The sequence below is a fragment of the Stenella coeruleoalba genome, assembly GCF_951394435.1.
Source record: "Stenella coeruleoalba genome assembly, chromosome: 1".
Taxonomy (NCBI): Eukaryota; Metazoa; Chordata; class Mammalia; order Artiodactyla; family Delphinidae; genus Stenella; species Stenella coeruleoalba.
Window position 1 is genome coordinate 96,291,713 of NC_137169.1, and position 141,076 is coordinate 96,432,788.

General features: G+C 53.2%; 3 protein-coding genes across 4 annotated transcripts; all 3 read left to right on the forward strand.

Annotated features, from left to right (window-relative positions):
* The first annotated feature begins 7,257 nt into the window (after positions 1-7,257).
* UBL4B (ubiquitin like 4B) lies at positions 7,258-8,000 on the forward strand. The gene has a single exon (XM_079942449.1). The coding sequence runs from the start codon at positions 7,276-7,278 to the stop codon at positions 7,774-7,776; it is 501 nt and encodes a 166-aa protein (XP_079798575.1). The 5' UTR covers positions 7,258-7,275; the 3' UTR covers positions 7,777-8,000.
* Positions 8,001-35,679: 27,679 nt separating this feature from the next.
* On the forward strand, positions 35,680-84,730 carry SLC6A17 (solute carrier family 6 member 17; the record flags this gene model as incomplete). The annotated part of the gene is made up of 12 exons (XM_079923882.1): positions 35,680-36,078; positions 53,452-53,813; positions 57,194-57,351; positions 58,995-59,121; positions 59,866-60,047; positions 61,747-61,857; positions 78,097-78,338; positions 78,642-78,834; positions 81,103-81,295; positions 81,882-82,041; positions 83,711-83,873; positions 84,362-84,730. The coding sequence occupies exons 2-12, from the start codon at positions 53,540-53,542 to the stop codon at positions 84,728-84,730; spliced, it is 2,172 nt and encodes a 723-aa protein (XP_079780008.1). The 5' UTR covers positions 35,680-36,078; positions 53,452-53,539.
* Positions 84,731-96,605: 11,875 nt separating this feature from the next.
* Positions 96,606-118,752, forward strand: KCNC4 (potassium voltage-gated channel subfamily C member 4; the record flags this gene model as incomplete). 2 transcript variants are annotated; one of them, XM_079910062.1, is made up of 4 exons in its annotated part: positions 96,606-98,575; positions 109,442-110,378; positions 112,392-112,595; positions 118,517-118,752. In XM_079910062.1, the coding sequence occupies exons 1-4, from the start codon at positions 97,907-97,909 to the stop codon at positions 118,576-118,578; spliced, it is 1,872 nt and encodes a 623-aa protein (XP_079766188.1). In that variant the 5' UTR covers positions 96,606-97,906. The 2 variants fall into 2 exon arrangements, with proteins under 2 accessions (XP_079766188.1, XP_079766187.1); XM_079910061.1 differs by lacking the exon at positions 118,517-118,752 and adding an exon at positions 114,961-115,130.
* Between the last annotated feature and the right edge of the window lie 22,324 nt (positions 118,753-141,076).

A 141,076-nucleotide genomic window follows, 5' to 3' on the forward strand; every position in this document is an offset into this window, starting at 1 on the left:
GCACCCCCCTCACTCCCAGGGCCCACTGATGGTTCCTTCTCCGAGGAGTCATCTTGCTGACTTCTGAGGGTTTATAATACACCCCTTTAAAGTTCAGAGCACATGTAGTATGTTTAAATGAACGTCAGATACCGTGGCTGCAGGCTGAAGCAGACTATCTTTTATCATCTGAAATCACGCAGCCCCGGGGTGCAGATGGGCTGAGAGGACACCCAGTGTGGATCACGGTTGAAGCACCCCCAACTGAGATGACAGGCCACCAGCCACGCCGCGCCGTGGGTAGCGTCTCCACCAGGGCCCACTGGGGAAGGCCCTGGGGAGGAGGGAACTCCCTCTCGGCAGCAGTGCCGGGTGCGTGTTCCTGCAGCCCTGGTAGAGCACAAAGATGGCGTGGGAAAGAAAGCCTCTTTGCAGATCCTAGCTTAGGTTGGCGGCGTGTGTGTGTGTGTGTGTGTGTGTGAGCTGGGGGCTGCTCCTTTGGGGCTCCTACGTGCACTGCAGGGATTTAGGGTGAGACGTGGATAATTCAGAGAAGTTTTAGCTGCAGTGAACACTTGTATGAAGGTGACTGGCCCCTGCCTGGTTATCCTGCCCCATCTCTCACCCCCGCCCACCATGCTCCATCTACACTGAGTCCCACACTCTTACACATGGGCTTGTGCATGCTGGACCTTCAGCCAGGGTGCCCTTCTTGCCTTTTTCACGGAGGCAAGCTCCTGCTTCTCCTTCAGACCCACCCAGGTCCCTCCCTGGTGAAGCTTTCCTGGCCTGACCCCCGCCTCCTCTTGGAGCTGGGAGTTCCTTCCCCTCCGTTGTCAAGATAATGCCCGGTGCTAAAATGACAGGTTTATGTGTATGTGTCCCCCACACAGGGACGTGTCTTTCTATCCTTTCTTCCTGCCTCAGCACCTGGCCCAGTGCCCAGCTCAGGGTGGGCACTGACGTCTGTGCTCAGAGCATGGCTGCCTGGAGCATGACCCGTGAGGGTCGGGGAGCAGGGAGGACGGGCAGTCTGTGGGAGGACAGGGCTCATCTCCAGATGAGGCTCTGGGCCCAGTCCCAGTCCTGTGTGCCCAGGCCCCAAGGGGGCGGAGGCCCTAGACCCACTCCGTTGGGGCTGCTGGAGCCGCCCAGGGAGGTCACCAGTGACATCTAGTGGTCACACAGCAGGCTGCAGCCCCACAAGGTTTTCCAGAAGGTGTGAGTCTGAGTAGCACGTGTCTGCTCTGGGCTGGGCTTCTGAGCGGTTCCCAGCCAAGGGCCAGCAGGCCAGCAGGGCAGGGCAGGACCTAGGTGGTTGGGTGCAAGGACTGAGGCCTGGAGAGAGGCTGGGCAACCCTCAGTCAGAGACTGCAGTCCACGTCCGCTGGGCTCCGAGGCCCCCTGCCATCTCCCTCCCTCCTGCTCCAGTTCCCTCTCCCTGCCCGCCCAGGCTCAGGCCCATCTGCCTCGGCCTCAGCCCCTTAGGACCATGTCGGGGGGGTTTTGAGGTCCCCACTGGAGCAGCCACAGACCCACTTTGGTACAGCTGCTGAGACAACCAGTGCCAGCCAGTGGATGAGGGACGAACGATGGGCCTCATTTAGCTACCAAACGCCTACCCTGGAGGGCGCCCAGGGTAGGGGCCACCTAAAGAGCTGCCTGCCCTGTCCTGGGCCAGCCCTCACTGGCCTGCACAGAGCAGCTCTGGGAGACCCCTACTCAAAGGGGCAGGGGGTCCCTGGTCACAGCTACAGGCGGTGGCACAGGTGAATGGGGTGTTGAGCAGCGCGGTGGCGGACCTGAGGGCGGCCTTTGCAGCAGGGCTGTGTCGGGGGCTTGCCCGTGTCCCACCTGCCTGCCGCTCAGCGCTCTCTCCTGCAGGCCTCGCAGAGCGCGCCCTGTGTGCTCAGGAAGTGCTGGACGGGGGGCTGCCGTGGGGTGAAGGAGGCATGGGGTGCCGGAACCAGGATTTCAGGCTTTCCACTCCCGGACTCCGCTTTCTCTGCCAAAGTTTTCCCGTGAACCATTTCCAGACTATAAGGAGAGGGGAAGAAGGATGCTGTTCTCAGCAGGGAGGCCTGCAGAGGTATTTATTGTCCTTTTTTTGCAGTAACAATTCCTTCCTGTTTCTTCTGCTCCCCCTCTTTCCTTTTCTGGCACAAGTGTCCTTTTGTACCTTCTCCCTGCTGCCTCTGTGTGGCTCCTCCACCCTGCCCCTCACTCCTACCCCCTTCCTCGAATCCCTCCGGACTTCTCCCCTTTCTAAGCATCTCCTGTGCTCAGCCCTCTTGTTCTCCACCCCTCTCCCCTCTCCGCTGTTTCTGTGGCTCCATCTGTCTTTCTTCTGCTCGCTTTGTCTCTATCCCCGTTTCTCAGTGTCTCTTAGTCCCCCTCCACTCAGCCTTTCCCCCGCCCCCCCACCCCCGCCTCTCCTGGAAGGTCAGTTTGACATTATTAAAGTGTCATAATAACTTGATAACTTGCCCAGGGAGTGAGGTGGGCAGAAGCATAGCATACCTTTCTCATGAGCCTTTTGCAGGGCACCCCTGCCACCAGCTGTCAGCCAGCATCTCTCGGCCCCTTCCTCCCTTGGCCTGCTAGGTCTGCAGAGGCTGCTCTGTCCGCCTACCTGTGCCAGCAGGAGAGCTCAGCCCACCTGTGGAGAATCACACTTGGGCATGTATCTTCATGCCACGGGGTCTTCCTTGACAGTGAGGGTGAGAGCTCCCATTTCCAAGTTTTTATAAATACACACTGAATGTCTTTATGGGTCAGACACTGTGCTAAGGTCCTGGGGGCATGACCTGCCTCTTGTGACCTTTACAAGAAAGGAGAGGCGTTAGACAGGGGACACAAATGAGACGCAAGGAGCAGGCTGCTCAAGGCGGCCCCAGCCTGGCAGCTGGACCCATGGCTCTTATCCTACAGAGTTCAAGCCCTTTGGGTACCAATGTCCAGGAGTCCTGCCAAGGGCTCCAGGCACGTAAGGTTCACAGACCTGTCCCAAAGCACCCTCCCCCTGCCCACTCTTCCCCTCTTGCAGACTTTGTGCTGGTTTCACAGTGACACAATTGCATTTATAGTTGTTTGTGAGTGGGGTTGGGACCCACCACTGACCAACGTTCTCTCTGTACACGTTTGTTCCTTTCCCTCAAGTCGCAAAACCCACTCATTCCCATTAATCTTCCCCCCTAATTATGGCAATCATTGTCTGATTACCTGTTCTGATTACACAACTACATTTTCTCATGCTAACTGCATAATGAAGACAAGCAATTGCATGGGAAAAAGTTATGAAATTTCCAAGCTCCAAATACAATTTGAGGACCCAGCAACGTGCCTCCACTGTCCCCCTTGGGCAATGGGGGCTCCAACACAGAGGCAGAAGTCAGTGGTGACCATCTCTCAGCTTCCGGGGACACTGCTAATTGTAAAGCTTCTGTCCTCATGGCCCACTAACACACTGAGACTCTCCAGACCAGGAAGCCTGATTTGGAAAGTGTGACCCAGCATCTGTGGCCCTTGAAACCCCTGTCGCAGAGGCGCCAGCCTGCAAGTGGCCACTAGCCTTGGGGAGATGGAGCCTGAGCTGTAGTCTTACCTGCTTCTAGAGGCCCAGGCCCCAACATTTTTCCCCCAGTGGCTGCCAGTGTCCCGGGCAGCTGCATCTAGGAGGGCAGACTGAGGCAGGTGGCCGGTTCTCATCTTCCTCCAAGCTCAGGACTCTGGCCCCTGTCACTTTCCTGAGATGTCCCATAGCCTGGGAGAGAGATTGCAGGCCACTCCCCTCCCCAGTTCACCTTCCTTTCATCTCCTGCAGAAGACGACTCAAACCTTGGCCCCCAGGAAGCCTTCCTATGTTAGCTGTGCTCAGGGTGACTCCCACCGAAGCTCCTCTCCCTCCAATCCTGTCCATCCCACGGTTTGTCCACCACAGGGTCCTCCCATCCGGGGGCTGGGAACTCCCAGAGGGCCGAGGAGAAACCTCACCCACCCTTTGCTCCCTCAGCACAGACAGACGCTCTGCCATCACGGAGTCCATGGGGGCCACCACACACTGTATGTACATCTGCAAACTCTATCTTATTCCAAATGCACCAAGGGAGGTGGCTATTTAAAGAATACTATAGAAGATCCTTGGGTAAAGACTGGAATCCCTTTCTGCTTTCTTTTCTATGTAATTTCAGATTGTCATCTCTCTAGGGAAGAAGGAGAGGCTGCAGTCAGGTTCATAGCCTTCCACAGCCTGCCGTACTGGACACTGCATCCTCCTGCATGGCTCGGCCTGTCTAAATTTTGTCTTCATTCAGCAAACATGCAGGCGAGGCCTTCTGTGTACCAGGCTCTGTGTGCTGGAGGCAGGGCGTACGAAGACAGATGAAGCCTCTTCCTGCCCCTGCGAGTCACTGAGGGAGACACAGACACATAAGGGTGCATCAATACGGGGAGCATTCAAGGCCGGTAATTGTTGCACAGAGAGAAGTGGGATTACTTCCACCCGGGACTGGGGAAAGCAGGGAAGTCTTCATGGAGGAGGTAGGTTTTTTTTTTTTTTAACATCTTTACTAGAGTATAATTGCTTTACAATGGTATGTTAGTTTCTGCTGTATAACAAAGTGAATCAGCTATACATATACGTATATCCCCGTATCTCCTCCCTCTTGCGTCTCCCTCCCTCCCACCCTCCCTATCCCACCCCTCTAGGTGGTCACAAAGCACCGAGCTGATCTCCCTGTGCTATGCGGCTGCTTCCCACTAGCTAGCTATTTTACATTTGGTAGTGTATATACGTCCATGCCACTCTCTCACTTCGTCCCAGCTTACCCTTCCCCCTCCTGCGTCCTCAAGTCCATTCTCTACATCTGCTTCCTTATGAGGAAGGAGTTTTTAACCAGCGTTTTGAAGGATGAGTTGAAGAGTTCAAATGAAACAGGCAAGTTGAAGCAAAGGCGGGTTGACGTGGCTGGAGTGGAGGATGCAGTGTGAGGAAGGCTGGGTGGAAGCAGAGCCAGGTCGTGACGCCCTGGGATGCCAGGCTGAGGAGCTAGTTTTGATTCCAAAAGCAAAAGGATGAAACCTGATGGTGCCACTCGCAGGAGTGCCACCCAGTCAGCTGCCCCTTCCCTGCCTCCCTCCTCGCCTCCTCTCCCCGACCAAAGGAGCCCTCTTATTTTTTCTGTCCACCCCTCCTCTGCATCTCCACTGACCCCAACCCAGTTCAGACGGTCACTGTCCTCCAGCCTGTGGCTCGGAACTCATAGTACATCTCCTCCTTCCAGTCCCACCCCCTTGGGGCCATTCATTCTTGGGGGAGATTCCTGACTTTTGAGCTTAGTTTGTTTATGGACTAGAATTTGGTCACCTGCCAAGAGTGAGAACATGGGGTTAGGAGGAGAGGGGAGGGCTGCTGAGTTTGTGGCCTCCGTGGGTGTTTTCTTCCGCTGCCCAAGGCTGCCAGAGCCTTGGGCAGGAGCGACCAGGGCGGGGAATCGGCCCAGGGCTATGGAAGGGCAAAGCCTGGAAAGTCCAGGGACGTTGGCAACCGTGTCAATCAAGTGTAGCCCAGGCTGGAGCAAAAGGAAGGAAAGGAGGAGGGAGAGAGGAGGCGAGGAAAGAAGTAGGTGCTTGCCGAGCGCAGCCCTGGAGCATGGAGGGCTGGGGGGAGGTGAAGGCGTCCCTGACAGTATCCCACCACCAGCTGTGGACATCAGCCAGGCCTTCACGCTCACTCATTTCCAAAATGAGGTGATCACCTTCCTCACGCGCTGAAATGTGCCAGCAGTTACAAAGGGCTTGGCCCAGGAGAGCTAAAAGTTGAACTGAAAACTCCCAAGGCAGCAGCAGTGGCTGACACCGCGGAGGCCCCGTCATGCCCCTTCCTTACTGGCCTTGGAGCCCTGGGCGCCTGCGCCGTGCCTGGCACACAGGGGTCACTGAGCAGGCTCTGCGGGAGGCAGGACTTGGTAGCGGCAAAGACGTGAGCTCTGCTGCCTGCCGGCTGTGTGAGCCCAGCCCCATTGTCTCCTCTGACAGGTGGAGGAAAGGACAGTACCCGCCCCGGAGGTTGGGAGGGGTGGCTAAGGCCATGCCCGTGCTGCGGACCCTGCTGGTGGCCCAGCCTGAGCCCCTCAGTGCTCCCGTTCTTTAAGATGGGCTCTGGTGGATTCATTTCAGCAAAAGGGGCTGGGCCGGGGTGGGGTTAGTTGACTTTGGAATTCAAAGGTCATGAGGGATTTTATAAGTTCTAGCGTATTGTCTTGTTTCATAGCTACTAGCTTGAAAGCTATGTCTAGCTTCATAGCTACTTATTTGTCCTGGCATCTCCCTCGGGTTGTCCCATTCTTTTGGATGAGTAGGTTTTAACTGGGACAAGAGAGAATTATTTTTGAGTGGGGGATGGGGGGAATGGGGAGAGCTGAAGGTGCTGCCAGCACCTGCAAGTCTCTGCCCAAGGGTCTTCTCTGGTCATGGGAGCCTGCTCTGCACACATTCAGACCACAAGTGCCAAGAAGTTAGTACCCCACTGACCAAAGGCAGGACCGAGAACACAAGGATCCAGCCTCTTTGCTTCCCCGCCAGCATGGCAGGTGTATTCCACGAGGCCTCCCAGAGCGCCTGGCGGGACTGAGGGCTCCCAGGTGACCGCAAAGGCAATCTGCTCACTGATGCAATGCGGGCTGCCCCACCCCCCATCGACTTGCTTTCTCGCCCACCTACTGGCACATCCTGGGGTCACCTGCCAACTAAATACATGCACGGGAATCCCTGTCTTTGTGTCTGGGAAACCCAATCCAAGAGAGCATGTCAAGTGCGTGCTAGAAAGACACTTGATAAATTAGGGCAGAAAGTATCTATTGTGATACGGTCTCTCCCCAGGAACAGGTCCGGCAGAAAGGGCACCCAATATATAGTGCTGAATGAGTCAATATGGACATGTTTCCTTCTGCCACCCTGTCCTTTGGGCCCTCCCATTCCCCCTCCTGCTCTCCTTTCACCTAGCCCTATGTTTTCTTTCCTGACCCTCCCTTTCTCCTCTTCTCTCCTCCTTTCTCCTCTCATGGAGGAAGGATGTTCTGTGTCCCAAATCCCCCTCTGACTTCCCTGACATCCCGCTCTGCAAATGAGCCTTCTGGCAGGCAGTATTGTGACATCACCGTGCATTGGCCAATGGCTGTCTTCCTGGGCCGGGCCCTCCTGGGACCACCGCCCTCCATTGGCGCCCTCCTGCAGAGCCCCTTAACCCTCAGGACAGCCGCAGGAGCATGAATCCCTCCTGATTCCGCCGTCGGCCCGATGTTCCTCACGGTCCAGCTGCTCCTGGGCCAGAGATGTAGCCTGAAGGTGTCGGGGCGACAGAGCGTGGCCATGCCGAAGAAGCTGGTGTCCGAGCGGCTGCGGGCGCCCGAGGAGCAGCGGCACCTGCTCTTCCGCGACCAGCTTCTGGCGGATGACAAGCATCTCTCCAACTACTGCATTGGGCCCAATGCCTCCACCAATGTCATGGTGCGGCCCCTGGAGAAGACGGTGCCCGAGGAGGCCCACCAGCCCCAGCCCCTGTGGCACCATCTGGGCCAGGTCCTAGCCAAACACTTTGGGCCCCAGGACACCGAGGCAGTGCTGCAGCTGCTGAGGCGGGAGCACAAGGAACGCCTGCAGAGGATAAGCCTGGGGGAGCTGGAGCGGCTGGCACGCCACCTCCTGAGCGAGGAGCCGCTCGCGGAGCCCACGGGGGAGAGGGAGCCTGAGGCTCAGAGACCCGGAGACAAGGAGGGAGAGGAGGAGGCCAAGCAGTAAACCGGCCATCCTACTCGTTTGCACGCTCAAATTCGCCCAGCCTCATCCTTAAGTGCTCCCTGGTGACTCCCCACTAGTTCCTGCTGATGTACGTGCATCTTCACCCCTTTCTGAAATTTCAAAGTAACTGGAGGGATTTTGGACCCCTGTCTCCTCTCTTGGGCCTGTGGTTTCCCCTCTGAAACACAGAATGATCCCCTCCCCATCACCATCCCCTAGAAGGGGCTCTGATCGCCCCATGGGCAGCCTGAAAGGGGGCGCTCAAAGGCTGCTTCCCCCTTGTAGGCTGCGCACTGCCTCCTGGGCAGCTGTATGCCCAGCAGCAAGCCAGGCTGTCAGCACACCTCCGTGGCTCTAAACAGACCCTCTTTCTCCTTGGGGACAGAAAGACAGATAATGTGAGTTCCTTTCTTCCATCCCCAGGCCATGGCGCCCACCCCCCAGGCCTCCTGACAGCCAAGGGTGGAGAAGTACCAGGTAGCTGTCCCTTGCCCTTTGGGTGAGGCTCTCCCTGCTGTCTGCCTGCTTGTGCTTCCACAGTTTAAGGGGCAGGGGCAGGGACAGCAGAGGTAGGAGTCGGGGGAGAGCACCTACTGTGTGCCAGGCCTGGAGCTCTCAGGGAGACACACACAGACCAGGAAGAGCAGGAAGCTTAGGCAGAAAAGGCGGTTGCATCGTCACACACTCACCGTGGCCAGTGTGAATGGAGCCGTGCCCCCAACCTCTCCCTGCCCCATGTCTCATCAATCACCAGGTCTCACTGAGCACCCCCCATTTCCCGCCCACCACTGCCCAGGCTTCCCGGGAGCAAAACTGGTACCAGCCGGGATCCTTGCCCTCCCAGAGCGTGCAGCCTAGATGGAGAGAGAGGTCATAAACGTGACAAGTAAAGCAGCAACATAAAACCAGAGTACAGCCTGCGTGACTAAATGCCCAGGCGCCAGCTGCAGCCTTGCAGGGCCCTGGGCTCAGTGTGGAGGGGCCAGTGCCCATAGACCACAGGAAAGCCAGGCGCCCTTCTCTGCTCTCGGTGTGAGAGAATGGCCCTTGCCAAGGGCTGAGGAGCCCCTACACCCCGTGTGTGAGGGGGCAGGGAACTCACTGAGAGCCTGGTCCCCCGAAGTCCCAGAAGTGCTGTGACCGCGGTCGGTCCATCCTGGGGGATGGAGATAGAAGGAAGGGGATGAAGACACAGTCTAGAAAGGAACAAGCAGCGCCCAGGTCCCTGGGAGGCATCCTGTCCTTGGCCTATGGGGCCCCGCATCCTATTAACTGGGGCGCGTTGTAATAGTATTTACTCCCCCCCAGGTGTTTGTGAGGGTGAGGCGTGAAGACTCGACAGTGAAGAGCGGGGTGGGGCAGTGGCAGTGGCAGGGAGAGACTCCTGAAGCCGTGTCTCTGCCTCCATTGGGGCTGGTCCTGCTCTCAGGTCCCCCCGCCTCCACAGGAGAGACCTCCTGACGGGTCTTCGAGTGTGTTCGTGCTGGGGCTGTACCATCTACCAAGGGGGACGAGCCTATTATTTTTACATTAGGGAAACTAATAGCCCATTTCCCGGGAAATCTGTGAGTGATAAAAATAAGTGGGCCGTTTTATTCCTTTTGCTGAGAGAGAAGCTGGCACAAGGAATGGGGAAGCCTTTGTTGTCTCTGGTTAGCGGGAGTGTCAGGGCTTGCTGGGAGCAGCTACCTCCACTGCTCGTCCCCGACGTTGCAGGGGAGGGTGACTCCAGGCCCAAAATGGGGGGAAGGAAGGTTGTTCCGCCCTTCTGTGCCCGTGATTGCCTCTCACTACTGACTCCACCCTTCCCGGGGGGCCCTGCGCCTGACCCTCCCCACAAAAGCTGAGCCTGGGGGAGGCTGCACCACCACATGGAACTGAGCAGGGACTTGCCTCCGTCTGTTCCCCCTCCCAGGGATATTTTACTCAATGCTGCGTTTCTCACTGCGGGGTGACAGGCTTTGTCCCCTGATGGATGAACTTACAGGTATGACGGAATATTGGGAGGCTGGGGGCAGAGTGGCCCCTCATCCTCCAGCAATGGGTTAGAATCCTACTCTGTGTGGAGAGCCCTAGCTCCTGGACTGCCTGCCCTGGAGATCCTTCCCTGTCCCTGTTTCACCTTATTTCAAAGGCGAATTGAAACCTGTGCCAGCACCCCCCCGTCCCCTCCTCTGCCCCACCACGTGAAGGATGGTGGGAATAGGGGGGCACTCTTTTTAAACTGCAGCCTTGGGCATGTAGCTCTGCCACTTACCTCACCACAGCACCTCTCTCCTGCCATGAAAGGACACAAGGTCCCTAAAGGTAACAACTTTGCTCAAGTAGGAGGCATCTTAGGATGGCTACCACATCCAGGTTTCCAGCTTTGCGTTCTTAGCCACAGAGAAGTCTGGCCTCTCCTCCTAGCTCCTTCTTGCAACACTGCAGGCCAGCACCCTTGGTCCCCTGGTCCCTGGCAAAATCGTCTTTCTGAGAGAAGCAGACACAGCACTCTAGTTTGTGTGCTATTTCATAAGTCCTTCATTCTTTGATGAATAAAGATTGACGGTGATCCTACTTTGTGCCAGGCTTTGTGCTAGGGACTTAGGTTGTGGACAAGAAGCCCTATCTCCCTGAGAAGGCCGTTTAGAGAGAAGTGCACCCCCTGCTGTCCCTTGCTGCATAGTGCAGCAGAGGGGCCTTGGGAAGCCCAGCCACAGCCCAGGCTAGAGATCTGGGGATGTGTGGAGAGCTCACTGCATGGTTTTTACCCATAGCCCTGAAGGATGGGGCAGGGAATGGTCTGTCAGGATGAAAATTCTGGTAGATGTTGTAGAAGGAGAGAGCTTACAAGGTCCAGGGGTTCCAGAGACTCTGATGCCCGATGCTGCAGTTAGAAGCAAATCACAGGTCCTGCCCAAGTTCAGAGGGAGGGGATCTCACAAAGGGCCAGACGCCAGTGAAGGATAGGAAGGCGGGTAGTTAAAGGGCCCCTGAGGGACTTTTCCTGACACCCAGGGGTCCACACATCACACTTGGAGCACTGTCGCCTGGCTCAGCACACCCAGCATCCGACCTGGCTGGGCGTCCCGTGACACCCCGAGTCACATGACGCACCACAGGTGCACACCCACAAACACAGACACCCAACACCTCACACCCATGGGGTGGGGTCTATAGTGGCAGAGCCAGGTTTGCAGAAATGAGCTCTAGGTTCTGTGCCACTTGCAGTGTCTGGGTCCACACCTGGCCTTTTGGGGTCCAGGCTGCTGGAGCCCAGGCAGTCCAGCCAGAAGATCCCTCACAGCAAATGTAAGGACAGAAAGGGGAGACTTTGCAGGGCCAAGCCCAGGAATTGTTGGGGCTGCAGGAAGAGGTGGCCTGGACCAACTTTGCTCTGTTTAAGTGATACATCGTAGTCAGGACCCGAGCGCTCATAGGACACGTGGGAACAGGGAGATGGACATGTGGGTGCACACACTTGTGTGTTGGCTGGCGGTTGGGCCTTGCAAGGGTGCTGCACGTGCATGCCGGCATCAGCCCATGTATGTCCGAGGGCAGAGACTCCCTTCTCTGTGTGAACTCTCCAAGGTGGCGAGCTTGCTTCCCGTCTTGGCCCCAGCCTGGATCACTCTCTTTGTGCTCTGAGCTGGGCCTGGGTGGCTGCCAGCCTGTGGCAGGGGACTGGCAGGAGGGCAGGTTGCCCTGTGCTCAGATCCAGCTGCAGAGCCAGCTGTTGCTGGCGGAGACGGCTGAGACGAGAAAGCTGCAAAGCCGGGTCCCGGGCCCCCGGAGCAGATGGTGCTCCCGCTGGCTGCCTCGCCCCACTCCTCCCTCTTGGGGCACCTTCCTCCTCTCCGTGTCCTTTCTGCTTTTCTTCCTGTACTTCTTCTCCACCCTTTCCCTCCTGTTCTCTCTGACCATGTTTGGGGCTGAGTTGGCTGCATAGCGTGGACATCTGGGCACTTCCTTTGAGCTCTTTCTCTAATCCTTCTGTCTCTTTCCACCCACCCCTGCCCACCTTCCCTTTCCTCCCATTCCTTGCATCTGTAGTTGCCCTTCTATTAAACCCCACCAGCTCTTCTCCCTGTCCTCCTAGTGTCCTCTCTCTTGTATTCTTGTATTTGCAGACTCACCCAGTAGGCGGGCATGGACAAGGACCCAGAACCCACTGCCTTTGATGATGTCCCATCCTCCACCCCACCTGCACACTCGTGCAACACTAATTCATAGGCACAACTCTCCAGCCCGGTGCTCGAGAATGATGGGAAATGGCCTCATGGTACGCATGCATGTTTTTTGGCTGATATAAACCCCGACACAGACACACACCCAGAGAAAGGGCACAGGTATCTGCACACAGAGGGTTGCCGCAAACAGCCTTGCTCACAGATGGACGTGCCTCCGGGAGGGTGGCACTGCCCAGGCAATGCTGGCCAAGGTGGCAGGCTGCCCTCTCACAGGCACTGCGGCCAGCAGGTTGGGTGCTGGGTCCCTGTGCTCCTTCTCATGGCTCTGCCTGGGCCAATCCAGCTGCACTGGCACCCTCATTCTCGTTCAGCTCTTGTGGTCCCTATTGTCTCCCAGTGGGGGGCTTCGTGGCTCCTCTGGGCTCCAGGGCTGTAAATCCCCGTCTGGAAAGGACTGCAAGCCAGGGAGCCAGCAGGAAGCCCAAGCCCTCAGGGTGGCTCCTACCTGCCTGCCCGCCGCTGCCTCTGACAGTGTTTCCCATCACAGTGATTTAAGGGCTCCCTGGCAGCCTTTAGCGGCTCCCCCTGCCCTCGTAGAAGGGTGATAAATCTGAGGTAACTACTGTTGGTTGCTGGCCATTAAACCCGTCACGGCCCACTGCAGTGGGGCTAGGCCTGCCCGCGAGGCCTGCCCGCGTTGGCCTTGTCAGCCAGCCGCCCTTGGAGAAGTCCCAGGGCACCCGTGCCGGGGACGTTATTTATGAGCCGCAGACCCCAGGATCAAAGCTGCTGTCCATCAGAAAGGGCCGGGGGGAGGCCCTCGGAGCCCCCCTCCCCGGCCCCTCCTCTCATCCAGACAACCTCAGGCCACTGCCGCTACTTAAACTTGAATGACCACATGTTGGAGAAAGCCTCAGTCCTTTCAGTCCTCCCCTGGGCCCCCTTCCACTTTATTTCCCTGACCAGCTCCAAGTGCACCCCCGTTACACACACACACACACACACACACACACACACACACACACACACACAAGAACAGGGACCCCGAAGAGGCTTTGGTGACAGAATTGGGGCGACAGAGTGGGCTTTAGCCTGAATGGCCGTCTTTCCTGACCACTGCTGCCCCTCCCTCCAGCGCAGCCTGGCTGAAAGGAGAAGAGTGTCGGTGTGCTCAGACCGCAGGACATTGTCCAAGCGGCCCTGTCGCTGACATCACCAGGCAGAGGGGTTTAAGGAGGATGCATGTTCATCCTACGCAAAGTGAGACATCTTTCTATAGCCTCTACCATCTCTCTGCGCTGCCTTATTTCCCGGGGCCATCTTAGCCCCAGACACCCCTCATCCGTGCCGTGAGTCTGGCAGCCCATGAGGAGAGGGAGGCGGCTGGTGAGAGAGAACAGTGTGAAAGCTGGAATCTGAAGATCTGGGATTGAGTCTTGAGATACTGCTTAACTGGGAGATTTGGTTCCTTGGTCTGACTCATCTGTGCAGTGCCCTCCTCGTGGGGTGGTTAAGAGCGCCCAATATATGTGAAAGTGTTTTATAAACCCTAAAGCGCTGTGCAGCGTTGAGGCTTCTTCTACTCCCCCCACCCCACATTGATTTCTACTGCAGTCAGCAGAATGCGCTCTGACCAGTTCACACCTAAAGGGATTTATTGCATGGAGAGGGGTGGCTTACAGGATCCCTGGGAGGGCCAAGGGACCAGGCTTGGACACTTAGCCAGGAGCACTGCAGCCAAGAGAGACACCCAGACTGCCACCCCACCTGCCACTTGGTTCCTCGGGTTCCAGGGAGGAGAACCCAGAGTCCCCACCACGGGTGCCCCCAGGGACTCTGCTGCCTCCAGCCCCACTGAAGAGCTGCCTCTTCTTACCTGGCTCACTTCTACCTACAAGTTCCATGTGGGTGGTCTGCCTGGGAGAAGCCAGGTTGTGATGAAACCTTAGCTGAAAGAGAGTCTTGGAAATGTGGTTTTTAACTTTCCAACAAGCTAGATGGGAGGGGTTGGTCTGTGGGAAATTTTATGGAACAAATGACCCATTTTTTTCAACAGGAAGAAAAAAATAAAAGAGAGAGAGAAAGAGGAAGGGAAATGTATAGATTAAAGGAAACTTAGATGTATCAACTAATTGCAGTGTATAGAGTTACTTGGATCCTGATTTGAACAAACTGTTAAAAAACAAAAGGCAAGACGATGGGGAAGTATGAGACATTGACTGAATATTTGACGATATTAAGGAATTAGTGTTAACTTCTAAAATGTGAGATAATATTATCGTAGTTATGTTTTTAAAAGTCACCTTTTAGAGAAGTGCTGAAGTACTTCTGGGTGAAATGTTCTATTAGATTTGCTTCAGAACAATCCAGTGAATTGGGACAGAGTAAGTTCCTGAAGTGACAACGATAGGGGGATGACTGTAGAAACTGGGTGCATGAGGGTTGATCATGCAACTCTATTTTTGTGTTGGTTTGAAATTTTTCACAATGAAAGTTTATTTTAGAGGTTTATCTCAGCAGCTGCCACGTTGCTGAAGCCTTGCCTTCCACAGACACCTTATTGTGGAGACCTCAGAGTGATAGCAGTAGCTGTTTCACCAGGAAATCATCCACCGCTAAAATCCTGTCTTCTGATGCTAACCAGCTCTCTGTTGTCTGGAAATGCAACTCGTTCAGAAACCAGTCCCAGATTCTCATATCCTCGAGGGTTTCTTGCTTGGAATCTCTTCCAATACCAGTCTGGGAGAACAGATTCCACTCTGGCTGATTTAAGCAGAAAGGAATTTATAAGAGGACATTAGGTAGTTTATAGAACCTTGGAGAGGGCCAAGGCATCACAGAGCCAGGAGAATTCCCCCGAGCATCCCACGGGGCTGCTCTGGTGGAGACACAGCTCTGCTGCCCTCTACCCAGGGAGCAGGCTCTGGAAACCTCCCACAGCTCACCCAGGAGGCTTCACCTTCCCTGGCCCAGCTGCTGTCTGCTGCTTCTTTCTACTTCCACGCCTCCCCTCCCCAACCCGTCCAAGTCTCATGTACGAATTTTCTTAGTGGAACTCGGTCACATGTGGGCCCTAGCTGCAAAGAAGTCTGGGAAATGTAGTTCTATGCTTTCCAGCATCTTTAGCACAGGAAAGCAAACTCTCTGTCTCTCTGCCTCAGTCTCAAAGGGAATTTCTTGCTTGGTCTCCTAGCTTCCAGCACAATGACCTAACCTTGGCACCGGGCTGTCCTTCGTTTGGGGCTGCCAAGGCTGAGGTTATTACACCCAGGCGCTGGCGAGGCACATGTTCTGCCCCATGCCCTTAACGTGGAACATCTACAGAATTCAGAGTTTACAAAGAGCTCTCACATACTTCTTCTCTTTTTGTCCTCTCATCAAGCTTGGACGGTTGGGATCACCATCCTCATTTTATAATGGAGATAATGGAGGAGATTGACACTCAAAGAGGATAAGTCAGGGAGCTGGTAGATAGTAGAACCAGCATCTGAATCCTTTACTCCCCTTCCCTACTCCCCACCCACCTGGGTGGGATAATTTATTGCAATTTTAGTTTGTGACTTGATTTTTTTTTTTAGGACTTAATTGTCCTTCCTCCATCCCAAGATCACAGGCAGGCTTTTGTGCCACCTTGCCTTATACCGATTTTAGGGAGAAATAGCACAGAGCAGTGTTAGAGCACAGGCCCTGGAGTCAGAATGCTGGGAGGCGCTTGTGAGCTGGGCTGACCTTGGACATGTGACTTCAGCCCTCTGTCTGTTTTCCTTGTATGTAAAAGTGGTTAATAATAATAGCACCTTATTAACAGGATTAAATGAAGGAACAGAAGTGAAGTGATTAGTATACAATAAATGTTCAGTAAGTTTTGTCATTGTTACTGCTGTTTTGGGGTGGTAAGGCCAAAAACACCAGTTAGTTGTCAGGCACCTAGAAGACCACTCTTACCATCTCCTGGATTTTGTTTTGTAAAAATATAGGTTCATTGAGGAGATTACGCTGGATTGTTTTGTATGGGGAGATGGTGGGAGGGAAGTGTGGAAGATAACAGGCTAAAGGGCAAGGGATGGGGGCTCCAAGGATGTTGGGAGGGGCCACGGTTCATTGTCATGCTCCAGGGAGGTGGCAGGCGCTGAGGACAACGGCAGGAGGGTGGCCTGAGAAGGTTGACTCTCAGCAGAGACCACATGAGGATTGGTCATGAGCGTAGCTGGTGGGTAGTGGGCACAGAGGCCAGTGGACCCTTTCCTGAAGCTGCTGTGATGTGGGAAACCCCAGAGCCTTTGCTGCCCTCTGATGGATAGTGGAGAGGAAGCTCCAATAACAGCACCTTGAATTCCCCTCTGGACAGGTAGGATAGAATCTTGGAACAGATTCAATTTAATTGGGGGAAAGCAATGGTACCTTTTTAGCACCATATGCAGGAGAGTAAAATCCCCTACTCGTGACACCTTATCTTGTTATCATCCAGAATGGACCCCAGCAAAACCAAAACGTAGGCAAAGGTTGTCTTGCAAACCTGGGTCTCTATTCCTTTGTCCTTCTCTAAAATGCATCCAGTAACCAAAGCTTTTCTCTCCTCCCTCCCCTTATCAGACTCACTCTCCGGTGAGGATGTGAATGAAACAGGTCAACAGAGGCTCAAGTCCCAACTCTGTCACTTAGCAGCTGTGTGTGAGGCTGGGTAAGTCACCAGTAAAATAAAATAATTCAGTTCCCTTCAGAGAGCTGTCAGGAGGATCATGTGAGACAACGGAATTGAAATGTGCTTTGTAAACCGTGACTGTATGTTGACGAGAAGTGTAACTACCGTGTCTTTATGCAGATTGAAGCCCATGGGGTATGTGATGGCTTCCTGGTAGCCTGGCTTGGCTAGAATTCCCATGTGCTAGTCTCTCATGGAGTTGGAGAACAGAAAGGAAGCAGCAGCTATTTTGTAGCAAACACTCCCCATCTCCCGGTTATTCAATCAAACACTAACCCAGGTGCTGCTGCAAAGGGATTTTGCACAGGTGATTAAAGTCCCTAATCAGTTGACTTTAAATTATGGAGATTATCCCAGCGGGACCTGGCTCACTCTGTTGGAAGCCCTTTCAGAGAAGGCTTGGGTCTTCCCTGAGAGGGACTCGGGCCTGTGGCCAACAGCTTCAGCTGGTGCCTGTGGGTTTCAGCCCGCCCATGATCATCCCTTCCTGCCTGCTTGCCTGCCCCACAGACCTTGGACCTGCTTAGCCGGCCCCACACTCATGAAAGCCAATTCCATGTAATAAACTCATATACATCTCCTACTGGGTCTGATTCATTGGTTGGTACAGGGTGCTCCTGCCGGCACACAGCATGGCAGGAGGCATCAGTGAACGCGTCGGGAGGAGTGTTTGGTGGAAGAGGCCCCCGTGGAAGCTCTGCAGTGGTACCAGGGTGTCATGAAGGTGTGGTAGTGGCAGTTCTGCCTCTGCCTGCACTGCAGCGTTTTTGGTGCTCCTGCCAGCCCCCGGCCCAGTGGTACACACAGGGTCACATCACGACCTTTAAACAGTGGGTGAGACAAACATTGTTATTCTCACCTTTCAGATAAAGAGTCATAATTGGAGACTCAGAGAACTCAAGTGACTTAACCAATAAGGGGCAGAAGTGAGATCTGGCTGGTCCCCAGGGGCCCTCCCAGCCCCCTCCCAGCAGCACTACCCATTGTCTTGCTAGCTGCCTTTGCAACTGTTCAGCATCTATGTGTCAAGTGCCTCTTCGGGGCCAGGCCCCAGGGCTGGAGATGGAGACCTAATAGTGAACCATCAGGTTCTTCCCCTGCCCTCAGGGAGCTCCTAGTCCAGGCATCTCTCTGGGGCCTACGGCTGGTTGAGGGCTAATGCTGGGCCTTCAGAAAGCTGTGGTTTGGACTTGGCTTTCCTGCCTGGACCTGGTTGTCCTGAGCAGTACCCAGGCTCACAGCCTGCAGGAGAAGCCATTGCAGAGGTAGGTGCTCTGGGCCTGCAGACAGAGTGGAGAGCTCTCAGGGCACGAGCAGAAACCCTGGTGGCAGTCTCCCAGGGTCCCCTGGGCCTTGTTGGAGGCACTGATAAGGGCACTGGAAAACGCCATCCAGAGGGAGATGCGGAAGGAGGTGCGCAGGAGCGTGAGGGACTGCCTTTCATCTCCCTCCCACACACCGCCTCCCAGGGCCTAAGCCCTGCTATCCATCCAGCCTGAAAGAGCCCTCCACTGATGTGGGGAAACTGAGGCAGGTAGGTCCGCACCATCAGCCAGAGTGACAGCTCTCTGACTATGTGTCCTAGCACCTTGGGAAATGAAAGCTGACAAGAGAATATCCCCCGATCTGGGTGTTTTAGTCACGTAGTTATCTTGTGAGTATAACTTTTTAGTCGGTTTATCTATTCTGGTTGTCTACACAAATCAGAGACGGGCTCCCTTCTACTTCCTATGGTATGTGTAGACGAGCCTCTTCCTCATGGATTCAATAAATATCATTTGAGGGTCTGCTATGTGCCCCAACATTCTCCACCCCGACCCTGCAAGGACTATGGCTGACTGAGGTACTTGCTGAGGGCGAAGGGAACAAGGACCATCCAGTGGAGGAAGGGAATTATCAATACTCTGCCAGTTGTAGAAACTAGGACAGGATTTCCTTATCAGTATGTTTATATGTATATTTCTATTGAGCAAATATTTTACTGTTTTTTCCTCTCTCATTCTCACCATCTAACATAACATAACATAAAACAGTAGGTAACTTTATGTCTCAGAATTTAAGTTACAGAATATTAAAGGGAGGAGTGTGAATCAACTAGGAGAAGAATGAGAATCAAACAGATAAAAGTTCCTGCTCTGATCGAGTCTCCATTCTAGTGGGGGAGAGAAATAATAAACAAACAAATAAAATATATAGATATCAGTTGATGATAAATGATAAGAAGAAAGCAGGGAAGAGGTAGAGGGAACATGACTGTGTGTATGTGTGCGTGTGTGTGGTTTCAGATAGGCTGATCAGGGAAGGCCTCCCTAGAGGTGACACTTGAGCCATGGGGCAGAGCAGGTGCAAACGTCCTGAGGTGGGTGTTGGAGGAGACCTGCTGTGGCTGGAACAGGAAGAAGGAGGCAGAGCACAGCATGAGACAGGGTAAGAGATAACAGTGACCCGATCACACAGGGCTTTTGGGTTTTGCTAAGGACTTTGGTTTTTACCCCAAGTGAGGTGAGGAACAAGGGCAGGACTTTGAGCTGAGGGATATGCTCTGACTTAGGTTTTCATGCAAATGTCTCTGCTTCCCACCCAGTCCCACCCAGGATTGTCAGAGCCCTGAGGTCCAGGGCTTTGTGGACCGGCAACCAGAGAAGGGGAGTCTGACGACACCTCCAACTCCCAGCCTAGGGCTCCAGCCCTTGGTTGTCTTTTTAGGGTCTTTGTGAGGATAACATACAAATGAACCCTGTTTGATTAGATTCTGTGAACGTGAGCCAAGCCCTCCTGGCTGGATTGAGCCGAACCCTGAAGGTTGCAGAGAGGACCAAGGCACCTCTTTGCCCTGGAGGAGCCCTGCAGGAGGAGACAGACATATGTGTGACACACTAAGACGCAGTATGAGGAGGCCCATCTGTGGAGAAGCTCAGAGGAGAGCGCGGTTTGTCCTGGAGGGTCGGGCTGCTGGGGGCAGGGAATGAGGTGGGGGCATTCAGAGAGTAGGCACCACCAGAGCTGGGTGCTAAAAAGAGAGGTCGAAGGGGCAGACCAGAAGAGGGAACAAGACACAGGGATAGGAAAGTATGTAGAAGCTAAGAATCTGAATCTCCAACTCAGGGGTGAGATGAATCCAATTTTCTTTATTTTCTTACAACAACTCAAATTCTCTTTTGACTCTGTTGCCACGACGTGGTGAAAATGTAACCTCGGTTGCTTTGGTGGGGAACCCCTGTCACTTTCCCTGGGACTACTTTAATTCTTGGGGACTTATGGAGAGCCAAGATGGGTAGGGGCAGGGATGTCTGCCTTTGGCATCGCTGGCCCTGAGGGCCCGTTGCTAGTTGTCCCAGAAAGCCCCAATCCCATGACCAGCCCTCAAGGCCTGGGGCACCTCTGCTCCTTTCACACCAGTCTGAGGGGGATGCCTGGGCATCTGAGGGCAGCGGGACGTCTGGTCTCTGAGAGCCTCATACTGCAGAGGATTCTGGGCCCTCCCTGACACGAACTGCCTGTGGGGTGGACACCAGGCCACCCAACACAGCTCTGGACCTCAGTTTCTCCTATTCAAAGGGGCAACTCTTATGTACTTGTGAGGACGGGTGGGTGGAGAAAATGAGGTGGGAAGACGGGCTCCCTGGGCAGGCTGCATGTCACAGCTTAGTGCCATCATGGACCTTGACCTCCACACCAAGGCACTGGCCCTGGCTCTCTGGAGCCTCTGGGTGTGGTCTGGGAGGTTGTGTCACCCACCACACCGCAGCTTAGCCAGAGATGCCCGGGGCAGGGGTGGGTGTGGGGGAGGCGGCCAGGACCACCCCTAGATTCCCTTGGTGGCCCTCGGTTCTCAGGGCATTGGCTGCTCTCAGGAATGTGGGCAGTTGCAGGTGCCCTGGCCCCTGAATCGGACACTGGGAATCCCTGAGACCTCTCGACAGGCAGTCTAGAGGCTAGCAACCCCTGCTGTTTGGAGCCTCTAAAGAGCTGGGATTCATGTCCCTTCCCCACCACCCATGTCTCTGGCTGGGGAGAGTGGCTCATTTTTTCCCTGTGCTGCGTGACTTTCCAAACTATATTTTCAGCCTCGGTTTGACGTCAGTCTCTCGCTCGGTCCCTAGGGATCGGCTTTGTGCATTTCCAGGCTGTCCAGGCCGGAGCCTCTCCATCCTCCTGGGCCTCTCGTGCTGCCCCTACAGTCCCTATTGCCATCTTTGGCCGCTCTCCCTGGGCAACAGGAGGTGGGGCTCCCTGGGCCCCCTGGGAGGCCCATGGATGTGGAAGCAGGGAGGGGAGTTGATGGTCAGCTGGAGAGGAGGCCAGTTGGACTGGTCTCCGATGTAGTGGGCTGTCCTGTGTGGCATGTGAGTGTGTGTGTCGGGGGTGGAGGGCCAGAGGCAGGAGGAGGGAGCTAGGCTGGTGGAGATGTGAGGCTGCACGTTTGTTTCTAGGCTGCTTATCTGCAGACACTCCCTGGAACAGGCTCTGCCCCAAGGCCTAAAAAGAGGGGAGAAAAGATGAGAAAATGGGAGGGCGGAGTGGGGGAGAGAGAGGAAGATGGAGGAGGAGGGAAAGGGTGAGGGAGTAGCGGCAGAGGCAGAAGAATGGAATAATAGCACAATCACAGATTACATTGCATGGCTCATGGCTTTCCCATTTATTTAACCTGATTTAATCTTCAAAACAACTTTGCTGTAGATATTTTTCTCTTTCTACAGATGGAGAAAACCATGGCAGAGACTGTTTTGGTTCACAGTGCCTAAAACTCAGCCCAGCTCTGCCCTCAGTTTTCGTTTCGGAGTTGAAGGGGCACAGTCTGCTCTGAGAGCTGAGCGCGTAGGCACCGCCTGAACCCGCATCAAACAGTGGCCCCCCAATACTGGTCACGACTTGTGTTCTGGGGTGTCTCCATCCCCACCCCATCTCTGAACCTAGACCAGGGCTCTATCTGTGCTAGGCACCCCAGACACAGTCAAGAGACTTCTGTTCCAGTTTTTGCCCTGACACCTATCTTCTGTGTGACTCCAGCGTAGTTACTTAACCTCTCTGGGCCTCAGTTGCCTCATGGTCTTGTACCTGATAAGTTGAGCATGTCCTGGACTAGGTGCCTCTTCTCTCCAGTCCCTCACACCTGGGGCCCAGATGCCCTTCAGCTCGTTGTCCCCAGTGATCTGTGGTTAATGTGGCCCTCAGCTACCCCAAACCAGAACCGTCGAGTCCTCCTTCACTCCATGTGCAGTTCACCACTGCGCCCCGCTGGCTGGGCCTCCTAAACACCTCGAGGATGGCTGTGCTCCCTGCCTGGTGTTTGGTAGATGCTGAAGAGATGCTAGTTCTTTTTCTTCTGAGCTCCTCTTCCTGCTTTGAAAATACCAAGTGATCTGAAAATATGTCACTGTGGTACAGCCTCCCTTCTCACTTCTCTGCCAGTCACAGTGTTCCAACCCCTACCCGAGGGGCTGGGGCTTCAAGACAGCTTCTGACTGTCACCCAATTCCCACTACAGGGCCTGGGTTTGGGCTCTCATGGCCGCCAGGGGTGGCAGTATGTCACGGTGGTTAAGCACGTGGGCCTTGGACTCTAACCTCAAGTCTGCCACTAACTAGCTGTGTGACCTAGACAAGTGACCTAACCTCTCTGTGCTGCCGTCTCCTCACCTGTAAAATGGAAATGATACTAGATACCACACCTTGTTATGAGAATTAAATGAATTTATATACACAAAATACTTAGAACAGTGCCTGGCAAAAACAAGTATTCAACAAATATTAACTTTCGTAATTATTGCCTGGAATATAATCACCTCCTCAATGGTCTGTGCTTCCAATTTTATCCCCTACAATACATTCTGCACTCAGTGGCCAGAGAGCTTTCTCTGTCACTCCATGCAGGGTTGCCAGATAAAATACAAGATGCCCAGTTTAAATTTAAATAGATGTTTGGTATTTGCTAAATCTGGCAACTCTTCTCCCGTGCTTAAAATTTTCCCCTGGTTCTCCATTACCTTTAAAATAAAATCTAAGCTTTTTAGCGTGACATTCAAGTGTGATTCAGACCTCTGCCCTCTCCATTTAATCTCTCACCTCCTTATTTCTTACCATCCCCAGCCCCCTCCTCTTATGCTCCAGCCATCTCCATCTGCCTTCTTGGAATCCCAGAGAATGACTCTTAGCATTTTGGAGCTAGGATGGACCATTTGTCACATGTTTAGATGAGGAAATTACGGTCCAGAGAGATTAAAGACCTGCCCAAAGCCACGCAGCGGTTAAGTGAAACTCACATCCCCTATGTTCTTGATGGGACCTCAAACCTTGGTTCTGCAGCACCGAAAGCCAGGCTCAGGCCAGAGAAGGATCCTCTTGGAACAACAAACATACTAGGTTTAAAATTCCTGGCCTCAGAGGACCAGCCGTGTGCTTCTCTTAGGGTCTGAGAGTGAGGGAAAGCTGGATCTGCTGGCCTGGAGCAGTTCCCAGGGGCCAGCCTCCGCAAACTGTGATGCGTGAGAGGTTCTGGGGAGTTCTGGGAGGCAGAGAGCTGACCTGGAGGTGTTCCAGGCTCAGGTAAGGAGCTCCTCAGGGTATAGGGAAGTGCTTCTGAGACTCAGGGCTAGGGAAGCAAGGCCCAGTTTGCAGCTCTGTACTTGGTGTTTCCCCAAGTCCAGGCAGCTGAGAGTGAGGCTGGGGATTATAAAATAGGCAGAATAATCCTGGCTGTGAATAATCCTGCCCAGAAGACTTGTGGTGGCCTCAGGGCAAACAGAGTGCAGGCCATTAGAATGGGAATGGGGGACCTTTCCCACCGGGCTCCTGGGGCAGGTCTCAGCACTCTACAGTCACCCCCAGCATCAAACTTGAAGTCGACCAGCTTCCCAACCAGGTCCCTGGGAGGCTCTGGCTCTGTTTTAGCCATTCAATGCAAATATCTCTGCTCAGTGCTGAGAACTTGGTCTCCGTAATTGACTTGTATGATGTCCAAAGACTCTGTGCATATAACAAGCTCAAAGTGAAGCATCATCTTTAGCCAAAAGATTTATCATGGAACCTGTGACAGCTTCCCATTTGTCTGGAGCAGAAGTAGGAGCGACTCTCCTTGCCAGGAATCATCCTTTGTCTTCAGAGCAGATTCCTCCCAGGTTGGAGTCGTCCTGGGCCCAGGCTGAGACCTGTGGCCGACTTCCTGGCCGAGGTCCCAGAGTCCTGGTGTCTCCATCTCAAGAATCCCAGCCACAGGCAGCAGGGATGAGGGAGAAAGTGGAGCCCTGGGTTTAGGAGCCCCGAGTTCTAGAACTGACTCTCTTAGCAGCTGGATGTGACCTTGGGCAAGTCACCTGATAGCTCAGGCTTTTACTGTTCTATCTGTAACATGGAATCTGTGATTCCTGTTTAACTATCTTACAGCAGTAATGGAAGAAGAATCACCCATCACCTACTTCGCAGGGAAGCAGTGTGGCCGGTCCTCAGTGTGGGCAGAGTCTCCCCGAGGAACATCCTGTGGGTGACAGCAGGGAGGAGTGACACTTAGATGGGGCTTTGAAGGACAGAAAGGCTTCTGATGAGGGGAACCAAGGGGGAGGGCCTTCTAGGCCGAAGAGATGATGCTGGGGGAAAGACTCGGGAGAATGCTGGGGCCCGTGAGCACGGAAGCTGGAACCCACGAGGAGATGCTTCCATTCATCCGCCCACTGTAGTAGAGGGGACTGCCTTTTAGAATCGCTTTCTATGTGCCGGACACTTTGTAATCACTCTAACTTTCACAACTTTCTTCAAAGTAGATAACATTATCCCTTTCACAGGTAAGGAGCTGAGGCCCAGAGAGTCTAAGTAAGCTCCCCAAGGGAGTCACAAGTGGGTGACAGAGCCAGGACTCAGATTCAGGTCTGTCTCCCCAGGGTGCTGTGACACCCCGCCATGCTAGCTACCAACCAGCGCTGAATGAATGCGTGCCTCCATTCCACACCCACTGCTGGGAGCCAGGGGCGGATTTTCTAGAAACAGGTTGGGCGCTGGTTCTGCACTCCAGCAGCTGGCGGCCTTGGTAAAGGAAACACGCACAGCCTGGGTGCTTGGCTGGCGGTGAAGCACAGAGGAAGTGTGGCCTGCATGGCACGGCCTCCCCGATCGGAGTAACTGCTCTCCACACCCCCCGCCGTGAGCTTGGGCACGGGCTGGTATGGTCAGTCCACTGTTAGGCCGGCTAAGAGCCGGTGGGGCGGGGGCAGGCGGGGCACTCTGTCCTCAGCGCCACGGAGACTGCACAGGTGAAGAGAGTTAGGGAGACAGAGGCTCGCCCTGAGCCACTTTGGCTGCTCCTGGCCTCCAGCCCGGTGGATTTTAACCTCTGTGGAGCCTGCTGGACACCCGTCCAAGGCCAGGTGGTGACAGAGCCCATGGCTGATGCTGACAGAGGCAGCCCTGTGATGACGTTTGTTTTTCTCTTCTGCACGAGTTTCTTTGTCTTCTCTGAATCCACCTCCCCCTGGACCCTCCACTGCTGGCAGCTTGAGCCCACAGGATTGAACCACGTGAATCAGGTCTGCGGTCGACAGTGTCCTATCCCAAGATGTGGCTAGTGTTTCCTCCTCAGCCCACCTCAGTCAGAGCTCTATCCCCCTCCCCAGGTCCTATCCCAGCACCCAGTATCCCCTGAGAATGCTCCTTCCCATCTGCCTGCCTGGCTGTGTTCTCCCTTCTCATCCTCCAGGAAGCCTTCTCTGACTTCTGTGGCCCAACCCTACTTCCAGACCCAAATGTCCCCAGAGCGCAGCTAATGGTTCACAAGATTCTCTTCTGTTCACTTATCCATATGTACGTAAAGCAGGACAGCTCTGCAAGGGCAGGAAGAGTCCTTTCCTGCCTTTTCATCTCATCCTCAGCACCAATCAAAGGAGGGCAAAGGACCTGGTGATACTTAAGGGATTCAGCTGGATGGGGGCAGATCTAGGACATTCTGATCAAAAAAAAGATTTCCATAGATTACCATGGATGACATCTGGCTTTGCTTGACACTGCAGGACTTCTCATGATATATTAGCCACTCTCTCCACATGTATCAGGCAAGGGGCCAGGGCCGAGTCTCGGCACAGAATAATTAAGCTCTGTTCTCCTTCCTTGGAGGACCTTTGACTCCAGCCAGGTGGGATAACCTGGAAGCCAAGGTACCGAAATCCCCACTCACCAGAGTCACACTTATATCTCAGTGGCCCCTCGCAGTCCCCAGTTCAGAGTGGGGCCCCAGTGAGGCGGGGCGGGGGGGAGTCTGCTAAGGACACGCATGCTGATTCTTGCCCTGGTTTTCAACTGACTCGCCGCGTGACCTTGGACAAGTCCCTCGACCTTTCCGGGCCTGGTTACCTTCATCTGACAACAAGGGGATTGTAACAGTCCTCGAGGGTTGTTAAGGTGCTTTATGGCTCTGAACTTTTGCTTCTCTGACTCAGAGGCAAAGATGTCGATTGCTTCTCAAATAAAAATATTCCTCTCCTGACAGCCAGCTTGGGAGATCAATAATTCTGTCAGAGCATCCTTGCAGTAAGGCTGGAACTCTGCAGTTTTCCCCAAGACTAGACACTTTATCTTTATTCATTGTTCATCCCTTTTCTCCCTCTCCTTAGCCCTCCCTCCGGCCCCCTTCATCACCCCACCCCCAACCCAGGATGCAGCAACCTGCCTTGAATGAAGAGTGGCTGGTCACATGGCCTGGTCACCATGGAGACGGATCCCCGCAGACGAGGTAGGCATCAAAGTCACATGAGAACCCCAGAAAACTGGCTGAGGTATTTATAGAAGCAGGCTGGTGCTTTTACGGAAATGGGTCTATATTTGACTCCGGTACTGAAAACTTCATGCTGGCTCTGGGGCGAGGCAGGTTTTGCACCAGATTTTCCCTCCCCAGGTCGGGTGAGGCAGATAGCCCCCTGCCTTCCTATTGTCTCCTGGAACGTTCCCCTCCCCACCTCACGCGCAGCTGATGCTGCTCCTACTAGAGCAGAGCCCCGCTCCCTCCTGTTTACATTGAACGAGGCTTCTTCCCAGGCTGGGAGTTTGGGGCTCCAGGATGCTGGGCATGTGGGCAGATTGGGACACCCTCTTTCACTACTCCCCCACCCCAAGTACAAACCAGAAGAACGTCCTTGCTGCTCTTCGTAAATGTTTGAAGATACTGCTCAAAGGCTTTGCCGCTTCTTTCTTCCTTCAAAGTTTGGAGACAGCTGCCAAAGGGAGGAGGGCTTCAGCCACCCAGCCCTTCGTGGGTGTTACAGCCGTGTTCCAGAAAAGCAAGTTCATGCTAGCGGGAACCGTTATTTATTGAGCCCTCACCTTATACTTGTTATCTCATATACGCCCGCCTCACACGCCCTAGAACATAGATACTGCCGTTATCCCCATTTCACAGATGCGGACGAGGAAGCTCCAAGTCAGGATGAGAACCCCAACCTATCTGATTCCACAGTCCCCAACCTTTCCTCCGTGCCCTGCTGTGGAGAAGGCAGAGCAAGCCTGAGCGAAGGGATAGGAGGGGAGGAAGGGGCCAAGGAGAGCGCGGCAGACAGTTGCAGTCTAGGGGAGCAAGGAGAAATTCATTTTGCTATTTTAATGAGCAGGTAATACATGCCCACGGTCAAGAAAAATTTAAAAATTCAGTAAATTCAATGCCAAATTTCTGTTCCCAGGGCCCTCCAGCCCCCAGTTTCCTTCTGCAGAGGAAGTCACCATGGCCAGATTCAGATGTCCCTTTCTAGAGGTATCATATGCACTATAGAAGCAGATACGGAGATACTGAAGCGACATGGTACGGACATAAGGTATAAAATTCAAAAGGTGAAAAATAAATCTTTCTCCCATGCCTGCCCACAGCCAGGCTCACCCTAGAGGCATGCACTGTTATCAGTATCTTATGTTTCATTCCAGAAATATTTTATCCTCTACAAGTATGTGCAGCATACACAAATGGTCACACCCTCTCCACGCTATCCTGCATCTTTTTATCATTTAACAACACATTTTGCAGATGTTTCCAAATCAGAACATGGAGCAGACTTGTTCATTTTAATGGCTGCAAAAAGTTTGATTGTGTGATGGTACCATAAATTATGTAAACAGTTTCTTGTTGATAGACAGCTAAATAGTTTCCATTTTTTAAATTACAAATACTGCTGAAGGAGAATCTTCAGATGAATGTCTTTAAACAAACACATATGCAAAATGAGTGTGTACTTCCATAATTTTGACAGATGTGGCCTAATGGGCAATGGGATGCACCCTTGTAATTTTGAAAAATATAGCCTAATTATCTTCCACAGAGATTGTACAATTTAACTCTTCTCCCACTAGCAACATGTGTGTTATCAACCTTCCTTTACTAAAAAAAAAATTTGCAAACATACTAGGTAAAATATGGTATCTCATTTTTCAGTGTGCATTTCTTCTACTATGAATGAAACTAAACATCTTTTTATATATGTAGGAGCCACTTGTATTTTATTTTCCATGAACTTTCTATTCACATCATTTTCTCTTTTTCTTACTGATTTTTAGGCACTCTTTATATATTAAAAAAATACCTCCTCCACTTTTTAAACAGCCACTCCACAGATATCCCTCAACACCCACTATATGGCAGGACTGTTCTAGGCTCTGTTCTAGGGACTACAGAGTTCATCTGTCTAGTTGGGAGCAGACAACAAGTAAATAAACATGAATGTGAATTGAGTGCCAGATGTGAGAAGTGATATGGAGAACAATAAAGCAGAAGGAGGCAAAGGGAGTACCAGTCATTATATCAGACTTAGAAAGGTCTTCCCCACTCCACATTGTGACAGTTTTTTTTCCCCATGTTTTCTTTTAGTACTTTTAGGTTTCATTAAAAAAAAAATTAGACTTTTCAAAGGACAAACTTCTGACTTTGATGATCCTGTTGTATGTTTACTTTCCTAGTTCATCAGTTTCTACCTTGTCTCTATCATTTACTTTCTTCGGGTCTATTTTCGTAAGTTCTTGAGATGATTGGTTGATTCATTGATTTTCACTCTTTCTTCTTTTCTAATATATCTATTTAAGGCTGTAAATACCCCTCTAAGTACTGCTTTTGATGCCACCTATGGATTATTTTTTTCTTTCATTTATTATCTCAATACATCTACAATGTATGTGGGTATAAGGAGTAAGGCAGGGATTCAAATTTACTTTTTTGCAGATGGCCAAACCAATACCGTCTATTAAAAATCCATCTTCCCCCTACTCATTTGAAATGTAATCTTTATTATATTTTAAATGACTGAATATGGGTTTATTTCTGGACTATGTTCTGCTTCATGTATTTCTCATAACTAGGACTACATTAATTTAAACACGTAGCTTTATACTGTTTTACCACCTGGTAAATTCCCACACCACACCCATTCTCCCCCTTAATTTCCCTGGATATTTTTGCTGGTTTCTGTTTTTCAAATGAAGCTTAGTATCAGCTTGCTTAGTTAAAAGGAAAAACAAAACTCCTTTGTTATTTTCATGGAGGTCATTTTAAAACATAGATTAATTTAGAGAGAATTAACATGTTCATTATGTTTTGTCTTCCAATCTAAGAACATGTTTCTTTTCTTATGGTCAAATGTCCTTTTGGAGCTCTCAGTGGCATTCAGGAGCTTTCTACACACCTTTTAAAGTTTATTTCTAAGTAGTTTTCTTTTTTTTGTTGCTATTGCAGATGAAGCACTTCTTACGTTTTCTTACTGGTTGTTGTAGATCTGAAGGCTATAGATATCTTACATGTTAATTTGCAAACAATCGCTTACTGAATTATATTGTTTAAGATTTTTAGTTCTGAGTTATTTTTTAAATGAAGTTTTCAGCTTTTAAGGAAAGAAAGCACATTATATTTTAAAACTTCCAGGGTAAATGGCTATTTAATCATTCAATGAGTTAATAGGTGTAAGACGCTTAGAGTAGCACTGGGCACATCTTAAGAGCTAATAGCAACAGTGGGAATATGCCTTGAGTTTACACAGGGTTTTATCTCATTTAATCCTTACAAAGATCCCATGAGGTTAGAGAACACATTATTTCTATTTTCCAGATAAAGAATCTGAAGGTCAGGAGCTTCCCTGGTGGCGCAGTGGTGGAGAGTCCGCCTGCCGATGCGGGGGACGCGGTTTCGTGCCCCGGTCCGGGAGGATCCCACATGTCGCGGAGCGGCTGGGCCCGTGAGCCATGGCCGCTGGGCCTGCGCTTCCGGAGCCTGTGCTCCGTGACGGGAGAGGCCACGGCAGTGAGAGGCCCGCGTATAGCAAAAAAAAAAAAAAAGAATCTGAAGGTCAGAGATATTAAGCAATTTGTCAAAGGTCACCTGGCAAGGCAGTGTTGGATTGGCACCTGAGTTTATCTGACGGTATGCATAACACTGTCTCAGAGAAAGAGAACAAGGCAAGTCCTTCTGTCACGTGAAGGGTCCTTTAGAATCGCTCATCCCACAGGTGGGTTTTGATTTGTGTTTTGGATGTGTACGAAGGGGTGTGTTTAGTTGGGGCACCCACCGTGCTTGATAAGGGCCCTATGGAGTCAGAGGCCCCGGGGCCAGCATTCTAGGCCACTGAGTCCCCACAAGCAGGAGGTCGGGCTGCCTTTGGAGCTGGGCAGTGGGGCCTGGTCTGCCTTTGCATGGTACCTCTTGTTCCTGTGAAGAGCTGTCCATTCCTCTCCTCCAGCACTGCACATGACCACCTTGCGATGCTGATGCCGGGGGTGGGGGTGGGGGACGTGAGGAACAAGTGGCTCACAGGCTCAGCTGAGTCACACGTGGGGAAAATGAGGTGGAGGTGCAGGAAAAATCTGGAGGTCCCCTCGGTCCTCCTGGGACTCTGACCTCTCACTGCCTCTCTCTCTCCTCATATTTCCCCAACCCTGCTCACCTCTGGGGTTCTCTCAGGCCCGGAAGTGAGGCTTCCACTTTACAGCCTGGGGAGTTAAGGTCAAGAACGAAGAGACTCTCAGAGCTGCTGTGAGGTGGGACCTGGGAATAGAAATTGCAGTCTCCTTTCAGGGAGCAGTGATGCTTCTGAAGGGCTCTGGGGTTGCCACCTCCCATTTAAGTCTAGACAGGAAGTCATCCCTATAATGTCACTCTCATGCTGTAAAACTTTCAGTGGCTCCCTATTACCTTCTGAAATAAGTAGAGGCTTTTTTATCCTGGCATGTCAGGCCTCCACATTAGCAAATCCAGCTTGCCTTCTGGCTTTATTTCTCACTTGTCCCCTAAGCCCACAGCTTCTAAATGGCCTGGCTGGATCCAGACCTAGGTCTGTGAGGCTGGAGACATGGTAAATTCCTTCACAAACTGAGGAGGAATGGTTGCTCTCTATTCCTTTAGAGTGGTCCTCTAGCTCCAGAGAGGAAGCTAGATAGACTGGTTATACCCATTCTTTCATCTGAAAATGATGATTCTATTAGTGCAGTCAAACTTAACATCAGCTGCTCTAGCAGCATTTCACACGGCTGCTTCATATTTATAGCTTAAAATAAAATAAAACTCCAGTTATTTTCATATAAACTCTGATGGAACTGAGAAGGATGGATTTTAAGAAGAAACATGAAACAGAAATGTAAAAGGGAATGACATCATCTGTGCTGTTTCTACAAAGATTCTTACATGAATCATATATATACTGCACATGCCCAAGTAGAGACAGAGAGGGTTGGGGGGGGAAGAGATAGAGTCCTGTTCCCTTTTCCAAACAACATAATACTCAGAGCAAAAACTGAACTCAACACAAACCCCTAGGTGCTAACCAAGTCCCTTTTTCACTGCTTCAGGAAACATTTGCTTCCTCTTACGGACATAAGATGAATTTCATAGTTGTCTTCTCCCATCTGGGGCTGCCTTGGGGCTTTTGTTAGGCTCTGGCCTAGGCAGAGGAAAGTTGTTTAGCTCCTAACACCTTCCAAGTTGTCCTTGACTGGCTGTATAAAACCTGCCTCTGAATTCAGCCACGAGCTACTGAGTTTAGTACAGTGCCCGACACGGACTAGCTCTCCCCACATACGATGTCGTTGGATTTGAAGACCAGATCACTGCCTGTAGACAGGAGCAGGTGTGCTCAGAGCTATATGAAGGGCTGACATCCTCCAAGGTTGGCACCAGGTGAAGCAGGAGAGGAGGGACAGCTGCCTGCATGTCCTGACTTTGCCCAGGGAAATCCCTTCCCCGTTGAGGTTCTCGCTGCTCCCTCAACACATGACTCGTTTGGACAGGTGACCTCCTGGATGGCCTGGTTTGCAAGGCAGAGCTCCAGGTGCTATTGCATCTGCATGGGACCCCAGGACAAAGAGATCTGGCCTGAAGCCCCCGTTCCAAGCCCCTGGCCCAGCTCCTCACTGTGTATCTTCACACCGTCATCACCATCATCATCATCAACACAGCAGCAGGTACATGTACTGAGTCCTCCTATGGTCCAGGCTGCTCTTAGAAACGTGCTACTTGGGGAAAAAAAATCTCATTTAACACTCAATATCCCATGAAGGGGTACTATTATTCTCCCTATTTCACAGATGAGGAGGCTCGGCCCTGAGAGTTCCCAAGCTAGTCATAATGGGGTGAATATGAATGCTGACACCTCGACTGCAGGGACCAAGTTTTCAGGCTCAAATGTCTTTCTTCTGTGATAGACGTTGTCATCTCACCTCTTGACTCCTCCTCTCTGTCTTCTTTCTTGACCCTTCTTGCTTCTCCTGCCCCTTAGAAGTGAGCACTGCCCTGCATCCCCCAAATTCTATCTTCTTGACCGTCTTCTATGTACTTCCTCTGCCACCTTTTCCTCCGCTTAACGACCCTTTTTATGCTTATGACTCCCCAGTCTGCATCTCTACCCTCTTTCCTGGACTTTATGCCCATATTTCTAACCACACTTTATTTTTTCAGCAAATTTTTATGGAGTGTCTGCTCTGTGTTGAAGACGGTCTCTGCCCCATGAAGCTTACACCCCAGCCAAGGAGACCGTCACTCAGCCCCCAGTCACACCACTAAGTCCTCAGTTACATTCATGGTGAGGGCCACAAAGGAGAAGCCATGTCTACATGGGAAGTGGACTGAATTCTTCTCCAGGTCGGGGGAGTGGATGGGGAATGGGGGAAGGGGAGTGGGACGTAGCAGCTTGGGGCAGAGAGGGCACAGGGACTGAAGGCTGAGTCAGGAAGGAGTGGGTGAGTAAGCATGAGAGCTGAGAAGGTCGTGGAGGTAGTGGGCTGCAGGGAAGGCTGAGGGGAGAGGGGTGTGAAATGAGGCTGGAGATGATGAGGGGCCTTGAAGGACATGTTAAAGATGTGGGCAAAAGTCTGCAAGCTGGAGGAGGGTGTGAGCATATCTGTGCTTCTAAAAGATCACGCTCGCTGCTGCGTGGAGAAAAGGTGACGGGACTAAGTCTGAGTCAGGAGGCGATTGTGAGAGTTCACGCGGATGGTGACTTTGCCTGGACTAGGGTTGTGGCAGTAGAATTAAACAGAACTGGCCAGATTCTAGAGGTACTTAGGAGATAAAATCTCCAGGATTTAGTGATAGATTTTGTGAGGGAGTAAGAAAGGGTTAGGGTTAGAAAGAGCAGGGTGGGTGTTAGAGGACCGTGGAGAGGGTTGGAGTGACCTTCATCAGAGTAGGGAAGTAAGTCGACCAGGGAGTCATAGGAAGGTGATCAGGCAGCAGGAGCAGTCCACCTGAGGTTGGAAACCATGAAGTCAGAGGGGGACCCATGTACCCCCATAGTGTGTTTTTCTCTAGAGAACTTAGTCTAGAGAAACCAAGTATTGAGTTCACTCAAGGTTGGGGTTTTACTGGGTAGACGTGATACAAAGGCAGAGAGGCAAGGACACCTGCTTATGTCTTGATATCCCCGGATGCTTCATTCTCAATATGCCTCAAATCCATTATCTCATTACTTTCTTCCCCAATGCTCCCCAAATCTGCTTCTCTTTCTAGATTCCTTACCTTGGTTAACAACAATACAATTACCCAATAATATCAGTAATAACAGTAATTTATTAAGCAGGTGATATCAGATGTGATACCAGATGTTTTAAAAGAATCATCTCCTCTGATCACCATAATAACTTTATGGAGTATGTGTTACGCATTTTACAGATGTGGAAACTGAGGCTCAGAGAGGTTACGTAACTTCCTCAAGGTTTCTAGTAAATGGCAGTCAGGATGAAAAGTTAGGTCTGTATGAGTCCAAAGTCCTTCCCCTTTCTCCTCACTGCACCACCTTCAAGTTCCCCGCCTTATAACCACCTATCTTGGATCCTTTCCTTTTCCTCCCTCCTACACAGGGTCAGTCATCACGTTCCGTTTGGTTTACGTCTGTCAAGCCTCCTGTATCACTTGCTACTGCCTGCCATGCCCCTCCACCCCGGCTCTGCATCGCTGGCTGGATCCACCAGAGTGGAAGCTCCACAAGGGCAGGGATCATTATCTGTCTTGTTTTCTGCCGTATCCTCAGGGCCTACAACAGTGCAGGCAAACACTAGGCTAACACTAAGTAGTGGTTGAGTCAAGAGATAAATGTCTATCAGAAGATAATTCTCCATGAGTGACTCAAGTTTCTGCAAGTCTCACGGGTAGAGGCATTGATGGCTTTTTGTTCCAGACTATCTTTTTGAGGAGGTTTGCGTTGCAAACAGCCTTGAAAGACAGAGATAGTGTCTCCCCCATTGGAGGCCAGGTATATTTGCCGTCCAGTATAATAAAGATAATGTCTCCCTCAGGAGCAAAAGTTGGCAGGTTTGCTTGCATTATAAAAAGACTGGGGTTTCCTAAGCTTGGAGCTCCTCAGCATGTGCAGTATCACCTGGGCCCAGCCGCACATCCCTCCCATGGGACTCGGGGGTTAGAGAAACTGATTTGAATGCTAAGCTCATGCTACCTGCTGTGCTATGAGTACAAAAGTCCTTTGTCTCTGGCCCAGGAGTCCTTTGTCTCTGGACCCGGAGTGAGATGCAAGGGTAAAATCTCAGAGCCTTCAGAATTCATGACAATGGTCCTACTGCCTTTCAGTAGAGCAACTGATAAGGCCTCCACCTCCCGTCCCTCCCAGACACCTGCCTCTAATGCCAAGGTCCCCTTAGTGTCCTCTAGAGCCGAGATAATTCATCCAGACTCCCCACACAGCCCTCCCAGGCCCTGAGGGATGGCGCCTACCTCCCTAACTGCACCTCCGCTCAGCCCACCCCTGCTCCAGCTCAGGCAGTCATCCCAACTGCACACCTTCTCCACTCTCTTGCACCTTTGCCCTTATCATGCTGTTCCCTCCACAAGGGTCATCCTTCACCCTTTCCACTGAAATCCTGTCCACCCTTTGCGGTCAGGATCCTGTCTCACCTCCTCCATAAGGCCTGCCCAGAGCTCAGTCACTCTCCAAGCTTCACTCACTTTACTCATCTTGTAGGGTCCTCCCATCCTTCTGTCTTGAATTGTGGCCTCCTGGGTAAACCCCACTCTGCCTCTCCCCGAGGTTCCATGCCTTCATCTCCCAGAGCGGTGATCTTCACAACTCCTGCAGCCCCTGGCATACAGTAGGAGCTCAATAGATGAGCGATGTATGGAGGAGTTGAACGGCACAGGAAAGGGTCTTGCAGAATGGTAGGAGGGAAGGACAGTGGAGTGGAAAAGTGTGGAGAAGAGAGTGAACAAATGCATTGAGGTGGAAGTGGCTAGGGCAGGGGAATAACCACTTTGTCGGGCGTTGAGTTCATACCAGGAGGCCGAAAGAGATGCGCCTGGAAAGATGAAGGAAGTGAGGCCCAGGGCTCAGAGGGCTTCGGCCATGGGGCTCCCATTCCTCTTTGAGGTTAGAACCTGGTAATGCTCCAGAATCTGGTTCCCTTGGTCAGGCGCCTCCAGAGGCTGCTCCCGGGGCAGCCCCCTGCCTCTCCTGCCCACCCCCTCTGTCTGGGTCGTCCATCAGAGCCTTGCTCACGGCCCCAGAGCCTCGCATTGACGCGGGCCCGTGCGTGAGTCAAGCCTGCGTCACGGCGCCCCGCCGCCAGGGTGGCCTTTCGCAAAACGAGGGAACAGCGCGCGCTGCGCTCCGCCCCGCTCCGTTCCGCTCCGCAGAGCCGGCGCGGCCAGGGCGCAGGGAGGGTGGCCCTCGGCGCCGGTGCCTGCAGCCTCACGCGCTATCTCCGCCGCGGGACCTGGGTTCCCGGACCGCTCCCCCGAGGGCCAAGCGCGCCGCGGGCGGGAGACGGGCAGGGACAAGCGGCGAGGAGAGGGAGAGAGGAGCGAGCAGAGTCTCGTGCGCCGGCGCGCGGCCCCGGGTCCCCTCCCAGCCCTGGCCGGGGCCCGTCGCCGCCACAGTCGGACTGCCCGTCGTGGGAGGGGCTGTGCGCCCGCGACCCGTCGGGAACCGCAGCTGCTCGGTCAGAGGTGCAGCGGCCGAGACCGCGCGACGGCCACGCGGGACAGGTGAGTCGCCGGCCGCGCCCCGTCTGGCTTTATGGGACCAGCCACCGCAACTTCAGCTATTCCGGCCCCGCCCCAGCCAGGGAGGCCTAAGGACCGAGGTGAGAGGCGGCGTTGCCGGGGTATCGACCCAGCTTTGCGAGGGCCCCGGGCTCCTCCCGCCACTCCAGCCGCCGTTGCCTGGCGACGGAGCCCCGGGGCCAGCGCTTCTCGGGCGCTCCGGGGGTGCCCTGCGCTGCGCTCACGGTTGGACACCGGACTCCAGCTTCCGGGGCTAAGAGGGCCCAAGAACTCCGGAGGTAATCGGGCAGAGTTGCAGAGGCAAGCGCCCGCGGAGGACCGGGGAGGAGGCCCGGCCAGAATCGCCGCCTGGAGCTGCGCGCCCAGGGCGCAGTTCCCTCGGGGAGGCTCCTGCGCTGCAGGAGACCCCAGCCCCATCCGCTCGGCTTCAGGCCCGTGACCTTGACAGTAACATTGGCGAGAGAAGCAGAGCGCTCACGCGCGAGATGAATATTTAATTCTCAGTCTTGGGGCTGGTCCTCGCTGAATTCGGAGCTAGCGGGGAGCCCATCCTCCCTCGAGGAAAGCGCATCTGGGAACCGAATGGCGGATATGGGGGGCGTGCGCGGGGTGCAGGTCTGGAGGGGGCACCGCCTCGGGAGAGAGGCCTCTGCCACGTTTATACCTGTGCGCACCGTGCTCTCTAGCGATGCTAGTGTGTCTAGCGCACTGTGCTCTGGGGAGGGCCGCTCCTGCAGGGGCGCGGTCTCCTGCTCTATCCTTTTAAAGCTCAAACAGCCCTGTCAGGGCTGCAAGTGTTCAGAAATCCCGAGGCCACTCACCTTACAGGACCCAGTCGCTGTGACGCGGAGTTAAAAAAAAAAATTGTTCCCACTCCTCTTTCATTCATTGAGAAAAAATTTAACGGACCCTTTGGATTAGGAAATTTTTAACCAGAGCTGCCTTTGGGGCAATTCCGCTGTGAGTATGAGGCAGGTGGGGTGGGGCTGGGGAGAGAAGTCAGGGGTGTAGAGAAGGAAGGTTCTTTTGAGGGCACTGCCCCTGCCTGTTAACAGGAACTTTCAGGAACTAAGAAAATCCTGTAATGGCTCGCCCCAAAATTCAACCAAAACTTTAGTTATGCTGTGCTGGACCTGCCGACTGATGTCTGAAGAACAAGGCCAGAGTGTGTGGAGGTTAACAGAGGGCTTCTTCCATCTCATGCTCTGCTTGCATTATCCCATGGTCTGGTGAGGTGGACCCATCACCTGGGCAGGAAGAACTTTGAGGTCACACCTGCTTGTCCTTGGCCATGGCCCATCCATGGGACCATGAGAAGCTCAGCTCCTCTGCTGGCTTTTTGTCTAATAGAGCAGCTGTGGCTAAGTAGGTGGTGAATTTCAGGAAATCTCTGCATCTCAGCCTGGAGGGTGACTCAGTGTAGAAGGCAAATTGTGCCCACCAGCTCTGATTGGAGTGAGTGTGTTTGGCCTGAGTCACACACAGTCATGTGTCAGCTGTTTGTGAGTTGAATGGAGTTTACCAGGACTTGTGAGTGGCAATGACCCAAGCTCTCAGTGTTTTGGAGTCACTGACCAAAGGTGAGCAAGTCTCCAGAATGAGCTAAGCAGAGCTCAGGCTGCCTGGCTGCTGGGCGAGGGTCCTGGAGCTCTGACCCCGTGGGGAAAGTGAGCAGGGCCGGGTTGGGGGGATGTTGGAGGAGAGGCTTGGCGGGGGGGGGCCTGTGATTTCAGTGAGAACTTGGCCCAGTGCTCTGCCATGTGCCAGCGTGGGGTGACCTTGGGCAAGTCCCTTTACTTCCTGAGCCTTGGTTTCCTCAGCTGTGAAGCAGGGATGCCAGTGGTACCTTCTCTTTTTTTTCTTTTTTTTGCGGTACGCGGGCCTCTCACTGTTGTGGCCTCTCCCGTTGTGGAGCACAGGCCCCGGACGCGCAGGCTCAGCGGCCATGGCTCACGGGCCCAGCCGCTCCGCGGCACGTGGGATCTTCCCGGACCGGGGCACGAACCCGTGTCCCCTGCATCGGCAGGCGGACTCTCAACCACTGCGCCACCAGGGAAGCCCCGCAGTGGTACCTTTTCTGCAGGCTTATTTTTGAGACCAGTGCTAGACATGTAGCAGATGCTCGTTAAATGTTAGTTCCCCACCCCTTTCCTTATGGGCCTTAATCAGAAGTGATTCTTTCTCTTCCTGTCCTTGTTTCTTGGTGTGAGAGGGGGCGTGGAGACAAATGAAAGTGGCAGGGCTTTCCATGGGGTTAAGAAGGACGCATAACTCAGCTTCAAACTGACCTATTCCAACCCTCAGGTCTCCCCTGGGAGACCCTGAATGGGGAAGCCTGAGTAAGAGCAGTGCTGTGGTGGGTGGAGTGGAAGGTGGGGGGTGAGGGGCTGTGCTGGGTCTGCTGGGTGCCGTTGGTTGCCTGCAGTTGCTTCAGGGTGAGACTCTAGCACAGGCTTTGACTCCTGAGATTGCTCATGGCTGTGGCCTACACCCAAGTTGCAGCACTCGCTAAACTTCACGGGTCCCTGCTCTTTGATCAGGTCTTGCCATCCCCCTCCGCACCTGTCCTGTCCATAATGGAGTTGGGAGCTGCAGAAGAACAGTCCAGGGGAGGCTAAGTTGGCCTTCCTGGAGAGGAAAGGAGTATATCTCCTGCCTTTCCCGAAAGATCCTGGGCCACTGGCTCCCTCCTGTAATATGTCCAGACCTGGTGTTGAGCTAAGGTGTGTGCACCTTAAGAGCAAAGGAAATATGGGGATCCCCAGGGCAGCAAGAAAGAAGCCATGCTGACCCAGGGGACTCCAGTCTGCTTCTGGAAATGTGCATGTGTTTGTGTGTGTGTGGGTGATACGGGAACCCTGGAATCACTGCCCTCCCGATTGGATCTGGGAGCAAATTCCAAGGATGATAAATACAGAGATGGGAGGATTCCTAAGAAGCAAGTTCCTTCTGCCTGTGCAGCATCCCTTCCCTGTGCTCCTTCCTGTCCAGGTTTGCTGCAGCAGGACAATTCATCATAAATCCCTTCAAAACTGCTAAGATAAGCAGCAGAACAGTTTAAAAGGAAGATGGATTTCGTGTTTTTCTTTTTCTGAAAACCAGGTCTGAGTTATTGCTTGCTCTCAGGCTGGGCTGCAAGAAGTCCTCACAACAAAATATCCGGGGCACCAGAATGGAAAAACTCTGTTAGCCCGTACAAAGTCCTTTTATAGCAGCGCTCTCCTGACTGCTGTCCCAGGCTTCCAGAGGTCAGAAGCACAGAACCGCAGGTAGATCTGTGTTAGTGCGCTGCCCCGAATGCAGGTGGGATGGTGATCTGTGGGGAAATGCCTAATGGCCTGCTTTTAGGAGGGCCAGGTGCTGGGTTCCAGCAGCTCACTCGGTGCTTGGCACACAGTCATAACATCCAGGTTTTTATTGAGGCGTGTGCTAAGTGCTTTATTCATACACTGTCTCGTTTAACCTTTGCTTCAGTCCCAGGAGGCATATTATTGCTCTCAGCAGTTTATAGATGTGGGACTTGAGGTTCAGAGAGGTTAACTAATTTGCTCAAGGTCACACAGTAGTGAATGGCAACCTGAGAATTTGAACTCAGGTCTGTCAGATTCCAGACTTCATGCTCTTGATGTCTATGTGGTGTGTCTCTGTAATAAGTTCTTAATAAATGTTGCTGATAACCTAGGCATTTACCCAGATGAGCTTGTCTAAACCTGTGAGTTTGGTTCTTTAAGCTGGTGCCCCGAGAAGGGGGTATGAGCCTCTACTAATGGGAAATTGGTAGAGAATGAACATATCTCGGTTTCTGAGTTTGGGGGAATACAGTATGTGCTTCCAGGTAGATTGGAATCCAGAGAACATCCCAGACTCCATCTTGTCCTGTCCTGTGCATCTTTCTCTTTCTGACCTCTGCCACCCCTGACCTCCCTTAAAGTTTGTCCAAGTCTGGGGTTGGTTCTGGGAGCAGTGAGGGTAGAGTCAGAGCAGATTGGAGGTTGCCCTGAGGATTTCTGTGTCTGCAGAATCAAGGACAGCCAGTCGCTGGTGGGAGCTCTGATGTGTCAGGTTTCTCTGCTGGACAGGGTGTGCTAGGGACCTGCAGCAGTTTCTGGTGAGGTCCCAGACCCCAGAGCAAAACTGCTAACACTCCAAGGTTATTTACAGCAGCTGCGGCATGGGCTGCCCAGAGGGATGTTGCTTGCTACCTGGTCCTGTCCTGTGGAGCCCACTCTCTTTATCCTTGGGGCTCCACCACTTGCATCCGTGGCTGTTCTGGGAAACTTGGCATCCTCCTGGCTCTCCATCTCTTCTCTCTCTCTGAGAAATCACCTGGAGGAATCGGCCCATACTGTCCTAGCCTGCCTGGCACCTTCAAACCACCTTTGATCACCGTGGGGAAGTTTCTGAAAGTGAGGGTGGATAGTTAGAATGTAAGCATCTCCTCCGCCCCCAGCAGACAAAGAGGTCTTCCCAGGAACCCTTGCTCCACAGGCAGCCATTTTGAGGAGATACAGCCTTGGGGTAATTCTCTCGCCCATCTCCCAACCCCCATGAATAATTTTAAAAATTAAAACATGGTTCATCTCTGGATAAATCCAGTTATTTAAGAAAAATATAATTAGATATTCACTGTGTACAGAAAACTCACATGTGAGAACATAAACTCAGATGCAGGATGGATTACTGTACCAAATTATTCTCACATTTAAAGCCAGGTATATATTGTTAGAGAATAATTTTGGGTCAGGTGAGGCCTGGGCAGCCTGAGTCCCCAACTTGGGAGTTGAGACCGAAAGGGCTTTTGTTCCGAGGCCTCCTGTGGAGTGAGGGTGGGGCGAGCAGGGCCAGAGGAAGTAACACTCCAGCTCCCAGGCCCCGGGGTCATCGCATCAGCTGCATTTGACCCACTGAGCTGCCACTCTGTCTTCCAGGACCTGATCACAGTTCATTTGAAGATAACAAGTTGCCTCTCGAGGTGTTCCATCATTTCTAATTTAATTACTGGTTTAATTAGAACGTCCATTGGATTCTTTGCACCACTGCTTTGCCACCTATTATTTCACTTGCAGATAGAATCTGTTGGTCCCCACCCCAAATTCCTGCTGGTTGCATTTTCTTTTTAATTATAAGACTTCTGGGCTCTGTGGTTTTAAATCCAACTCCAGGTCAGGAGTGCTGTTTGAGAAAGCTACCATTCAGGAGATGTGAGCAGTCACCTGGTGGAATGGCTCCAGCAGGTGCTGCCAGGTGAGTATTCAGGGAGGACGTGGACCTCCTCTCCCTGGGGGTCTACAGGGCGGAGAGCAAGCGTGCTCCTCTGCTGGGCAACCCGGCACTGGCTCCCAGAATGGCCTGGTGGGTGCTGTCCACGGTCCTGGCACACCTCTGAGACAACCTGCCTGCTAGTAATTCAGGGACTCCTTTGGAACCGCTGGAAGGGATCTCCTTGACCAGTCCCCAAATTGTATTATGACTCTAGCTTTGGGAAAGGGCCCAGCCAAGTGAGGGCTCCTGACCTCAGGGAGGAATGATGGTAGATGACTTGTTCCATTGTTGACTTGCTGAATGAGGTTCACGTATGTCACTTTGCAGTGTGGCATGGTGCATTGGAGAACTTCCTAACCAGGGCCCCAGAGGGGTGGCATGAGGCCCAGAAATAATGATGCCTTCATTCCTTGGAATAGCCTTGAGTGGCCTAGGGTGGTGAAGCCTCCTCCATTTACCCCAGTGTGCCACAGCTGTATTCTCTTCTCTGTGTGTCATCACATGTGGAAGGGTGTAAAGCACCAGTGTATTGGAAAGAGTATGGGCTATCGAGTGAGGTAGACCACAGTTTGGATTCCCTCTCCTCCGCTGCATGGCTCAGTAATCTTGTACATGGTAGGTAGCTTCCCTTAGCTTACGCTTCTTCATCTGTAAAATGAGAATTCCATTTTATCCCAAGTTATTTTTTGGGGGGGGTGGTAAATAACATATGTAAGCACAGTAGGTCTTCAAACATGTGTGCTCCCTCCACTGTGATCTCAGGTGTCCTGCTGGGAGTGCTTTTCTGCCCACCCCTCCACAAAGCCGCACTGAAGCCTGGTGAGGAAAGAGACACAAACGTTTCTGGTTCTCAGGAAAGAGACATCATGTTGGGAGTGTAATTAAGGGTTTCTGATCACTATTCCTTCAAGTGCTCTTCACAGTCTGGTGGGTAACTCAGGTAATTGGACACCCTTGATTCCTTCTGTCTCTCTCTGAGACAAGAGAAAATAGTGACTTTAAGAAAATCCAGGTCAGTGGATTTGGGCAGTAGCTGTGAGGACCCATCTGTCACCACCGTGAGCCTCCCATGAATAAGAAAAGAAGGGAGTGAGGCCTTCACTCGTTGCTCCTGGACTTTTTATTTTCACAACTGATTTAAAAAAATTTTTTTTTCCAAATCAGGACAGTCTCATGGATCTTCTGTTTGGGGCCTGTGTGCACTTCAGCACCCTGGGGGCCTCTGTTTCCCTCTCTCTTTAAAACCTAAACCTTATCCAATAGCCAGCCCAGGTCACCACCATCGCTAACCTACCATCCCCCCTTTTTCTTTTTTTTAAATTTATTTTATTGACGTATAGCTGATTTACAACATTGTGTTAATTTCTGCTGTACAGCAAAGTGCTTCAATTATACACACACACACATATATATATATATATACATTCTTTTTCATATTCTTTTCTATTATGGTTTATCACAGAATATTGAATGTAGTTCCCTGTGCTATACAGTAGAACCTTGTTGTTTATTCATTCTATATATATATAGTTTGCACCTGCTAATCTCAAAGTCCCAATCCATGTGCTTTTTAATTTGTACTATACTGATCTATTTAAAAAGTCAGGTGACATCAGTCCCCTGCTCGAACACTGCCAACAGCTTCCTGTTATCCTTGAGAGGAAACCCAAACTCCTTTCTATGGCCTGCGGGTCCTGCCTGCTCGGGATGCCAGTTATCCTCCTGTCTCAGCACCTCCCACTCTTCCCTGGCTCAGGATGCACTAGACACAGGGCTCTTCCTTTTAGTCTTTGAACTCACCAAGTGCTGCTCCTGCCTCAGGGCCTTTGCACTTACTGTTCCCTCTGCCCTGAATGCTTTCCCAGGATATCCACATGGCTTATTCTCTCACACTATCAGGTCTTTACCAGAGTTGCTTTCCTAACTCCCCTACATATTGTAGCATCCCTACCTCACTCCATCCCTGCTGTATTATATATTTACTTGTTATCACTATGGATACAGTCTATGCCTATATATACAATATTAATTACACATTTGTCTGGTTTTTATTTGTCCTCTGCACTGTAATATACATCCCCCAGGGCAGGCACATTATTTGCTCTGTTCTCTGCTGTACTAGGACAGGACGTGGTGCATAGTTAGTGTTCAGTAAATATCTGTTGAAGGAAGTAAAGGACAGGAGGGAGAGAGAGAGGGAGGGAAAATAGAGAGAGGAATTTTTAAAGTCCCATATTTCAGCAGTATCCCTAGTTTGTGGGAGTTTCTGGGCGTTTTTCCGTTCTCCTTCAGCCCAAGAGGGGAGTGGGGAATCAGTCGGAGCTCCAAGCACCTGCATCCCCCACCAGCCCCACGTGTCCTCAGGTACCTGCATGCTTGTTCCACACCAGTTCCTGGCCATTTCGGGACTGTGGGTGGTTGGGCCTCTGTTCCTGGTTGGACCCATTTCCCCCATGTTCTCACGAGGAGGGGCAGCTGGTGTGGGTTTATGGTGTGGCCCCTGCGTTTATCATTTTATCCTCATGACAACCCTGTGAAGTCAGAGCCTCATCCCCATATTTTCAGGTCCAGAAACTGCAACCAAAGGAGAAGGTGTACTTCCCCAAAGACTCCCAACTTGTAAGTGGCAGCAGAACTCAGACCCAGGTTTCCCTGGGTCCAAAACCCACGATCTTTCTGGGACAGTGTGGTGGTTGGGAGATTCTGGAGTCATCCTGTGTTGGTTGGGACTCCGGGCCTCCACTGTTTGACGGTGTGCCGTATTTCATCAATTCCAAGGTGTGGAATCTTGCCCAGTGTCACATCTTAAAATCAGGATGTGCAGTCAACAACGTCTCAGATTGGCTGTTGGTCAGGTGGAATGGTGGCCTAGTTGGGTGAAAGCCTTCCATGGACACTTTCTGGTAAGTTCAAGAAAGTACCAGCACCAGAGGATCTTAAGTTCAATGAGATATAGGTAATGAATCCCTCTGAGCCTCTACTTCTTCATGTGTAAAATGGGGATAAGAGAGGCACCAGCCTCATACAGTTATTGGTGGGGTTAACGGAGACGATGTCTGCCCTACACAGTGGCTGCTGTGGAGGTGACCCTCAAGAAGTATCACCTGCGTGCTGCTGTTGTCATTGTCATTATTACCACCCCACTCTGCCCTCAGCAACCTATATTCTAGTGCAAGGCTCAGGCATCTGTGGGGCAGCCGTGGTACTGCTCTTGGCTTGGACACCCTTGGGGCGTGCATCTCCCCCTCACCTGATATGGTAGAACTGAACCAAAAGATTTTGTTGGCACTGGCCCCGCCCACATTTTCCAGTGCCAGTTCCTCCCCCTGTGGACCATCTGCCCCTTTTCCTGCTTTCTTTCCTCCTTGACTAAGAAAACAAAATACCAGCTGCAGAGAACACGCTCAGCAAATGCAACAGGAAGGTGAGACGGGCTGCAGAAGATTCCACTGGCCCCTTTGCCTGTTTGTTGTCTGGTATGGTCCACCAGCCTCAGAAACGCTCCATGCCAAGACTGTCCCCGTCCAGTGTTTATTTCTCTCTGGTGAGGGTGGATCCTGTCTGCAAAGGGGAGAAAAGGAGGCACAAATCATGGCTCCTTTATCAAAGGCAAAAAGTCAATGAGCGACGGTCAGGCTTCTTAGTTTACCTTAGCTTTAAAGTGCCGCTTGGGGCATCAGATGCTCTTGGGATCAGGATGTCCTGTCAGAAAATGGGGAAAATTTGAAGCTGGAAAATTACATCAGACCCTAGAAAATTTGGGGAGTTCAAAATACTTTAATTCATTAATTCACGCACTCACTTCATTCATATCATATTTGTTGAGCACGTGTGGTAGTAAGTCACCAGGATTTGGCCTTGCAGAAGCAAAGATGCTGTCAATCTGGATAAGGACAGAAGACCACAGCACAAACCCAGCAAATCTGTGAAATGGAGTCAGAAGTAACCATCCTATTGATTTGACTTCTCAGTAAGCTTTTCTTGCTCTTTCTCCTTCTATCCATGTGGTAACCAGATGCAGTTGGTAGGTAAGCGCTGTTCCCTATTTTCCAGATGAATAAGGAACAGAAAACTGTCTTCCAAGGCCTGGGGTCCCCCTGACATGTGCTGCAGGGCTGTGCCGGATTAGAGCCCCCGGCTGGGCAGGCGACTTCTGGGAGGTTTACCGCCTCTTCTCTAGTCAGAGCTATTAGCTCTTCGCCCCGGCCTCTTTGTTTCAAAGGCAAAGGCAGTGGTTCAGATTTCAACATAGGAAGCGGGTTGTTCTTGGAGGGTAGGCAGGCAGAGACCCTGGAGCATCTGTAAATACCACATTCTGTCTGGTGTGCCAGGCCCTGCTGGGCCCGGGGCAGGCAGGAGGGGCACAAAGCTGAATACACCTTGGGTCCTGCCCTCAGGGAGCCTCGTGGTTAGAAAAGGAATCGGGCCTGTAAACAGCTAGCTATGCTAGAAAGCCAAACGGTAAAAGTGTAAAATAGTCTTATAAAGAGCGTGCTGAGGAGAGAGAAAGGGATACTCATTCTTACTTAGGGGACTGCGGAAGGTGTCACAGGTGAGACGGTGGGCCTCGAGCTGGGCCGTCAAAGACTAGAAGGTCCAGGAGGCAGAGGATGGGGAGTGGTGGGTGGGCAGGGGAGGTGGAAGGGGGCCCAGAGGAGGAGCTGCACATGTCTTGGCCAGGGCAGTGCGTTGGCAGTGGGTACAGAGGACGTGGTACCCAAGAAGCCGCCTCTGAAGGCCTGGAGGAGAAGTGAGCTGGGAGCCTGTTGCCGGCCTCTAGTGGAGAGAAGTTCTGAGCTAGAGCATGAGGGGTGGGAAAGGACAGATCTGAACCCACTGACAGGAATTTGCGACATGGGCATGAAGGGTGAAGGAGGGAGAGGCCAGGAATGGTGCTGGGTCCCTGCCCGTGCGTCCTGGGCGAGAAAACTCAAGGCGGGTGGCCAGCAGGCCCATCAGGACCAGTTTGCCCCACGTGACTGCCAGAGGTTCCAGTAAGACAATTAAAAATAATTTGGAGGATAATTTGGGTCTCTGATAACAGTCTGACCTGTTTCGGGCTCAGTGGAAGCCCAGAGGCTCTGAGGTAATTGGGACGACTGTGTGGGCCACCACCGCTTGTCACCTGGAAATCAGGAAGCTGTCAAGTTCCCTGAGAGGAAGGGGCCCGACCTTGCTTCCTTCTCACCACCGCCTAGTCCTGAGTTGGACCTTGGCAATATGGTGCGGGGAGCTGGGTGTTCTCCACGGCTTTCCTCTGCTGGGGGCTCTCACGGCTTCCCTGTGGTGGAGGTTTGCATTTACGAACGTGCAGCACTCTCTCCAGAGCCCCCCGACCCAAGAGCAGCAAAACTGGGCACGCCCCCCCGGGGCTCAGTGAAGCCAGCACTCGAGACCTGTGGTCCCCTTGGCGCCTATATCCCCAAGATGGCAGCTTGTCCACTCAGCTCCCCCGGGGTCTCCCTTGGAAAATAAGTGGCTCCCTTGAGCTTGTCCCCTGAGGTATCTGATACAAACTTACCGACCCCAGGAGGCAGGTGCTCAGAGGGTCCCCCGCCCCCTCTCTGGCTGCTGTTGAGCGGAGGGGCCTCTGGCTTGCCTCTGGTTTCAGGGTGAGCAGGCACCCCCTTGGGGTAATTGCTGAGCGCTGTGCTTGAAAAGTCGTGGAGCCGTCAGTCCTCTGGCAGGAGATATTTTTACCTGTCTGCCTCCTAGTGGCACTATTTTTTTCTCTTTTTAAGAAGATTCACAGCTCACTCCCTGGTCCTGCTTCTCTCACATGTGCTATTCTGAGCTGTAAGCTGCATCTGTTGCTAAGCGACAGATCTGGCAGCAAGCGCTTTCTTGGCATTCGAGCCCCTCTGCATTCTGCTTTAAGTAACGGAGGCATTCCTTTCCGAGAGTACCATGGACGGATGCGCTGCTTGGGAAAGCAACTTTATAACCCCCCCCCCCCCACTACTACAGGGCGATGATCTGAGTACGACTGGGTTGGCCGTCAAAGCATCCCCACAGTGCACCGGTGAGCTCTCAGCTGGCAGAGGGTGGCCTGACAGACCAGCCCAAGGACCTGCAGTGTCTAGTGCCTGGGGCTGGTCACCCCTTGCTCACACGCACGTGCAGGAGGGGCACTCCCTGGATAGATGCAGAGCTGAAAGAGCTTCAGAGATCATCCAGACCAAGTCATTTCACACACAGGGAAACTGAGGTCCAGAGAGGTCAGGGTGATGGTGCCAATTTGCACGGTTGGCTGGTGGCTGGTCAAGACCAGCACCGAGCCAGCCTCCCACTGCTTGGATCTCGGCTGGCTCCACGGTCCGCAAAGGCAGGGGCAGAGAGGAATCTGCCCCCACCCCCGGGTTTTCTCTGATCCTGGCACTTGTCCCCAGCAGTGCTTTGGGGTCCCTGGCTGGTACACATTGGATTCCTGGGCCCTGGTCTGAAAGCTCACCTTTCCCCACAGACGGCCTCCAGGCTTCAGGGAACTAGTGCGTGCAGGGAGGGAGGGTTGTTCTGAGTCACTGCTGCCACCTTCCCTTTAAAGGCACGGAGAGAGCACAGGAGTGAGGACGCCTGGGTGCTGACAGCTGTGTGATGTGAGCCATGCCCTGTCCCACCCTGGGGCATAGCTGTCCAGCTCACTTCCCGGGCCGGGCTGTGAATCCGAGATGATAAGAAGAGGTGACGTTTGTGAGCACTTGGTGGGGGCCGGTCCCCTTCTGAGACCTGTACAACCTGTCCTCCTCATGACATTGCAGAGTGAGCACTGCTGTCCTCGCTGACGCTGAGGAAACGAGCTCAATACGGTGAAGAAGCTTCCCAGACTGGCAGTTGGTAAGGAGCGAAGCTGAGATTCGAACCCAAGCAGTTCGGCTTCGGAGCAGAATCACCCCGTACTGTGCCCGTAGACCGTGTAAAACATGTTTTTAAATGGTTTCAAACTATTGCAAATTTGAGCTATAGTTTGAGTAATAACACTGCTAGACTTTACTATGCGGCCATGTTTTTATCAGTAATAACCTTACTGATCTTTGGGCCCAGGATCTGGCGCCGCATGGCCTGTACCTGCTTCCCTTTGACCCTGGGGCGGGTGAGTGGGCCTGGGCTTCGCGGGGTGCTGCGCCACCAGCCTCAGGGTGCTGTCACTTCTCGCAAACAGAAAAAGACATCTCCGGGCTGGTGGTGTTGCAAAATGCTCTCCACCCTCCACCCCACTCCCCCCCCCCGCAAACTCATTTTGGCTTTTCCTGAGGAGAAACAGGGCACTTATGTAACAGAATATAAATAGGGGGACTTACATATTTTTAAATGAATAAAGGCAAACAACACCAGGCTTCCAGGTAGCAGCCTCTGTCATTTGGGTCCTTCCTGGTGTCAGGCCCTGCACTAGGCACTTGGTATGCATCTGCTCATGGAATCCTCACGCAGCCCTGCCCGGGAGGCAGGAACTGTCATTAGATAGAACATTTTCACCCAAGAGGGAGCCTGATGCTCGCATAATTCAAGTGAGGTGGCTGCCCCCTCACTCGGCACCAGCTGATGTCTTTTTTTTTTTTTTGCCATGGTTTCCTTTTTTTTTTTTTTGACATCTTTATTGGAGTATAATTGCTTTACAATGGTGTGTTAGTTTCTGCTTTATAACAAAGTGAATCAGTTATACGTATACATATGTTCCCATATCTCTTCCCTCTTGCGTCTGCCTCCCTCACACCCTCCCTATCCCACCCCTCTAGGAGGTCACAAAGCACGGAGCTGATCTCCCTGTGCTATGTGGCTGCTTCCCACTAGCTAGCTATTTTACGTTTGGTAGTGTATATATGGCCATGCCTCTCTCTCACTTTTTCACAGCTTACCCTTCCCCCTCCCCGTGTCCTCAAGTTCATGCTCTAGTAGGTCTGTGTCTTTATTCCTGTCTTACCCCTAGGTTCTTCATGACCTTTTTTTTTTTAGATTCCATATATATGTGTTAGCATACGGTATTTTTCTCTTTCTGACTTACTTCACTCTGTATGACAGACTCTAGGTCCATCCACCTCACTACAAATAACTCAATTTCGTTTCTTTTTATGTCTGAGTAATATTCCATTGTATATATGTGCCACATCTTCTTTATCCATTCATCTGTCGATGGACACTTAGGTTGCTTCCATGTCCTGGCTATTGTAAATAGAGCTGCAATGAACATTTTGGTACATGACTCTTTTTGAATTATGGTTTTCTCAGGGTATATGCCCAGTAGTGGGATTGCTGGGTCATATGGTAGTTCTATTTGTAGTTTTTTAAGGAACCTCCATTACTGTTCTCCATAGTGGCTGTATTAATTTACATTCCCACCAGCAGTGCAAGAGTGTTCCCTTTTCTCCACACCCTCTCCAGCATTTATTGTTTCTAGATTTTTTGATGATGGCCATTCTGACTGGTGTGAGGTGATACCTCATTGCAGTTTTGATTTGCATTTCTCTAATGATTAGTGATGTTGAGCATCCTTTCATGTGTTTGTTGGCCATCTGTATATCTTCTTTGGAGAAATGTCTATTTAGGTCTTCTGCCCATTTTTGGATTGGCTTGTTTGCTTTTTGATATTGAGCTGCATGAGCTGCTTGTAAATTTTGGAGATTAATCCTTTGTCAGTTGCTTCATTTGCAAATATTTTCTCCCATTCTGAGGGTTGTCTTTTGGTCTTGTTTATGGTTTCCTTTGCTGTGCAAAAGCTTTTAAGTTTCATTAGGTCCCATTTGTTTATTTTTGTTTTTATTTCCATTTCTCTAGGAGGTGGGTCAAAAAGGATCTTGCTGTGATTTATGTCATTGACTGTTCTGCCTATGTTTTCCTCTAAGAGTTTGATAGTGTCTGGCCTTACATTTAGGTCTTGAATCCATTTTGAGTTTATTTTTGTGTACGGTGTTAGGGAGTGTTCTAATTTCATACTTTTACATGTAACTGTCCAGTTTTCCTAGCACCACTTATTGAAGAGACTGTCTTTACAGTTGCTGGGGTGGAGGCATCCAGGGTGGAGGGCAGGGGCTTTGAAGTCAGACAGACACTTCATTCATTCACTCACACACTTAACATACATCTCCTGATGTATACGCCTCTGCTCCGATGTCCCCTCCTCAGAGACGCCTTTCCAGACCATAATATAGCAGCCCTCCAGCTCGCGAGCCACCCCACTCTCTACCCCATGTTATTGTCTTTATAGCAAAAATCACCCCTGGCTCTTTTATCTGTGTATTTCTTTCTCTAGTATCTGGCCTTTCCACTAGAAATATAACCTCTGCAAGAGGAAGCCCTTGGCTTATTTTGTTTGCTGCTGTATCCCTCACACCTGGAACAGAGCCTGCTACAGAGAAGGCACTCATTTAATGTATGTCAAGTCAATGAATGAGTGAGTGAATGAATGAATGAGTGAATGAAATGGGCTCTCAAACCCGGGCCTCTCTGACTTCAAAGCCCCTGTCCTTTACCATGAGAGACGACTGTCTTCTTCCAGTGTCCCACCCCCCTTGCTGCTGAGTTTGACCCAGTGGCTTTGGGCAATTCACCCCCTCTCTCTGGGCCTCAGTTTCCTCATATATAAAATGAGAATGTTGCTAGGATCCCTCAAACTTTAATATTCCAAATGTTGGACTCTGCTGTCACATGAGCATATTCACTGGGCACAGACGGTTCTAGTCATGATTGAAAGCCAGCCCAGTGTCTCAGCTTGCAAGTTCGCACCGGCACTTTGCTTCCTGCAAACCCGATGGCCTAGGAGGACCCCGGGCCCCCATCCTGCAGTGCAGGATGTTCGTGCACATCAGTGATGTCTTGGGAAGGAGGAAGAAGCTTATATTGAGCTGATGCCTATGGTTTCCGTGATGCTGCTGCGGGTATCCTTCTCTGGATTTACCAGAAGGTGTTCATTTTGTCCTTGAGCCCACTTAGTTTAAAATGATGCCTTCCTCCCCTCCCCCCTGCTTCTCATGCTGGTGACCAGAGCTGCCACTCACTAATCTATTTATGGGGAAATTAGAGAATTTATGTTCTCTGATTGGTCAGCCTCAAGATAAATTCTGCAGACTTGCAGGAATCCCCCTCGGTTTTCTCCAGTCGTGGCAAGATGAACAGTGCGTCATATCTCACGCACAGCAGATTGTTCTGATCAGATCCTGCTGCAGGCTGATACCTGTAGAGAGGCTCCGGGCTAAGGTACCTGGTGATTGTGGTTGCCGGAGGGACCCACCCTCACCCTGCTCCCCATCTCTAGTTTTTAATAAAACTCTTGACGTAAGCTGAGGAGAGATGGGGTAGCTGGACAAGCAACCACTGCACGTGCCTTAGGTTTTGTCCTCCATTTGAGAGCCTGGGGACAGGGCCCTACTGACTGGGGAGGGGGAGGGGCTTGTCCTGGCGGCCCAGGCAAGAGCACAGGCCTCCCCCTTGCACAACTCCTGGGGGCACCATCGGCTTCTGTAGCACAGGCACCGTAGCGGCCCCGGGGGAGGCTGAGGGCTGGAGGGGCCACAGACACAGAGTCCCACCTTGGAGCACCCTCCAGGACATGATGGAGTGTTCAGCTGACCCACTGTAAAGTTGAGTCCCAACAGAGAGCTACATTTCTTGTAGGGAATTCTGAGGTCTTTCAGGCAGGCTGGCTCTGTCCCAGTCACTCCAAAGCCCAAGACCCTGGCTGTGCCTGAGGTGGAAGGGGACAGTCCCTAAAGAATCACTGTCCCCCTTAGATGAGGAGAGCAGGGAAGTGTCACCTGCTTGTGTGGTCCGAGGCCTGGCCTGGGGAGGGCTGGCTAACCCCACAGACCAGGGTGGACAGTTGTCCCCATCTGCCAGACCTCCTAGCTTCATTACGTGTGTAACGGGATCTGGCCAGCCAGGTCTCCTTGAAGGTCCTTGTGGCTGGAGTCAGCCAGGAGGTCTGGGTCAAGCCCAGCAGGACGGGCATCCCTGCACGCTTCTGCTACAGAGGGACCTTGCCCAAGAATTCAGGTGGCACGTGCGAGGAGAACAGAGGCAGCTCCTTCCCTTAGTAATGGCAGAGCCGGATAATTTACATCCCTAGAAAGATGCAGGGCAACTGCCGGCCGGGGTGTATGTGGTTTAATTTTAAATCCTCCAACCTTCCCTTAATGAGGAGGTGCTTCAAAACAAGCAGAATGTTGGGATCCTTCAAAGGACTCATTTCCTTGGTGCTTTCTTTGTTTAAGGGAAAGCATGATACACGATGGGGAATTGCAGGAGTAGGGAGGGTTTTGCCTCCCCCGCCCACGTTGTGCAGACATTATCTGCTGTAAAACTGTCACTGAAGGATGGAGAACTGGCTCTTGGCTGTGGTGGCCTTCAGATAATGTCACTGCTGAGTGATGACCCAGGATTTGTTGGCACTGAGCAAACATCTCTAGGGCTCTGCTGCCAGAATCCTTAGCTGAGCCCGGCTGGTGCTCCTGCCTGGGATGCTGGTGTCCAGGGGCTCCATGGTAAGAGCTCTAGGCTTTTTTTCCCCCAAGCATTAATGTCCCTCTGAATCACCAAAGGTTTTGTAGAAATACAGAGAATGATTCAGTAGGTCTGGGGTGGGCCTGAGAGTCTGTGTTTCTGACAAGTTCCCATGATGCCACTGGCCCCAAAACTGCATTTTGAATGCAGGCGCTGGCTTCCTGGGTCCCACCAGGTGGTTTGACTAAATAGAACACAAGAGGGCTAGGACTTGGCTATACCCTGTGCTGCCCTGGGCAGGGAAGGCAGTGGAGGCTTCCAGATGTTCTTGAACATTCTAGGATCTGTGGTTATGAAAGGGGTCAATGTTGTCGTGGACGACCCCTTATTTGGGTTTGGTGTATGATGTTGCTTCTTTCGTCCCATTAGGCTTGCCTTTCTGATGATGCTCAGGTAAGAAGGCCAGTGGGGAAACTGAGTGTGCAGACCTCGAGCTCCTCAGCGGGCACCTCAATGGGGAGGAAAGCGAGCTCGATGTCCAAGGCCACTGAGCAGCCTCTGAGTGAATGACGGGGAGTTGATGAATTGATTGGGTCGTGTCCACTTGGGCTCCCCACCTCTCTGGCGTGGTCAGCTAATCCTCTCCTGCTCATCTGGTTTCAGAGGTCCCTGGATGAGAAGGAGCTGACAGCGGCCGAGTCCCACCTTCTCTGCGTGCTGGGGAGCAGGGCTGCGTCGCCCAGGTGGCCCAATGCCGAAGAACAGCAAGGTGACCCAGCGCGAGCACAGTAGTGAGCATGTCACGGAGTCGGTGGCCGACCTGCTGGCCCTTGAGGAGCCTGTGGACTATAAACAGAGCATCCTGAATGTGGCCGGAGAAGCAGGCGGCAAGCAGAAGGTGGCGGACGTGGAGGACCGGCCGGCCTGGAACAGCAAGCTGCAGTACATCTTGGCCCAGATCGGCTTCTCTGTGGGCCTTGGCAACATCTGGAGGTTCCCCTACCTGTGCCAGAAAAATGGAGGAGGTAAAAGGCAGCCCTGCTTGCCCTGGGGGTGCCCTGCCAATGGGCCGGGCTGAGGGGAGAAAAGAAACACCCCTTTGTGAGGCAGAACCAGAGCCCTCGTAGGTTGGAGCTCAGAACTCGAGTGAGACCCCCCAGGAAGAGCTAATGGCTAACAGCTCTCAAGAGGCTGCAGGCATGATGATAAGAATGTGGGCTCTGGCCCTAGACAGCCTGGGTTCAAATCCCAGTGCAGCCACTGGGACCCTGTGCAAGTTGCTTAATTTCTCTGTGCCTTGCTGTTCTGTGTTTGTAAAATGGGAATAATAGTAGTTCCTGCCTCACAGGATGGTTGGGAGAATTAAATGAGCTTTACATGTGGAACGCTTACCACTGTATCTGACACAGTAACGCTTGGCCATTGTTACTGAATGCGTATTACTGCTGGGCACTGTTGTGAGCACTTCCTGGATATTAGGCGGAAATACATGAAACTGCTGATATGTGAGTGTCTTGGAACAGCCAAAGCACCAATTTCATATGGTTCAACCATCATATCCTCCCAAAAAGCCTATGTGAGGAAGAACTATTCTCATCCTCACTTTAGAAACTGCAAAACAGGCACAGAGAGGTTAGATCACTTGCTCAAGTCACACAGCTAGTGATAAAGTCAGGATTCAAACCTGGACAGCTTGGCCCCAGAGCCTGAGCACTTAATCACTATACCCGCAGCCTCCCAGGTAGGAAGGGTCTTCACGCTGTCCCCTGAGTTTCAGTCCCCCCAGAGGATCCTGCCCGTGGTGTCAAACCCCTTCTACTCAATACTTCTAGCTCCCAGGGAGGGTAGAAGCCCACAGGCCTTATCCCCCAGCACCTGAATGCAGGCTAGAAAGTTCCAAAGGCAACTTGCTTTGAAACCGGGGGGAAACTAACCAAAAATAAGCAAGGCAAAACCCAATGGACTGAAAACAATGACACTTCCAAGCTCAGACCTCTGGTCCTGGGAAAGTGATTTGAGTCAGAAGAGAGCTTTTATGCCCCTGAGTCCCTGTGCCCTGGGACTGCCACACTCCAGCCTGAAGGTGTGGCTGCCGCTTTGCAGGCATTTTAACCCTGCTGCCTCCCTCGCTGCCCCGTGGGACTCTCCTCCCAGTGATGGAGCCCTATTCAGGGACCCTCCCTCCTCTCTGGGACACCCTCCCTGGTCCAGAAAGCAGAGTCTGGCTGGAGGCTTCCCCTCCTTTGCGGTTTCTAGTGAAGGGCAGGGAGTGAGAATGCCCGCCTGACTTAGGCCAGAAACTTCCATCTCGCCACCAGGGCACAGTCTATTCCCCCTATGCTCTCTTTGCTTTGAAGGATCTTTTTTTTCTCCCCCAATCAATAATTGCCGAGCAGAGCTTTCAGTCTGTATGGCAGGGCCAGGCCCAGGTGGCTGAGTTGATATAAGACCAGCCCAAAGCAAAGATACAAATGGAAGTGTGTGGTTCCCTTAAGTGCTGTGAGATGGTAAGAGCTCAGAGTACCCGAAACAACTTTGTACTCCGGCTGGCAACCTGCAACCTTGTCCTTTGTGGCCGAGATAATCAGTCTGCCTGAGCACTGGTGCTGAATCACAGAGTCCTTCTCCCCACTGCACGTTCTGCCCGCGCCGCCGCTCCCCCGGGCAGCGTTCTCGCCAAAGTCTGTTAGTTTCCAGTGTCACCAGACAGTTGCCACGGCACCAGACATCACGAACAACCCCTGGAAGAAAAGCGTTGTCGGGTCTCAGGACTCTGAGCTCCCCATCCCATGTTCCTACCTTCATTTTCCCATCCTTTCTGACTCCTGGAATCCCTCTTTATCTCTACCTTTAACTCTCCAGTATTTTACCGTTTTTATAGTAAGTCATCTTAAATGTATTTTGGAAGGAGGCAAATTATCACAGGAAGGAGATGATTGGTCTGAGAGTCAAAACTCTGGCTTTGAGCCCTGGGTGATCCAGTCAAAATTACTTAATTTTGGATGGAAACTCTGGAACTCTGCCCAGCTCTGCCAGATGTTGACAGTTTATTCTGCATCCTCTCAGTTTGCTTTTTTTTTTCTCTTTGTTTTTATGAGAAGGAGGCAAATGGTCATCAGGTGCTTGCTATGGGTAAGTCACTCATTTAATCCTCACAACAGCCCTGTGCAGTAGGTATACAGTTGAAGCATATGAAATGGCCATTTTCATAAGTCAAAAATGATCAAATATCAGCAATTTCATATGGTTCTACTTAATATTTTCATCCTCTTTACATAGACGGCAGAACAGTGGCACAGAGAGATCAAGCAATTTGCCCAAAGTCACACAGCTAGTAAGTGGCAGAGCCAGAATTCAGGCCCAGGAGGTCTGGCTCCGTGGTCTGGATCTTAACCCCTACTCAGTGTGCATCTCAACAGGTTGAGATCGAGATGGTCTTTCAAGGCCCAGGAGTAACCTTGGGGTTTGCAAGAAGCGAGACATGTATGGACATGTCACACAGCCTCCCGGGTTTTGTATTTCACCCGCAAGTCCTCAGGTCGGGCAAGATGTGCAGGGAGATGTGTCCCTGTCCTTTCCTGCAGATCACTTCTCTCCTCTTCTGCATCCCTGAGCCAGAGACCAAGAGACAGAACTAGGTTAAAAGACAGAGCCAGGGGTCCTTCAGGCCCTCCTCCTTTTAGGATCGTGATACAGCAGGTTGTTAGTGACAAGTGGAATTTATGTGTGCACGTGACCCTGTGCACCTGTGTGTTTAATGTATTAGATGCTGTTATATGAGGGGTGGGAGGTTGCTCACCTGGAAGCCTCTCCTGATTAGCTCCATGGACTCACACCCCTCCCTCAGGACACACGTGCTCAGTTGGCCGTGTGTGATGTGTGTGCGTGCACTGACATTGCTCGTGTGAACCTGAAGGTCCCGCAGCTCTCTTGGGATAGCGTCTGTGCCTTCTGTTGCCCTGATAGCCCCACTGCACACACCTGGTACAGAGTAGATAACAGCTGACTGTTGCCAAGTGCCGGGTCGTGCGCCCCGGAGATGCCCGACCCCCTGGACTCATTGGCAGTTTGGGCACATGTTGGGGGGACAGGTGTCCACGGAATATGTCAGGAGGTGGCTGTGTCTGTCTCTGCGTCTAGCCTCGTGAGAGGGAGGCATTGCCATACATCTGGATCCTCCTTTAGTGTTTCGGGTCAGGGGAGCCAAGGGCTGGAAGGAGGTCTGGGCGGCCAGCGTGTGGTAGGTCGCACGTGTGAGCCAGACCGTTCCTGGAGGAGCACAGGGACTGGTGACGGTTTGAGGATGATTGGAGATGTGGCCAATGCTATGGGACCTGGCTGCCACCCCTCCCTTACCCTGCTGCTGTGCTCCAGACACCCTCCGACATCCCTCCCTCCTCCCCAGGTGCCTACCTGGTGCCCTACCTGGTGCTGCTGATCATCATTGGGATCCCGCTCTTCTTCCTGGAGCTGGCTGTGGGCCAGAGGATCCGCCGTGGCAGCATCGGCGTGTGGCACTATGTGTGCCCCCGCCTGGGCGGCATCGGCTTCTCCAGCTGCATAGTGAGTCGGGGGCTGGTGGCGGGCACTAGCCAGGAGGCAGAGGGGCTGCTCTTGGGCACAGGGTTTACAGACCAGAGTCCTGGGTGGGGGTGAGGGCAGGGAGGGAGACTCTCATCATGAGAATTGCGTCCAGCTGGTGTCTCAGGGCCACATATTTCCTAAACCGAAAGTCGGCACCACTCTCTGATGGTCTAATATTTGGGATTATTATGAAGGAGGGAAGCCCTGGGACATCTCCACCAGAGTTCTCTGGGGACATGTGGACAACCTCAGATTCCCCTTTCTGCCTACCAGCCCCTCAGCTCTCTGTGAGGAAGGCCCGTCCTTTTTCCTGGGTTAAAGAGTATTTTATTTGGGTAAGTGGGTGGCACGAGAAAAGGCAGCCCTGGGGTATGGCGTCTCCTTGCCAGTTTGCTGTGCGCATGAGCAGACCGGAGAAGGACTCAGGAGCCTGGGGCTGACCCACGAGGGGTGAGGCTTTGGAACAGTGGGAGACAGGGAGACCCCACTGGCCTGGATGGGGAACTCCATGAGAGCTCCAGGCTGATCCACGGGGCAGCAGATGAGGCCCTGCTTAGCTCTCTAGGTGAGGAAACCGAGCCTCCCTTAAGGGCAAAGCCCGCAGGTGCCCATGCTCACACCTGGGATAAAAACTGGAATCTGCTTCTGGAAGGGACTGAGGCTCTGTCAGCCCCGGCAGCAGGGCCAGTCCAAACCTGCCTCACTCAGCGCCTGGGAGAGATCACCTCTACACAGGTTGACATGGCTGGGGCTGGCCAGGGTGTATACGCATGAGTGTGAGTGGTCTGCCCCTTGGACTAAAGACATCCAAGTTAAGATGGTGGGTGTCTCTCCTTCTGTATTCCACATAAGGTGCGCCGTAGGAGTGTCTGCTTGTGCATACCCGGGCTTGGGTGAAATTAATAAAGCGAGGGGCTCTCAGCTCTCACACTGCCCGGCAGTGTCACTGATGCATCATGTAGTCGGGCCCCTGGAGGTAGAAGGGATCTCTTGACATCCAAAGTGGATGCAGCAGATCTCTGCATATAAAAGCATTGCTTTCAGAGAAACCCCTCGGACCCTCAGTCAGAATGCATGTGCTCCTGTTTTCAATACAGTTCTACCAAGGTTGGTTATCATGTTTCCAAGAACGAGAAGTGATGTCTTTCTAGAGGCAGACTGCTGACAGTACCAAAGAGAAAGTAGCATCCCGAGAGAAGGAAAGACACGGGAAGCCAATAAGAAGCATTTCCAAAACCTCAAAAAGCACAGCCGTCTGGGGCCGTTTACTGTAGCTGCAGTAGCTGTACATGCCTCCATCGCCCTGGAGGGCAGCTCTGGAATTGTAATCCTGAGTCATCAGGAAATGATGGGGAAGTGCTTCAAGCATCTTAGAAGAATTTCAAACTGGAGAGGATTAACATTTTAAGAGTTTACTGCTTAAAGGAGAGAACTTTAATATCTGAAACATTCCTCTGTGGATTCCCCAAATAGCAGATGAGTGGAGGATTAGGAACAGGCCCCCAGCTGCCACTGTCCCAGCATCCCATCCCTTCTCCTCCTCCTCCAAGGCTGTGCATGGGGAGGGGGCGGGGGTGGAGTTGCCTGTAGCCTCTGTGACCCCCATGGACCCCCGTCTGCAGGTCTGCCTCTTCGTTGGGCTGTACTATAATGTGATCATCGGGTGGAGCATCTTCTATTTCTTCAAGTCTTTCCAGTACCCGCTGCCCTGGAGTGAGTGCCCTGTCGCCAGGAATGGGACCGCGGCAGGCAAGTATGGTTCTTCTGAGGAACCCTCCTGGGGATTCCAGCCAGTGCTGTCCCAGGAAGGAGCTGAAGGAGCCTAAGGGGCTAAGGCACAGATTTGGGATTTCATTGACTTGCTGTGCCACCTTGGATAAGCCACCTGCCCTCTCTGATGCTCATTTCCCCTTCTGATGGTCTCTTGCCAGCCTATCCCACAGAGTTCTTACAGGGATTGAATGAAATAGTGAGTGTAGGTATAACTCTGGAGACTGTGACTTTCGTTTAGTTATTATTAACTACCCTATGTTACTCTAATACCATCCTATCTGGAAACAACCTTAATTTGCATGCCAGTCCCCTAAAGGTCTGGCTGACTTATCCCACCCACAGATGGGTAAACTGAGGCCCAGAAACAACTTTCCCATGGTCACACCACTGATTTAACCAGGGATGAAGGATGAGAATGCAGGTCTCCAGCTCCTCACTCAGAACCGTTCCCAAGGAACTTGAGGCCAGTTCTGCCTCATCCTTCCTGCCCTCCACGGATGGATGCGGGCAGGGGGATGCCATGAGTGGGAATTCGGTCAGATCAGTATATCCTGAAGCCTCCCAGCCCCCTTGAGAGCCCAGGAGTCCTCAGGGTCTGCCAGATCCTGGCTAACCCAGAACGATATCATTCTTCCCTGCTGCCCTGGGTGGGGGTCAAGCGGAGGAGGTGGTCCCACAGGCCCCTCCGCCGAGGCCCTGTGGCCTTTGCTGCCGTTTCAGTGGTGGAGCCGGAGTGTGAGAAGAGCTCGGCCACTACCTACTTCTGGTACCGAGAGGCACTGGACATCTCCAACTCCATCTCAGAGAGCGGGGGCCTCAACTGGAAGATGACCCTGTGCCTCCTCGTGGCCTGGGGCATCGTGGGCATGGCCGTCGTCAAGGGCATCCAGTCCTCGGGGAAGGTGAGCGGTTGCGGGGGGCACCCACACTTACACGGGGGAGGGGATGCCGCAGAAAAGTGTGGGAGGCAGGGGTGGAGAACTCTGGGTCGCCCCTGCAGGGTTCTTTGGGTGGGCCTGGCCTCTGGATGGCTCAGGATGAGGACACAGGCCTCTGAGGAGGTGATGGGAGCATCATAGCCACAGTATTGTTCCCTGTGGACAGCCCGCCAGGGATGGGCTTGTGGAAAATCACTGCCTTGACCCCAGCTGCCTCCGTGCTCACATAACTCCGGGTTGCTCCCACAGACTTTAAAGAGAAGGAAAACCAGGAGTACTGAGCTAGGACATTCGGCTAGCCCCTAGCCCCTCAGCTTCCCTAGCAAGAGCCCTAGAAGAGCCTGCTCAGCAATTTTTGGTGAAAACCAACAGCTCAATGTATCTACAACTAATGAGCTCTGGGAACGGGTGGGTGCTGTGAGTGAAGGGGGCTTTGGGGGCCTCTGAGGGAGCAGACCAGCCAGGCCCCACACACACCTTCTCCCAGTAGGTCAGATTCCCTTCAAATAAGGGCCCTTTCTTCTTTGTCATGTGTACCAGTATTCGTGGACTGCCAGGGCTGGAAAAGATATTAAAGATCCTATAGCCCAATCCACCCATTTTACAGATGAAGAAACTGAGGTTCCAGAGGTGGGGGGAAATATCTCACCTGAGATCAGGCAGCCAGTCAGCCCCAGGGCTGGAACTAGAATCCTGGCTGTCTGTCTGTCTGAGGCTCCAGGCTCTTTGGTGGATTTGACGAGCAGGGAAGCTAAGCCCTGGAAAGGTGGCGTGGTCTCAGCCACCACTTCTTCTGTCTCCAAAGGCCAAAATAGTAGCTGGCACATCGTGGCACTGATCAGGCACTGCCACCTGTATGAATGCATTTGGGCCACAACAATCTTAGGAGTTAGGAGTTATTTTACCCACTTTATATATGAGGAAAGGGAGGCACCCCGAAGTTAAATAAATAGCTCAAGGTCATGTGGTTGGAAAATGGCAGTCAGGATCAGAACTCAGGTGGTCTAGCTCTGGACTTGCGTGCTTTTAACCTTTACACCATCCTCCCTGAGCAGCCTTCTTGGTTTGTTTCAGTGCAGCCAACTTTTTGTAAGCATCTCCTTTGTGGGAGGCTCTGTGCCAGGCCCATGGAGATATAGAAATGTTCAAGAAATGCATGTGCTAGGAAGTAGCATTTAATTTATAATCACAAGAGGCAGGACCTTCTTCTGATGCTTTTGCTTGGGAGCCGTGCCTATAACCTCCTGGATGCCTTCTGTAAAAGGGGCTCTAAGGACAGGGGAGATCTTTAGGGGGTCCACTGGAGTCAGGGACAGAAAAGCAGGCATGAGATATGAACAAATGAAGAGAGGAGAGAAAAGGGTTCCTCACCCCCTTGGGGGCCCTTGGGGGCGCGGAGGCTGCGAGCCCAGCCCCACCAGCCCTTGAAAGGAGGAAACAAGCCTCAGGCACAGCCATGCTGACTCCAGCTCGTCTGTGTGGCTGCTTCTGCCTTGGCTCGATGCCAGACGTGCAGTGGGTTTGGCCCCGTGCCCAGGGGTCCCGGGGCTCTGCTTTCTGCTGCCATCAGAGGAGGCGCGTGTACCCCAGCTGCGAGCAGGGAGGCGGATGCCAGCTGCAGGAGGGGCTCTGGCCCACAGTGGGTCCCTGTCCTCTCTTGCAGGTGATGTATTTCAGCTCCCTCTTTCCCTACGTGGTGCTGGCCTGCTTCCTGGTCCGGGGGCTGCTGCTGCGGGGGGCCGTCGATGGCATCCTACACATGTTCACTCCCAAGGTAAGGCCCTCGGGCTCCCCAGGAACACGGACAGCTCTTCTGGGCCTCGTCTGCTTCACGCAGTTTAACGCTGCCTGAGGACGTGCTGTGTGGCGGGCACTGTGGTGGGCGCTGGAGGGAGGCACCAGGGAGGCTGCCCGTGTGGTTCCAGGGAGAGGGACAGGGCAGGGACACCACATCAGTATGGGTGAAATCAGAAGAACCTTCAGGGAGGAGATGATATCCGAAACGAGCCTCAGGGAGCAGATAGGATTTCAGTGGGTGGCAGTAGGACGTTGCAGTCAAAGGAACTGTATGAGCAACAGTGTGGAAAAGCACTGGGCGTGCTTGGGGCCATGGTGTGAAGTCAGTTTTGGCTCGGGTGGGGGGGGTAGAGCACGGTTTCATTGAGTAGATTTGTGACAGCAGGAACCACGGAGATGCCTAAGAGAAGAAGCTCCCTGGGAATCCCAACTTGTACCCCAATCGGGGGAATGAGGTTACGATCTTATTAAAGATAAAAGACCACGTGGATAGAGATTTTTACCCTTACCAAAGCTATCCACATCTCTCATTAGATCCTCCCGGTAGCCCAGTGAGGGATGAGCAGGACCATGGTGCACGGTGTCCTGAAGGTGGACACCTATACTCCTTAGGAAAATGGAAACAGCCAGTTTCCTAAGCATGGTCTCTGCCCACCAGGTAGCCCTGCCTCTCTGTTGCCCTCCAGACCACTGGGCACAACTAGCATGAGCCAGTCCACTGAGGAATAAGAGAATTTCAGATGCAGAAACGGCATGCCCTTCAATGTAACCCTAAGCAAAGTACATTAGTCGCCCCAGCAGGCAGGCTGGGAAGTCCACCTCCAAATGCCAAAAGATCAGTAAGCAGCATCGGGGGCCTGGTGAGGCTCCAGTCCACAGGCACAGGGTCAGAACCCTGCCAGGCCAGCTTAAGGCCCTCAACACTGTCCCTCAGTAGTGCCATCTCACTCATGTGTGCGCACACACACACACCCATACACACATACACACACATACACACACGCATTAATGCTTACACAGAAGGTTCATACAAATGGCACAGGGAGAAGAATCCAGATCTCGTGGGGTTTGAAATCCCTGTTCCCTCCCAATGGCCCTGCTCTGCAGCTGCAAACAGCCCCTGATGTTTGGGGCTGGCGAAGGTGGGTAGCAACGGGCAGGGCATAGATCCCTCCATATCCACTGGACAGAGCATAAAGGGCCCTCAGCGTTCTTGGATGTAACATCCGAGGTTTCTACGTGAACAAGCGCGGACGTCCGCTGTATGGAGCACTTAGTGAATCTTCCGAGGCATGAATGTGACTACCGAGCCACTTGGCTGGGGCAGGGTTGTTGTGAACATGTGATGTCTGACAAAGAAGAGAAAAATGCAAACCTGATTTCTTTGGGGGAAAACAGCCGTGAGACGAAAGCCGATGGTTTTTATGAATGAATTCAACTGTATTTCTAGAACCGTGATCAGTCTAATGTGTTCACTTGAGTCTTTCCGTTATACTTTATTGAGCTTTATGAGAAAATTATATACTCTGGAGATGTTAATAAACATGGAGATTCACACAGGTCTCCAAATGGTCCCCTGGGTGGTGCTAAGAGAGCCTGGTACGTAACTCAGAAGCCAGTGGAACCGATTCATAAGATCAGTTGCCAGTCCCAGCACACACAATACCGCTCCCCTTCTGATTCAGACACTCTTTAAAACATTTTTTTAAGTGAAACATCTCAGACATATAAACACACATATAATAATATAATAACCATTCTTAAGAAATAAAATATTACAGGTGTCATAAAAGTGCCCGTGTAGCCAGCCCTCATCCCATTCTCTTCCCTTCCCTAAAATAACCACTCTCTTGAATTTGGGGTTTAACCTGCTAATACATTTTTAAAATTTTGTAATACATATGTGTGTATACTTAAACAAGATATAGCATTATGTGCGTACTTTTAATCTTTTTTGTATCATATGCAACCTTCTGCAACTTGCTTTTATTTTTGCTAATCACTCTTTTTTGAGATTTTAGCTATATTGATATATGGAGGTCTAGTGCATCCATTTTCATGGCTGTATTGTATTCCACTGTGGCACTAAACTAAAATTTATTTATTCATTCTCTAGTTGATGGTCATTTAAGTTGTGTCCAGTTCTCACCATTGCTAATAAACATTATGACACAGGTCTTCATGTGCACACATTTCTCTCGGGCGTATATGTTTTGGAGTGGAATTGCCATCTTAAAGGGTATACGTGTCTTCAGTTTTACTAGGTGTTGGCCGAGTTGCTCTCCAAAGTGGCTGCATCTATCGATATTAACACTCCCACCAGTTGTATATGAGAGTCCCAGTTGCTCCACATGTATTACATTGCAATTTTTGCCAATCAGGTGGATGCAAAAAGGTTGATGTACACTTTGAATAACAGGGGCACTCCTTTCCCAAAGCTTTTCCTGGATGTTCAGGAAACAGTGTGGTTCCACTTTAGCATTTGCAGAGGCCCCGAGTCTTCATGAGGTGAAACTTAAATCAAATCCAGAAGGCCCTAGAGGAGCCAGGTCACCAAGAACCAGCAGGTGTGGTCCCTGGTCCATCTAGCTCTTGTGACCTTCAGGTATGGATAGAGCCTATGGGGCCCATCTTGAGACCTTGTCCACGGAGCAGTGCCGTGGGACAGCTCCTGCCCTTGACCCTGGAGGGATGTATTGAGCAGGGAAGGGGAGGCTTGAGGGCTTCAGAGGCCAAACCCCTCCATCAGGGATCTCCTTCACAGCCTGTGTCACCATTTGTTTTAGGCAGGTGAGGCCCAGTAGTGATGGCTGGGGTGAAGTTCCTGTTTACAAATCCTTCCAAGTCATCTGCAAAAAGTGTGGACCTACTCTCAGACACAAATGTCTGACTGTCCATACATGGCAGGCTACTGTTGCAGAGCTGGGACTGTTTCAGCATGGGCTTGGTGAGATATGAGGAACCCGGGAGCCTTTTCAAGTCCTGGCTCTAGTATAGTGCTGTAGAGTGCCAGGGTCGCTGCACACAGCTGCCCAGCCTGTGCACTGCTCCATTCATATTGACTGAAATGTAAATGACATCACCAGGGGTCATGCCACTTGGCAGCCATGGGACAGTCCAAGCAGATTTTTGTCCAGGGCATCTCAGAATCCACCTGAAGGAAGCATAGGCCCTCCGTGGGTATGCTGAATAACCAGGAAGATGTCCCCTGCTATAAAATCTTCCAACATCAGAAATAATCCAAGCTAGAGGACCTGGGCTCTCAGTCCATGCCTTCAAGCGGTTATTAAGTGTGATGAATGCAGTGTGGCCAGGATACCATGATGACCCACTAGCACTTTTTTTTTTTTTTTTTGTGGTACGCGGGCCTCTCACTGCTGTGGCCTCTCCCATTGCGGAGCACAGGCTCCGGACGCGCAGGCTCAGCGGCCATGGCTCACGGGCCCAGCCGCTCCGTGGCATGTGGGATCTTCCCGGACCGGGACACGAACCCGTGTCCCGAAACCGTGTCCCCTGCATCGGCAGGCAGACTCTCAACCACTGCGCCACCAGGGAAGCCCCCACTAGCACTTTTGATGGGGACAGTAGCTCATGTTAATGGCTAACGAACTTCTTGAATTCCTTGGGCTACTTTCTGGATTCTTCTTTCCATCCAGTTAAAAACCCGAGTCACTATGGAGTCCCATACAACTAACCATGTGCTTTGCTCAGTATAAAATGGATTATGGTAGATTTTGTAACCGCCGAAACTTCCAGGGAATATTTATCAAAATTACAACTGTTCACGTCCCTGGGCCCAGCAATTCCACTTCTAGGTATTTGTCCTACAGATGTACTCACCCACAGACAAAATGATCTGTGCATACTATTGGTCATTGCAGCATTTGTTTTAGTAGCCAAAGAGTGAAAACAACCTGAATGACCATCATTTATTTATTTCTTCATTCAGTGAAGGCTCATTGAATTCCTGTTATGTTCTGGCGCTGTTGTGGGTTCTGGGATCCAGCAGATAAACTTCCTGGCCGTGTTGGAGCTTATATTTTAGTAAAAGGAGACAGATAGTGTAAGACAAAGGAGTTGTTGGATGGTGTTACTAAGGAGAAAAATAAAGCAGAGAAAGAAGGATTCGGGGCACTGGGGAGAGTGTTGCTTACTAGTGTGCTCAAGGAAGGCCTCCCCGAGAAAGTGATATTTGAGTGAAGACTTGATGGAGGTGAGGGGGCAGGCCATGTGGAGAGTTGGATAGTATCCCATTCTAAACAGAGAGAACAATAAATGAAGAGCCCTTAAGTTTGTACGTGTCTGTCATTCTCAAAGAGGCTGTTGTGGCTGGAGTGGGAGGGGAGAAAGATAGGACCTGTGGCCACGGGGCCCATGGGGAGCCAGAGCAGGAGGGTCCTGTAGGCCAGGTAAGGACTCTGGTGTTTCCTTGGGGTGAAATGGGGGCCACTGGACAGTTCTGAGCAGAGGAGTGACATGATCTGACTCCCGTCTTCTGAGGATCACTCTGGTTGCCACTGAGAGTCTGAGGGAGCAAGGGTAGACTAGGGAGAAGCCTCCATCCAGATGCTAGAATTCATCCAGGTGGGAGGGGACTGGCTGGAGCCCAGGTGATGTCAATGGAAGTGATGAGACGTGGTCAGATTGAGGCTATATTCAGAAAGCAGAGTCAACAGGATTTGCTGCTGGATTGGATGTGAGACGTGAGAGAGAGGGTGACAAGGGTGACTGCAAGGCCTTTTGCCTGAGCAACCAGGAGGATGTGGTTGGGGGGAACAGGTTTGGTGAGGAAGACCGAGAGTACTGATTTGAACGTGGCGGGTCTAAAACATCTAAGAGATATCAAGTGGAGAAGCTGAGTAGGTGGTGGAATAGATGAGTCTGGAGGTCATGTGGAAGTATAAATTTGGGAGTCTGAGAATTTAAAGTCGTGGACTGGTTACAATCACATAGTGAACATAGAGAAGAGGACTAAACACTGAACACTGGGGTCCCAGTGTTTAGAGGTTGGGGGAGAGATCGCCAATGAGGGCAGAGGAGAAATGAGAGAGAGAGAGAGAGAGAGAGAGAGAGAGAGAGAGAGAGAGAGAGAGAGAGAGAGAGAGATAGAGAGGTCCATCCCAGAGGCCAAGTGGAGAAAGTGCTGTAAGAAGGAGGGAATGGTCAGCCAAGTCCAAAGCTTCCGAGGGGTCAGTGATGAGGACTGAGAAATGGCCAATGTGCTTGGCAGCAGCGGGGTCACTGGCACCTCAGCAAGAGCTGTTTCGGTGGCATGCTGGGGACAAAGTCTAGTAACAGTGGGTTCAAGGGAAAATGGGAGGGGAGGAACTGGAGGCGAGCAATAAAGACCACTGATTTTCAGGAGTTTTGCTGTAAGGGGAGCAGAGGAACAGGAAATGGGGTGGTAACCAGAGAGGACCATGGGATCAAAGGTGTTATTTAAGAATTTTATATCATGATAAAAATAATCCATCATACTTTGCTGGTGGGAATGTAAAATGGTGCAGCCGCTTTGGAACAGTCTCGCAGTTCCTCAAAAGGTTACACAGAGTTAGTGTATGACCCGGCAACTCCACTCCTAGGCGCACATCCAAGAGAACTGAAAACATATGTTCAAAAATTTGTGCGCAAGCGTTCATAGCAGCATTGTTCATAAGAGCCAAAAGTAGACACAACTCAAATGTCCATCAACTGATGAATGGAAAAATAAAAGGTAGTGTGTTCATACGATGGAATATTAGCTGGCCATACAAAGGAATGAAGTACGTGCTACAATATGGATGAATTCATCCTTGAAGACATTATGCTGAGAGAAAGAAACCAGTCACAAAAGACCACATATTGTGTGATTCTGTTTATATAAAGTGTCCAGAATAGGTGATTCTGTAAAGACAGAAAACAGATTAGTGGTCGCTTGTGGGGAGGTTGGGGGAGAAATGGGGAGTAACTGTTAACGGTATGGGCTTTCGTTTTGGGGTGATGAAGATGTTCCAAAATTGATTGTGGGAACGTTGTGCAACTCTGTGATATACTAAAAGCCACTGAACTGTACAGTTTTTTAAAAAATCCAAAAAAGAGAGGGAAATTGATGCTATAGGAGAGGAGGGAAGCAAAGTCCTTGAATAAGCAGGAGAGATGGGACCCAGTGCCCAGGTGGAGGAGTTGGGCTTAGCTTGGAGCACACACGGTCCCCGTAGGAGCAGGAGGGATGGGCCAGCCTGTGGCACACATGCTGGCAGCTGAGAAGCGATGGCGAGGATATTCTCACTGTGGGAGCTCTCTTCTCATTGGGTCATTTTTCGCTGTAAAGTAGGCAGCAAGGTCATCAGCTGAGAGTAGGGATGGTGGGGGAGGGGTTGGAGGCCTAAGGAGGGGTGAGTGTGACGTGATTGTGACGAGATGGGGATGCATGCACACGGGGGTGGAGGGGACAGGAGCTGGAGGTCAGGGGTCGGGGGAGCAGGGAAGGCAGCCAGCGTGGTTCCAGTTCCACGGTGGACAGTATTTTATCATCTCTGAAGGCAGGCTGTTCTCACCATCAGTGAGACACTTAGAACAATCACATGTTTTCCAGCAGTCAGTGCTTACTATGTGAGGCACCTTACGTATATTAACTCATTTAAACTCATGACAATTCTAGAAGTATTATTATTATCACCGTTTTCCACATGGGGAAACTGAAGCACAGAGAAGTTAAATAATTAGTTCAAGGTCCCACGTGTCCTGGGCCCAAGGTGTGTGCTGTGTCCGGCTACACTTGCTGCTTGGGGACAGGCCCAGAGTAGATGGGGGGTTGGTCATCCCCAGGGTCAGGAGCTTATCAAGCGATGACAATGGAGAGATGGCAGGGGAGATGAGTGCAAGCAAGGAGTGACGAGAAGGATGCACGTTGACTAAGCCAGTGACGAAGGAAAGTTAGGATACAAACGGGGTGAGGGGCAGTGAAATGGAGGTAGGCCAAAGGATTGGAGGTCCCAGCAGGGCTGAAGAGTTTTTAGAGTTTAGATACTAGAGGTGAGCTGGAAAGATGGGGTGCTTTGGAGTATGGGACCCTTAAATACTGAGGTTTAATTGGAGCACAGCAAGTGGTCATGACAAAGGCCATGGCATGACCATAGGAGTGGGGGAGGACAAAGAGTACTGGAAGTGTTGCAGGAAAATGGGGCCTGAGAGGATGGTCATGGCCCAGGTCTCGGGTGAGTCCCTGGGATGGGCTGCCAAGGGAGGGTCCTTGACTTCACACAGGAAAGAATTCAAGAGCAAAAGCCATCTTAAAGTGAAAGCAGGTTTACTGAGGTACACAGTGGGTCTCAGGAGGCCCCGAGGGGTGAGGTGGGTAGTTTTTATGGTCTGGGTAATTTCATAGGCTAAGGTGTGGGAGGATTATTCCAACTATTTTGGGAAAGGGGCGGAGATTTCCAGGAACTGGGCCATCACCCACCTTTTGGCCTTTTATGCTTGGCCTGGGAACTGTCCTGGCGCCTGTGGGTGTGTCATGTAGCTAATCTATGACATGAATGTATCATGAGGCTCAAAGTCCACTGGAAGTCGAATCTTCCGCCATCTTGGGCCTGATCCGTTCTAACCAGTTTTTGTTGTATCCGCAACAGCTCTGTCATTCCTCTAAAGGTTGTGCCCTGCCCCCTTTGCTCCTGTCTCAGAAGGGAGGAAGAAAAGGGACCCAGAGGCAGATTGTTGGAGGGGACATTGATGGAGATATTGAAATCACTTAGATGACAGCAGCAGTAGTGTTGGGAAGAGCGACAGTGTGCAGTGGAATGTGGGGAGCGGCCGGGAGAGCGGACAGCACTTTGTCCACTCAGGCCCAGTGCTCCTAAGTGTGCAAGAAAACAGCCTTCCCCCTGAGAGGCTGCAGGGCCCGCCTTCGCCTCAGGGCCCCTTGCTCAGCCCTTCCCTGCACATCAGGCTCCCCTGGGAGCTGTAACGACCAGGAAAAACTACCAGTGCTCAGGCCCACCCTGGACTAATGGGAATCCAGCAATCGGACTCGTTAATCAGGATCGCTGGGTGTGGTGTTCAGATGGCAGTAGAGCGTCAGAGGGCCCCAGGTGATTCTAATGTGTAGCCAGGATGGAGAGCTGCCGAGTCACAGCAAGAAGGTGAAGAGAACTGGATGCGCTGTAGTAAGGGGGATTGTGCTGATAACAGGGCCCAGTGGTAGGGTGCAGGCAGTTGTGGGCAGTGGCGCAGAGACTTGAGCCAGAGCAGGGGACACACCTGGCCCTCCCGGTATGAAGGCCAGATGAAGGATGACCCTGGAGTCGTGGACATCTTGCAGCAGCGGAGCTAAACTGGGCCCTGGGACCGAGGACCTGGCCTGGTGGTCCCTTAAGCCAACTGTGAGGACGAGGCTATGAGTGAGCAGGGGCGGGTGGGGGGGCAGCTTACCAGGAGCCCCGGAACCCTGTGGGTTCCCAACTCAGCAGGATGAGGGAGTGTTAAGGCTGGGAGCGACATCTCTGGTGAACAGTAGGGAAGAAACAGGGAGGAATACATACACACGTAGATATGCACGTGTGTGACCTGTGTGTGTGTGCATGGGTATATGTGTGTGCGTGCATATATCTATATTGCTGGTATACACATAAAATATCACTAGAAGGGTAGGGAAGAGACTGGTACTGTGGTTACATCTAGGGAAGAGGAACTGAGTATCTGGAATACAGGGTTGAGATAAAGGAGACCCTTTTATGCCTTTTGAGTTTTAAACCACGTAACCTATAATCAGTAAGATGGAAGCCGCACCAATTTTTCAGGGCGGGGCCTGGCACAACCTGAGCTGCGTGGGAGCTGCGGGCATCTTCTTTGCGGCCTCTGGGGTCTAGACGAGTGAGTGGTCCTGCCCGGTGAGGACAGGCCGCAGGGTCAGGGGTGTGCGTTCACCCTCAGACAGGAGAAGTGGGGTCCCTGCAAAGGCCCGGATGTAGCGGTTAGTGGAGGAACTCCGTGACCCCCGCGACTAGCGTTAAGGCTTCTGAGCAGGGTGGTGAGGGCAGCCCAGCCTTGTTCCCAGTGGTGGGCTCTGGAGCTGGACAGTCTGGCTCAGATCCCAGCTCATCACTCAGTCGTGGGAGGACAAGTTCCTTGGCCTCTTGTGGCCTCAGTTTCCTCAGCTGCAAGATGGGGTGAACCACGGCAGGTCCCTCACCGCACCGTCAGGAGAGCATATAGGACTGTCTCGGGGTGCAGGGAGTGCATGGTGAGCATTAGCTAGTTTTCTTCTCCGTCATGAAGGTGACACTGCTCTTGGGCAGTGGGAACCAGGTGCCCCAGTGCCATCTGGCGTCTGCGGGCCCGTCTGTGCTGAGAAGCAGGGCGACGTGCGCTCCTGTCACGCACCAGCCCGGGCTAGGGCGCAGCAGCTGCTTGTCGATTCAAAAAGCATCTTCATGCTGCTGAGTCAAATGCCGTGGAACACCTTGCTCCCCGCGTGAGGGAGTGACTCAGCCGTGTGCCAAGGGAAGGCAGGACGCCGTTGCTCTGTTTCAGGGTGGGCACCCTGAGGCAGGTTTGAGCCTTGTTTTCAGTGGGGAAAGCCCGTTTCCCACCTCTTTTCTTGCGGTCACATCCTGATGTCCAGAAAGGACACTGGGTTTCCTGAGGTCTGGTCTTGGGTTCATCCTCCGTTGACGCTATGATCAGGACCTTGTGGAGATCAGACACTATCATCCATGAAATCCTCAAAGAGCCCCTTTAAATTCAGGGAACACGGGCGTTCAGTCCTGAAGGTGCCTGACTCTCTTTACCCCCAGATGTGCACTGGGCTTCCGGTCCTCTGCACCGGCAAGAGTGCCCCTCCACACTGCAGGCTGGAAGGGGGGATGCCCAGGGACCATTCACACGAAGGCCAAGCTTTGGCCCTCTCAGCTGCTTTCCTGGGGGCTTATTAATGTCAGATTTGGATCCATCAACTTACTTCAAAATAATCTAGAGGTGGGTGGGGGGAAGGGTGGGGATACAGAGGAAGCAAGATTAGCCGTGTGTTGATAATTGTTGAAGCTGGGTGGTGGGTACATGGGGGTTCATAACACTATCCTCTCCGCTTTTGTACATTTTGTAATCAATGTTCTACAATTCTTAAAAGTGGAAAAATAACAGCAATTAAATACCATCTTAACATACAACAAAAAACAGTTTTTGAAATAACAGCAATTAAATACCATCTTAACATACAACAAAAACCAGTTTTTGTTTCCGTCCAAAATCATTGCATGTAAGGCAATCCTACCCTGTCCTCTGAGAAATCCCGCATGCTGTAGGGTCAGCTCTCAGGCACAGTTTGGGATTATGGTGTCCTCCCTGAAGTGGCCGCCTCCATTCATGAAATGGGCCCTGATGGTGCCTGGGCCTAGGAATTTATCCACATCTTAGTTTTAGGCTTAGGAAGTGGTGAAAATCCTAATGATGACATGTGTTTGAGTCTCATAAATGGCCCAGGCCTTTTTGTAAGAACTTTGGTAATGACTGACATAGATCAAAAAGGAAATAATTACTTCAAAATGAGAGAGAGAGAGAGAGAGAGAGAGAAGAGAAGGAAAGGAGATGGAAAGGAAGCCAGCATTAAAATAGACTTGTTTTAGAAAGTAGAAGTTTAAAGTCCTAAGGATCTTCCTGTCCAAGAAGACTGCATCTTAGCACAAAAAGGCTTATACAACTTCATAGCCCCTGGCGTGGTCCTTCCTGATCAGCTCACCTCGAGGACACAGGTCAGCCTTTGTCTGTCTCTCTCTTGCCCCCCAGTCTTTCCTTCTCTCCTATGTGCCAGGCACTGCTCACACAAAGATGAACAGGAGATGCGCTCCACCCCTAACAAGCACCAAGTGTGGAAAGGAAGACAGACACATAAACCTGAAATGCGGGTATGGACAAGAACTGTGAGAGTCCAGGCACCACGAGTAGCTCTGCCAGAGGCAGTCAGGAAAAGCTTCAAAGAGCAGGTGATATTTGTGCTGGGTTTTGAGAAATAAATAGGAGTTCACCAGAAAGTGAGTAGGTGGAAGGGAATTCCAGGCAGAGGGAACAGCCTGGGCAAAGGCCAGAAGTATAAGACAACGGTGCTTTTGAAGAGTGGTTAGGATGTTCAGAACACAGAATGGAAAAAGATTTGCCAGCAGGCAGTGGGGGAACCATGAAAGATGTTTCAACATGCGAACGACGTTGCCAGCGCTGTGCCCGTTTCAACCGGCCCTTTCTCACAAAATCTTATGCTTCCTCCTAGTTGGAACTCTGCAAACTACCCAGAGCCCTCCCACTAGGTCCAGGTTTCTAGCCTGAGGTTCCAGCGGATTGGTAGGACTGTCATGACTGACATCCGTGAACTTCAGTGAATACCAGCACGCCTTCCAGACATAAGTAATCTACCCATTTCTGGAACCTTCTGAGAGGATCATTTAAAAAAACACAAAAACCCACCCAGGAGAAGGGAGGTACAGAAGTCCTTTCCCAGTGGAACTATGATTATTTTGTTCTCCCTTTTAAAATAATCTCCAGATTTCTATTAGGAGCGTGTATAGGCGCCTATTTCTTTATGCACAGTGCCAAAATCCAAATAGCCCTGAAAAACAAAAAAAAATTTTTTTCTTTCTCCCAGAACTCATTTGGCGACAAAATGACCTGAACAGATGTGAGACTATTTATAGTCTTTATCGATTCACTTGGTGTGAATATTCATATTCTGCTGCAGAAATACTAATGTGTCTGATTACAGGGTGCTGCCCCAGACCCCATGGGGGGTGTTATGTAATTACGTGGCAGATGCACCATATTACCTTTCGACGATAAAATTGGAAACAAAACTGGTTTCCAAAACCAGTCTGGTCCCAAGGCTTTTAGATGAGGAGATGCAGGTCTGTACCACTTTTGTAAAGAAGATGACACTGCAAGCGGGCCCTCAACAGTGTGGAATGACCCTGTGCCATTTCTCTGGCCATCTTTCTCTCCTGTGTTCCATGGTGAACATTTTCAACCCCTTCCACTGTCTGAACCTTCTGACCTCTCCTCCCAGTGCACCTTACCCCCAACAGTTGATTTTGCCTCCTGCTTTATGGGGAAAACAGAAGCCACCAAGACGAAAACGCCCTTAGATGGCGGAGACAGAAACAATATGTATACAGCCCTGCCCACAGCTGCCCCATCCTGTCCTCCTTCTGTCGTCTCCCAGGTGAGCAGCTCAAGGGTCCCCTATGGCAGATAGCTCCTCTTCCCTCCTCTAGGTCTGCTGCCTTCCATCAGCTTTAGGTATCGTCAAGTCACTGCATTAAAAACAAAAACGAGACAACAAATCAAAAAGCAACACTCCAGATTTCGTAGGCTTCCCCCGATACTGCCCTGTCTTTCATTCCAGCCTAGCTTCTCCAGAGTGTCCGCCATTTCCTCCCCTCTGCTTCTCAACTCTCCCCATTCCTCTCTGTCTTCTGGCCCCATTGCTCCCTGTACAGCTCCGACTAAGCTCACCCATGACCTCGTGGCTGTAGCATCTTTCACTCCATAGCAGGGGTCCCCGCTCCTCCCTGGCGGCCTTTCTTCCCATGGCCTCCGTGATCCAGCCCTCTCCTGCTTTTCCTCCGGCCTCCTCTCCCTCCCTGTAAGATCCTCTTCCCTGCTTTAAACTTGCAGATGTTGACTTGCCCCAGGCTCTTGCCTCTTCTCACTCTATCCACAGCCTCAGGGCAATCACTGCCTGTACACCTGCTACGCACACATTATACCTCCAGCTCAGCGCTCTCCTCGAAATTCCAAACTCATTTGTCTAACTACTGGCTTGACATCTCCTTGTAGATATCTTTTTTTTTTTTACATCTTTATTGGAGTATAATTGCTTTACAATGGTGTGTTAGTTTCTGCTTTATCACAAAGTGAATCAGCTATACATATATCCCCATATCCCCTCCCTCTTGCGTCTCCCTCCCACCCTCCCTATCCCACCCCTCCAGGCGGTCACAAAGCACAGAGCTGATCTCCCTGTGCTATGCGGCTGCTTCCCACTAGCTATCTACCTTACGTGACACATTAAACTCAGCATTTCTAGAAGGGATGCTTTGATCTTCCCTGTTCTAACCCCTTCAACACTGACCCCTCTTCTGCTGTTTCCACATCCACCGGCTCAGGTCTGCAGGCCAGGGCTGTGGCCGTCACCCTGGCATCTCCCCTTCCAGCGCCCCCCAACTCCAGTCCGTCACTAAGGTAGACTTGTGTTTTCCTGCTATACCCTGTCTTCACCACCCTGACCCTAGGCCACGCCACCATGACCTCCCACCTGAATCCCAGGATGTGCTTCCTCGCAGATCTGCTGCATCCACTGGTTTCTTTAAGAAATGCCCATCCGATTGTTTCCCTCCTCCTTCACACCCCTTTGTGCTTTCCCTGGTTAAGTGCCTTTTTAGGGTCAAGACAAGGATCCTTACGGGCCTTTGCTGTGACTCCTCTGACTCTCCCAGCCTCGCCTGTGCCACTCCTGCCTTGTCCTCTCTGCTTCCCTACACATATAGCTCCCTGTGTGAGGAGGGTGTCCTCCTCCGTCCCCCCTCAGGGCCTCTGCACACACTGTTCCTTCTGCCTGAATGCTCTTCCCTCCCTTTAGCAAGGGCAGCTCAAAGATCCCTTCCTCTGGAAGCCTTCCCTGACCTCCTAACTCACTCAAATCCCCCTATCACAGGATCTCCCAGCGTTAGGTACCTGGCTTTCCCAGCCCTTGTCACTTTTGCAACTTAGCTCTATTTATGGGGTCATTTGACCAATGTCCATCTCTCCAACCAGAATGTCAGCTCCACGCGAGCTGGGACCTTGCCTCCTATTGCTCCTCGTGGCTCCCCACCACCCAGTACCAGGCCTGGCCCACAGTAGGTGCTCAGGGTTTGATGGACGAGTGGCTGCATGTCGTAGCCACTGGGAGCCCACACACGTTACAGCTGTTGAGTGTACAGCGAGGGGGAGGGGGTGGGAGGGTGTCACCTCCTCATGAATGACAAGGGGCTCTTGGCTCCTTAAGGTCTGGGCTCGGGGCTTTCTTGGTGGGCCAAAGATGGCTTTACCTGTTTTGTGTGGACTGAGGGACTGTAATCTCCCCTGGAATGCCTCTCCCTCCTCCTCCCCTAGCCCATCGCTCTGCCAGCCTCCAAGCTTGCCAACGCCTTCTCAGCTGGGCAGTGACTCCTGGTGCTCAGACACGCCTGGGAAGCTGCTGAGATGGTGGGCCTCTGTCCTAGATGTTAGGACTGAAATATTAGAGCTGGATGGACCCTAAGCCCATCACTTTACTGTACACACAAGGAACAGACTCTCTTATAGGCATGCAGTCAGGGGCAACCGGGCCGGGACCACTTGGGGCTTGTGCCCACAGGGTGAGTAGCAGATTCTCTAGTTCGCTCCTTGCCTCCCTCCTCTGTTTGGAGTGAAGTCACTTGGGTCCACCTCAGCAGCAAAGGTCCAAAGGGAAAGTGGTCTGAGGAGTATAGCGGCAGACCAGCTGAGTCAGGAGATGGTGCCAGGAGGGCGCCATGGCCCGATGTCAGCCGATCTGTGTTTTACAGTAACTCCTCTGCCCCAGCTGGCTGGCTCCAGTACTTCGAGTGAGTTATTTCCCCTTTGGGTCTTAGTTTACTCTTCTAGATGTAGATAACAATTCCTTCCCCCACCAAAAAATACAAACAAAAAAAAACCCCAAAGAACCCAAAACCCACCTCTGTCCTGAGCAGGTCAGAGGCATTTTGTCAGGATTAAATGCTCCTACGAGCCAGGCGTTACTTGAGACTGTACATTTGGTCCTCAGAATCATTTTTGGAGGGAGACTTTGTTATTATTCCCATTTTTCAGGAGGCTCAGAAAACAGGCACTATCACCTGCCTAAGCCTTCTCAGCTCTTTAAAGAGGGAGTCAGACTTAGACCTGGGTCTTTCTGACTCTAAGACCCTATGCTGGGCCCAAGCCCTAGTCCCTGCATTGAGGAACAAACAGTAAAAGGAAAACAGACATGAAACGCGTTTAGAAATTGCCCCAAGCCATCTAGATACTGTGGACGTCCTGGCGCCTGTTGGGTCTGAAGGCAGATGGACAGGTCAGGTCGGGGCTCCCCTCTCCAGGAAGTGTCTGGGTTCTGTGCTTCAAGCTGGGTGGGTTGGGGGTGATTCTTCTGTGATCTAGGGCCTGTAGATGTATATGAATGAACTTAAGGTTTTTTTCTTTTTTGGAAAAGGGAGTTTGGGTGGGCAGGAGGGAGAGGTTGGTATCTTTTTTCATGGTTTGAGGTGGAGGAGGGAGACGTTTGTGTTCTTAGTTGTCTTGTACAGTTGTGCAGGCTGTATACTGCACGACTCCAGGAGGCACCATTCACACTATAGTCTAAGTGAATGTCACTCCCTAGAGTTTGCCCTACACATCATTCCTGATGGCCTTGAAGATGTTCCTTGGTATGATAGCTCCATGGTAAGCAACGATAGCAGTTAAAATTAACCGAAAACTTACTATGTAAGCATGTAGCGTTTATTTTATCTTACCTGGCTCACAACGATCATCTGAAACTGATACTCTTTTTTTTAATTGAAGTATAGTTGATGTACAATATTATATGTTACAGGTATACAATACAGTGATTCACAATGTTTAAAGGTTATACTCCATTTATAGTTATTATAAAATATTGGCTATATTCCCTGTGATGTGCAATATATCCCTGTAGCTTATTTGATAAACAATAGTTTGTACCTCGTAATCCCCTCCCCCTATTTGCCCCCCCTTCCTTCTCCCCACTGATTACCTCTAGTTTGTTCTCCGTATACCTGTGAGTCTGTTTCTTTTTTGTTATATTCACTACTTTGTTGTATTTTTTAGATTCCTGATGCTCTTGCTATCTGTGTTTTACCCATAGGAGACCTGAGGCTCAGGGGGTGTTAGAGGAATTGCCCAGGCCGCACGTAGCTCTTTACCACTGTGCCACGCTGCCTCTGGACTCCGTGAGGCTGAGGAACTGGGGTGTGGTGGGAATTCCACTGCACGAGAATAAAGCCGTTATCTTTTTTTTTTTTTTTTTTTGGCTGCGCCGCCTGCTTGTAGGATCCTTAGTTCCCCGGCCAGGGTTTGCGCCTGGGCCACGGCAGTGAAAACACCGAGTCCTAACCACTGGACCGCCAGGGAACTCCCTAAGCCATGATCTCTGTGTCTCTTTTCTTCCCCTGCCATGGTCGCCCCTCCCCCACTACAGCTGGACAAGATGCTGGACCCCCAGGTGTGGCGGGAGGCAGCCACACAGGTCTTCTTCGCCCTGGGGCTAGGCTTTGGGGGTGTCATCGCCTTCTCCAGCTACAACAAACAGGACAACAACTGCCACTTCGACGCCGCCCTGGTGTCCTTCATCAACTTCTTCACCTCGGTGCTGGCCACCCTCGTGGTGTTCGCTGTGCTGGGCTTCAAGGCCAACATCATGAACGAGAAGTGTGTGGTCGAGTAGGTGGCCCCTTTCTCCTCCTGTCCTTTTCTCTCGCCGTCCACCTTCCCCTGGGAGAGTCCCCCTCCACCCGCGCTGGGCGATGGCGATCAGAGGAGCTCTCTGTCCCCAGCCCTGGACCACAGGGACAGCTTCGGAGATGTCTCCGTCGATGCCCAAGGCATCCTGCCTGGGTGTCTAGGAGGTACCCCCAGGATGGTGCCCAGTCCTGCCTTTTTACCTGAACTTTTTTTTTTTTTTTACCTTTTTTTCAATTTTTTTGTTTTAAACCTTTTGACTTTACCCTTCCCTTTGTGCTGCAGGAATGCCGAGAAGATCCTGGGGTACCTCAACACAGACGTCCTGAGCCGGGCCCTCATCCCTCCTCACGTCAACTTCTCTCACCTGACCACTAAGGACTACGCGGAGATGTACAAGGTCATCAAGACCGTGAAGGAGGACCATTTCTCAGCCCTGGGCCTCGACCCCTGCCTTCTGGAGGATGAGCTGGACAAGGTATGGGGCAGGCTGTCCTTCCAGGATGGGCAGAAAGGCAGGTGTGGGAGTGCAAGACCCAGAGACAAGCCATGGGTGGCTGGAGCTTGGGTGCAGAAAGCCTCCAGGGACTCATTTTTTTACTTGATAAGTGAGGACCTACTATGTGCCCGGAGAAGCACAGAGGGAAGGTGTTGGCCAAAACCCCTGCCCTGAGGTAGGCTGAGTCTCTGAGAAGACGAGGCAGGTGCACAAGTCCCAGAAATCAGCGGGAACGGGGACGGCTTTCACGTGTCTTGAATGGGTTTCCTGCGCACCCGTCTCTGCCATGTGTAATGCGTTTGGAACAGTGCCTTGGACACAGCACGCAGAAAGTAAGTGTTTACATTAGCGTCTGCCCTTTGCTGTCTATCCCCTGGGCCCTTGTGACAGAGCCGTGAGCCGAGTATTAACGCTGTCTCCTGTTTTACAGGCGAGCAGCCTGTAAGCTGGGAGCCTGCTTGAGGTCTCACAGCTAAGAAGTAGGGGAGCCAGGGTTCAAATCTTGATGCTTCTGCCCCTCCCCCAGCTGCCCCACTCCCACTGCCACAGGGACCCTTAGCCCCTGGGGAGGGCAGGGCAATGCTGCCCCTCATTAACGTGCAGGCCCAAGTCTGGACACCTTGCTTCTATCCCCGTTTGCACAGCTGGAAACTTTCAAAGTGACTGTTCTGTTAGGAGGGGTAACAGGAGAGAGACATACCCACGGGGTCCTGGGATCCAGCTGGTGCCAGGGCTCACATGGGGCTGAGCCAGCTCCTCTCAGTCAGCCTCGATCAACCCTCCCCTTCTCCGTGGAGCCAGGGAAGATGACGCTTTCCCTGCGCTCGTGAAAAAGTCAGCTGCATTCTACTGGCGCCAGCCTAATGCTGAGGGACTGTGTCGCCTGTGAGCTCTTCCCATGTGATCAAGAGTGAAAGGGCCATGTCTGGGCACCCCTGCCCTGGTTTCTTCCCCAGGTAACTGGCAGCATAAAGGACGGCGCCCTTGCTTGAGACCCTGCCCCATTCTCACAGGTGTGGCCGGGTCCTCTGAATAGAAGTAGGATGGTAGGGCTTCGCTGGTGGCGCAGTGGTTGAGAGTCCGCCTGCCGTTGCAGGGGACACGGGTTCGTGCCCCGGTCTCGGAAGATCCCACATGCCGCGGAGCGGCTGGGCCTGTGGGCCATGGCCGCTGAGCCTGCGCGTCCGGAGCCTGTGCTCCGCGACGGGAGAGGCCACAAGAGTGAGAGGCCCGTGCACCGCAAAAAGAAAAAAAAAAAAAGAAGTAGGATGGTAGCAGGCTTTTTAAAAAAACATTTATTTATTTATTTGGCTGTGCAGGGTCTTAGTTGTGGCATGCGGGATCTTCATTGCCATGTGTGGGATCTTTGTTGCCATGTGTGGGACCTTCGTTGCCGTGTGTGGGATCTTTAGTTGCGACATGAGGGAGCTTTAGTTGCGGCATGCGGGATCTGGTTCCCTGACCAGGAATAGAACCCGGGCCCCCTGCATGGGGAGCACAGTCTTAACCGCTGGACCACCAGGAAAGTCCCCGTAGCAGTTTTTTTACATAATACAATCTTGATAACATCTAAATGACAAGAACTACACTCTCACAGTTTGGGGAGGTGTTCCCTCTCAGTCCGCAGACACTACAGGATAGCACAGAAGTGACGTCAGCGGACAGTGTGTGGTCAGTTCCCTGTGAGCAGGGACCTGGGCATTAAAGCAGTGGTTCTCTACCTTGGCTGCCCATCAGAGTCACCTGGGGGCTTTATAAAACCCTGATACCCAGCTTTACCCCCAGGCCAAACAAATCATTGTCCTCGTGGAGAGACCCAGGCATCAGTGTTTTTAAAAGGCTCCAACATGAGTCCATTGGGCAGCTGAGGCTGAGACCACTTCGGTAAAGTCTGGCGTTCAGAGCTGGGGGCGGCTGCATTGCTTAGAGGAGGAGAGTCTTGAGCTGGGTGTGTTTCTAAAAGTGAGCATCTTCATCTGAATCACCTGGGGTCCTTGGACAACTCGTAGATTCCAGGCCCCACAGGTGAAGTCCTGAATTAATGTTTTACTCCCTGGGGGGTATTCTGATGCCCACTCACATTTGAGACCCACTGGCTGAAAGCAAGAGGATTTAGGGGGGGCGGGGATCTCTGTGAAGGAGGGAACAGCTATATTCCTAAAGCTCTGAGGGCAGAGATAAGGAAGCAGGGGGCCCCCAGGTGGGCGTGGACCCTCACTCAGCCGCGCCCTCCGCACCCACCCTCAGTCCGTGCAGGGCACAGGCCTGGCCTTCATCGCCTTCACGGAGGCCATGACGCACTTCCCCGCCTCCCCGTTCTGGTCCGTCATGTTCTTCCTGATGCTTATCAACCTGGGCCTGGGCAGTATGATCGGGACCATGGCGGGCATCACCACGCCCATCATCGACACCTTCAAGGTGCCCAAGGAGATGTTCACAGGTAACTCCTCCCGGCAGCCCCCACTGGGCTTGTGGGCTGTCCAGGGGAACAGTGAACAGGTTGTGACTCTGACTGTAGAAAGATTGGGTTCCCACTGGGTTATTCATGACTCCATACTTAGAAAGCTCCACCCCCCCCACCCCCCACCCAACCCGGCACACAGCTGGAGCCTGGCTACGCCACCCAGAGAAGAGCACTTCAGAGCCGGAAGGGAGAAGGCTGTTTGGGCATCTGTGCCAAACCTGGGCTGGGAGATAGGCCTCTTTCTTGGTTTGTTTGCCCTTCTCCCCAAGGGTCTGCTGAGGTGTCTTAGCAGGGGTGGCCTCCTCCGTGCAGGCCCTGCACCCTGTTCCATCCCTGTCACTCCCAGCCCCAGGGTGCTCCCTGCCTAGTAGAGTAGGAGCTCAGAACCTCAGCATCTGGACCCCCTCCCCACCTCCATGCAGGGCTGGGCCTACCAGAGGGTGGGCTGCAGGCCTGCTGTGAGGAGGGGTGAGATGGGGAGGGACCTGGGTGCCCCTAAGAGCCCTGGGGCACCACCCATCCTGCACCTTTGGCCCCATACCGGCCTCCCGGCTCTCTGTAGTGGGCTGCTGTGTCTTTGCCTTCTTCGTGGGGCTGTTGTTCGTCCAGCGCTCCGGAAACTACTTTGTCACCATGTTTGATGACTACTCGGCCACCCTGCCACTCACCGTCATCGTCATCCTTGAGAACGTCGCTGTGGCCTGGATCTATGGAACCAAGAAGTAAGGGGGACATGGGGGAGAGCTGGGGACAGGAGGAGGGGTCTATCCCACCCATCATGACTCCCTGGAGAGTGCTGTGTTCCCAGGGCTGCTCATGAGTGGCGCAGGAGATCACAGAGTCAGAATGTCAGCCAGAAAGTGCCCTTACAGATCACTTAGGGAAACTGAGTCTCAGAGAGAGGACACGACTGTCCAAGGCCACTGGGCTGATGAGAGAGAGAGCCAGGCTGAGGACATGAGTCTTCTGGATTCAGGCGCTGGCATCATCCTGAATGGGCTTAAACTACCATAGCATCTTTCCTGGGTACCAACTCTTCAGAATTCTGTCAAGCTCGTTAAGCACTTGGTGGGTACACAAGAGGCCCCTGCCCTCAAAGAAACCATTGACTTCAGCAGCCTGACTCATAGTTCTAGAGTGAGCTACAAAGGAGTGTGAGACAATGTGTGGTTTGGGCCCTAAGTTTGGGGTTGGGTGGGGGTAAGAGAATTCAGCAATATGAAAGGATTGGGTCTCGTAGCCTGAGCCTCAGGGAAACCTATACACACTGTCAGCCCCTGGCCTCATTCCTCATTTCAGGACAAATCTGTGTCCCCAGGAAGTCCTTTCACTCACTCAGCAACGCCCGGGGCTCCTCTAACCCACTCAGCCTGACCCACCCCGATGTCTAGACCTGGTCTCAGAATCAGACTCTCACAGGCCCTGCTACAGCTATCTACTTCGTAGGAGAGTGCAGGAGGGAACGGGCTGATAAGACAGAGAGCGACCCTGTGAGCCGGGGTTAGAACATGCTGCTGGAAAGGCTCTCCCTCTTCTGCAGTCTGGTGAAGCCCCGTACCCCTTCTCAGACTGTTATTTTTTAATGCACAAGATAAAATATATAAGATTATATAGGAAACTAGTTATATTGAAAATTAGCAAAATAATGTTTAAAATCTGTGATACAGTAATATACGTGTACTTTATTTTTACTGCATTAAGTTACAAGATCTAGCTGTGGGTCTAATAACAATGGTAATTTCAAAGCAGTGATGAGCATAAATGATGTTTGTCGGTATCTCAATTGTAATGTGATAGGGAAATATCTGTGATTTAATCAATTGCTTACAGCATCTTGGGTACTCTTAATACTACTGTTGTTGCTTGCACTTATAACAGAAAGAAATGCAAGATTTCAGCTAGGTGTTACTGAGGTAAAGATGATTTTTTTTAATGCCATTCATGTACACAGCCTGCCAGCCTCCCGGAATTTCACCCACATGCCCAGTGGTTAGGCATCCCTGAGTCAGGACGGCCTTCTGCCTTTGGACACTAGGAATGTGCACTTCTACCTCTCTTCCAGCAGGGGGAGTCTAGAGCCAGGCCAGCACCAGGTGGGCTGGGTGCCCAGCAAAGCCCTCTGGAGCCTGTCCACTTGCCCAGGGCATGTCCTGTGGGCTGTATCATATCCCTGGGTGAGGTGTGACGTGACATAGTCAGAGGAAGTTAGGGGAGGACAACAGAGCCTTTTCAGAGGCCAGTGGGGCCACAGAATAATGTATTGAATGCGAAGAGTGTAATAGCCTGGGAGGGAGGGACTGGTCAGTGAAGGCTTCCTGGAGGAGGTGGCTGGGGGGCATGTGCCGGCATAGTGGGGGTGCCAATTTCTGGACCCTGCACTGTGCTTGGCAGGTTCATGCAGGAGCTGACGGAGATGCTGGGCTTCCAGCCCTACCGCTTCTATTTCTACATGTGGAAGTTCGTGTCTCCACTGTGCATGGCTGTGCTCACCACGGCCAGCATCATCCAGCTGGGGGTCACGCCCCCGGGCTACAGCGCCTGGATCAAGGAGGAGGTGAGAGGCGGGGGCCTGAAACCCCAGGGACATTGGCATCTTCCCAGGCCTTTAATGCCACAGGTGGTAGAGATAACCCCTTATAGGGCAACTACTCGGTGCCAGACCCTGCCAGAGGCTTTGCACAGCTGATCTGTAACCTTCACAACAACCCAAAGAGAGAGGTGGTGTTATCGCTGTCACACAGATGGGGAAACTGAGGGTCAGAAAGGTGAACGCACTTGTCCAGTCTTTCTAACCCATGTTTTCTCTCCCTGTGGAGTCCATGGAGTGGAACCACCCCAACTTTTTACAAGTGCAGAAACTGAAACCCAGGGAGGCTCAGGCCCTTAGCCAAGGGGACCAGCTCCCCCAAGGAGCAGCCCCTGATGAACCCCATCTCTGCCAGTGCCTGGCCAGGATGAGTGCGGCAGGGAAGTTGTCCTGGAGTCTGAGAGGGGGAGGCTGCGGCAGGGCGGGCAGCAGCCCTCACCCGTGTCCACCCCTAGGCTGCTGAGCGCTACCTGTATTTCCCTAACTGGGCCATGGCTCTCCTGATCACGCTCATCGTCGTGGCTGTCCTGCCCATCCCCGTGGTGTTCGTTCTGCGGCACTTCCACCTGCTCTCCGACGGCTCCAACACCCTCTCCGTGTCCTACAAGAAGGGCCGCATGATGAAGGACATCTCCAACCTGGAGGAGAACGACGAGACCCGCTTCATCCTCAGCAAGGTGCCCAGCGAGGCGCCCTCCCCCATGCCCACTCACCGCTCCTACCTGGGGCCCGGCAGCACATCGCCCCTGGAGACCAGTGGCAACCCCAATGGACGCTATGGGAGTGGCTACCTCCTGGCCAGCACCCCTGAGTCGGAGCTGTGACCATGGCCCCGCCCTGCCCGCCTCGCCTCCCACACCCAGCCAGCCCACGTGTCCCAGCCTGGCTTTTCCTTCCAGGCCAGGCCCTCTGCCCAAGGGGAGGGGCTCTGCCCTGCCTCATCCTCCACCCCAGTCCCAGCCGACTTCTGCTTCCTAGATCTGAGTGGGGGCTGGGAGAAGCTCTGTCCCCCAGTCTAGGCCCCCAACCCAGCTAACCTTCAGAGATCCCCTTACCAAACTACCGCTGAGTTACTGGAACCGCCCAGACGTCCCGATTCCCAGCACAGGGGAGACTCCAAGTGGCCACTCCAGGGGTCACTCCACACTCCCTCTCTCCTGCAGTTCTTAGGTCTCGGAGTCCCTTAGGTCTGTGCTGCCAGGTAGTGGTGGTGGTGCAGGGATGTGTTGGGTGGGGTGTCCCTTTCCAGAGGTGCCCAGTTTAAGGTTGGAGATGGGGCAGAGGTGCCAGGACTCAGGGCTTAGACTTTGGGATGGAGTCTGCAGAAATCCCCAAGTTCTGTTTGGTGAGGCAGACGGGGCCCTCTGGTTTAGAGCATGAGCCTTGGCAGAGGGGGTGGTGGGATGAGGGGGCTCCTTGGCCCCAGGCTCAAGGTGGACCCTCCAGTGTTCTTGGCCCTGCCTGGGGTGGGGGTGTGTCCTCCCGCATCCTGCCTGGTAGGGCAGTGACTGGCCCCAGAGCCTTTCCCACTTCCATTAGAGCTTAGCCTGCCCTCTCCCCACACCCCCATCCGGGAGCCCAGAGTCGTGGCCTCTGCCTCTGTCCTCGAGAGAGGAGAGGTCTCTAGAGCACACCTGATGGCTCACAGCACAAGTCAGATGGTTTGGAGCACAGCTGTGAAGCACACCCCCTCCCCTCTCGCCAGGGGCCCGACTTTCTCGCTAGCGGCAGCTTCTGCCCTGGAACGGCAGTCCCTGGAGTTCAGGGGCTCACACCTGGGAAGGAGATAATTTCACTGCCCCTTTGGGCCGCCGCCCCTCTCCTTGTACAAGCACAGCCACCCGGTGTGCACGTCGTGTGTGGACACCTCGGAAACCTTTCCCAAGCCGCCCGGCCCGTGGCGGGGTGTGGGGGGCACAGGCCATGCTGTGGCCACTGGAAGCTGCCCAGGGGGAGGGCCGGGCCTCTGTCCTGGGGCCCAGCCCTGCGGCACCCCACCCACGCTTACCTTTGCCTCCCCCGGAAGAGGGCCGCCCTCGGAGTGCAGGCTAAGAGGATTGGAACCTGATTGGAGGTCAGAAGTCTGCAGAGAGATGAATGGACTGATGAAAGGATGCAAGGATGGGTGAATGGAAGGAAGGAGGGGTGGGGAGGAAGGAAGACTGGCTGGGACAGCAAACCTCCATCTTTGCGAGCTGCAGTGGGCAGGGCAGGGGCAGGCCTGGCTCCTTCACAAAGGGTCCTGAGTCACTCTTGTGCCCCTGACTGCTCTCAGCCCTGGGAGGGACACACTAGGCCCAGGGGTCCCTCTTCCACCCCTTAGTCCCTTGGTTTTCCCCGCCCCCCTTGGGGTCCACTCGCCACCTCCGTTCCTCGTCCTCCTCCCACACGTGCTCCCATTTCCAGCCCTCTCAGCCCCACCCATCCTTCCTGAGTGTGTGGGGGGAGGGGGAGACCCACATCTCCACAAAGACATGAGCTTCTGGGACACCACATCACGCCTTAGGCCCCCTCACCTGACAGCACCTCCTACCTGGCCCTGTGCCTAATCCCAAGCAGAAATAGCAACAGGAAAAGCAAGGCCCCAGGAGAGACACTACTATATATACTCTATATATTCTATTTCTATTGTATATTCAATCTGTACATGTGGGTGTAAATGCTGTTAAATGACAAACCCAATATTATACTGTGGCTGGTGGACTATTTTCATCCTCAGTGCTGTAAAGATCTATTTTCATTGTATATTTGATATATTTTTAATTTTGTAGCGTGTGGCTGGACCAGGCCCCATCACGCCAGCCTGTGACAGGGCGGCTGAGCTGGGGCCGTCAGCTTGGTCCTCGTGGGCTGGGTAGTGCTCGTAGCCGGCTGCCGTAGGCCGGGCCCTGTCCTGCTGCATCTCTGCCGTTAGACGTAGGGCCCTGAGCTTGGTGTGTGCGTGTGTGTGTGTGCACGCGCACATATGTGGGTGTGGGTGCGCATAGGGTGCTGACTTGTGATCCCCGTGTTCACCACGTTCCTGAAGGCCACGCTGCCCTCCTGCCACCTCCTTCTCCTCTCAGCTCCGTCAGGCGAGGCCTCAGGGCAGGGTTCCGTGGGAAACCCGCGTCCTGGGACAGGCACATGCCTCTCACTGGTGACTCGCTGCCTTCCCCCCATTGGGCTTGCCAGAAACAGGGAATGAGGCATCTTAGGGGAGTGGGAGAAGTCCCCACATTTATTTTATTTTCTCTCTGTGCCCACTGGAGACACAATGTCTTCAGCTCCGGGGAAAGTGCTGGGTTCCTTAAGATGGTGAGACCCCAAGAGGGCATCATCTCACCGCGCCTCTGTCCTGTGTTTGTCCTTGAGACATCCCTGACCGTGTTCAGGGGGAACAGCCGCCCCTCCCCTGTGCTTCTGACACACACACACCTCTGCTCACTCCTCAGGGGAGCTGGGAGTGGATGGGGCCGATGGGGTCGAGAGCAGGTAGGGCATCTGACGGAGAGAGATCCAGCCCCAGATTCCCTGGAGGAGCAGGACGTGGCCAGAGAGGGGCAGGCCCTATGTTCCAGCACAGGGTCCCCACCCCACTGACTTCGGTGCTGTCCAGGCAGTGCCCACAGGGGACAGAGCAGACTCCGGGGCAGAGCAGGGCAGGCCAGGGGTGTACCTGAAAGAGTCCCTGGTGGCTGGTCCTGCCTCTGCCTGCCCTCCAGCCCCAGTCACCAGCTTCTTGCCCAGGGAGCCCACTCCACTGAGGCAACGTGAAGCCTGAGGCCCAGATGGGTGGACGGGTGGGCACAGAGGTTGATGCCAGCCAGGTTGGCTTCTGCCCTCGAGCAAAAAGTCCGTGGGGACTAGTGCTAGGAGAGGCCCTCCTGACTCAGCCTACGGGCCGTGAGGCTGGGGGCCAGAAGCTGTGTGGTCCCAGGCCCACACAGGCCTGCACTAGTATGGAGAGGGGGCTGCCCTCTAGCTTCTTCACAGCTGCACCTCCCCCCTCCCACTGGAGTACATGTTGGGACGCACCCGACTCCCTGAGCGCCCACCAGGCCCCCAAACTGGGGGGGCCTGCTGCCCCTTCACCGGAGCCTAATGACTGGGGATGGGGGAGAAGGGCCCAGCGTCCCTTCTCATCCTATGCACACATGCCAGGTGTCACTTTCGGTTCTGGTGCAAGTTCAGAAAAATTCTAGTCCACGTGCCCCATGCTGGTCAGAGCCCTGGGTCCAGACCACTCAGCCCAGGGGAGGGGATGAGGCTTTGTCACCCCTGGAGCCCCTCCTTCCTCTCTACACCCCTCATGGTGTACAATAAAGTGTCTGTTCTTACCAAACCCCTCTTGCCTTTCTGACCTGCTCTGGGATCAGGGAGAGGGGATAGGAGAGGCTGCGGATCCCAAGGGCGGCTTTGGGTTGAAAGCCTGGATGGGGTGGGTTGGTGAGGACCGCTGTGGGACTTTGGGGGCTGCCTGGCTGTCTGGCTGTCTGGCTGAGGAGGATGAAGAGGGGCATGTGTTTATTTTCCTAGGAATTGTCCAGGACAGGTAACCGCATACACTGGTAGGAAGCCTTACGGATTCCAAGTACTTCACACATCTAAGCTCGTGTGGTCACAGAGCAACAGCTCTCTGAGGGAGATATGCTGTTGTCCAAGTTTTTCCAGATGAGGCAAATGAGGCTTCGTCTGATGTGAGGATGGTGTTTTGTGTCCGTGTACGGGACCTCGTAGGGAAAATTCCGACCCTGCCTTACTGCCAGGAAGACAGCCATCTAGGCCTGTCAGTTCTGCAAGGGGGGAGGTGGGAGGGGCTGAGGGTGGGAAGACGCCAGTGTCCAGAGGCCTGAGACTGAGGTGGGGGATGGCTGGGGACTTGAGGGTTTGCCAGGAGCAGGCCACTTAAGTTCTGGGAGAACGGCCCCTCTCTTCAAGGTAGCTATCTTTTTTGCAAACTTCAGTAGAAGGTAAAGGTGAAATATGAGACTGTTCATTGCCTATTTTCACAAATTTCAGTCTCAAGTATTTATTGAGCACCTACTGAATGCTTAGCTCTGGAGAACAGAATGACCTGGGGGTAGGGAAGCACTACTTCTTTGCTTACCCTCCAGGAGCACAGACACTGGAAGAGACAAGAAGTATGGATCCTGGGGGAGGCCCCACCACACGGCACTCTACTCCAGTCTAGAATGGTGCTACCTGATACCTGACACCGCCAAAGTCCCCCAAGGAACGTTCCATTTCCTTCTCCTGCCACAGAGAAGAAAGTGTTGTTCCAGGAATAGCCACCAGATGGCAGGAAAACCTTTCTCTCCAGGTCTTGGTCCACTTACCCGTCTACTCCAACTCCATCACTTATTCTTTTGTGGGCTAATTTATTCTTTTTTTTTTTTTTTTTTTCTATTTATTTATTTATTTATTTATTTATTTATTTATTTTTTAACATCTTTATTGGGGTATAATTACTTTACAATGGTGTGTTTAATTTATTCTTGAACAAACATTTATTAAGTATCCACCATGAACAAGCTCTGTGCCAGCTATGGATACACAAAGATAAATAAATCAGCAGCGCTCACTGTCCTGAGTTTGGGGAAGGGAACCCCTCCTCCCCCGCCCCCCCATCTTCAAATCTCCCCATATATCTCTTAAACAGGGAATGTCTTGGTGCTAAAAATATCACTCCTTGAAAATGAATCCAATTATTTGTTTAAAGGTAATGTTTTGGGTTGAAATGCCAGTGCTCCCGCCAGGAGGGACACATAGATCCACTAAAAAGCGATATCACAAATGCTTGGGTTTGAGGGAGTTATGGAGTCAGACTTCTCAAGTTCAAGTTCAAATGCCAGCTAGGCTTCCTGCTTCCTGAAAGACCTAGGGCAAGTTATTTAACCCCTCTGAACTTAAATTTCCTAGTCTGTAAGATAGGTATAACGAATGCATTGAATGAGATAGTGCCACGTTGCTGTGTATCAAGTTACTCCAAAGCTTAGTGGCTTGAAACAACCGTTCTATTATATCTCATGATTTTGGGGGTGAGGAATTCAGGTATGGCTTGTCTGAGTGGCTCTTCTAGTGGCAGTTGAGGTCACTCAGTGGTATTCAACCGGCAGATGAGCTGGTCTGGAGGGTCCAAGGCAGCCTCGCTCACATTCATTCAAATGGCTGGCACCTCAGTGAGAACAGCTGGCAGCCTGGGCTCAGACTGTCCCCAGATGAGCGTCTACAACTGGATTCCACAGCACAGTTCATCTCTGGGCGGCCAGACTTGTCTGTGATGGCTCAAGGTGCCCAGAGAGATCGATTCAAGAGATGGGAGATGGAAGCTGTCAATTTCTTAAGGCCTGGGCCTGGAAAATGGCATAGTGACACTTCTGCCATATTCTGTGGGTCACAGCATCTGGCCAGAGTTAATGGGAGGACATACAGATCCCGCTTGTTGATGGGAAAGGGGCCAAAGAATTTGTGGCTGCCCATGAAACAGGCCTATTCCAGGGTGCCAGAGATCTTCAGTCACTGGTGCCTGAGTGGGGCACAAACAGCTAAGTTCTGATGGGGAAGTGAATGGCTGAGCTTGGGCCCTGGGTATAGAGAGCAGACAGGGAGGAAGAGGAGGGCGTGAGGGGGGCATGGGAGACAACTTTTTTTTTTTTTTTCGCGGTACGCGGGCCTCTCTCTGTTGTGGCCTCTCCCGTTGCGGAGCACAGGCTCCGGACGCGCAGGCTCAGCGGCCATGGCTCACGGGCCCAGCCGCTCCATGGCATGTGGGATCTTCCTGGACCGGGGCACGAACCCTGTGTCCCCTGCATCGGCAGGCGGACTCTCAACCACTGCGCCACCAGGGAAGCCCCGGAGACAACTTCTTTTGACGCATGCTTGCCCGGGGCAGGTAGCATGAAGTAGGTTTGAATCATGACTCTATCACCAACCCTATGACCTGGGGCAAGTCCCTGAACCCTCTGAACCTCCACTTTCTATAGGGAGAATGACAATAACAACGCTTCCTTGCAGAGATGTTGGGAGGAAAAAATGAACTCTTTCTGGAAAACCTACTGGAATCCAGTATAGAATTCTTTCCAAACTGGAATATAATAGGTGCTCATTTAATATTAGTTTCCTTCCTTCTTGCAACTGGAGTAAGTCCATGGGGGCTGCTTCATTCTGGGGGCCCCATCACCCTTGCAGTGAGTCATTCTCCCAGAGCTAGTTTGAAAGCCTAAAACGCAAAGAAGCCAAGGAAGGAGGGGAGAGAAGGCACTGTTTTAAGGAAAGGGAGTATCAGAAGTGTGGGTGTCTCCCCAATCCCTCACACCATCATGCTCCCCCCAACAAACAGGCATAAACAGCTACACAGAGTGAGCCAGCTCCAGCCACAGGGCCTTGGGCTAGAGGAGAAGGATTCTACAGACCATAGGGATACGGAGGCATTTTTAAAAAAAGGCCCCAAATTCTTTAACACTTCAAGGGAATGGAGTCCATGCTCCTCCCCTGGAATCTGGGTGAGCAAAACCTTCCTTTGACCAACAGAGTATGGCAGAAATAATGCTATGTGACTTCTGAGGCTAGATTAGAATTGGTCATGCCACTTCCGTTGGGAGTTCTGGGGAAACCCAGCCACCATCTAAGAAGTACAACTACCCTGAGACTAGCCTGTGCCAGAGAGGCCGAGTGTTTGCAGGTGTACCACTGACAGCTTCAGCCAAGCTCCCAGCCAGCAGCCAGCGTTAACTGCCAGCCACATGCACACACCACGGTGAACATTCAGCCCAGCTGAGCTTCAGACGTCTGCAGCCCCGGCTGACATCTGCCTGCAGCTGCGTGAAGAACTCTAAGCAAGGACCGTCTGACAGCCCTTCCTAACTTCTGACCCATAAAATCATGAGCAAAATACAGCACTTGTTGGATTTATACCACGAAGTTCGGGTAACTTGTTTCATAGCGACAGTAACCGGAATATAAACCTTAGTGCATATCTGGCCCAGCCTCCTCGCAGAATAGTTGGAGAAACCGGCCCAGAGATGGGAAACTCAGAGCCTCATACACCACGGCGTTGGAGTCAAAGGGCTGGAAGCGATCTGAGCGTCAACCAAGCGGGGGCAAAACTGGGGTCAAAGACTGGGTTTCTCCCAATCCAGTGCACCCTCCAGTAGAGCAAGATGCTGACAGGGAGGGCTCCCACCTTCTCCCACCCTCATCCCACCCTCACCCCACTGCCTCATTGATTCCATGCATCAAGTATAAACCAAGTGTTCTGAGTGCCTAGGACTGTGCTAAGCACTGGGAATATACAAAGGAGGTCAGGCAGGGGTCTCTTGCCTCGTACTTCTACTGCCTTGTAGAAGCAGTAATAATCTGACTTGGCATGTCCTGTCACTGTCACACTCACCGGAGCCAGGCACACTGCTGCGTTTACTTACATGGTCTTACATGGGAGGAAACCCTGGGAAATGGGGAGAAGACCATGTGTGTCGCTCAACAACCACCCAACCGTTATTAGGATTACTCCAAGCGAGCCACGGTGCCAGCTGTAGAGCAGAGATCCACCCTGGGGCTCCCTGGGTCGGAGCTGGCTGGCTTCTGGGTCTGTCTGTTCTTCCCAGGGCTGCCCCAAGCAGGGAAGAATCCCTGGGCTTCGTGAGTATCCAAGAGGAGCCAGACTTTGGTCTCCCTCTCCAGACAACTGCTTTCCTTTCCCTGGGACACCGCTGGAGGGGACCGGACCCATCAGGACTAATTAACCACTCTAATGGAATAAGCCAGTTTTGCTGGAATTTAGCCCAGGTGGGAGGAAGCTGTACTTTTTTAGATGGAGAAGCACTGAGTGTCAAGGAGTCTTGCCAGCTGGGCCCTGAGCTACCGTGTGTGCACGCGTGCTCCCACTCTCTGCACCTGGCCTGGGTCTCTGTCTCAGCAGCCTTGAGCCAGGAGGGCTCTGGGGGTCCCCTTAGCTGCCCTGATCCTGTGATCCCATGAACACTGTGCTACATTCAGAGGCCATGTGGGCCCAATATCCTTCTTGACCCTTGGCCCAAGCCCAGGCCCAGCTCAGTCTCCCAGCACTCACTGCGGCTCCACAGGGCTGGAATCTGTCAAGGAGAATGTGCTTGTGAGCTGACAGTCAGGTCCCTTCTAGCCCTTTGACTCCAAGTCCATGGTTTATGGGGCTCTGAGTCCTGGCCAGTCCTGAGCTTGTAGCCTGTACCCTTCTGGTCATTTCCCTTTAAGAGTTGGGCCATCAAAGTCCATCTCTGGTGTTCCCCAAGAGCCCCAAATACACCTTCACGAGGATTTTCACAGCAACTCAGCCCTACCTTCGTCCCTTGTGCCGAGCCCTTCTAGCTGACCTCTGCAAGGCCCCGTGGGCTGTCCTCTGTGTCTGGGTTCTTCCCAGACCCCTCATGGGAAGGCTCTCAGCATTTGATTTGGAGACTGCAAGTCTCCACAGGCTGCCTGGGGGTGGGGGTGGGAGGCAGGATAAAGTGAAGTGATAAGCACATGGGAGGTTTCAGCCTCCTCTCACCCTCCCTGCTCTCTCTCCATGAGGGGAAAAGCTCTATCACCCTCTGCCCCAAAGATGATGACTGATAAAGCAATTCAATTAACCAGTCTGGGAAGCAGGGAAGGCTGGGAAAGGATGCTGGCTCCTTGACCCGGACCTGAGGGAAGAGGGTTTGGTTCTTGGCAGGAGCTGGAATACCAAAAGGGGGAGGTGTGAGTATCAATGGCTAGGACTTTGCCTGGGCAGCCATTGGGCCTGCTCCTAGGCCTGGAGCCCCTCAAAACAAGCAGAGTCTACAGAAGAAAAATGGAGAGGAAATTGGCTAGCTTCTGTCACCTCTAAGTGGCTGAGCCCCACACCAAGCTCCCAGTGGGCAAACAGGAAGGGTAAATGGCTTTGACGTCAGGCTCTCAAGCCTCCCACTGGCCAGATCAGCCTCAGCTCTCAGAGAGCAAGGGCCTCATATGAGGGGGCTCTGGAAAGGCTAGACAGAGCCCCCATCCGTTCCACTCTGGGATCAAACATTGCTCTCTTCCTTTTCTTTGCTATACCTTTATTCCTGTTGAGGAAAACCCACTGTGACTGACGCTTCAGCATGAACTGGCTCCCAGATGGATGTTCTTTCCAGACAGCTGGAAGAAACCTGGGCATCCAGAGGAGGAAAGTGGAGAAAAGGGAGAGAAGTTTGTGGAATTCGGAATTTCCAGCTGTGACTGCTTCGTGGTCTTGCTTAAGCCTGTTGGTCATCAAGATCTTGGAGGAAATGAAAAGGGAGAGATCAGGCCAAGTCCCAGATGGAAAAGGTACCTGAGGTCCTGGAATTGACCGGAAGCCTATCAGCCCCATTTTCTCCCAAGACAGCAGCCCAGTGAGGTCTGGAGCAGGGTCTCCTAGCACCACCAGGGGGCAGCACCCACCCATCCACAGTAGGTTGTCACATGGCAGTCTGGTGCGGGGGGGGGGGGGGGGGGCTCTCTCCTTCCTGGGTTCTGAGCTTTTCGGAAATAGCAGGACCTCATACATACAGAATTGATGGAGACAAGCCCTATGAGGCCAGCTGCGGCATGCTGAATCCTCCAGAAAATTCCACAGAGGCCCAGGTAACAGGTTAGCCCAGAGCTCCAGGATAAAGCCTTCAGCAAGTGGTGAGGTCTTCTCTGGAGGCCTCTGGCCTGGCTGAGTTCCCTTCTCCAGGAGCCGGGCAGTGTGCTGAGTCAGGGGCCTTCCACCCAGTGCACTTTCACCCCGCTGCCTCTCCCAGGCTGGGCCCTCTGTTTTCAGTGACTCTTCCTGGGTTCCCCTACTCCGACCCCAGCTTTCTGACCTCCTGATCAGTCCTCCTTTTTCTCTGGCAGTTTTCTCCCTCCACTTATCTCCCCACATGCTTCTCACCATCTACAAACAGCACAGAGTGAAAGCACCAAGAGGGTGGAGATTTACCAGGGCAAGGTTGGAGGGGCTCTGTTTTGTTTGTTGATTTTCAGGGCCTGGAACAGCTTCTGGCACATAGTAGGTACTCAAGAAATATTTACTGAATGAACAAATGACTTAGGAGCGGGATGCTGGGATGGTATTTTTCACTTCTCCCACCCACCCCCACCAACCTCTCCCTTTTCTTGGAATGACTGAGTTCAGCCAGCCTGAAGAATGGAAAGTGGGGGAGAGACCCCAAGGGAGTTTGCCAGGACACAACCAGATGGGGCTTTAAAGCTATTCATTACAGTCAATTCTTTAATAACCGTGCTGTGGTCCTTCCTTCCTCACTCCAGCTTCTGGACAGTCCTGGGTCTTCTCTTCCCAGTCACAAGTGGGAGATCTGTTTTCTATTGCAGCAAACTCAAAGCCAGCTAAACTCTGAAATGCAGACATCAGGCCCAAGGGGTAGGGAGACTGGACACAAAATGGGTACCAGCGAATGAGCGTTTCTGACTACAGGTCAGGACGCTATTTACCTCTTCTGCATGTTAGTACAGATCACAGATCGTCATCATTATTTTGGTTTTCTGACTTCATTAATGACAAGATTTTGCTTATAAGAATTCCCCATATTTGTACTGGGCTTCTATTCTAACCTCTCCTCAGAGCACCCCCAAGCCCCTGTCTTGTTTCTCCCAATATAGCCAGGTACTGCCTGATCTGGAAAACTGATGATGCACAGGTGTCCAGGGAAGGTGTGTTAATCACCTTGCATTTCTGCTTTAAAATCCTTCTTACGGTGATCCGGACAGACATGGAGGCTTGCCTGAAACTGTAAAAAAAAATTTGTTTTTAATTAAAAACAAAGAGGATTAATTTAAAGATGTGGAAGAGGTCTGGACTTAAAAACAAATTAAAAAAATGGATCTGGACATTGCTCTTGGGATGAGGCCAATGAAGTCGGGCTAGTGCCTAATGTTTTGGGTACAGCAGCTTCTCAATCACTTAGCAAACAGGTTCTCAGAGGCAGGCACTGTGGGAGCTATTAAGGTGAAAAAGCAGTCCGGACTGGAAGAGCTCAGGGTCAGAGAGGGGAGATGAGACAGGAAAAGGGCAAAGTCAGCTTGCAGTGAGTGAAACAGTAGAACCAGGAGGTTGCTCCCTAATAGCAACCTATTAAGCCTATTAAGCCGTGGCTCCCTAATAAGCCACGGCTTTAACCTAATGATCTTTCAGGGCAACCTGCCCCACACCCATAACAGCGCCAAGGCTACGGTTTCCTTCCGCCCGCCTAAACCAGGAGATGCTTCTCTGCCCAAGGCCGCCGGGTCCCTTATTCCACCGCGGGGGCTTCGGTGACTGTGACAGAGGCCGCAAGCATAGAGACCACGGGGATCTTGGGCCCAGTTGGGGGCGGAGTCGTCAGGAGGCCCTAACACAGTGTCTGGGGGAGGAGGGGGCAGCCTCCTCCTAGCGACACTGTCTCTCCGCTCTTTCTTCCCCGGCCTCCAGTCAGCCACAATTAACCAGCAACAAAGCGATCAGCTTGGTGGGGACGAGGCAACAGGAGCTGCCAGAAGGGGCGGGAGCAGGTCAGAGGTCAGGGGTCGAGAGCGCTTAGGTGGCAGCCGGACTGCAGTGGGAGGAGCTCTGGGCTCGTGGGAGGCGGGGAGCCGGGCCGAAGGGGGCGGGAGGGGAACGGCGGCGGAGGCGCGCAAGGCGTGCAGGCGGCGAGGGGGTTACGCGCCTGGCTTAGCTTGGCTCCGCTCGACTCCGCGGAGGAAGGCAGAGCTCGGCCGCCGGGGCCCTGCAGCGAGCCGGGTCGGCCCCACGCCACGCCCCGCCCACTCCGCTCCGCGGAGGGCGCACCCGGGCGAGGCGGCGCCGGGAGGAAAAGGCGCCAGCAGAGAGCGGCGTCCGCTACCAACGCCGGAGGGAGACGGAGAGCGCCCAGAGCCGCAGCCCACCGGCGTGGAGGCAACCCCCGACCCTAGGCCACCTCTCGCCCGCCCCCTGCTGCGGGCCAAGGCCAGCGCCCCTCCCGGAGATGGGTAGACGCGTGGATGGCGTGGCTCTCAGCCCCGCCAGATCGCAGGAGCCAGGCGCCGGGGCGCTGCGCTGAGGCTCCCGCTTGTCGCAGCCCAGGAAGCCTGCAGGTGTCCTTGGCCGCTCGGCCACCGCCCGGGAGACTCCTTCGCAGTGCCCAGAGCCCTGCTCCCGGGAGCTGCCCCGCCCCCAAGCTCGGCGCCGCGCAGGACGCCCCGTCCGAGGCCCCCCCGCCCCGGCACGGCCCCCGCAGCGCAGCGCCCAGCGCAGCGCAGCTCCCCGCCGCTGTCGAGCCGCGGACGCAGGACCAGAGGCTCGCTCCTGCGGGCGCGCTTGTTTTCCTTGTGCCGCCTCGCTCTGCGCAGCACCCGCCCGCCCGAACGCCGCGTTCCGCTCCGCCCCGCCCGCCATCCGTGCCCTGCGCTGGATTTATGAATGGGGGGAAGAGGCCACATGCCGCCGCCGCCGCCTTGTGTTGACCGCACGCAGCCCGGGCCCGCGGAGCTCCGGCTGCCGTGAGAGCGCCGGCCCAGCCCCGGCAGCCGCTTGGAGGACTTGTTGCTGCTGCGTTGCTTCCGCCGCCGCCGCCGCAGCTCCCGGGTCTCGGCGCGGACTGGGAGCCAGAGGGTGGCCCGTGTGAGTGTGAGCGCGCGCAGTGCGCCTGGACAGTGCGCTTCCCCGTCTGTTGGGGGGTGCAGGGGGGCGTGTCCCGGGCCCCGAGCGTCTGGGTGTCCAGTGCTAGCGGGGGAAGTGTGTGTGTGCTAGCCCTGACTCCCGGGCGCCTCGCTTGGGTCCTCGGCTCTCCTTTTCCCCTCCTGCCTCCCTCCCCGGCGCTGCCAGCCCAAACCGCAACCACCTGTGCCCGCGAGAAATCCAACTCCTCCCGCTCCGCGCCCCGGGGGGGAGGCAGGGGCAGGGCCACGCCGCAGAGGGGGCCGCCGCGGCCTCCTGCCTCCTCCTGGTCTCCTCCCCCTCCCCCGTCTGACGCTGCCTCCTCTGGAAGGGTGTTTGGAGGGCAGCGGCCGCCCCAAGCCGAAGCCCCGCAGCGCTTCTTATGATCAGCTCGGTGTGTGTCTCCTCCTACCGCGGGCGCAAGTCGGGGAACAAGCCTCCGTCCAAAACATGTCTGAAGGAGGAGATGGCCAAGGGCGAGGCGTCGGAGAAGATCATCATCAACGTGGGCGGCACGCGACATGAGACCTACCGCAGCACCCTGCGCACCCTACCGGGCACCCGCCTCGCCTGGCTGGCCGATCCCGACGGCGGAGGCCGGCCCGCGTCCGATGGCGGTGGTGCAGGCAGCAGCGGCGGCGGTGGCTGCGAGTTCTTCTTCGACCGGCACCCGGGCGTCTTTGCTTACGTGCTCAACTACTACCGCACGGGCAAGCTGCACTGCCCCGCCGACGTGTGCGGGCCTCTGTTTGAGGAGGAGCTCACCTTCTGGGGCATCGACGAGACCGACGTGGAGCCCTGCTGCTGGATGACCTACCGGCAGCACCGCGACGCCGAGGAGGCGCTCGACATCTTCGAGAGCCCAGACGGAGGCGGCGGGGGCGCGGGGCCCGGCGACGAGGCTGGCGACGATGAGCGGGAGCTGGCCCTGCAGCGCCTGGGGCCCCACGAGGGAGGTGCGGGCCCCGGCGCCGGGTCCGGGGGCTGCCGCGGCTGGCAGCCCCGCATGTGGGCGCTCTTCGAGGATCCCTACTCCTCCCGGGCGGCCAGGGTGAGTGGCAGGAGCCTGGGTCTTCTCTCGGACCGAGACTGGCCGACTTTTACCACCGCCTCTCTCCCAAATTCCCCTGCTTTCCATGGGCCCCCAGGGGAATCATCCTCGCCCCCAACGCTTCCTCAGGAGATTGCACGCTTTTGCGCTCCTGACTTACTACTGGACCTAATCCCAGCTCCTGCTTTAAGGCATCCCCCTCCCAGCGAGTGGGGTGCTCTTAGCTGAGCTCTTCCACCCCCTTCTTCCTGCACAGGTGGCCTCTCTACATCTACCCCCAATTCCTCTGAAGGACAGAGTCCTGGAGAACTGGAGTGGGGCCTTGTGCTGGAGTCAGGCAGGATTTGGGGGAAAAAACTAGAGTGTAAGTGGCTACTGTGGCAGTTCCTTGTGTCCCATCTTGTTGAAATCCTCCCAGCAGCTCAGTGTGCTGGGAACTATGAGTTCTAGAGAAGGGGCCACGGGTTTCAGCCTCTTCAGCCGTAACAGGCAGAACTGGGACCAGAACCCAGGCCTCTCATCCAGGTTTGGGAGAGCCCTTCTTTTTCCCAGGAAGATAAGTCAAGATGCCTGCCCCACGCCACGCCCCTGAGGCTTCCTGGACACCTGGGTTATCCTGGCCTCTGCGGGGATGAGGGGAGAGTCAGACAGGAGGAGCCTAATGTTGCGGGCCCTTGGGGCTCCCGCGGCCAGTGGCCAGCCACAGGCTGCCTGGTGATGGTCCCAGATTTGTTGCCACTTCTTTCTTTCTACTGCAGCACAAACTGGCTTCCCAGAAAGCCCTGGTTCAGGTTACTGCTTGAAATAGGTGATGGGGATGGGGGCAGGGGGGAGAAGTGTAGGTTGATTTAGGCAAGATCTAGTCCCTTCCCACCATCCCCTCCCCAAGTCAATCCAGTTTCCTCTAACCCGCTTAGGTGGAAGCGGGTAGAGGGGAAGGTAGGCTTGGGCATCTAAAAAGAAAAAAACACCCATGAAGGATGGCTTTAGATTCTTTAAAAAAGAGACCCCTGGGGGTTGGTGTCTGATCTCATGGATGGCAGCCTGAAGCCTGGCTGGGGTCTGTCTGGGAGACAGGAAAGAGCTGCGTGATGTGTTGGTTCTGGGGACTGCCCCCTGCTGTGGAAGCTGGTAGTTTCCTCTGGCATCCCAAGTCGTCATGTTAGTGAGTCTCAGAGCCCTGCCGCACTCCCCAGCACCTCCTGTGCTGGGCCTCAACCCAGTCATGGCAGAAAAAGTTACACTCCCCTCACTCCCCCAGGGGAGGGCAGGAGATTGGGAAACGGGGCTGCAGGGAGGGGCTCGGCTGGCATAAATGCTCTACCAGGGCACATGCATCTCCTGTGTGGAAGAGGAGGGAGGAGCAGAGGGCTCAGTGGCTGAGGCGTACCATCCCAGGGCAGCCACTGGAAGGTGGGGACCTTTTTCTGGGACTGAGAGCAAAGCTAGGGTGCCGCTTCTGTTTGCCCTGGCTGGCTGTGAGTCCCATGGGCTTCTCATGCAGTCCTCTAACCCTGCTACGTGTTCGCTCTTGGCTGTGTGCAGGAGGGCAGAGACAAGTGCAGATCCTTCAGGCTCTTTCGAAGTTGGGGGTGGGGGAGGAGAAGGCAGATTTAGCTTGATGGAGTGGGGCAAAGGGGGCAAGCCAGGGAGGCAGGAATGAGATGAGGTGCTTAGGGGCCCTATTACCGAGCATTCTGGGGCCTCTGAGGACTTTTCATCTGCTCAGGTTCCTCCCCCTTTGATTCCAAAGGACTGCACCATCAGTGAGTTTATTTTCTCCTCAACTCACCGCAGAGTGGTCCAGCCGGGGCTCTCTGAGTAAGCTCAGAGCCTGGTCAGCCCCTGCAAATCCTCCAGGAGCCCAAGATACTTGGCCCTTTGGATGTGGAATCACAGTAGCCAGGGCAATCCAGTTGAGGTCAGAAGTTTGGGGCTGGGTTGGGTAAATTCTTCCCACTTAACGAAGAAACCAGGATTCAGGGGTGTTAAGTGTCGTCACAGATCCTTAACTAATAAATAACAGAGCCGGCAAATCACCCCAAGTAGCCTGCCGTCTGGGTGTTAATACTGGTGTGCACAGCCACTCGTGCCAGAAGGGGCTTGCCTCCTGCTGAGAGGCACAGGCAAAGGCAAGCCTTCGGCTGTTCCTGGGACATACAGGGGAGAATACAAAAGTTTAAAAAATTCATTGATAAACAACCACCATGTATTGAGCGCACCTTGCAGGTGCTTTGCGTTAATCTCTAATCCTCCCAGTAAACTTACAGCGGAGGTATTATCCCCATTTAATAGACTGAGGCTGTGAGAGGGTAAACAACTTGCCTGAGGTCGCACAGCTAGAGAGCGGTGGGCTGTGACTCAAAGCCAGGGCTCCCTCGCTACCCAGCCCTTGCTCCTCGGGTGATAACATGTTCTTGCCACTGAAGGCGGCTGTTTTTTGAGGTGGATCGTTCGTTACTCTGGTCTGGGAGGTGGCCTGAGGTTTTGTACCTCCCGTGGATGACATCAGAAAACCAGGGGCAGTTGGGGACATCAGAAGGGACACTTACTCGGTTATGCCTCCAGGCCTGAGGGTCTGAGGTGCTGGGGTTCTGGGGCTATGCCCGCCCTGCTCTGTTTACACCAGGCCAATAATACCCCCTGCCCCTGTGCTGTCCCCTGGGTCTGTGCACATACCTTCCCTCCCTCGGCCTCCTCCCTCTGCCTCCCTGGAGGAAGAGGGAGGGGCCTGCAGCACTGCGGTGGGCTTGGGGCGCTCACCGAGGGCCAGTAAGGGCAGAGGAGCAGGGCGCTGCCCCGGGCATCTCTTTGCATACAGCAGCTGGTCATTTGAGTAGTGCGTTATGACAGGAACAAAACAGATACAAACGGAAAGTGAATTGAGCTGATTATGGGAGCCTGTTGCCTAGCTACCGGCCTGGCCCGCAGAGCCATTCCTGTTCAGGCAGGCTCCAGCCTGGGTGCTCACCCTGCTCCCTTCACAGCGGCTGGGTCCACGGACAGCTGCTGCTGTGGTTCTGTTCCCATGGCCTGACCTGGGAGCAAGCACAGGAGGCAGGCTGGTCCTGTCCCCCTCTGCCCACTGCCCGTGGTCCCAGGCAGAGGGAGGGCTCAGCAATGGCGAGGGTGGCTTCCCAGCCAGACTGAGGCGGACCAGTCAGGGTTTGGGCAGCAACCAGAGCTCTAGGATCAGGCCTTCCTCCTTTTCTGAGGGCAGACAGGAGGCCTGATGAATGGGACCCTGGGACACTCACCTTCCTCATCCCCAGTCTCCAGAGGTCCCAGGGGCTGAGCTGGCTTTAGTCCAGTTATCAACCCTATTAAGGATGATAGCTCTCCTTTGGCTAAATCAGTACCTAGACTGAGTTTTCTCATGGCGTTTCCCCTCTGAGTAGAGGAGGTGACCCCACGGGATCCCACTGCCCCAAGAGGCAGCTGCAGCTGGGGTTTCACACTGCTTGGGCATCCGCTGTGCCAGTTGTCAGGTGCTGGCACACCTGCACTTTTTTCTAATACCTTATCTGACCCATGTGAGGCAGGGATTATTAACCTCAGCTTACAGAGAAGGAAACGGAGACCCAGAGGGGCTTGTTCAAGGTCGCATAGCTGGTGGTAGAACTAGGATCCAAGCCCAGATCTTGTGCATCCACGTCTGTGCTTGTCCCTGGCTTCGGCCGCCTCCTGGGGCTTCTGCTTGGAGAGGGCCCCTGACTTCAGGAGGGCCCTTCGGGAGGGGAGGGCCCTTCTGCTCTCCTCCCATCCCTTCCTTCACTTCTCCCTCCAAACTAAAGGCTCTGTCTCCTTGCTCCCTAGAATTGCTCACACCTGAGCTTGCTTTCTCTTTCTTTCCCTCACTGTGGGGCTTCTTATAGGACAAAAAGAAAGGGGGCTTGGTTAAGAGAAGAGACTAGGTGTTCCGTGGCCCAGGCAGAGGAGTGAAACCGAGGCCTTCTAGGGAGGACATGCAGAGCTCGCTTCCTGCTCACCCCATCTGAAGGCCCCAGCTTCTCCGGCCTGGGTGTTGCCTGGGACCAGCCAGTCGGTGGGCATGACAGGCTTCTGAGTGAGGGCCAGGACCCGCAGTCCCATGCCCTCTGGGTGAGGAAGGGCCAGGAACCTGAGCCCAGGAGACTGGGTGCCCCAGCTTCCGCGGCACCCTTAGGGTCGCAGTGCCAGCATGCCCCAGGGCAGCCCCTCTACCGCCTTCCCGGGAACAGGAGCAATGTTAGGCCGAGGGCTGCAGGCCTCCCCCAGCCCTGCCCTGAGGCAGCCTCCCAGTCTCCTCCTGGGTTTGTTTTCTGTTTTCCTCTCTTGTTCTGAACAGACCAACATTTGTCTCTGAACATCTTGTCTCTGGATGATGAGGTGTTTCTGTTTGTCTCCGTTTGGGGTGGGGTGTAAAGTGGGGGAAGGGATAAAATAAACTTGGGCTATTTTGGAGAGTTGGGGGAAGAGCAGGCAGGAACAGAGTTAGGCGGCTGGGCCTTGGGAACCGGGAGCCCCCAGGCCCTTCACCTCCACCTGTGGTCCGCGTCAGCCTGGGATGCTGAGCGCAAGGGTACTCGAGCCAACTTTGTTCCTCGGCAGCCAGCCTGCCGCGACCTGGCCCAGCTCCCTGCTGGAGACTTCTCTGGGCTGGGTGAAGGTTACTGGCCCCCGGCAGGGGTCCCCATCAGGCAACTGGCTTGACCCACCCCTGAGAGCCGCAGAGTCTTGAGAGCCCAGGTGCCTGGAGGGATTCCTAGGCATCCCTTTGTCACCTCTAGTCCCAGTGAGTGAGACAGATGATCTCTCCTCGTGACAGGCTCCCCAGGACCAGGAGAGGGGGCAGGCAGTCACCTTGGCTTCAGTCATTCAGGAAGCATTTATTGAGCACTTACTACCTGCCAGACGCCAGGCTGGCCTCTATACATAGAAAGATGAGTTAGAGGTGGTCCCTGTTCCTAAAGAGAACCACATCAGGTGGAGTAGGTGGCAGCTGGGGAAAACTGAGTGACAAGAAATGGTAATAATAATACAAGGTAGATCAGGAGAGGGGCCACAGTAGTCTTAAAACATGAAGTTCAGTGGAAGGTGAGAGGGGCAAGTGATAAGTCCCACCTCTGTGTGCGATGAGGTTTTGTTTGGAGGGGGGCTGGTATGCAGGGAAGCTTCAACAAGGAAACAGAAGTTAAACTGGGTAGGCCCTGCGTGATAGTGACTTAGCTTCCTTAAATAATTTTTAGAAGGAAGCCAGTTATAAATAAATATATAAATAAATATTCAGTGTGGGTAGTGCCTAACCATGCAGAGTTAGTGAAGAAGGGAATTTCCTGGCCAGGCGACCAGCCAGAGCAGAGAGAGGACAGCATGGGACAGAAAGTCTAAGGGGCAGGGGTGTTTCGACAGATAGGCAAGAACCTGGAATTGCATTTTTCTGGATAAGTTCTCAGCCGGTGACGTGGACTGGCCTGAATTCCTTCTGGGACTCATGGGCTCTAGGCAGCCACGTGGCCCTGAGAGGCCCCAGGTGCTAGCTTGGCAGGGGCTGGGCATGGTAGAGGCTGGCTCTGACACCGGAACCAGAGGGTCCTGGCTCAGGATGGGAAGGCCCAGGGCCAGCCAGGTTCTGCTCTTGGGCAGCCCATGAAGGGAGAGGAGCTGGGGTCCCTCGGCTGGGACCTGGGCATCATAGTACAGGTCCTCACCCAGGAGCCCAGGGACAGCTTAGAGATGCCTTGCCTGGCAGACTTCCTCTCCTTCCCTGCTTCTCAGCCCGCAGGGCTGCCCACTCCCTTTCCAGCACCACCTGGGCACTAGGATCTCACTTCCCCAGAAGGCTCAGCTCCTCATCCCATCCCCTCAGATCTTCCTCTGCAAGTGTCTTTGGCTGTGTTCTCAAATTTCTCTTCTCCTACACTTCATCCTTAATATAGGTTTTTGGGCATGAGTCTTCTTATGTTTATCTGTCCATCTGTCTCCTTGGCCCTTCCTCCTTGGGCTCCCCTCCCCTGCGCCTGCTGATTGTATGCAGTTCCCAATGACTGGTGTCTGTCACCTCCTCCCCACCCCCCCAACCCAGCCTCTGCCAGATTTCTGAGCCACTCTAGGCTCGGTGCTAAGTTTTACAAACATCATTTCTTTTAATCCTCAAAATAACCCTATAAGATAGGTACTCTTATCCCGTCAATACATGAAGTATGCTGGTAGCCTCAGGGCCTTTGCACTGCCTGTTCCCGCTGCCTCTGGAGTTCTGCTGGATCTTCACATAACTCATTCCCTCACTCCTTCAGGTCTCTGCTTCAATGTCACCTTGGCACTGAGGCCTTGCCTGACCACCCTATTTGAAATAGCTCCCCCACCCTCACACTTCTTACGTTCCTTTCTCTTTATTTTTCTCCCTCTTGTACCATCTGACATACTCTACTTATTTGTTGACAGTCTCCTTCCACTGGAATGGAAGGTCTAAGGGGCAGGGGTGTTTTGTTTCCTACTGTTCCACAGCACCCAGAACAGTGTCTGGCACATAGTAGGTACTCGGTTTTCCATTTTATGAACAAAGATCCTTAAGGCTCAGAGAGGGTAAGTAACTTGCCCAAGATCTGGGCAGTAAGTTGCAGAGCCGGACTTGCGTCCAGAAGTGTGTGACTTTACATTACCGCCAAAGACAGTCGTGGGATGAGCTCAGTGAAGGAGGCTGGTCATGGGGCTGGCTCACCAGCTGAAACACCTGGGTCTCTGGAGACAGATGGGTCCCCAACAGGATACAGCCAGCCAGTGTGAGGGGCCCAAGGGAGCAGGAAGCTCGAAGGAGTAGCACTGTCCTTCAGAGAGGCTAGGACCCTCCTGTATCCTCCCAGCTGGCAGGAGAGGGGCTGCTGCTGGCCGAACTAGTCCACACAAGCGGTCTTCTGCTTGGGCAGTTTCGGTTTTTGTTTTCTTTGGCTGCACCGTGCGGCATGCGGTATGCCAGTTTCCCCTCCAGGGATCGAACCCACGCCCACCGCAGTGGAAGCGGAGAGTCTTAGCCACTGGACCGCCAGGGAAGTCCCTGCTTGGGCAGTGTTGACTTCCAGCAGAATCCATGCCTCTGTCCCCACACAGTGGAAAGAACGGACAGCTTCGGCCATGGGAACCAGGCAGGTCACTTCTCCCCAGGTCTCAGTTTCATCACCTATAAAACAGCAGAAAGGGAACTGAATTCAATGACCTTCCGAGTCCCTTTCTCTTCTGTGAAGCAAAGGCTTTGTGATATTTTGGGCTCCAGATCCAACTCGTCCTCAGAAGCTGCGCGCGGGTGTTCACGGAGGCCCCCTCGCCTCCTCAGCTCTGTCACCATTTATTGAGCACTTACTGTATGCCAGGCACTTGCTGTGTAGGAGCTCATTTAATCCTACAGTAACACTAGTGGGGGCACTAGTAGTGTCCCATTTTGTAGCGAGGAAACAGGCACAGAGTGCACCGTTTCCCTCACTGAGTAGCAGTGCCGGGATGAGGCACCCAGGCAGCTGACTCCAGGGCTCCTTAGCTCTCCTTTGCCCTCAGTCTCAGCTCCCCGAGGCTGCACAGCCCCATGTGTTGCAGGGGCCGATGGGGAGCGCTCTGAGGGGCCCTGCCAGCCTCGCAGGATGGGCCAGCGTTGGGGGGTGGGGGCACTGGATAGGAGGCTCAGGTGTGAGGCCTTGACCTCTGAGCTGGGCGATGCTGCTGCAGCCGCCGCCTCCTCGCTGGTCCCTTTCAGGTCCCAGTCAAGGGTTGAAAGCAGAATGAAAGCAGTATCCCTGCCACGAAAGGGAAAAGCCCCGGTGAAAGGCACCGATTGCAAGCAGGGCCACCACTTACAAAATAACTTGGCTTGGGGAATAATTTAGGGCCCTGAAGGGGTACCTGCATCTATCACCGCTCGGCCTTAGGTCTACCTATCTGCTCAGGGAGTGAGGGCTTCCTGGGACCAGCCTGGAGGGGCCACAAGGGAGACTGAGGCCCCGTGTAGGTTTCATCAGGGAGGAGTGGATTGTCCCCATCTGTTTGGTCAGAGAGGCCAAGAGGAAAGAGCTCTGAGCTGTGCATCAAGAAACCTGGCCTCAGTTTAATCCTCAACAAGTCATTTGCCCTGTCTCGTGCCTCTGTTGCTCCTGAGAAATGGACACATGTGGCCCCCCTTTCCCTGTCCGCATCCTCTGAGAGGGTGGCAGTGAGGGGTAGAAGTAAGTAGATGGGATGGTTCTGCGTTTAAAAAAAAAAAAAAAATGAGTGAACACTGCAGGAATTCAGGGGGTTGTTCCCTAATGCAGGAGGGAGGAGTGGTTTGCACCCACTGGGCCTGCTGCAGAAGGAGCCCTTGGGGTAGACTTGAGGAAGGCACCTTGGCCCTGCTGGTGAGAGAGTGGCCCTGGCCACAGCACCCGCCCTCCCCTCCCCTCCCCTCCCCTCCCTGTGCCCTCTACTCAGCCCCGTGGCAGCTCTTCCTGAACTTGTTTTTCCAAATCACCAATTAACTTCACGCTGGGCTCCCAGGTGGGCCAACTCTGCTGCCTAACTTTTCCTCAGAAGAGCACCAGCTTCTGCTTCCCAGGCTTCCTGGCAGATCTGGGATGTGCTGACCCCACCCCTGACTCCAATGCCCTCTGCGTGGGAGGGCGGTGCCAGGACTCGGGGTTCCCCGCATCACCGTGGCCACTGGACAGGTGCCTCCACCGCCTCATCTCTGGATGGCCCTCGAGAGCCCATAGGCTGGAGCTATTTGCCTAATGCCCATGTCAACCTGTATTGTCTTGACAGCCCATTTCTCAGGGGAAGAAAACTGAAACCAGCAAGGGAACTTGAAATTCACCTTCATGGGGGGGGGGTGGGAGGGGTTGGGGGGGGGAGAAGCAGGCAAGAGAAGCTCCAGGCAGAGTTGTCAAGTGGAAAAGCGTGTCTGTGGTCTGCTACCCTGCTTCTCCTAACTTGCCGTTATCTGATCAACCTGTCTGTGTTCAAGTACAAATAAGTCTTACTGTGTGGTGGGTGTCTGTCCCAAGCCAAAGGTACACATTCCTAAGAGTGAAATAGCAGTCATCAGGGAGCTGGCTGGGAGCAGTATTGATAATTCAGAGAAGACTTTCCTGGGTCTGTGAATTGACCCTGCCTGGGAGGTGTGAAGAGAAGGTACGGCCCCTGAGTTAAACAGTGCTGAGTTCAAGTCTGGTTTCCATCCCTTCCAGGCTGTGTGACCTTAGGCAAGTATATAACCTCTCTGATCTTCAGTTCCTCCTTTGGAAAATGGGATAATGGGGCCTACCTCACAGGAAGGACTGAAGGTGATAACACGTACAGAGTGCCCAAGTATGCCAGGCACAGAATAGATGGGTAATGAATGTTCATTCCCAAAGTTCCCTCCTCAGACTCGCTCCTGCTCCAGAAGCCCTTGGAGGTGCTACTTCTTGCTTCATTTTCCCAGATCCCCCTGTATTCTCCACTGGTGTTTTGCAGTACGAAGAAGAAGTTGTGCCCACCCACCTCACCCGTCTTGGTGCAGACTCCCAGGGAGGAAAGCATCTCTGAGAGGCATCGTTAGACGGGGCAATGCCATGGCCAGGTGGAAATCAGAGTGGGGCAGGCAATGGGGGTTGCCAAGGGGTCGTGGGGCCACAGTCCTCCCTCATCTATCAGCTCAGCCTGCTGCTCAGGGAGGAAGCCCATCCCCACCCACCAAGCAGGACAGACAACAGCAGGGGGCATGGACTCCAGCAAGGAGCACCCTGACAGTGGTGAATGGCATCACATGAATAACAGATGAAGGCTCCGTAATTGGTGTTATTACACATGCATTTCATCTCCATTCATAATGATTGGACACTTAAACCCAGCCGTTCCTCTGCTGAGTGCTGCTGTCATCATTCTAGCCGAGATCCCAGCAGCTGTCCAGATCAGCTGTTGCCACACTCTGATCCCAATGGGTGCAGTTTATTTTTTGTTGGCGCTCAGTGTCCCAGGAAATGTCAATTCTCGGGAAGGGGAGGGTGGCTATTCTGGGCAGACTACCCTGTCTCCTGCCCCGGAGCAGGTTGTCTTTCTTCAGACGCTTCTCACTGTCTGGGCAGTCGGCTCAGACATCCTAGGGTGAGAGGCAGGCAGGAGGGGCTGGGACTTGGGGCTTGAGGAGGTGGGTCATGGCCGGAGCTTAATAGGTAGAATGCCAGCCCCCTGCCTCTAGGCATATCCCTTAATGTAGTGGCCTTGCAATTTAGTGTGTATCAGAATTATCTGGAAGATTGTTGAAACATTACTGGACCCTCCGCCCAGCATTTGTCATTCAGTAGGTTGGGGTGGGGCCCGAGGCTTTGCATTTCTAACTAGTTCCCAGGTGATGCTTACGCTGGTGGTCCAGGTCACTTTACTGCCTTAAAGCCTAGTTACTTGAGGTGTGGTCTGTGGGCAAGCAGCCTCACCTGAAAGCTTGTTAGAAATGCAGAATCACAGGCCCTGCCCCAGACCTCCTGAATCAGAATGGCATTTTAACAAGGTTCCTGGAGGATTTATACAGCCATTACAGTTTGAGAAGCCTCAAAGCACGATCAGGTTAGAGGTGGGCAGAGCTAGGCAGTAGGCAGGGCCAGGCAGCTATAGTCCTCTGTTCAGTTCCTTCCAGCTAAAGGCAGCCTCTAACTTCTGTGCACCATGACAAGGATTGGGACATACTGCCTTAAAGCACGCAAGCAGAGGGATGAAGACCCTTTGGGGAGGGAATTCCAGCCCCTGACTGTGTACCTTAATCCCACCTCTCACCACCTAACAGACTGCCTGGTGACCCACGGCCCCTCCCTCTACGGGCCGAGGGCCCAGTCCCTGCTGGGTGCATCTGTCCGTGACAGCTGCCTTCACTCTCCTCCCCGCCCATAGGTGGTGGCCTTTGCCTCTCTCTTCTTCATCCTGGTGTCCATCACCACCTTCTGCCTGGAGACGCACGAGGCCTTCAACATCGACCGCAACGTGACGGAGATCCACAGGGTGGGGAATACTACCAGTGTGCGCTTCCGGCGGGAGGTGGAAACGGAGCCCATCCTGACCTACATCGAGGGAGTGTGCGTACTGTGGTTCACGCTGGAGTTCCTGGTGCGCATCGTGTGCTGCCCCGACACGCTGGACTTCGTTAAGAACCTGCTCAACATCATCGACTTCGTGGCCATCCTGCCCTTCTACCTGGAGGTGGGGCTGAGCGGCCTGTCGTCCAAGGCGGCTCGCGACGTTCTGGGCTTCCTGCGCGTCGTGCGCTTCGTGCGCATCCTGCGCATCTTCAAGCTTACGCGCCACTTCGTGGGGCTGCGCGTGCTGGGCCACACCCTGCGCGCCAGCACCAACGAGTTCCTGCTGCTCATCATCTTCCTGGCCCTGGGCGTGCTTATCTTCGCCACCATGATCTACTACGCGGAGCGCATCGGCGCCAGGCCTTCCGACCCGCGGGGCAATGATCACACCGACTTCAAGAACATCCCCATCGGCTTCTGGTGGGCCGTGGTCACCATGACGACGCTGGGCTACGGGGACATGTACCCCAAGACGTGGTCAGGCATGCTGGTGGGGGCGCTGTGTGCACTGGCCGGCGTGCTCACCATTGCCATGCCCGTGCCTGTCATTGTCAACAACTTCGGCATGTACTACTCTCTGGCCATGGCCAAGCAGAAGCTGCCCAAGAAACGGAAGAAGCACGTGCCTCGGCCGCCCCAGCTGGAGTCGCCCATTTACTGCAAGTCGCAGGAGACCTCGCCCAGGGACAGTACCTACAGTGATGCCAGCCCCCCTGCCCCAGAAGAGGGTGTGGTTGAGAGGAAACGGGCAGGTGAGATTGGGGGTTGGGAAGGAAAGCCACCTCTCCCCCAGTGGCCAGGGGAGTTCCCAGGTGAAACTCAGCCCTTGGAACTTGGGATTGTGCTTTTATTGCTCTGGGCTTCCCGAAATATAAAGTGTGCCTTTATGAGGGCACAGTATGGAGGCTGAATATCTATTCTCTGATAGCTTCCTGAACATCAGGCTCTGTGGAGTGAGTATCCCCCTAAATTTAGGCTGCTCTGGGCAGTGCGTGGGGCTGTAAATTAGAAGCCTGGGTTTCTAATCCCATCTTGGCCATTATGCTGTGTGCCCACAGGCCAGTCACTCACCCTCTCTGGGCATAGACTCCTCACCTATAAAACGGGAATGCTGTCAATGTCTTACCCCGACTTTGACGAGACCCAAACGAATGATGGACATGAAAGTGCTTGAAGAAGTTAAAACCACTTTACAAATATCGGGCGCTGTCTTTATTAGCTGGAGAGTCGGGCAGCTGTTCTTCTGAGGAGAGTCAACACATGAATCATTTCATTCCAAACGTTCCAGTCTAGTGTCTCTTGGCCTGATAAATGTGATAACGTAATGGCAGTGGGAGTCTGCCTTCTGTTTGGCACAAGCTAGACTGAGTCCTGGGCTCGGGGTTTAACATGGGACAGAAGGGAACCAAGAGGGAGCAGCCCAGGCAGTGTTGGGAGAGGGGAGAGGAAAGGTGGAAGAAACTGGTAGCTGCATCCTGGAACGGGACGACCTGAGGGTCTGAATCGTGCTCTTCAAGGATGAGAAAGGCCACCCCAGGAAAGCTTGCTTCTACCTGAGTCAAGAGTGAAAGGAAATTGGCTTCACCCACAGCAGCGTGAAGTTAGGTTGGAGAGTGGGAACCCAACTGTTAGGTACGGGATGGGCTCCTGAGGGAGGTATGGGATTCCTAGCATGGGGGGGCCGTCAGATGCCAGGCCGTTGGGGAGCGGGGGGTGGGGTGGTGCCAGGAGACTAAGGGAGCAGCTCCTGTCTCGGCTCTGGGGGCAAAGTGGGACTTGTCCTTGTGGGGAGGTGCCTGACTTGGGACATTCACCTGTGGCCTGCTGGTGGGTGCCCATCCTACGTGCTGGAGCCACTCACTCCCTGGGGTCATTCAAGGGCCCGGGTCTTTCAAAGACCTTGATGGAGCAGTACCCATTAGGCCCCCCTCTTCTCCCCCACCAAGATGGTACCGTCTTCCCCAATCCCTGAACATAAATCTCCCAGCCAGTACCCCAGGGAATTTCAGCTCTACCCTGAGGTCCATTCAGGGCTCAGAGAGAGTAACTTAATATCAAAATGTACAAGTCCCTAGGCTGGCTCCGCAATACCTACGGCGCCACGAGCCGTTCCTCAGCCTGACCCTAACTGCTCGGTCACGAAAGGGCATCCCTGGCCACTGCCTTCAGACCAAGGAGCGCCCCTTCTCCAGATCCCAGGGCTCGGCTTCATCTGTGCTGCTGCGTGCCTGGCGGAGCAGGGGTGGGACTAGAGCCCACAGCAGTAGGAGCTGAATTGCAGCCTCTTCCCCTCGGGGTCCTCCCCAGACACAGGGGAGCCCCGAGAGCACAGGGCTTTAAATCCTTCAGGCACTGACTCTGGCTTGGATGCCTGGTGAACAAGTGCCTTCGGGTGGTCCAGGAAGACAGCTGCGGACGCCACACTAACAGTTTAGCCCTGGCAGTGCTACCCTCACCCCAACAAGCCAGACATTCTCCTAGGGAATGCAAACTCATCCGCGTGTCAGCCTGAGCCAGACCCAGGGCAGAAGCCGACTCTGCTGCCTGCCTTGGACTGATCTCAAAGGGCCAACTTGGGGAATCCCTGCTTTTAGGGTATCTGTGGCCCTGGCCGAGGCTGGGAGGGAAGCCCGCATCCTGTCCCCTGCCCCTCAGGACCAGACCCACTCCCTGGCTCCGGCAACACTCTCCCCTCGGGTTGGGTAAGTGATGCTTTAGGTCTGGGATTAGCCCTCATGCAGCCTTCCTTCTGTCTGCCCCTTTAGACTCCAAGCAGAACGGCGATGCCAGCGCGGTGCTGTCAGACGAGGAGGGAGCCGGCCTCACCCAGCCCCTGGCCTCCGCCCGCACTCCGGAGGAGCGCCGGGCCCTGCGACGCTCCGGCACCCGAGACAGAAACAAGAAGGCAGCTGCCTGCTTCCTGCTCAGCGCTGGGGACTTTGCCTGTGCCGATGGTAGTGTCCGGAAAGGTATGGCTCCCCAGGCTGGGCAGGGGGTTAGCCCCCACGGAGCTGAGTCTCCCCAGTGTCCCCCATGGAGCTTGAGGTCTCCTCCTCCTCTGAGGCCATGGACACCATCTCCTCTGCCTCGGATGCACCCTCGCTTTTAGGATGGGTCCCCTGATATTCCAGTTCCTGGATTAGAAAGGCCTGCAGCATCCCCAGAAGATACACAGAGCCCCCTGGGTTCCCCCAGGGGAAGACAAGTGCTAGAGGGTGAGGGGACCCCAGATCGAGGCTCCTGCCGCCCCCTCCATTTTATTGCCTCTCTTCCTCCGGTTCCTGCTGTGGTCTTCAGGCCTGGCTCCTCATGGCCATTGCCAGCCTTCCCCTAGGCCTCCCTTAAACACAGCTCAGGCTTCCCCAGGTAAGTAGTCCTGGGAGATGCCAACACACTCAGGAGTCAGGGTAAGAGCGGGGTGCTGGTGTGAGGTCTTCAGAGAGCCTGGCTCAGGCCCACCTCCTCCGTCTTACACTGGGGGTTCTGCAGCCGAAATCTGCAAGCCCCTGAGATGGAACTGTTCACTCCGGGTAGAGCCAGAAGGGTGACCAGGGGGAGGGGTGGACAGGGAGAGTGGTTCCCCTCTGAAGTGCGTTCTGAAGGATTTGGCAAGTTCAAGGGAAGGCTGAAATGCCATCAGCAGACCCCATGCAGAAGCTGGTCAGTGGAGCTAGGGATTCCTGGCCTGAAAAAGTGGGACCGAAATGATTAGGGATGGTTGAGAGCCAGTGGTGGCTGAGAGCCAGGGCTCTTAAGGCCAAGTGTCCCTTCTGCCTAGCTCCTTGTCACTTTTTTGTTTTTCCTGCCTTGTCGCTGTGACCTGATCTCTCTAAACAGCCTGCCTAGTTTCAGGATAAACCCCAACTCTCCCCGCAAAAAGCTCTTCCCTTCTTAACTAACCTTCTCTCAGCCCAACACCCCTCCGCCACTTCCCGCCATCCCCAAACCCCAGACCAAAGGCAGGTTGAGTGAGGCGGGGCAGTGGCTGCTGTAGGAATAGCCTGTGATGTCTCTGTCCCCCCAGGGATGTCCCTTGGCCTGCCCAGCCCAGGCAGCCTCCAGGGATACCTTCCCAGTCCCTTTCCCTGGCTTCCTCAGCGCCACTGTCCCCAAGGGATCCCCAGGGCACCCTGACCCTAACCAAGACCTGAGAGGTATGCGTCCTGCTTTGCTGGGCATGTGTCCTATTGGGTGGCAGAAGCAGGAGCAGCAACCTGGAACCTGGAGATGGCCCGGAGGCTCAGCTAAAGGGCTGCAGGTGGATGGTGCTCAGACTCTTACACCCTCTTCTGTGTTCTTCTGGTCAACCCTGGCCTCTGTGTAGCCCACTCCTTGGGCTCTGGATGTGCCTCTCCCTCCTGCCCCACCCCAAACGTGCTGTGGCTTCCATTGTGTCCTAGTTCAGACCCAGAGTCTTGCTCTGGCTGGAGCGCGCTAAGTGGATGGTGTAGAAGGTGGGGTGAAGGGGACCCCACCCCCCACGTAGGACTTGAGCAAACAGAACCGAGTCCTGATCACCCCTGTTTTCATCCAGAGTGGTGAGGGGCTCAGTGGAAGTAGTGGTGCGCAGGAGGCTGTGAGATTGCAAGTCAGAACAGGGACCATGAGGGCCTGGGGAACAGGTCCCATCTGAGGAGGAGACTGTGTGTGCACGCATGGGGCTGGGGAGCCTGCGTCCCACCACGTCGTATCTCTCTGGCTGCTTGTGGGGCCCGGCTGCTCTATTTTCAAGATGCCTCCACACTGCTTCTTGGCAACAAGCATGTAGCTCAGCCAATTAGAGTGACCTTCGAGAGGGAACAGGTGGGTTGCTGGGAAACAGGCCCTGCTAAGCAAGCGTGGCAGTTAGCATCGCCAAACTCCCAGTGCGCGCTCGGCAACTTTCCCCGTGCCACACCACGCCACACTTCTCTGCACCTGGGCTACATTCAGGCCCAGGAGTGAGTGGGCCCGGGCCTCCTCCGGCCACCAGCACAGACCCCACGTGACCCTGTAGGTGCATGTGACTGAAGGTGAACTCCCTGGAAGGAAGGTGGTGAGTGCTAATTAGGGCAATTAGGGTTGAGCAAGGAGGGTACTGAGGGCTGTAGGGGCTTCATGCAACTGGAGGGAAACCTACCTGGGGACAATGATAGGGCAAAGGTCAGCTGAGTGTGGGGCCCAGGGGTCCATCCAGAGACCAGAGAAACTCAGGGAGCCTTTCCCAGGGGGACCAGACCCTTCCACCCAGTCCCGGGGCTGCCCGCCCTGCAGGGTCCCCGGAACGTGGATCCCATCGAGCATCTCAGGCAAGGAGCTGTGCCCCTCTGACCCACGTGCCTTTTCTTCACCAAGGCTGTGAAAAGTCCCGGAGTCTAAACAGCACAACAGGAGCTGCTGGAACCAGTCTGGGGCTATCTCAACTGGCATCGCGGTACAGCTCACCCTACCCTCCAAGAAAGCTTCTGCTCGCCCACCCCTTCCACGCCCTCACCAGCCCACCCCCTGGACACTCAGCCCCGTAGCTGCACCCTCGGCTCACCCCGCCCCTGGGCGCACGCGCGCTAACAGGCACACTCACATGCCTCCAGCCCTCGTTCCTCCTGGGGCCTGCGGAAGCCAGGCAGGATTCAGGAGAACTCAGGCCCCCAGGCCTCTCCTCCACAGCACCCAGCTCCCCAAAATGTCCAGCTCTGGGACCTGAGAGTGAGGGAGAGATTACTTGCAGGCCTTCTATCCCGCTCGCTCCCGTCCTGAGCTGAGGGTGCCGTCACCCCCAGGACTGTGTCTCTGGGCCCAGCCTGCCCCGCAGGGTCCCACTTAGATCACAGCAAATGCATTTCCATCCCTCGGGGCCTTCAACCAGGAACCAAACAGCCTGCAACTGAACATCTCTGTCTGTCTGTCTGTCAATCCCACACCCAGACCGGCCAGGAATAAGGCTGTCCCCTGGGACATCTCTGCCGGTGTGTGAGGGCTTGACTCCTTGGGGGAGCGGTGCCACCTGATGTTCTCCAGGCCTGCCGTGGGGTGCAGGTGGGAGTTCCTAGAGTCAGAGCCCAAGGATTGGCTGCGTAGGCGCGGGGATGTCCTCCTCTCGGGGTGGCGCCCAGCAGCGGAGCCCAGCATCCCATCTGCACCCCGAGCTGCAGTATCGCTTGCCACGCTGCTTCCTCTGCTTCCCCGACAATTCTTCTTCCTCTGCTGCTCCCTCCAGCTCCCAGCCCTGCCTCTGAGTCACCTGCCGCTCCCACCCAGCCTCTGTGCTCTGTATCGCTGCCAGAACCGGAGACTCATCTAATTTCTATAATTAAGTGTATTCATTTACCTAACGAGCCAGGGAGCACAACAGATCTGTGAGTCATTGAGTGAGCAGGGGTGCACCCTGGGCAGGGGCAGCTGAGGGGAAGTGTAGGGACTGAAGCCGTCCTGTCCCCACCAGCTCCCTGACGGGCAGCCTGCCACACCCAGGGTGGGCCGAGCCGCAGGGGGCCCCTCCCCAGTGCACCAGCCAAGCTCTCCAGGACCTCCTCAGCCCAGGAGCTCGGAACACCTCAGCCGAGGCATTGCCTGTTTCACCTGATGGGAATTAGACCTGGCAGCGGAGCCGTGTGCCTGGCAATTTTTAGAGTCAGATTATGCAACTTGGTCGAGGGAATGACTAAGGAAGGTCCATGTCTGCTCCTTCCAGAGTGGGCAGAGATGGGTACCGCCAGACAGCATTTTGGGACTTGGCAGGAGGCTGGGGACTCTGGAGGCCACCCCAGAAGGTGAGCTGGGCGGAAAGGTCAGACCGTTTCATGGAGTTGGGGGCGTGATGAAGAGCCTGTTCCAGGAGCATCCCCATTTCAGTGCCTTCTTCAGCCTTGGGCAGACACAGGAGTATCCCTTCCAGAAAAGTCTGTGCAAGGTGGGTCCTCGGCTCCCCCAGCGCTGCTGTGGTCTGTGGAGCCTGCCTCCTGCTTGCTCTCAGAATGACGAGAAGAAGAGCTGAGAAGATACAGGGGCATCCATGTCACTGCCCCTCAGAAGGGGACACGGACAGGGAAGCCCTGGAGAGCAGGATGGGAGCAGGGCACCTTCTACCCTTCCAGAACAGTCTGAGAACCCAGCTTCTCCTCCGGGAGGATGGGTTCGGTCCTGCTCCTGCCGGGCTGCCTGGTGCAGGGGTCCTGGCTCTGACACGGACACAAGGAGCTGGGTGTCCGGTGTAGCATGGGCACCACAGCTATTTTCTCCTCTCACTTGCCTTTCTGGTTCAGGGAACTGAGGCGGCTATTTCTGTGGCAGCCCTCAAGTTGTCAGGAGCCCAAGTTTCCACGGCACCCACCGCCTCCTTCCCTCTCTTCCCTCCCACAGGGACGGGCATGCTCACGGCACCCCCGTGGTGGGCACAGATGTCTCCGGGCGACATGATGCAGGAGTGCCAGGCTGGAGCCCCTAGTGCCTTGGGAGGTGGGCTCCCACACACCCCTCCTGTCTCTCTGGCTTCTGTAGGGTTGACACAGGATTGAGCGTGAGCTGACGGGAGAGCTGAGTAGGCTGCCTGCCCCAGCTCCTCTCAGGGCCCTCAGAAAGGGCAAAGTGAGCCCTGGAGTTTACAGAGCCCCACTGTACACCAGGCCCTGCCTGGGGAGGGCCTCAGGCTTGCCCAGGCCTTGGGCCTCCCTCCTCAGGAGAGGGCTCTCCCTCCCACCCACAATCTGAGAGTGCAGTTTGCTTTACCTTGAATCTGGACTTGGACCTCCACCCATTACTTTGGCTTCTAACAGCCTTTCCCCTGCAGCTGGGGCCCGGCCGCTCCCTGTAGATCAGGGAAGCAGCCCGCTTAGGAGTTGTTACCCCTCCAGTTTGTACCAGGGCTGCTGACAAGCCTAGAGGCCACTTCTCAGCCCCCAGGGCTTCTGAGAGGGGTGGCTGGGAGCTGGAGCCAGAGGGGAAAGTACCTGTTCCGCCCAGAGCCCAGACTGCATGGGAGTCAGAGGGGAGTCTGCATAACAGCTCCGGCTGCCCTTTCGCAGAGCTTCCTGGGAGACGGGGGACCCTCTGCCCTGGCCAGAGAACATCGCCTTCTCTGGCATAATGCCTGCCCCCACAGCAGCCTCCTGCCTGCCCTACCTGTGCCCCAGTTGAGAAGGTAGGGGAAGGGAAGGCCCAGACCACTGCCGTCCCAGGCTGAGGAGGAGATGCCGAGAAGGGCTCACTGAGGGGTTGGGTTTCCTGCTGTCTCTCCTGAGATGGGCACAGTCGTCCTTCCTGACCTCCAGCTGCTGGGACTCTGTTCCTGCCAGATTGAGGAAGGGGACTGGGCATGACACGGCAGCACACTCAGGAGCCTTCCTCACCGGCTCCCTGGGACAATGGACTAGCCCCAGGTGGTGACAGCAGATGGAGCTATGTCAGGGGGGAGCACAGGCTGGGCAGGCAGCAGCCCAGGTGATGGCCTGTGGGCTGTGAGCCACCACCCTACCAGGAACCTCTCCCACTGCCTCCATGCCAGGCTGCAGAGCTGTGGTCCCTCTTCCCACTGCACTGCAGCTTTGAGGGCCTAAGGTCTCCTGGTTCCTGGAGCTCATTACCTAACAGGCACGGAGATAAGCTGTAACATCACCTATGGGTCACCGTGGCCCAGTGCTGGGTTGGCAGAGGGGTGATGAAGGGCTCACCCCCTTTCCTCCCTATCCCCACTCTTCCTGGACTCTTAGCTCTGGGCCCCACACCTTCCAGCTCCGCTCCTGGCCTACTCCTCAACCCACTGCCTATAGGTCAGCAGCTGCCTTCCTTCTAACATCTCGTTTTTTGTTTCTCCCTTTCTTTTGCTGAACTCCTTACCCACCACCTCCCCCAAGAAGGCAATGTTGAGCCGAAAGTGTGTGTCCAAGTGTCTCACACCTGTGCTCTTTAAACACAGAGACCTGCCAAGATGCCCTCTCGTCCAACTATGCCCAGGCTGAAGTCCTCACCCTCTCTTAAAGCGGCACCAACGTGAGAGAGACAGGCAGACAGACAGAAAGCCAGAGGCTTAGGGCAGCTCTGGAACCCAGGCAAGAATCTTTCGCTGGGAAAGACTCAGATATCCTTGATTGCACAGGACTGATGGGAAACCTCCCATGTGACCCTCGGGGCCCAGAGCCATTGGGTCTGATGTTCTTGTTCTGTTGTACATTGAAGAGATATATATGCACATATAGTGTCTATATTCATACATACTATACTACTGTGTGTAGTGCATGTGCTCTTGGTGGTCTGTCTTCTTCGTTAGGCTGTGTCTCCCCAGGCCCTCGCCCCACCCCCACCCTCACTCCCTTCCCCCTCACTGATTCCTTGTTTCTGCTGAATATGTGTGTGGAATATCCCAGGAAAAGTGTACCTGGGAACTGCCAGTCCAGCTGGGTGGTCCCCGGCTAGACTCTCCCTCTTGGGAGTGTTTCCCCTGTGGTCCAGAGGCCTGTGGAAGGCCAGATTGCCCCCTGGGGTCACTGCTCCACTAGCCTCACCCCATCCCAGATTGGGGCTCTACCTCCCAGCCCACGCCCCAGTTGTTGGGGGACTTCCTGGGGCTCCTCCGCACCTTCTTCCACTCCTTTCTCCACCTTCCCTGTGTCCTTGACTGAGGGGGTGTTTCGTCTTTTTTTATTTCTGGTTTTTTGTTCTGTCGCCTTCGTCCATTTGTTTCCAAAGATGCTGCTGGGCGGACGGGCAGGGAAGGGGTCTGTCTGCCCATCTGGCTCAGGGGTCCGAGAAGGGAATGCTGCGGGCGAGCGGAGACCAGTTGCAATACAGTACTTCCTGGCTAGTGGCCAGAGTATGCGTGCAATAGCCGAGGCCAGGTGCCCCCTTCGACCTTGGCCTCTGCCCCTGCGTCGGCCCTCCCTCCCCACTCCCAGCCCGCCCTGCCCCTCCCTAGTGTTGGTCGTCCTTTTCTAAAGCTGTCCCCTCGTGTGTCTGAGGTGTGCCTAGGCTGGGCCCTGCCGCCCTGTCTGCATGCCTTTGACTGTCATTCTGTGTTCAAGCCCCAATAAAGACATCTGGAGCGTCCTGCCGTGCTCGCTGTGTGAGTGACTGCCTCCGCCTCTCCTTTCTGTATCTGTGGGGACCTCCCCGGGCTTCCCCCACCCCCAACACCTGAGAAATGCAACACACTCCTAACCCGCCCCCACCAGGAATCACCAGTACAGCCCAACCCCTGCATTTAGAGCCAGACGTGAAATCCTCGAGATGAAAAGTGATCTGGCCAAGGTCGCGCCAAGAGGACTAACCTGGGACCCCGGGCTTCTGGGCAGTGATCTCCACTGCTGCCACTGCCCCATCACCACCCCCAGCAGTAACGTGGAAGAAGAGACTGTTGTTTGCTTAGGGGGTCCCACTGTATCCCTGCTTGTTTTGCAGGGGGCATCTCCTCTTCCCTGAAATTGCACCAGTTCTATGTCGGCCAAGGCCCTGGGGATGCCGAAGTCGGTGTGATGACTGGATGGATGGCTGATGAACTGAGGCCGACAAGGGGCTGGGAGCACAACTGGAACCCCTTAGGGCTGGGGAGCGAATGGTCCTGGGCCTAGATAGGATGGGGGGGCGGTGAGTGATGCTCAGACGACATCCCTCGCTGTTGTCCCTGTCACACTCACACAGGGGAATGAGCGGGGCTGGCTTCAGGGCCGTGCCACCTGTGCCGTCACTCAGAAGGGCCCACAGCCGACTTAACGCTCAGCTGTTGCCGTCTTGAAGTTACTGATAATTATTGAAGAAGGGCCCTGTGTCTTCATTTTGCACTGGGCTCCGCGGATTATGTAGCCAGGCCTGGGCACATGTGTGCTCTCTTTACTCTTTATCCCAGGTGTAAACTTAGCGTCAAAGGAGCCTCAGTTCAGGGTCTTGATCTGCCACTTCCTAGCTGGGTGACTTGGGGCAACTTGCCAAACCTCAGTTTCCCTGCCTGTAGGATGGGGCTAATGATAGCCCCTGTCTCAGAGCCAGTGAGTGTAAAGGCCTGGCCCAGTGTCATCTGTCTGCATGTGGCATGCAGTAGGTGCACGGCAAGTGTTAGCTCCCTCCTCACCCATTTCCTGTTGCTCTCAGCTTTTCTCCCCAGATTTCTGAGATTGCCTGGTCCGGTCACACCAGGAAAGGACAGGAGCACGCCAGGGAGCAGGGGGTGAGGACGGCAGGGCTGAGGGGAGGGGAGAAGTAAGGGGAAGCCTGTCCCTGAAGCAAAGAGAAAATCGCGCTTGGAGCCTGGGCCAGCAGAGGCAAGGCGATGGCAGGCAGCCAGTTGTCAATTAAAGATAAAATCTCTCCTCCAGCCGTGGAGGGCAAGCAGAGGCTACGGCTCCCCCAGACAGGAGAAAGCCATTTGCAGCCAGGCTCGCCTCAGAGAAGCTTGACCTGGCAATATGGGGATGGGATGCACTGCTGACTCCATAATGATATTACGCATCAGGGCCCATGTCCAAAATGGTGTTTGGGTATTTTGGGGTTTTTTTCTTTTTCTTTTTTTGTTGTTGTTGTTGATCAGTGTGGAACCGTTTCATGGTCAGGGGCTGAGAACCCAGCAGGCAGCCCAAGGGTACCCAGTGCCAGGGGGGCTTGAGGGGACCCAAGGAGATGCAGTTGGGGTCCCCGGTGACACCCTCAGACCCCTGGAGGGGGAAGGGGAGGGGGCAGTGTGCAGGAGGGCAGAGTTCAGTGAGAGAAGCAGGGGACCGCCCCTCCTCCCCACCTCACAGAAACAGCAGACAATGCTGTCAAGGAAGCAAAGGCTCTGGCTCCCTCTGGTCCCCGAAGCTGGAGTGGGACCCAAACTAGGGAGCTGGTTAAAAGAGCAGGATGCTATAGTGATGGAGACTGACTCTGGGAGTCTGACTCATGGCTCCTTCACTTCCTGTTTATGTGACTTTGGGTAAGTTAATTAATCTGTGTGAACCTCTATTTCCTCATCTGTAAAATGGGAGCAATCATGGTATCTACCTCATGCAGCTATTGGGAGAGTTCAGTGAGGCAGGGCCTGTGACACCCTCAGCACAGCGCCTAGCACAAAACATTGTTTACAAATATTTGGCTGGGGGAGCAACTCTCTCCAGTGACAAATGACCGGTTTGGTTTGATGGCCTCACGTTTCAGCTAGGTGCCATGAATTCGCCTCGTTTCGGTAAGCCCCTTATCTCCCTGTGAAGGAATAAGAGTCGGGGTGGTAACACCAAACAGCTAACCTTTACTAAGTGCCAGGCAATACACCTAATGCTCCTAAACACCCATTCTGAGCTTGGTGTTATCATCATCCTTGTTTCAGAGGAGAAAACTGTAGCACAGCAATGTTAGGTCATCTCTCCAAGGTCACACAGCCAATAAGCGGTAAAGCTGGGATTTGAACCCAAGCCATCTGGCTCTGTGAGCCCTACACTTAGCTGCTGTCTAAATGGAATGAGGCTTCTAGGTCATCATACCTAAAGTATAGATTTGTGCTTTTTAATGTTTTTAATTTCCTTAACCTCTATTGATTCTCATAGCAAAGGTATTGTTTTCCCCTTTTATAGGTAAGAAAATCAAGGCTTGAGGAAGTAAGTGATTTGATCATGCCGCCACACGCACACAGAAAAGGGAGAAGGGTGTCTTCTCAGCCTCATTAATTAATTAGCATAAGGTAACACTCAACTGAAGGAGTGATTGGTTCCTTCCTTCTGCAACTCACTGAGTTTTATTTTCTGATGCTCGGAAGGGAGGTACTTGGATGGGGACTGGTCTGGAAACCAAGTTACGTGAGGAGCAGCTCAACCTGGAAATGGCTTATTGGAAATTTGTTGGGGGTCAAGTGCACGTATTTGAAGGGTATCAGAGGGGAAGTAGGTTTAGATTATTCTCTGATCCCAGAGAGCAGACCTAGAACCAGTAGGTGGAAATGTTAGGAAGGCAGATTGGCTTCAAATCAAGAAAAACCTGACTTTGTTGTTTTCCTTGCCATTACAAATTTAACACGTGGTACTGAAAGTGTCCCAAACCAAATCAACTGGGAAGCCTCGTCACCCCCCTCAATCCCACTGTCCTCCCTGGAGGTGACACTGTTAACCTCTGGTGTTGGGTCCTTCCAGGCCTCTTGGAAAAGAGAGGCTTCCTAGCAAAACTCCTGAAGGAATGGGCTGTCCTGGAGTGGAGTTCCCATCCTGGAAGTTTAGAGAGACCCCGAACGATCGTGTGCCGGGGGTTCGTGGCAGGAATTTCTGCTCAGCCTGGAAGGTGGAATTAGAAGGCCCCTTCCAGTCCTAACATGGTCTGACTTACATGGGGCCACGCAACTGTTAATGGTGGGGACAGGTCCAGAACCCAGGTCTTCTGAACAGGACTCAGATAAGCTCCTTTCCCAGCATGATTTTCCTCAAAGTCCTTAACTCTAGGGTAGAAGACTCCCTGTCTGCCTCTTCCCTGCCCCCCTGCACAGGCTGGAGCAGAGACCGGCATCTGTGGTGCATCCGGTCCAGAGTGACTCGGTGTTGACGACATGCACCCAGCGCCCACCCCTAGAGCCCCCCGGGTCCCCGACAGCATCACCACAGTGAGCACCCGCCTTCATCTCCCAGCTGCAGGCCCCTGAGCATGCCCACCCTGGCACCCACACAACAGGGGGCACACGAGCGGGCTCAGTCGTTCCAGAGGCCGGCGAGGGCTGCCAGGGCTTCTGGGACCTGCTCTCTCCTGGGAGACCACAGTTGGCTTTGAACACAGCATCATGGGCTGAGAGGGAGCCAGGAGGACAGCTGGGGCTCCAGGTCAGAGGGGCCTTCTGCTGTTGGTGCTGGAAGCCTCTCCTTTCCCCATAGCGCTGTCGGGCCGCCGCCCACCATACTTGCCTACTTCTAGGGCTATTCCATAAAAGTCTCCTGGAACTGCAGGGCTGTGCTTTTTGCTGACTTAGGGTCTCTGCTTCCTAAATCAGCAATACCTGGTGTGGAGAGAGGGGGTGGCTCCTCTCCCTGAGGCTGAGCCAGAAACTGAGGTGTCGTCATTAATCCCGCCCTCTCATTCCTTAATTCAGCTCACTCGCTGTGCATTACATCTGTATTAAATGCCTATACTCTGTCCTGGGGAACCAATAGTGAACAAGACCAATGGAATCCCTGCCCTCATGAAGCTTACATTCTAATAGGGGAGGTAGGCCAAAAGACCAGTAGATTAAAATATCTAACAATACCCCGCCCCCATTCCAAGCCATTAGCGAGTTCTATCATTCCAAGCTCTGAAATGTGTTTCACACGTTCTCCATCTCCCACTCTCTCCCCTCCAACTCTGAAGGTGGGCTTCATCTCCTCTTTCCTGGTCTCCCTGGGTCCCACTGACATCTACCACCCAGCCTCCACCCAGCAGACAGAGAGCGCTTCCTAAAACAGAAACCAGATCGTGCTACCCCTGCCTAATACCGTCAGTGGCTGGATTCCCACTGTATTTCGAATAAAATCCAAACTTCTTCAAAGAAAGGCGAGCCCTCAAGGCCCTGCTGTTCATCAGGCCTCTTCCTGCCTCAGCAAATCATTCCTGCCCCTCCCTCTGACCCCCGGGAAACTTTCTCACACATACCAGCCTCTTCCCACTTTAGTAGTTTACACACGCTGTTCCCTCATGTGGACCACTGTGCCCCACCTCTCCCCACCCCTTTGATTGGCTGAGTTCTCACTCTCTGGGTCCGGCTTTAAGTGTCTCTTCCCTGGTGATTCCCCCCCCCACCCCCTGCCCCCTGCCACTACCTCTGTGTTGTTTTCTGTCACTGCAGCTGCTCATTTTTTTTCATGGTACTTTCTTCCTCGTAACTGTATTTGTCTATTGCCTGCCTTTCTGTCAGTACCTGGGGCCTAGCACCGTGTGAAATAAATGTTTTATGAATGAACGAAGGGGCAGAGGTGGGCCTGGCATGAGTAAGTGCTCAGCTGTGTCCTCCCTTATCCCTCCCAAATGTCTCCGGCTGGCGCCTCACTTCTAGGGCGTTCCTGGGAGTCCTTGGGGAATAACGCGAAAGCGCTGCTCTTTACATTATGCATTTCCTGCCTGAGAAACTGTTAGAATAATGAGGAGGGCTGGAAGAGAGGGACTGAGAGGAGAGTTCCCATAGCTCTTCCTTTCAGAACTTAACCATCTCTTCCTGGTGTTTTGGATGTTTGTCGAATTCCCCTCCCCTGACTGTGAGCTACCCCAGGGAGCTGATTCATCCCGGCGCCCCCTCAGGGCTTAGCCCAGCGCTCCCTGCATAGTACGTGCTCAGGGAAATGTTTAAGTGAGTGGATGGAAAAGGAAGAAGAGTGAGGAAGAAGAGAAGGCAAGGGGAGCAAGAGGCAGGAAGGGGTGATGAAGAGAGGAAAGACCGATGGAGGGAGGGAGGTTGGGATGGAGGGAAAGAAGGAAAACCTTGAGGCAGGGGTTGCTGGCCCAGCTTGGCCTTCGTGCCAGTGCCCCCCTCACCTCCCATGGGCTCCTTCCTGAACTCTGAGCCTCCGGATCCCGCTCAGGCCTCCTGGAGGTGACCAGCCCCGAGGGGACCTCTGCAGGGACCGGAGGCTGGGATGCCTCAACCTGTGGCACGACTCCATTCCTAATGTCCCCAGAGATTCCCCCTTAAATCTCCCCCCAATCCCTCATCTTTAGACCCCAGGTCCAAGGACAGTTACTTCCAATACAGTATCAGTGATCAAAAGTTCAGAGCAAACAAAGGGAAACAAACAAAACCAGACTTTCCTCCGTGCCTTCAGCCCTCGGCCCCAGAAGGGTTCAGAGACGAGGTGGCCTGCCTCTCCCTCATGGCCCAGGCCGGGCCAGCTGCCCCTCGGGAGGACCTGGGCGAGCCCAGGAGGCAGGGAGACCCAGAGGACCTGTTCCCACACTAGCTGTTGCCATGGTGGCCCTCCCAGGGGTGGTGGTTCCCAAGGTGCTGTGGAGAGCAGAGTTGTGCCACTGCTACCACCAGCACGGCGTAGAAGCTGCCTGGGATGCTTAACCCTTCCTAGGCTGCTGGCTGGTCGGCCTGGGGGCCAGCCTGTGCCGTCCTCTCAGTCCACCAGGCAGACACAGGACCAAGGAACAGGATGGAACCAGCGTCCTTCCCAATGCTCCACCTGCATCCGGCCTCATGCCTTGGGACCGCCTTCTCCCCTGAAGGGACAATGCCGTACTCCTGGCAGGTCAATTAGGGACCTTCTTTCTCTCAGGACCCCGCTGGAGGTAGCGATCATTTGCCAGGGAGTCTGGGGGTGGGATTGTGAGAGTAGGGGGCAAGTAAGAAGGCTCCAGAGGGTACCCCTCTCCCTCTGGGTCTCAGTGTGCTGGACTGTGACTGTTAATCTAGTACTCTCTCCACCTCTCTTCCCGGGTTCTTCTCCACCCTTGTCAAGGGTTCTCACTACTGTTTCCCCTTTAATGACACACGCATACTTCCAGGGTCCTTCTGTTCTCTTCACTCTCTCTTTGTGTTCTAATCTGTGCATAGGTAAGTATCTTGTATCAGTCATCCACACTCTAGTGTAAATTAGAGTTCACGTATACTTTATTTCTCAGGATATAGGATTACTAGACCTCATCTCAACTTATGGAATGAGAGCCTTGTTCTCTGTTATAGGAAACCCTAGCACCAGAGAGCTCCAAACAGGGTAGATGATTTTTTTGTTCAGAGGAGAAAGAAAGCAGGAGCTTCTTGTGTGAGGTAAATTAGAGGCCAGGGCTCTATAAGGAATTCTGCTTTGGCTCTGATTAACAAAAAAGAAAATGGAACACAAAAGGGAAATCTGAAGTGATAAGCAATAGGAGTTGCTTCTTGACAGAAGATCCTCTCTCTCTTTTTTGCCCCCTTCCACATTCCAGTATTGAGTTCTTTTCCTGGAAAACTCTTATTCATCCCTCAAGGTCCACACCGCTGTCACCTCCTCTGAGAACCCTTCTTGGATTCTTCCTTTATGCCCTCACTGCTCCTTGTTCGCCCCTCCATTAGAGTACTTACCACAGTATAGCTTGTTGCTTGTTTACTCAGTTATGCATGCTTCACCTTTTTAACACTTTTATCTCCAGCCCCTGCTCAGGGCTTAGGAGCTCAATGTTGAAGGAAGGAAGGAAGGAAGGGAGGATGGGAGGAAGGGGTAGAAAGCAAATGAATTAGCTGCTCACTGCTGACTCTTGTCTTTCACACCTGTCATTGTAGCCCATGTCTGGTTTCAGAATTTGTCCAGAACAATTCCCTGGAATGTTGGGCTCCTTGGTTGTGCCAGCCAAGTCTCCCCACCTCCTCCCCTGCCACCAGGGGTCCCATCCACTCCTTTCGGCTTCCCTGGTTGTGACCAGCTGGGTTTTTCCTTCCTGACATTAATGGCTTAGATTGGCAGTGGAGTCCACTTGGAAGGGCCAGGGGCTCATGTCCTGGTTTCTTCTCCATCTTTCTTCTTCTCAGCCTTCATCAGGGTGTTCTCTTATGAGCCTCATGCCCTCCCCAATTCTCTGAGTGCCAGTCTGGTTGCTCAGGTGTGCACTCTTGGGCACAAGTCCTGCCACATAAGAAGCCACATAGAGAGAGGCTGGTAGGAGTTGTTTCCGTAGGGGGCCCAGTCATGTCCCATGATATCGCTGGGCTTCAAGCTCACATCTGTGACATGGGAATTAAACCACCCCTGCCCTTATCCAAGGGAGTTATAAAGATTAAATGAGAAAGTCGGTGGATGGGGGCTCTGGATCCTCTAAAGCACTACCTGAAGTGAAAGTTATCATTCCTCCAACCTTCTCTCAGAGGCTGGGGAATTCCTCCAGAATCAAAGCGTTGGTGCCTCTGGAAGTAGTGATAGCTCACACCCAGTGCTTATGCGGGCCAAGCGCTGCTCTAAGCCCTATATGTGGATTAATCCTCGGAACAAACCCAGGAGGAAAGGGCTCTTTTAAACACTCCCATTTATGGATGAAGAAATCAAGGCACAGAGGTCCCACAGATAGTGGAGTTCACAGCCTGAGTTTGACCTGAACTCATTCAGCCTGGCCCCGGCCCCATGCTCCTGACCACTGGCTCTATGGCCTCACACAGTCACAGGTAGGAGCTGGCCCCTCAGCACCAGGGATACCACTGCCATCGATTTACTACCCACACTCAGAATGCTGATTCTGGCGGCCAGTGGCCTTGCCACTTATGAGCTGTGCAACCTTGGGCAAATGACAACCTCTCTGAGCGTGGTCTCTCATCCAGGGTATGGGAATAATCCTACGTCTCCTGTAAATGTTACCAGGAGGAATCACTGGAGGATGAATGCGTGAAAGAGCTAGCCCGACTCAGGCAGGTGAATGGTACTCAACGAGTGTCCTTCCCCATTTACATGTAGGGAAACAGGGGAGCGCGGGGGGGCGGGGGGATGGGAGCGGGGTGGCAGGGCTAACTTCCACAACAGAAAGCACCAGAAACGCTTTTCCAGAAATGCCTTGCTAGGGCCACTCAGTGTGGGATGATGGGATGGAGGCAGTGTCCTGTTGGATGCAGGCGCTGGGGATATAGGTGCTCGTGAGATGACTCGCTGGCGTGGCCATTTCCCTCTTGGTGACACAGTGATACCTGCGTGCTTGTTCCCCAAAGCAGTGAGAAATCAGAGAGCAGCCTGCTGCCAAGGCTACACCTGTGCTGCCGGTGCCTCTTCCCCCTTCCCTTCCTCGTCTCTCCTTCAAGGCCCAGGGTCAGAAGCTGCCCCCTTTCCACACACACCTGTGGGCCCCTGGGAATGGGAATCAAGGAGGTGGTAAGGTGAGAGGCAGCCTGGAAGGGAGGCCAATCGGGGATCTCAGAGCAGGAGGAGGAGGGAGAGGAAGAGGGAGAAAGGAGGAGGGAGAGAAAAAGCGGGAAGGGGAAGCCAAGGGGGCGGGGAGAAGAGGGACCAAGCCCAGCGGTGGGACCTGACATGAACTGAACAGGCGGGAAATGGAACAGCCGGGCAAACCCAAAATGCTCTGTTTGGGGGTCTGCTGAGCAAGCGTGTGAATGTGCAGAACTGGGGGAGCAATTCAAGGAAGAAATAAATCATCACCTCGGGGGCAGGTCAGAACAGGAGAGGTTTATTCTAGCCCAGCCCAGATTAGTCGGGGTTCTTTTCTGAGGATGTTTTCTTTATATAACCAGTATTTTTAACAGGCTGGCTTGGTGGCTGCATTAGCCTGACGCCACCCTGTCCTTGGCAGGTGGAAGGTTTGGTTACTTTGAGACCAAGACCGCTGTGGGTTTTTATTCTAACTGTGGACGCTGCTGGCTTCAGGCGAAGGGATCTGAATTCACTTTCCAAATGGAGATTTCGGAATCTGAGCTGTGTCACAGAATCCCACTTCCCTTATTAGAACAAAACCCAGCTCTGGGATGGGTCAGGACTGGCCTGGGGGCCCGTCTCCCTCAGCCCTCCCGGAGCACCACCATGCCCTTCGATGAGCTCACTCCATGGTAGCAAACGTCCCCCTGGGAGGGGCCCAGGCCTCCTGAACTTCTGCTGTGGGCGCCTCCTTCCCTGACCACTCTGCCCCCGACCTCTTTGCTCCTTCACCTCCCCCCACCCCGCAGAGCACAGTTTCCATCTTCCTCTGCGCTTCCAAACCCTTTCCCTCTTTCCCCACCTTGGCCCCCATGGGGACTCCCGGGTTTGAGAGAGAACTGCTGACTTCTGGGGCCCAGGAACCCCCTGAAATTGCAGCCGAAGCTGTATGTGTGTGAGGGTGAATGTACGTTTTCTAGAGACAGGATCCGGAGCTTTCATCAGATTCTCGGAGGAGTTTGCACCCACCTCCCACCCCACCCCTGCCAATCCCCCTGCCAATACAAAGAACTCTTCGTCTAGCAGTTAGAGGTTGGGCCAGCACAGGCCGTGAAGGCAGCTGGAGCCAGGTGGCCCCGGGCACGGCTTTTTAGCCTGGCCCAAGGAGTCCCTCTCGCTTTGGGACTTTTGCTCCATCGCCGTTTTCTCTCGAGCTCAGATCAGCTCTACTTGGGACTGAATGTGGACAGGAATGAGGGGGCCAGAGCTCCAGCCTCGCGTCCAGCACTGGCTGTGCAATCCTTGGCGACTTGCTTAACCTGGCTGAGCGGCAGTTCTCCATTTGTAAACTTGGGGATAATACTGCCCACCTTAGGTCCTCACAGGCTCAAGTGAGATCCCATGTCTCTACGACTTAGCAACTAACATTTCATGAAGCTTAATGTCTTTGCTTCTTCTCTTCCTTCTTTCCTGGATGAACTCTAAGCCTCTTTCCACATTTAATAGGTAGACTCCACCATAGGACCTTTTTTTTTTTGCGGTACGCGGGCCTCTCACCGTTGTGGCCTCTCCCGTTGTGGAGCACAGGCTCCGGATGCGCAGGCTCAGCGGCCATGGCTCACGGGCCCAGCCGCTCCGCGGCATGTGGGATCTTCCCGGACCAGGGCACGAACCCGTGTCCCCTGCATCGGCAGGCGGACTCTCAACCACTGTGCCACCAGGGAAGCCCCACCACAGGACCTTTGAGGAGAACTAAACTGGGGAGAGAGAGAACACAGTAGGTCACAGCCCACGAGGAGCTGGAGCTGGAGCGTTAGATCTGGTGCAGGATTGGGAGAGGGAGGTCTGAGTAAGCAGAAGGTCCCCATTGTGGCAGAGGGGCAACCGAACCCCTATCTGATATTTGGAACACAGCTGGTTATCAGACTGGATTTTGGCTTTAACCAAATATTTGACATTTTGTCCAGCTCATTTCTCAATAGGAGGCGGGGGGCTGGGTCCATTTCCTAAGTTCCAGTTCAGTTCTCTCTGCTGCTCTGGGCTTCCGTTTTCATCAGAAGACATTCACACGAAGCCCCATCTGGTGATCGATTCATGGCAAAAAGCCAGGGGAAGCCTTATCTCCAAGGAGATTAGATTAGAATTTTCCTGTGTGACTGGGTGGTTAGTCCTGCACACGGTGATTATATAACCCCCAGTGGGAATAGGACCCTAGAGTTGTCTGCCTTCTCAGACCGGTCACTTGGAAACACATCAGCTGGAAAAAAGCTGATTTAAGACCCCTCGGCCCCTGTATACACCACCAAGAGAGATGACTGGATTGCAGAGCTATCCCCAAATCTCTCCTTCCCCACACTGCCTCTCCTCTTCCTGTAGCTTATTCTGTGCCTTTCAGGTAGAACTAGAAGTCAGGGAAGTCAGGTCGCTCTTCTCTGACATTGATGAGGTGGGGGACCAGGGAGGAAATTTCAGAAAATCCAAGAGTTCTTCTTTGTTCTTTGTACTATCCGTGCCTGTTCCAGCTTTCCCTGCCCTTGTCTGACCTGCCTGTTGCAGGACTGAGAGACAGCATCTTAGGGCATGCCCACGAAGTACTCTGAACTTCCCAAGATGTAAAGGGAAAGAGAAATCAAAGCCAGCTCTTATCTCCATCCAGATGACGGGAATCAAAACAGCCAAACTCGTGCCCTCTCTTGCCTCGTTTGGCCAGTGGCTGAGTTAATTCCACGCTGAGATCTCTCTTAGCTTGTGCTAAGTTCGCCCTAAAGGCTGCCTGGTTATCAGCGACTAAATCACCAATCCATCAAAGTCACCTTGCAGCCTCCCCTAGACCCAGAGGAGTCTTACTCCATCCTTGCCTCCTTCCCCAATGCTTTCTTCACTCTGGATTTAGCATCATATCTGGAACTTGAGCCTAGGAAATATTTTTAGCTACCAGCCATGACTTCTTTCCTATTCACAACTGGGGCAATGAGAGGGTAGGGAATTGGAGAAGATTCTGCCAGCCACAGGGCCAAAGCTCCTTGAGGTGTCTTCCTAAAAGATGAGTCTGGGCACGTCCCTCCTTTTCTGAAAACACTTCTATGACTCCCTGTTGGATAGAGGTAGGATGCCCAAGACCCTTGACCATCTATCTGGTCCCAGCCTAACTTTGAGGCTCAGTCCCTGCCCTCCCTGCCTATACACCTGTGCAAGAGTGTTCTTTGACCTGTGCACTGTCCTGCTTTTGGTTACACTCTTCCCCTTGCTTGGAGTGAAAGCCACTTATCCTTTGTGAAGTCTTCTCTGATCCATCCCATCCCACCAGCAAAACTTTGGGCCCTCACGGCCCCCATACACCTGTCCAAGACCATTTGTTGCACTGGATGGTTATATGGCCATCTTTTAAGGGCCACGGTTTGGACTCACCTTTCCCATACCCCTGCCAACTAGGTCACAGGGACCTAAGTAGGTATGTTGGGAAAAATTATCTGAAATTTAGATAAGGCCAAGGGGATGACTGTGTGTTCCTTCAGTGTCATACTGAAGCTTTGTATAACAGACCTACAGGAAGATTATTTAATTGTCTAGAACTGTGCTATCAACACATGGCTATCAAGCCCTTGAAATGTGGCTAATACCACATGTCAAACTGACAATATCTTGGACATATTGGATTCAATAAAATATATTCTTAAAATTAGTTTCACCTATTTGCTTTTAATGTGGCTACTAGAAAAACTTAAATTACACACCTGACCTACGTTACATACTGTCAGATAGCACTGCTCTAGAGGACAAGTCCATCGTTTGACTTTGTCATTTGCTCTTTTTTTTATTTTTGCGGTACGTGGTCCTCTCACTGTTGTGGCCTCTCCCATTGCGGAGCACAGGCTCCAGACTCACAGGCTCAGTGGCCATGGCTCACGGGCCCAGCTGCTCCGCGGCATGTGGGATCCTCCCGGACCGGGGCACGAACCCGCGTCCCCTGCATCGGCAGGCGGACCCCCAACCACTGCGCCACCAGGGAAGCCCTGTCATTTGCTATTATTAATGAAGGGCTCAGACCGTGAAAACTTGTAGATTTTTGCTGGTAGAGATTCAAATGATATCTGTCCAATAAGAGAGATAATCCCTGTTTTATTACCCTGTAGGATATTTACCAGATTTGTCTCTAACTTAAAAAAAAAAATTATTTTGTTGTCCCTTTCCTTTAAATCTCAGTCCCTTCAATGCTCTTTGAACCAGCTTTGTCATCTTATTGGTTCCCTCGTTAGTTAGTGAGTTCAGTAAAGTCTTTGACACATGTTCATTCCATATCTGTATGAGACTTGTGCTTTTAACTTTTTGGAAATTATACTTATATCTCTTATCTTTTGTACAGCTTAAGTATAGAGACTGAATTATTAACATGCCAGGTATTAAGTAGGGGCTCAATAAATGTTTGTTGAATTAATAAAAAGCACTTGCATAGAATTGAGACCTTATGTTTAAACTGCCAACTACACTTTGCAGTAGGGTCTTCATCTGCCATATGCCAGGAAGCTGGGGATGTAGGAAAGATGAGGTCTTTCCAGGACCTTGAACTATTTAGGTGATCTCCACGAAGATTTTCGATTCTTGGGGCCTGTGATCCCAAGGGGATGCTGGCCAAAGCAGGTTCCTTCAGTCAGCTCAAGGGGAGGTCCTCCCAGCCCCACCCACCCAGAGTGCTGCAGGAAGCAGGGTGCCCAGGTAGGTTTCCCTTCCCTTGCTGCCCCATGGCCTGGGCTCCTGCCAGACTCAGCACTGTGAAGATCCCCCCAGACAACTCTGACTGCTCCTTAGGATCTGGACACAGAGGACTTCTAGCCTCAGAAGCCAGGTCTTCAGGGGGCCCTGGTTAAATCTCTGGGCCCCGAGTCCAGGTAGACAATTGCCAAACCGTGTCTCTTCCCCTTTACCCTCCTGGCCATCTCCACAGTGGGGAAGTCCAGCTGGCAGGTAAAGGTGGAAGTTGACTGCGAATTCCTTGAGGGCAGAAGCTTGTCATTTGCATGTCTAGCACCTGCTGAGCGCTCTGCCCAGCGCACAGTGGACACTCCGTGAATGCTAATCCGCCTCCCCTCCGTCTGCCCTACTCCAGCCTGCAGCCAGCTTCCTTCCAGTGAGCCTGATCTATAGACTCCTCAGCCTCGACAGAACACTGATTCATCGATCCCCTCTGGGAGTCTGGGCAGGACCCCTTGAGAATTAGGCATCAAGCTCAGGCTGGTGACCTTCTAGAAGTGTCACGCCAAGCCTGTCCTAGTCCACTTTCCTTACAAAGAAAAGAGAAGTTGGTAGAGGTTCTGCTGCTGGAGAATAAGAGTAAAAGCAACATTGCTCTTTTTAAAATTGTAATAAAATATACACCACAAAATTTATTATTTTAAGTGTATAGTTCAGTGGCATTAGGTATAATACATTCACATTGTGGTACAACCGTCACCACCATCCATCTCCTTTCCATCACCCCAAACTGAAACTCGTACCCATTAAACAACAGCTTCCCGTTCCACACCCCCCCGAGCCCTGGCAACCACCATCCTACTTTCTGTCTCTATGAACTTGACTACTCAGCGTACCTCATTTAAGTGGAACCATGCGGTATTTGTCCTTTTGTGATTATTTTAACGTAATGTCCTCAAAGTTCATCCATATTGTGGCATGTGTCAGAATTTCCTTCCTTTTTAAGGCTGAAAAAACTCCATTGTGTGTGTGTGTGTGTGTGTGTGTGTGTGTGTGAGAGAGAGAGAGAGAGAGAGAGAGATCTCACATTTTGTTTCATTTTGTTTATCTCTTCATCCACTGATGAACACTTGGGTTGCTTCCACCCTTCTGGCTCTTGTGAATAATAAGTGTGCGAATATCTCTTCAACTTTCAGTTCTTCTGGGTATGTGCCCAGAAGCGGAATTGCTGGATCATATAGTAATTCTGTATTTAATTTTTTGAGGTAAAAGCAAGATTTCTGAGCACCTGTGTTGTACTAGCTGTGAGCTAGGTTCCATAGGACATCTCATTTAACCCACAAAACCACCCTATGGGGTGAAGACTATTGTCTCCACTTTATAGAAAGTGAAGGTTCCAGAAACTAAATGATGTACTCAAGGTTATAGGTAGTGACTGCAATCAAATTCGAACCCAGGTCGGCTTGATTCCAAGGCCACACTCTTCCCAGGCAGCAGGTGATGAAAACAAATACAGTCCTCAAAAGGAGACCACACCTTAAAGCTTAATTCACAATTACACCTTTAATTAACATTTAACACTTTCCTTAATGAGCAGTTAACAGCTTAGCGGGAATCAGTTGCTGACAGAAGAATGGGTCATCACTCCCCCTTTTGTCCTGTCAAAGGAAACACTGTCTTCCAGATGGTTCCCAGACACAGCTCCTCTCTCCCTGGTCTCCCACTCTTTCCCCTCCCACATCACCAGACCTCCCTCATTCATTGGCTAGGCCCACATGACCGCCTCCCCCCAAAGCCTCTTCTCCACCCAGAAGTCTTCCCAGCCACACCCCCAGGAGGGGTCCCTCCTCCTTGCTTCCCTGGGCTTCTGGGCCTCCCTGGACTAGGCAGCCCTGAACTTTGTTCTATTGGTTTACAGACAAACTCCCTCCTGGCTGCACAGTTTCCGTCGTCCCTTTGTATCACCTACACCTACCAGTGCCTGGGGCTCTGTAACTAAATCAATGATTCAATGAGTGATTCACTCAATCAATGACAGTACGGAAGACAGGAGCGAAGAAAGAGAAAGCCAGCATCGTCCTCCTCTACTTCACTGTTTGCGTGAGACCAGGCTGTGAGCTGCTCAGAATAATCTTTGTGCTACATTTGGCATCACTGCGCAAGCCTGAGCCATTTTGGGGTTGGAAACTCCCAGGAAAAGCAATGGAATTATCCTCTTGGAGAAATATGCCCACGTGGCTGGCCCAAGGAAGGGGAGGAGGGGCTTTCAGTGTTGGTAGGGATTTCATGTCTGAGGAAAACGAAATCCCGAGGAGCGGGGGAATTCTTTGTGAGGCCTTCAGCACAATTATTCATTCACCCAGTCATCCCACAGACACACACTTCCTCTGAGGGAGGCACGCACCTGGGCACCCTGCTCGAACCTGAGGGAAAAGAGGAAAGTAGGACCCTCTCCTGAGGTGCTGGGCCAGGGGGAGCCGCGTCCTCTGGGAGGGACACGGGGCTTCTCTAGGAGGTGGAAGGGGAGGCTGAGCCCAGCCCACGGGCAGGGAGGTAAGGGGCTGCTCCTGAGGCCAAGTCCCTGGATTGCCAGGATGCGCTGGCCTCACCTGCAGGCTTGGCTAACACTCCAGTCTTTGATGTCAGGACAAGTGGATGAGGACCACACAACAGGCAGGGAGGGAGCTGGAGCGGTGGGCAAGGAGAGAGAAAGAGCCGGGTATCTGGGGTGCTGCTGCAGCCAGAGGGCAGAGTCACGGCAGGACCTCCCGGTGAAGCCATCTGCCACCTCACCCCCAACCGTGCACTAGTCCAGCTTGGCTTAGAGGACTGTCTGTTTAGAGGGCTTCCAGCTCCACGGGCCACAAATAGGAAAATGATTTGCAGAGAGACAGGATTCAAATTTGATCGGAGGGCAAGGATTTGGGATTATTTGCCCGAGAGAGAAGGAAGCACTTAAGTGACTTGGTCATTCGTGATTATTCGTAAGGTGATAGGATGACAGACAGCATTAACCCAAATGGTCCCCATATCAACCCCATGAGACCAGCAGGGCAGGACAGCATCCCATTGTGCAGGCAAAGAAAACGGGGCACGGAAAGGTTAAGGCTGTCGCTGGCCACTCCGTACTTCATCAGTAAAGGAGATTTGACATCAGTGTTTCTGGGTCCAGGGTCCTTGTTCACCTCGGGCTGCCTCTCCTGACCCAGTGAGGGAAAGGGGGGAACCCCCATCAGGGGGACTTTGAGACCAAGCCCAATATGGGTGGCTCTCTGAGGAGTGGTCACAGGAAAGGGAGGGGGAGGGGGAAAGGCTCTGCATTAACCTGGGGCCTCTGCAGCCCACTGCCCCCACCTCCACTCTTGGTCCAGGTGCCCAGAGTCCAGTGGCCCCGGCAGCTTGAGTGCAATGCTTTTCCCAGGTCTCAGTAGGGGCACTCGGTGAACTCAGTGGCTTCATGGCTGGGAAAGGCTGTCCAGGCTCTGTGATTCAGTGTGCCGACAGGAAAATAAATCCACCAGAATGATTTCTTTTTTCTTCCAACAAAGAAATGAGGCCCGTAATCCAACAGTGACTGCCAGAGGACAGCCTGCTCTGAATTCCTTTCCTGCCTTGGTTACAGTCATTAAATTGGTCACTTGGGTTCAGGGGATGAGAGTGCGCCCTGCAGGACTGCGGTTGGCCTGGTTAACTTGCTGGCTTCCACCTGGGATGGGGTGGACAGAAGCTCTGCTCCCCACTGGGCTTTCCCTCCTGGATACTCAGAAATGCTCTCCCTGGGTCATAGCGGGGAGGGCGGAGGGCTCGACTCAAACCCTTCCTCTCTGATCAAAAACTTTCCAACAGCTCACCTCGCTGGAGTGAATCTGGCGTATTATCACATTCACTGGACATTTATTCTGCCAAATATTTCATGACATTAACTCCTTTAGTCCTGACATCACTCTCTGGAGGAGGTGTGATCCCTCTCTAAAGACAAGGAGTCTGAGGTTCAGAGAAGTGATCTTGTGTGGGTCAGGCAGCTAGCGAGCCGCAGAACTGTGGTCTGGATCTAACACACTCCTCACACTGGTCATTTCAGGCAGGTATTGGTAGCAATTTTTTCCTCAGTCGAGAAACTGAGACTAAGCCTAATTAAGCTTGTCCAAGGCAAACAACCGCTGACGGAGAGACCCGAAATCAGAGCCGAAGCCCAGCCTTTACAGTCTTGTCTCCCTGCTGGGCAGGCTGTCTTCCCTCACAGCACCCTTACCTGTGCTCACTAGGTCTCTCCACCCTCACACCCTTCTCCCGCCCCCATCCTCTCCTCCAGCTCGCTGAAGCCAGCACTGAGTATCTTCACAGCCCAGCTTCAAACGGGCTTCTCCGCAAAGCCTTGCCTGACATTTTGGGCCATGTCCATCTCTCCCTTTCTCTCCTTCCCAATCACCCATTGTTTTCATTAAACATAAGGACACTTCATTATGGCTTTGGCTTACTTCACACGGGTAGGCCTTGTTTCGGCCCCCTCTTGCCTTCCCTAAATGATAGGGATGGAGTAGGATAATGAAATAGTCAGTTTAGAAATCCCAGTAGGGGATTAAGGACAGAAAGGGAGTTTTAAGGGAGTTTCAGAGACTGTTGTAAGCTAATGACCACTCAGGAAAAGAATCCAGTAACCTAGCAACAATCTACACTGCCTTGGAGGGAGACCAGGTGTATCCAAGTGCCGGACACACTCAAGCCGCAAACCCTGAGAGTTAAAACACAAGACAATAAATTTGGGGTCTGAATCTTGTTAATGCGAAGTCAGGGAGTTAATAGTCCTTGAAGAGCAGCATTTCTGCATGTAGCCAAGACAGAAATATAGGTGAAGGGGAAAAAAAGGGGAAAAGGGGACATTATTCCAAAACCTGAGATGAATTACCGTATTTTGGTACATGTCACCACTCTTTTGCTGATATACATATGCTTTAAATAGCGCCATGACAGTCTTGTTCAAACCATGTAGGGTCAAAGGAGGAACTAATGATGTAAGCTTTGATGTCTGTCCAAGATTGAGGAAGAGGGTGGTCTTCCCTGCTTCCCACTTTTCTTTTGTTTATAAAAATAAAGTCCTCTCAGTCCTTGGGGCAAAGCCTTCTCGCCTGCCCGCTGGGATTTCTCATGAGCATCCTATGGTAATAAACTGACTCTTTGCCAGCCACTTTGCCTCTTGCTAAATTCTTTCTGCACCAAGACATAAGAACCTGAGCTTCGGTAAGTCCTGACACAGGTGAGAGGTTTCAATTAAAAGAACCATGGGTTCCGCACATATGGTCACCTTATCTTTGATAAAGGAGGCAAGAATATACAATGGAGAAAAGACAGCCTCTTCAATAAGTGGTGCTGGGAAAACTGGACAGCTACATGTAAAAGAATGAGGTTAGAACACTCCCTAACACCATACACAAAAATAAACTCAACATGGATTAAAAACCTAAATGTAGGTCCAGACACTATAAAACTCTTAGAGGAAAACATAGGAAGAACACTCTATGACATACATCACAGCAAGATCCTTTCTGACCCACCTCCTAGAGAAATGGAAATAAAAACAAAGTAAACAAATGGGACCTAATGAAACTTAAAAACTTTTGCACAGTAAAGGAAACCATAAACAAGACAAAAAGACAACCCTCAGAATGGGAGAAAATATTTGCAAACGAAGCAACTTAAAAAGGATTCATCTCCAAAATATACAAACAGTGCACACAGCTCAATATCAAAAAAACAAACAACCCAATCCAAAAATGGGCAGAAGACCTAAATAGACATTTCTCCATAGAAGATATACAGGCTGCCAACAAACACATGAAAGGATGCTCAACATCACTAATCATTAGAGAAATGCAAATCAAAACTACAGTGAGGTATCCTCTCACACCAGTCAGAATGGCCATCATCAAAAAATCTAGAAACAATAAATGCTGGAGAGGGTGTGGAGAAAAGGGAACACTCTTGCACTGCTGGTGGGAATGTGAATTGGTACAGCCACTATGGAGAACAGTATGGAGGTTCCTTAAAAAACTACAAATAGAACTACCATATGACCCAGCAATCCCAGTACTGGGCATATACCCTGAGAAAACCATAATTCAAAAAGTGTCATGTACCAAAATGTTCATTGCAGCTTTATTTACAGTAGCCAGGACATGGAAGCAACTAAGTGTCCATCAACAGATGAATGGATAAAGAAGATGTGGCACATATATACAATGGAATATTACTCAGCCATAAAAAGAAACGAAATTGAGTTATTAGTAGTGAGGTGGATGGACCTAGAGTCTGTCCTACAGGGTGAAGTAAGTCAGAAAGAGAAAAACAAATACTGTATGCTAACACGTATATATGGAATCTAAAAAAAAGGAGTTTCTGAAGAACCTAGGGGCAGGACTGGAATAAAGACGCAGACATAGAGAATGGACTTGAGGACACGGGGAGGAGGAAGGGTAAGCTGGGATGAAGTGAGAGAGTGGCGTGGACATATATACACTACCAAATGTAAAATAGATAGCTAGTGGGAAGCAGCCACATCGCACAGGGAGATCAGCTCGGTGCTTTGTGACCACCTAGAGGGGTGGGATAGGGAGGATGGGAGGGAGACGCAAGAGGGAGGAGATATGAGGATATATGTATATGTATAGCTGATTCCCTTTTTATACAGCAGAAACCAACACAACACTGTAAAGCAATTTTACTCCAATAAAGATGTTAAAACAAAACAAAACAAAACAAAACACAGTGGGTTCGAGTCTCCTCCTGAGTCAGGGATTGTGGGTTCAAGTCCCGCTGTAGAAGGAGTGCGGTTTCATAAAGAGCAACAACCAATCATCTGAGATGTCATGTTGCTTCCAGCCCTGAGAGGTCAACTCTAGATGTTACAAGTATCTACCATATCATCCAGCACAGTGCCAACCACAAAACAGGTGTTGAATAAATTCCACACATTTGTGTGTTACTGTTCAAAGCATTTGGATATCCATTGTCTTGATGAATTTTCCTGAGAACCTTGTGAGGTGGGTATACAGGTTCTGAGGGGCTAGCTGTAGCTAAGGTGACTAGCTGGTTAGTTGAAGAGCAGAACTGGAACTCAGATTTTCTGTTCCCACGTGGAGGGCTCTTTCCTCTGCCGGGCCACAGATGTAGGATCATCTGTTTCCTGAAATGGTATCCCTGGTCAGCTGAGTTTTCTCTACTGTTTCTTCCTCCACCCCAGGACCCCAGCCATGAGAAGGGTCCTGCTGGTGTCTTATTGAGGGTGTTATCAGATGGGCCCTGGGGGCAGCTTGAGTCAGAGAGTGGGGGATGGTAAGAAACATCTCAGGTGAAGCCCCCAGTGAGTCCAGCAACTGGCAGGGCTGAGGTCCTGGTCCAAGTGAGGACCCTCCCAGTAACCCCCAAAGGTTCATGCTGGGTCTTGGTCTGCAGAGTCCCTGTCCCACCCCATGGCCCTGCAGGGAGCCACCAGTAAGCACAGGTGATCAGTTCCAGACCAATCCCCAGGTAGCCACAGGATGCTTCCTCCAGCAGAGGGCAGGGGGTGGGGAAGGAAAACCACCCAAGACCTGCTATCACCTCACACGCAAGAGGAAATAAGGCGGAAGGAGACGCCACTGCGGTTTTTCCCACAGAGTTGCAGGAGGGAACCAGAAGCAGAGCTGCTGCCTCGGGCAGTGGATGCTCCCATCGGGCATATCCAGAGCTGCTTTGCCAAAAAAGAGAATTAGGTTACATGGTTACATTCTCAGCCAGACAGCCCAAAGGATCTGGGGGGCATCCAGGAGCCCAGCCCCTTCTCTCTGCTCCAAGCCAACCAGTCAGCTGCAAGGTCTGACTCCCTAAGGCTAGAAAGGCGGCAAGGGTCATGGGGGCATCCTCACATGGGTCATGGGGGCATCCTCACATGATCTGGTGCATCATGTGTGGGCTCTTCATATGACTGCTTAGCCCCTACTGTGTATCCAAGAGCAGCCCCAAAGAGTTGGGATCACTTTCCATTTCTCCGTCTGTGGCTTATCCGCCTTGAGGAGGAA

Coding starts and splice junctions, on each gene's coding strand:
- UBL4B (XM_079942449.1), top strand. CDS start 7,276: ATGTTCCTCACGGTCCAGCTGCTCCTGGGCCAGAGATGTAGCCTGAAG.